The sequence below is a fragment of the Cnephaeus nilssonii genome (assembly GCF_951640355.1).
Source record: "Cnephaeus nilssonii genome assembly, chromosome: 14".
Lineage (NCBI taxonomy): Eukaryota > Metazoa > Chordata > Mammalia > Chiroptera > Vespertilionidae > Cnephaeus > Cnephaeus nilssonii.
This window is the reverse complement of record NC_137085.1, coordinates 75,526,403-75,648,966: the sequence shown is the minus strand read 5'-3', so window position 1 is coordinate 75,648,966 and position 122,564 is coordinate 75,526,403. Positions and strand designations below refer to the sequence as shown.

The 122,564-nt window shown below is 58.8% G+C and overlaps 1 protein-coding gene across 8 annotated transcripts; it reads left to right on the top strand.

The window, feature by feature from the left end:
• Positions 1 to 13,911: 13,911 nt before the first annotated feature.
• On the top strand, positions 13,912 to 113,388 carry SEMA4D (semaphorin 4D). 8 transcript variants are annotated; one of them, XM_079790720.1, is made up of 20 exons: positions 13,912 to 14,080; positions 67,486 to 67,550; positions 79,072 to 79,425; positions 80,763 to 80,908; positions 83,461 to 83,523; positions 85,024 to 85,122; positions 85,373 to 85,466; positions 85,976 to 86,089; positions 86,994 to 87,145; positions 88,026 to 88,201; positions 88,275 to 88,431; positions 89,587 to 89,809; positions 90,517 to 90,632; positions 95,063 to 95,235; positions 95,318 to 95,361; positions 96,121 to 96,447; positions 98,474 to 98,680; positions 106,859 to 107,068; positions 110,827 to 110,924; positions 111,503 to 113,388. In XM_079790720.1, exons 3-20 carry the CDS (start codon positions 79,326 to 79,328, stop codon positions 111,527 to 111,529), a joined length of 2,526 nt encoding a protein of 841 aa, XP_079646846.1. In that variant the 5' UTR covers positions 13,912 to 14,080; positions 67,486 to 67,550; positions 79,072 to 79,325; the 3' UTR covers positions 111,530 to 113,388. The 8 variants fall into 8 exon arrangements, with proteins under 8 accessions (XP_079646846.1, XP_079646845.1, XP_079646844.1 ...); XM_079790719.1 differs by lacking the exon at positions 96,121 to 96,447; XM_079790718.1 differs by lacking the exons at positions 96,121 to 96,447; positions 110,827 to 110,924; positions 111,503 to 113,388 and having other exon boundaries at positions 106,859 to 107,996.
• The last annotated feature ends 9,176 nt before the right edge of the window (positions 113,389 to 122,564 follow it).

Below are 122,564 nucleotides of genomic sequence, written 5' to 3'. Positions count from 1 at the left end.
CAGCAGCAGTACCCTCTTCAGGGGCCCCTCTGTCTGTCCAGGAGGGACAGAGTCTCAGGCTTAGAGTTTAGAATTAGGTGTTAGCGGTAGTGTTTGCCTGCAATAAAGTTTCTGTACTTTTCACCTCTCACCTTTCATCCATGGCTTCATTCTTCGAATCCATCAGAACAAGAACCCAGGAATTCAGGGCGTTCCAGCTCAATTTTCACGTTTCGCTTTCTATGCTTTAAATTCTTGACGGTAATATTTAAATGTTTTCTGAACAAATTTGATCGCAGTATGTGGCCCACATAAGTGCTCAGTTAAAACAATCGTGTCCCACAGAGAACAGACTGATGGTTGCTAGAGGGGCGAGGGATTGGGGGCCTGGTGAAAAAGGTGATGGGGTTAAGAAGTACAAACTGGTAGTTACAAAATACTCTCAGGGATGTAAAGTTCAACACGGGGTATCGTCAATCACGTGGTAAGAACTATGTATTGTGCCAGGTGGGTGCTGGAAATGCCAGGGAACACATATGATTGTCTAACTGTTATCGGGCAAAGTGGGGTCCTTTTCCCCACGGGGTGCTAGGGGTGGAGTCCTTACCATTCCTTGAGAAAAATAATTGTTTGAGACTTGCATAGGAGAAGGGGTGACTTTCATTTGTGTGGAATTACATCCCCGGTTCCCCAAGTCCCATTTCCTTAGTCAGGTCCTAGAAGAAGCACAGCTGGGCTTTCAGCAAAGCCGGTGTCCAGAGTTTCCGCTCCGCGGTGGGGCCCGGGCCAGGGTCCAGGTCGGCATCAGGCTAGTTACAGTCCACCAGTCCCCTGTGTGGGGGGCCCGCGTGGGGACGAACGCAGGAGAGCCCCACAGCCCAGGGTACACAGGTCCCAAGAGCAGCAAGAGGAACCAAGAGAGAATGCCTTTGCTCAGGGGATTAAACATCCCCAATTTCCTGGGGCTTGCCGTGGCCACGCCCCTTCTGGCCGATGACTTTTGTTCCCAGGCGTGACTGACAGACACGTATCTTTCCTATGTCACCTGAACTTCACTGGGCATGCTCTATCTTCTCATCGTTCAGTCCACTGGGGAGCGTAAAGTCGCAGCTTCCTGTGAAGCTGTCCACATGGCATGCCGAGAGCAGCTGGCCTTCCCTTTGCTCCCTTCCTGTTATTAATAAACAGGTTAATGACAATGGTACCACAACCACTATGTTGTATACTTGAAACTAATACAAAATAATATTGAATTGACATATTGAATAACTGTAATTAGAAAAAAACAATGGTGTCAGCAGGTGTCTACATTTAAATGATGGTCCTGGTGACATAAATGAACAAATGGACTCTTGCAGAATTTCCAGGAAGCCCATCAGGTGTTTGCAGCTCCAGAATCCGGGAGGGGCGGGGGCAGAGTCCGAGGAGGAGGAAAGGCGCTGAGATGTGCCTGGCACCTTGTGTGACCGAAGCCAGGGAGAGCACCGCTCCTTTGGCTTGTCTGAGCGTGGAGCCCAAGACTCCTATTTTTAAGGTATGAGGGAGGGTTGCAGCTAACTCAAAGGCCAGTTTCACCTGGCAGGCAATACCGTGAGTCATCGGGTACTGTTAGCTATATATATAAAAGCCTAATATGCAAAGTGTCCCCTAGGGACTTTGACCGATCGGGAGTTTGATCGCTCACTATGTCGTGCACTGACCACCAGCAAGCGGCGCGGAACGACGGAAGGCCCTGGCCGGCAGCCACTAGGGGCCTTACCCGTGCACAAATTTCATGCACCGGGCCTCTAGTGTGATTATAAACACCACAGGCCTGGGACCACCCATCTCATGTCCAAAGAACATATGGAAATCAAGAACATAAATAGAATTATCCCTGTAAACATGAGTTTAAACTTTCTAGATGACTGAATTGCTCTGGTGTGCATGTGGGGCCCAGCGTGGAGACCAGCATGGCCCCGTCAGCATAGTGACGGCCATGATTCCCCTCACATGGTGTGAACGCGGAGCCCAAGGAAGGCTGCTGTCTCTGGAGCCCAGGAACAAGCCCTGGGAAGGCAGGTGGGTGTGAAGGGGGAAGTGGGGACCAGCTGACACCCAGAGAGGGGCTGGCCCACCTGCCCACTCACTTCCCACCGCCAGCCTCCAGGGAGTGGGTCATCCCAGAAGGAGTCGTGCACCCGGCCCACGGAATGGGAAGCTGAGGGGGTCCCCAGGCTGAGCAGCCACAGGCCTGGCCACTGCCCCTCGGCGGTGAGACCAGGACCAGCGAGTGCAGCCGTGTACGCCGCTCTGTGCTTCGTGTCTGGCTCCCAAATAGTGTGCCCCACGCAGCCCCACACAGTGTGGAGAAGCTCAGCCACGGGGACTCCGTAGCCATCCACATCACCCCACTCCAGGTCTCAGGAGCTCAGCCTAAGGGCCCCTCCCCACACTCACACCACACCCACAGCCCCGGCCTGCAGGACCCCCACATCAGCGAGCTCCCCATGGGGAAGACAGACCTCATGCGGGGGAGGAAAGAGCGTGGCGCTTCTTGCTCTGTTACGTCGGTACTTCTGCTCCGTTGACTGCTTTTGATTTTCCTGCAGAATCATTTTAAAGCACAATAGATGTAGTTCTACATCACAGAGTGCTTTCTGCTGAAACCAAGGGTTCAAATGTCTGATTTACTCTTGTATTTTGCTTCAATGATAGAAGATTTCACCTTAGTTTTTCGTTAAAAGTCAATCTTTGCAAAGATACTCTCTTTCTAACTGGTTTTGGTTCCTTTAAATAAAATACCAGCTCAGTGCTTGGCAAGCGAGCATGACGCGTTGGCGCTGAGGAGGTCGTCTGTCTCCTAGGGATGAGACGGCTGTGCTGGGGCCGGAGGGTGGCGGCTCGGGTTTATGATGCGGAGACAAAGGCCTGATTGGAAAACTCGTCTGAAGCCAGCCACGCAGAGTGCTTAGGGAAGAACCTCTCATTAGGCTTCTTCACAAAATCTTTCAAAATTGGACCATAAGTGTGGGCTACAGGCACTTGCGGGCATGCGATGCTTGCATTCAAAGCCGACCGCTGGCTCTGTCCTGCCGGAAGCTAACAACACAGTGTCCTCCGGGGTCAGTTGGTGCCTCCATCACCTGTGACAAAGGGTCTTCAACGAAGGGAAAGGCAGGCGCAGAGACCCTCGCGGTGCTGCGAGGAGGGAGCTGTCTGTCGCCAGAGGCCGGGAAGAAAGTGGTCAGAGACAAGGCCATGGGACAGTGGTCAGCGGGGTGAGGCCTTCCACTTGCCTCTGTGAAGAATCCAGCTCTAGGTGGTCCCCCAAACCTTGGCTAACCAGAAGGGGGTCTGGATCACTGAGTTCCCTGTCCCAGGTCCAGCCAACAGGTGAACTGGCCGCTGAGGCGGCGTGAGGGTGAGGGGCCTGTGGTCCCTGGGCAGGCGGCTTGCCCGCCACGCTGATCACTGCCTGTGCTTGCACAAACCTTCCGCCTGGCTGCGTGTGGAGAGCACCCCTGGGTGCCCACACCGGTCAGATCCTGCTACAGAAGGACGCGAGCAGGGAGCGCAAACGTGGCCACCCTGACCCTGCTTCCGACCTGGAAAGCGAGGCCAGCACGCCCTGCCTGCACGCAGGTGTCGGGACACTCAAGTCCTGGGGTGTCAGGGACCCAGCTCCCCCTGCTGGCAGCCTCTGCCTGCACCCCCCCCCCCTCGCCCCCGGGAGTGAGCACACCATGGTTTTTATTGATGTAACACTTTCCTTTTGGGCATATTTGTCTTTTCTGATCGAACTATAATTCGCGAACACAGAAGCACAGCCATCCTCGGTGCGGGCGGGTTTCTAGATTTCACCCTGGATGAATGCAGGCATGCGCACCCACTCAGCTAGCCACCACGCAGTTCCCAGCCAATGTGGATGGCGCCTCGGTGCCTTCTGTCAGCAGAGCCTGCCCCCGTGAAGGAGTGCGCTGGCCACTGCACAACAGCCGCCTGCGCTGGGACTGCGTCAGATGGGCGCGCAGTGGGGCCGTGTCCCGCGTCTTGCGCTCAGACCGATGCTGAAGGACAAACCCATCTGCTGCTTGGAGCGCTCCCTCTCTCACTGCCAAGAAGTCGTCCTCTCTGAAGACACCGGAGTCGCTGCCTCTCTGCCCTGGCGCCACTTGGCTTGTCCCTGGTTTGGGTTATACCGAGAAGGCTCCTAGGAGAGACTTGTGCATGTCTCCCGGCAAACAAATGCACTTCATTTGGTCAGATACACGCCTAGAAGAGGGACCGCCAGGTCATAGGGCACATGTATGTCAGCTTTCATGGGCTGCTAGTTTTCCAACGGGGCGCACCGTGTCCCACTCCCGCCCCTGTGTCTGAGCATCCCACGGCTCCACCTCCTCACCCACACCTGGTGTTTTCCACCCCAGATGGTCCGGTGGGTGAGCAGTGTCCCACTCACACTTACCGCGGCTCTAGTTCCACAGCAGGTGCATGGCCGTCCCGACAGGCCACCCAGATCTACTTCCCCTTCCTTGATGAGCAGACTCTTACCGAGCAGCCACGCGCCCAGGCCTCCCTGGAAATTCCCTGCAGCTCTGAGTGGGTCCTAGTCAGCAGGACGTGACAGGGTGGAGGGTGACGCATGCTGGTCTTGCCCTGGAACCTGCGAGCATGCCCTTCCGCCCTGCAGGTGTATGTGTGTGTGTGGGGGGGGGGGGGGGGTAACGTCCGCGTGGAGGATGCACAGCTGACTCAGTGCTGGCCTGCCTGTGTGTCTCTGGCGATCGTATACAGACATAAAGGAGCTGGCACCGTGGTAAACCACGGTGTGTGCGGCCTCTTTACAAAGAAGGCTCTGTGATTACTCACTCACCCTCTGGCTCCAATTCCGCTCAGCGGAGTTGTTTTATCGGCACCACCTGTGCAGAGGGGCGGGCCCTCACCCAGACCCGAGGTCCTTCGAGGGAGCAAGCACCCTGCCGCGGCGTGGCCCCAAGTCCCAGGTCTGCCGGTCATGACTCCCCATCCCTGTCCAGGAGACCCGACTAAGGCAACCAAAGTCCTTCCACAGGACCCGCAGTGCAGGGAGCAGGAGCCCCACAGGACCCGCAGTGCAGGGAGGAGGAGCCTTCCAGAGTACCCGCAGTGCAGGGAGGAGCCCCACAGGACCCGCAGTGCAGGGAGGAGGAGCCTTCCACAGGACCCGCAGTGCAGGGAGGAGGAGCCTTCCACAGGACCCGCAGTGCAGGGAGGAGGAGCCCCACAGGACCCACAGTGCAGGGAGGAGGAGCCCCACAGGACCTGCAGTGCAGGGAGGAGCCCCACAGGACCCGCAGTGCAGGGAGGAGGAGCCTTCCACAGGACCCGCAGTGCAGGGAGGAGGAGCCCCACAGGACCCGCAGTGCAGGGAGGAGGAGCCTTCCACAGGACCCGCAGTGCAGGGAGGAGGAGCCCCACAGGACCCGCAGTGCAGGGAGGAGGAATCCTTCCACAGGACCCGCAGTGCAGGGATGAGGAGCCCCACAGGACCCGCAGTGCAGGGAGGAGGAGTCCTTCCACAGGACCCGCAGTGCAGGGAGGAGGAGTCCTTCCACAGGACCCGCAGTGCAGGGAGGAGGAGCCCCACAGGACCCGCAGTGCAGGGAGGAGGAATCCTTCCACAGGACCCGCAGTGCAGGGAGGAGGAGCCCCACAGGACCCACAGTGCAGGGAGGAGCCCCACAGGACCCGCAGTGCAGGGAGGAGGAGCCCCACAGGACCCGCAGTGCAGGGAGGAGGAGCCTTCCACAGGACCCGCAGTGCAGGGAGGAGCCTTCCACAGGACCCGCAGTGCAGGGAGGAGCCTTCCACAGGACCCGCAGTGCAGAGAGGAGGAGTCCTTCCACAGGACCCGCAGTGCAGGGAGGAGGAGTCCCACAGGACCCGCAGTGCAGGGAGGAGGAGCCTTCCACAGGACCCGCAGTGCAGGGAGGAGGAGCCCCACAGGACCCGCAGTGCAGGGAGGAGGAGCCTCCCACAGGACCCGCAGTGCAGGGAGGAGGAGCCCCACAGGACCCGCAGTGCAGGGAGGAGCCCCACAGGACCCGCAGTGCAGGGAGGAGGAGCCTTCCACAGGACCCGCAGTGCAGGGAGGAGGAGCCCCACAGGACCCGCAGTGCAGGGAGGAGGAGCCTCCCACAGGACCCGCAGTGCAGGGAGGAGGAGCCCCACAGGACCCGCAGTGCAGGGAGGAGGAGCCCCACAGGACCCGCAGTGCAGGGAGGAGGAGCCTTCCACAGGACCCGCAGTGCAGGGAGGAGGAGCCTTCCACAGGACCCGCAGTGCAGGGAGGAGGAGCCTTCCACAGGACCCGCAGTGCAGGGAGGAGGAGCCTCCCACAGGACCCGCAGTGCAGGGAGGAGGAGCCCCACAGGACCCGCAGTGCAGGGAGGAGGAGCCTCCCACAGGACCCGCAGTGCAGGGAGGAGCCCCACAGGACCCGCAGTGCAGGGAGGAGGAGCCTTCCACAGGACCCGCAGTGCAGGGAGGAGCCTTCCACAGCACCCGCAGTGCAGGGAGGAGGAGCCCCACAGGACCCACAGTGCAGGGAGGAGGAGCCTTCCACAGGACCCGCAGTGCAGGGAGGAGGAGCCCCACAGGACCCGCAGTGCAGGGAGGAGCCTTCCACAGGACCCGCAGTGCAGGGAGGAGGAGCCCCACAGGACCCGCAGTGCAGGGAGGAGCCTTCCACAGGACCCGCAGTGCAGGGAGGAGGAACCCCACAGGACCCGCAGTGCAGGGAGGAGTCCTTCCACAGGACCCTCAGTGCAGGGAGGAGGAGCCTTCCACAGGACCCGCAGTGCAGGGAGGAGGAGCCCCACAGGACCCGCAGTGCAGGGAGGAGTCCTTCCACAGGACCCGCAGTGCAGGGAGGAGGAGCCCCACAGGACCCGCAGTGCAGGGAGGAGGAGCCCCACAGGACCCGCAGTGCAGGGAGGAGGAGCCTTCCACAGGACCCGCAGTGCAGGGAGGAGCCTTCCACAGGACCCGCAGTGCAGGGAGGAGCCCCACAGGACCCGCAGTGCAGGGAGGAGCCTTCCACAGCACCCGCAGTGCAGGGAGGAGGAGTCCTTCCACAGGACCCGCAGTGCAGGGAGGAGGAGCCTTCCACAGGACCCGCAGTGCAGGGAGGAGGAGCCCCACAGGACCCGCAGTGCAGGGAGGAGGAGCCTTCCACAGGACCCGCAGTGCAGGGAGGAGCCTTCCACAGGACCCGCAGTGCAGGGAGGAGGAGTCTTCCACAGGACCCGCAGTGCAGGGAGGAGGAGCCTTCCACAGGACCCGCAGTGCAGGGAGGAGGAGCCCCACAGGACCCGCAGTGCAGGGAGGAGGAGCCTTCCACAGGACCCGCAGTGCAGGGAGGAGCCCCACAGGACCCGCAGTGCAGGGAGGAGGAGCCCCACAGGACCCGCAGTGCAGGGAGGAGCCTTCCACAGGACCCGCAGTGCAGGGAGGAGGAGCCCCACAGGACCCGCAGTGCAGGGAGGAGCCTTCCACAGGACCCGCAGTGCAGGGAGGAGGAGCCCCACAGGACCCGCAGTGCAGGGAGGAGCCTTCCACAGGACCCGCAGAGCAGGGAGGAGGAGCCCCACAGGACCCGCAGTGCAGGGAGGAGGAGCCCCACAGGACCCGCAGTGCAGGGAGGAGGAGCCCCACAGGACTCGCAGTGCAGGGAGGAGCCTTCCACAGGACCCGCAGTGCAGGGAGGAGGAGCCTTCCACAGGACCCGCAGTGCAGGGAGGAGGAGCCCCACAGGACCCACAGTGCAGGGAGGAGGAGCCCCACAGGACTCGCAGTGCAGGGAGGAGGAGCCCCACAGGACTCGCAGTGCAGGGAGGAGGAGCCCCACAGGACCCGCAGTGCAGGGAGGAGGAGCCTTCCACAGGACCCGCAGTGCAGGGAGGAGGAGCCCCACAGGACCCGCAGTGCAGGGAGGAGGAGCCTTCCACAGGACCCGCAGTGCAGGGAGGAGGAGCCCCACAGGACCCGCAGTGCAGGGAGGAGGAGCCCCACAGGACCCGCAGTGCAGGGAGGAGCCTTCCACAGCACCCGCAGTGCAGGGAGGAGGAGTCCTTCCACAGGACCCGCAGTGCAGGGAGGAGGAGCCTTCCACTGGACCCCCAGTGCAGGGAGGAGGAGCCTTCCACAGGACCCGCAGTGCAGGGAGGAGCCTTCCACAGGACCCGCAGTGCAGGGAGGAGGAGCCTTCCACAGGACCCGCAGTGCAGGGAGGAGGAGCCCCACAGGACCCGCAGTGCAGGGAGGAGGAGCCTCCCACAGGACCCGCAGTGCAGGGAGGAGCCCCACAGGACCCCCAGTGCAGGGAGGAGCCCCACAGGACCCGCAGTGCAGGGAGGAGGAGCCCCACAGGACCCGCAGTGCAGGGAGGAGGAGCCTTCCACAGGACCCGCAGTGCAGGGAGGAGCCCCACAGGACCCGCAGTGCAGGGAGGAGGAGCCCCACAGGACCTGCAGTGCAGGGAGGAGCCTTCCACAGGACCCGCAGTGCAGGGAGGAGGAGCCCCACAGGACCCGCAGTGCAGGGAGGAGCCTTCCACAGGACCCGCAGAGCAGGGAGGAGGAGCCCCACAGGACCCGCAGTGCAGGGAGGAGGAGTCCCACAGGACCCGCAGTGCAGGGAGGAGGAGCCCCACAGGACTCGCAGTGCAGGGAGGAGCCTTCCACAGGTTCCGCAGTGCAGGGAGGAGGAGCCTTCCACAGGACCCGCAGTGCAGGGAGGAGGAGCCCCACAGGACCCACAGTGCAGGGAGGAGGAGCCCCACAGGACTCGCAGTGCAGGGAGGAGGAGCCCCACAGGACCCGCAGTGCAGGGAGGAGGAGCCCCACAGGACCCGCAGTGCAGGGAGGAGGAGCCCCACAGGACCCGCAGTGCAGGGAGGAGGAGCCTTCCACAGGACCCGCAGTGCAGGGAGGAGGAGCCCCACAGGACCCGCAGTGCAGGGAGGAGGAGCCTTCCACAGGACCCGCAGTGCAGGGAGGAGGACCTTCCACAGGACCCGCAGTGCAGGGAGGAGGAGCCCCACAGGACCGGCAGTGCGCGAGCAGGAGCCTTTGTCATTGTTTTGGATTGAGGCTGCCCAGCCTTGTGGCAAAAGAGAGTGAAAGCCCTAGCCATGCAGAACTAAGCCAATCAGAGAGGAAGAAGCAGAGGGGTCAGCAGAGGAAGACTTAACAACAGCGGTTCAGTCCCCTGATTCAACTGTGCCTGCAGCACCTTCAGGTGAGAGGGAGCCAATGTGTGAGCGAACTCTGTCACAGGCGGCTGGGTCCTGTCTCCTTCGTTAAAGCAATAAGCATGTTGGAGGGCCACTGTGTGCAGCAGTGTGCTGGGTGCTGGCAGTCCAAAGTCCCTTCCCTTCCAAATCTAATTCTTAACCAGGATGCATTTGGACACTCCACCCAGGTGGATGGGAGAATTACATGTCCCCCGAGTGACCTCTAACTATAATTAAGCTTTTTTTCCAGCACCGATGCAGGTGACAGATTGCAGCCAGTCACGTGAGCCAAACATGCCACCTGCCCCAGTAGAAATCACAGATGTTTTCACATCATGTCTTCAAACACCAGGCAGCTTGTCATGACTTCAAATTCACTAGTTATCAGACCTGCTAGAGCATGTTATTCAATATGTAAATAAAACAAACATGTGACAGTTTAAGATATTTTGATAATGGGATTTCAGCATAATAGGTTTCCTTTCTAATCCTGTATTTTATTTTATGCATTGAAAAGCATGACTCTGAAAAGAGGTCAATAGACTTCACCAGGCTCTAGAAGCTCAAAATGAAGGCCATGCCAACCAGATAGACCCGGAGAAAGGAGAGCAGCGGGCCCTGGTGGGGCTGCACTTGAACGATGTCCGGGTGGCCCCACAGCGGGAGGACGCGGCCGCGCTGGGCTGTGTGGCTGGGGCTGGAGAAGTGATGCCAGGGCGGAGCGGGGTCTGTAAGGCCTGAGGGGCATTTGCAAAGGCAGGGGCCCCGGGAAGTTCGGCAGCTCTGGAGCAGGCGGCATGGGTGGCCTCTGGGGATCCGGAAGGCACTGCTGGTGCGGGCGATGAGGATGCCCGCTCCGCTTAAGCTAACGGGCAGCTGGGCAGCTCGCCAGCATCCGCTCTGCCTCCCCCATAGCTCCAGCTCGGCTCCAGCTCGGCTCCAGCTCGGCTCCAGCTGGGCGCTGCTCAGCCCTCTCCAGCCTGCTGCCTGCAGCCCAGCTCCCCAGTAAGACAGGGGGCTTGGTGAGTGTGCTGCGCTCTGCCACAGGGCCGCCCTGGGAGAGTGTGCGGAGCTTCGCCACAGAGAGCCAGCACTCAGCCGTCCCACAGCTAGAATACCAGGCAGGAGCTCGGAACAGGCCAGCTCGCCACCTCACTTGCATGCCGGAACAAGGCTGGCAAGAAGAGAGCCCTTGCATCCACTGGGCACCCAGACGCTTCCCTCTCTAGCTGGAGAGACTGCTCTGATAGGGAGGCGCCAGGGGGAGCCCCGAGGGCTGCAGGAGGTGGGCCTTTTCTGCGGTGGGGGGCAGTGGGGGGTTGCAGCCACAGCAGCACTCGCATGTTCGAAGAGCACTTTGTGGTCACAGTTGAAAGACATTCCCCGGATCTGGAAGGCACATGGGCCCCAGGCCTTGCCTCAGCCCAGAGCCTGTTTCTCCAGGGGCTGCTTTCCCGTCGCCTTGCAGCCCGTGTGCTAAGCCCTGTCCTCCCTTTGCTCAATGCCCGCTGTGGACAACCCAGAACTGCTCCACGCACACCACACGCTCCACTGCACACGGAGGAGCAGAGGCCCAGGACCAGGGTGCTCCCCTCCCCCACGCGCCCCTCCCCCGCAGTGCACTGGGGCGATGGTGGAAGCTGCGTCGCCTGTGCAGTCCGAGCCGCCACGCCGTTTCTTGTCACAAGGAATGGAAGCATCACCTAGCAGTCCCCGTGCTCATGGGCACGGGCATGGCGCCCGCCCGCCGGGGAAACACGGAGACACTGTAAGTGCCCAACACTCAGCATTTCCGGGGAAGCTGGGAGACTAATTGGTTCCTCCTGGTCTTTGGTGTGTTTCAAACCATTACTGGGGGCGTGGAGGGTGGGTGACACAAGACCGCCGCCCCATGTGTGGGGTGAGCGGAGTCTGTGTACGTGTTTAAAATGCCCTATAGTAGAGTGTAGAACGGTGACAACTGAGAGGACACACTGGATCCCTTTGTGTGAACGAGTGAGGCCACAGGAAAGCAGGGCCTCCCAGAACTCTCTCCTGTCCCCTTACACAAACGAGGACACGAGGACACAGGCCAGCAGAGGGTTGGGACTGAAGGCCCTGCAGCCGGAAGCTTGGCTCCAGGCCTGGTACCCTAACTAGCTAGGCCTCCTCCTGCCAGGTCCCGGCTCTGCAGAGGGAGTGGGGGAGAGCAGGGCCTGCGGCAGGCGGGGCTTTGAGAAAGCATGGCCTGGTCTCCGAGCTGGAGAGGCCCCAGCCGCCAGCCCCTGCTGCGGTCCCCCCTCCCCCCCCCCCCCCCCGCCCCCCGTGGCAGCCCCAGACCTGTCTAGACGCTGACCCTGAAGGACACACTTCTCTCAGGACGGCAGATCCTCTGGCAGACAGACCTGCCAGAAGGGCTCCCGGTGGGCGGAACTCGCGTCTAATTCCCAGCCATCCATCCTCCCCTGCCCTTCCTCACTCAGGGTGACCCTCCTCCCAGGACAGAGCGCAGATACTTGGGTTCCGCACAGCCATTTCCAGGAGAAGGCACCACGCGTGTCACTGACACTCCCGCGGCCTGCTGGTGGCTGTCCTTACACACCACGCAAGGGCACCATGTTCTACACGGTGCCACCAGGGAGAACACAGGAGAGTGCCCGCCCCGCCCCTGCAATCCTGCCTTCACCCATCGTAACGGTGGGTCCCTCTTTGGGGAATGGGATGCATTTAACACAGCTCTGCCCTAATTCCTTCCCATGACGTTTAACCCAAATGGGATGGGGACACGACCCATAGGCTCCTCTAGCTGGAAGGAAGCTTGGGGAAAACAGCACCCCACTTCCTGGACTCAGGCCCCCAGGCCATTCCTCTCCCGTAGGTGGCTGACCTGGAGACGACCACCCTCTCCTTACCTGGGGAAGCTGGGCTCCAGGCCTAGTATCCTCAGTGGGTGGGTCCCCGGGTTCACCTTGGGAGCATCAGAGCCAAGGCAAACGGAGTCTGTCAGATCCCAGGGCAGGACCCCCACCCACAGAGGGAGGGGCGAGTTTCCATCCACCCGTCTGCACCATGTGCTCTAGCTTAACAATCGGGGTTTTGCTGGCCTGTCGGCTCCCTGGTGCTAAGGCCCTAAGCCCTGGCTCTGGGGGCTGAGAAGGGTGTGGTGGCCCAGCACCGACAGGCAAAGGCCCCTGAAGAGAACCGGGGCTCTGGGGCCGTCACCGATCATGTAGGAACGACTTCATTTGAAAACGCTTGCTCGCCTCCCAGCAGCCAGTGGTCTTCAGGAAAGTGGCCAGGCCTGATAAGCATGACCCCTGACCCCTGACTCAGGCACTGTGCCCCTTTCTCGGGCCAGTGTCCCTCAGAGGCCTGCTCACAGGCCGCCACGGCCCAGGCCCGTCACGTCTCCCTCGGGTGGAAGCACGCAGCAGGGCCTCACACCCACGGGTTCCTATAAACGTGTCCCCAGGACTGCCCGGGGACCCTCCCATCAGGTGTAAAAGGTGGTGAGCACTTGCAAACAGCTGGCAGAGGGGTACAGAGGGGTGCAGAGGGCTCGGGAAACCTAGATGGGAGAAGGGCCTGCTGTCCTCACCTGAGAAAGTGCTGGGGCGCGGGGGGCGGGGGGGGGGGGGGGCGCTGGTTTGAAATGCTCTTACCCAACGTCAGGTCTGATTAGAAGCAAACGCAAGTGTCCTGGCTGCCCACGTGCTTTGCTCATGCTGTGCAGGAGGTTCCAGCACAGCCCTCCCAGGCCTGGGGTGTCCAAGCCTTGGGGATTTGGGGGGGCTGGAAAGGGTGGGTATAGATTGGTTCCCAGAGGGGCAAGCTGGTCCATCAGCAGGGGTAGGGAGGTAAGTAGGTACTTCATCAGAATTAGTGCTGGGCCCAGCAGAGGCCTGGGTGAGGGGGGGAGTTAAGGTGCAGGGAGGGAAAGGGGGTGAGAGGAGGAGGGGTGAGGAGTGGAGGAAGGTGCAGGGAGGGAAAGGGGGTGAGAGGAGGAGGGGTGAGGGGGGGAGTTAAGGTGCAGGGAGGGAAAGGGGGTGAGAGGAGGAGGGGTGAGGAGTGGAGGAAGGTGCAGGGAGGGAAAGGGGGTGAGAGGAGGAGGGGTGAGGAGTGGAGGAAGGTGCAGGGAGAGAAAGGGGGGTGAGAGGAGGAGGGGTGAGGAGTGGAGGAAGGTGCAGGGAGGGAAAGGGGGTGAGAGGAGGAGGGGTGAGGAGTGGAGGAAGGTGCAGGGAGGGAAAGGGGGTGAGAGGAGGAGGGGTGAGGAGTGGAGGAAGGTGCAGGGAGGGAAAGGGGGTGAGAGGAGGAGGGGTGAGGAGTGGAGGAAGGTGCAGGGAGGGAAAGGGGGGTGAGAGGAGGAGGGGTGAGGAGTGGAGGAAGGTGCAGGGAGGGAAAGGGGGTGAGAGGAGGAGGGGTGAGGAGTGGAGGAAGGTGCAGGGAGGGAAAGGGGGTGAGAGGAGGAGGGGTGAGGAGTGGAGGAAGGTGCAGGGAGGGAAAGGGGGTGAGAGGAGGAGGGGTGAGGAGTGGAGGAAGGTGCAGGGAGGGAAAGGGGGTGAGAGGAGGAGGGGTGAGGAGTGGAGGAAGGTGCAGGGAGGGAAAGGGGGTGAGAGGAGGAGGGGTGAGCCAGGCGGGAGGGGAGGAAGGAGGGTAGAGGAAGAGGGGGGGGAGGCGGGCTGGAAGGCGGGAGCAGGGGCGGAGCCTGCGCGCCCTCCGGCTCGCTCTCCCGCGCCGCCCGCGCTCCCGCACAGCCCCGCCGCCCTGCACACCGGCCGGGGCGCCGGCCCCGCCTCCTCCGCCGCCTCCTCCGCCGCCGCCATTCCTGCGCCCGCGCCGCCGCCCCACCGGGACCCACCGCGCCAGGTAAGGGGCGGGCAGAGCGCGGGGCCCGGCAGGTGCGCGGGCGGCGGGCCCCTCGGCCCCCAGACCCCTCCCTCCCGGGCCCTCCTGCCGGGACGCAGGTGGCGGGCGGGGGCCGGGCGCGGACGCGCTGGGGGCTGCGCGCTCCTGGCACCGGGCGAGGCCGGGCCGGGCTGTTTGTGCCTCGGAGGCCGCGCTCGGCCACGCGGCAGGTCGGCCTGCGGGGACGCTTCAGCCGGGCTCCCCGGGCCCTGGTTGGGGTTTGGGTGAGTGATTCCAGAACAGCCCGGCGGATCCCCAGCCCTGGCGCGCTGCACCTGTTGCCACCGCCGTGTGAGCGCCGAGGGCTGAGTCCGGGGGGGGGGGGGCGGGGGGGTGCCAGTGCAGACGTGGGAGGAGGTGGGTCCGGGGTCCTGTGCCTTAGCTGGGTGTAGTGTTGCGGTGGGTGCCTGGGAGCCACGGTGGGTGGCTCGCTGAAAAGGAGGCCTGTGGTTGCAGGCGGGCCTGCTGCTTGGAGCGAGCCACACGGAGGGGCTCTGGCCGGTGGGTAACCCTCCCTTTGCACCGAGCACCTCCCAGGCCCTGCGGCCCCACGGGACCTGCGGCCAGACCGCACTTGGGGCCCAGCAGCCTCCCCTGCTCTGAGTCTGCTCAAACCCACTAGGTGCCACTGAGTGGAAATTCCCAGGGGGCGAAGTGACATGCGGGCGTCACCTCCTGTCTGCCCCAGGCCTGGGGCCGGCCTGCTGCTGGCTGGGCCGTTATGGGGAATGATCACTGTGTCCCAGAAATAGGCCGACCCAGGCAGTGGCAGGGCCAGCATTCGGGAAGAGATAATGCCCCAATTGTCACTTGAACTGTTGGTGTCTGTGCGCACGGTCTGCCAGACTGAAGCAGGAGGAAGCGGCCTGCTCCGAGGACCCGGCTCCATGTGCTGCCAGCAGGAAAGGCAGGAGTGAGGGACACACGGGGCATTTCTGGGGGCAAGAACTGCCCCCCGGGGGCCACGTCCCTAGGCTGATGTGTCTGTAGCACACCCAGCAGGGGAATCAAATCAAGAAATAAAAGCTAATGGCCGAACTGAGGCTGCTCAGCTGGGCCCCTCCCCTCGGGGTCCCTCCCTCGCAGGGTGTGGCAGCACCTGGAGCTGTTGTGGGAGGAGACTGACCCTGTAGTGGGCTTTGCCGCCGTCCTGTGCCCCCTGAAATGGTGCCCTGAGTGCCCCTGCCCAGCCTCCTGGCCAGCACGCCGGTCTGTTGGAAGATGGAACCTTGCGGAGACCTCTCCTCTGGGGTCGGGGCTCTGGTGGCCTGGCCCGGAGCCCTGGGCTAAGGTGTGGGTGCAGGCCAGCCACACAATGTGCCTGGGGGAAGAGAGCAACCCCACCGTGCGGGCAGTCCGAGGCCAGTTTTGTCCAGGTGCCGTCTCCACACCAGGCAGGGAGCCAGGCCAGTGCTGGGAGTGCACACGATGGCGGCTCCGAGGGGAGGACGCGCCGGGGCCAGCACACAGCACAATCAATAATGCATCGCGGAGATCAATGGCTGTCTCTGCTTCTGGAGGGAGTCCACCCCCCTGCACCCAGGGACAGGCCCAGGCCCCGCCCCTCCCTCTGAGTCCCATTTCGGTGACAGGGGAGAGGTGGGCGGGACTGGGAGCATGGTTGGAGAGGGCTGCAGAGGTGCCTCCTGCCCCGAGCCTTGATGTCTTGTGTCGTGAACCTGGGGCCAGAGCTCATGGGACCTATGTCTGGGGTGTCCCCGTGTCCCTGGACTCGGCCCTGAAGCTGTACAAGTGAGTTAGCTTCCTGTTGTCATCATTCACAACGACTTTCCCCTTCACGCTAAGAATTTGCTTGGTTAAGGGAATTCCTAGGAAGGGGAGGTGGCAGGCAGTGGCCCCATGCTCTACCCCCAGGTGTTTTTGGAGCAACATGGTGGCTGTTCCCTGCCCAGGCGAGCAGGGTGGTGGCTGGCTGTGTAAAAATGTACAAGTGAATTCATCATCGGTGACTGTCGAGGGTTGTCCCTGAGAGAAAGCTTTGGTCCTTGAAATTCTCCGCTGGGGACAGCTGTTTCTCCCTTGACCTTTCACCATCCCAGAAGGGAGGATAGAAGGGAAGAAGGGAAGTGGCCCAGAGGCGACAGAGGCGTGGTGGAAGGTCCTCTCTCCCTGTCTCGTTCTGGCTTCTCGAGGCGAGTCCGGGGCGAGAGCAGGCAGGTTGGGCTGTTGCCCTGCACTTAGGATGGCACGACTCAGAGCCATTTCCAGCCTGCCTGCCGTGGGCCTCGCCCAGAGCCGGGCGGGACTTCCGCACGCCAGTCAAGGCCTCCTTGGGACTAGCACACCAGCTGACCCCGCTCCTCGGAGTGGTCACTTTCCAGCTTGCCTGGCCCTCCCCATGCAGGCCTGGGCCGGCTTCCCGCTGCTGCCCGGCGGCTTCCCGCTGCTGCCCGGCTCCTCCAGCAGCCAGGTGCCAGGCCCCGCCCTCACGCCTGTGTGAGTCTCCCTCTGGTGGGACGGGCTCCGTTATTGGGATTAAAATCTCAGAAGCTGTCCGTGAAAGCAGAGGCTGACCCCTCTCCCGGATCACTTCCTAGCAGCACGCCAGGACCGCAGCTTTGACTGAAATGCGGTTGGACCAGCGATTGACCCAAGAATCACTCCTTTCCAAAATTACGGTAGTTAAGAGACAGTTGGACATCTGTCGGGCAAATGATTTTAAAGGGTACTTATATTCCTGAATAACAGCACTGTGGTTATGTTAAAAAGATCTTTACCTTTTAGCTGTAGGTACTGGAGTATTTGCAGAGGAAATGATATTTTGTTTGGGATCCATCCACGTATGGACGGCTGTTGGGTCTGGGTGAGGGTGCCTGAGGATTGGTTATGCTGTTCTGTCCACTTCTGTGTATTTCTAAAATTCTCCATAATAAAACGTTAATAACAACCTAAGTACCCCATTCCCCCCCCAGAAACATGCCATCGGGCCCTTCACTCCATGGAAGCGTTCAGAGGTTTACTCTAAAAGACGTGCAAACGCCCCTCCTTAGTGTCACAGGCACGAAGTGACCCTGTGTCCGTGTGTGGCGGTCTTCGCACAGAGCTGGTCTGGAAGGTGACACACTTAATGGAGTAGATCATTATGGAGTGCCGGCTGCAGGCGCGTGGGGCGGGCACTGCTCCAGCCTCTAGGGACACAGCTCGGAGCAAAGGTGTTAGAAACGGGTGGGAGGGACGGGTGTGGGGGTGTGTGCATGTGTGTTGGGGGAGGGGCAGGGAGTGGAGGGGGAAAAGGGGAGAAACCTATACCTTTTCCCTTATATACACTTCTCTTTGTTTTGTTTCTTATAAATGGAATTATTTTTGTAATTTTAAAATTAAATTTTAAGAAGGGTAACATAATATCCTATTTTAAAATTCTAAATTTCTGTAGCTGAATTTAAACTGTTTTAATGGCACTGGACTTGCAGGAATTCCTCCTCCTGCACACCTCAGTAAGAGGCGATGTGTACAGGAGCACTCAGTGAAGCAGGAGTCACCAACCCTGCGAGTGGTACTCTGTGAGCCCCGAAAACACGGGCTTCCGTAGATCCCTGCTCTGGGCGAAGGCAGCCCAGACCCAGGCACTGAAAGTCCAACAGCAGCGTGTCACCCAGCAGTGGCAGGGGAGCAGGGCCGTCTGTGCTGCCCGGGCCCGGGCCCCTGGCCGTGGGTGGGGGGCCTCCGCTCAGACCCCGCAGTCCTAGTTCTAGGGGAGAAGCCCTTTCCCTGGCAGAAGCGAAAGCCACGGTGGGCCGGAGCCTCGCGCGCTTCCACGGCCTGGGGAGCCTGCTCCCTTCTTTCCTGGAGTAGAGGGGGGTTACTGAACCTTAATCTACACGGACAGGAAAAGCATGAAAATGGTAAGTCTGCAAAGTAGAAGTTGCCTGGAATTCTAGTGTTTGCTTTTCTGTTTTCCTATCCTGCTGCAAGGAGTGTGTGTTGCTTTCCCATCAGAATACAGTGCGCTTTGATCCGGCCGCGGGGTGGGCTGGACGTGCCTTTGGATTTTTGTCAGGACCCTCCGGGCCGCCCAGAGTCAGGGCTGCAGCCGCCTCCGTTCTCTCCTCCCTTTGGGAGTTTTCATGTTGTTGACCACTGTTTTCCGTGGCCTGGGGAGGGCACAGCTGGGCTAGACCCTGAGCCTGGGGTGGTGTCCGTGGCCTTGAGCCGCCTGCTGGAGAATGTGCGGGCGCACACCCCGTCCCCCTTCTCCTCTGGCTCGGGCCCTGCCTCCCAGCTCTTTGAAGGGCTTTGGGGTCGGGTGGAACAGAGCCAGCAGGCAGTCAGGGAACTTGGCAGGTCTCTGACCGGGTAGGTGATGTAGATTTGTGCCCTTCGTGGGCCTCCCTGCTCCCCGTTAATGTTTACTGAGCACCAATCACAGCGAGAAACCAGGAGACAGAAGGGCTGCCCTGTGGGAGCCCACGGTCAGGTTGAGGAGACGGACAAGTTGAAGAGACGGACGACTACAGAGAGAAATGTATTAGATCACGTCACTATGAAGTCTTAGTGTCTGGAGAGAGAAAGTGTGGGGTCCAGACCCTCAAGGAGCCAAGAGTTGGGGGTGTTTGGGATTGGAAATCAGGTGGCGTGGGCCTCCCTGAGCGGGTGGTGTAGCAGAGGGGCAGAGTGACGGGGAGCGAGGGGCAGGCGTCCGGGGAGCACACGTGGGCAGGGCCGCCGGGAGGGGCTGGCCAGATGCTGGTGTGACATGGAAACGGAGCCGCTTGGGTGGCTGGAGCAGGAGAGGAGCAGGTGACCCTGAGATTCCTGGCTCAGACATCCCCTGAGACATAGAGAATTCCAGAGGATGGCCAGCTCTCCAGACAGCGCCTGGTAAGCTCCGTCGCCGACCAGGAGGAGGCAGTGTGGGGCTCGCCCCACAACTGAAAGGAGTTGGGAAAGCGGCCCGGGCCGGGTGAAGCCGTAAGGAGGGGATGTTTTTAAAGCTGTGCGTCAGACGCCAGGGAGGTGGGTGAGTCGAGGAGGAAAAGAGGGGTCCCACGCTGATGGACCAGGAAGGCATGGCCAGGGAGCAGGAGAAAGCCACGGCATGTGTGTGAGGGCCGAGCACCGCGGAAGGTGCTTGGGGAGGAAGGACTGCCAGGCCAGGGGCCCAGTGAGGCGAGGACTGAGAATTGGTGGACCTGTGCTTGGAGTCACTGGGGACCTGTGGAGAGGTCTGGGGGGAGGGGGTGGGCCGGACCAAGACTTTATGAGAAGGGGACGACCTGATGGGCAAAGGGAAGAGGCGGTGGGAGGAGGGCCCCGGCCAGGGTCCTCCCACCTAGGAGATGAATAGGCAGATGGGAGGGGTTTCTGGGTCAGGCCTGCTGTCCCCCACAAGCTAATTGGCCTGTAGCGTCAGGGTGTTTCTGCTCGGCCCTGGGGTCTGGAGGCAGGGGCGGGCCAGGGTGGCTGCGAATGGTTATGGGAGCTCAGGAAGGCGGTGGAGCCCTGAGCACGGTTGGCGCTCAGGGGGGTGGGCTCAGGAGTCCTGAGGACCCAGTGTGCCAGGCCCCTGGGCAGGGGAGGATGCCCTCCCTAAGGAGAGCACAGCCGTGTGGGGCGGAGAGGGGGGCAGGCCCGCTGGGGGAGGGGTGGGAAGCGGCTGAAGTGAGGCCTTGGCCTGTGCTTGTCCTATTGCCAGTGGGGCTGTGAACGTCCCCTTCTGCATTAGCCCCTCATCTCCTGCCTGAGGCTGCAGCCCCTAGCAAGGGCCGGGCTTTATCTACAACTCCAACTTCATTCCACACCCACTGAACGCGAGGGGAGAGAGCACTTCGGGGCGTGGTCCCTGCGGCGGCCCCGAGGCCTCAGAACCGCAGGAGGAGAGGGTTCCCAGCTCCACCCCAGCGCCCTGGCCCGAATCCGAACCCAGAGCTCCCAGCCCACCGGGGATTCAAGTGCCCCAGCGGGGTAAGAACCTGGGGCTAAGCACGCCACCCTTTGGGGGCATCTCTGGGGCGGACAGGAAGGGCGAGGCAGGGCGTGGGCCTCACTCTGGGTTCCCATTAGACTGTGAGGCTGGTCTGTAGAAGCAGTGTTTCATCAACCACTTTTATTGAGGTATAATTTGCATACAATAAAGGTACTTGTTTTACGTATACTGTTCAGTGAGTTTTGACGAACGCATACAGCTGTGCACCTGCCACCGTAATCCTGAGAGAGGCGGGTTGATAAACTCGGCTGCAGGTCAGCTGCGCCACGCCCGCTCACCCATTCATTTATCGGCCTGGCCGTTGCAGTCCTGTTGCACCTGAGCTGAGCCTTGGAGACAGGAATTGTCTGTCCTGTGAGCCCTCCCAGAATTCCCTCTTCCCTCTGTGCACTCACCTCCCCAGGCAGTCATTGATCTGCTGAGATGAGATTATTGTAGGTGAGATTTGTTTCTTCAAGTTTCCTGTGTCCAGCTTCTTTCACTCGCACGATGTTCCTGACACTCTTACCTGTTGCTGAGTATACCTTGTTGATAAACTGTATTTCTTTTTATTTTTTTATTTTTATTGATTTCAGAGAGGAAGGGAGAGGGAGAGAGAGAGGAACATCAATGATGAGAGAGAATCATGGATTGGCTGCCTCCTGCACATTCCCTACAGTGGATTGAGCCCACAACCCGGGCATGTGCCCTTGATCAGAATTGAACCACAGGCCAACGCTCTAGCCACTGAGCCAAACTGGCCAGGGCTACCGTGTCTTTTTCTTGCTGACTCCTGTACTGTTTCTGGGTGTGCAATGGCTTTTTGATTCACTCACCTGTTGGTGGATGTTTGGATTGCTTCCTGTTCAGTGTTGTTGTGAATGTAAGTGCTGTGAGCTACAAGCCAACACAGGACAAAGAGCCAGTTAAATGAGTAAGCACAGGAAAGGATGCTTAACATCATTGGTCACTAGGGACATGTAACTCACAACCACAGCGAGAGACCACTTCCCACTTCCCAGAATGACTTTTATTTAAAAAAAAAGGAAATAAGTATTGGTGAGCACATGGAGAAGTTGGCACCCTCCTGCAATGCTGGTGCGAACATAAAATGGTACAGCAACTTTGGAAAACAGTTGAGAGATTCCTCCAGAAGTTCAGCATGTGCCCCCATGTGCCCCAGCAATCCCACTCATGGGCATCTATGCAAAAGAACTGAAAACAGATGTTCAGATAAACACTTCGCACAACCAGTCATAGCAGCACTATTAACAACAGCCAGAAGCTGGCAAGGACATGAACAACTGCCCTCAGGTCCATCACTGGACGACTGGATACCCAAATGTGGGCCGTCAGACAGTGGAACACCACTTGGCCGTACAGGCATGGGGCACTGGCACATGCTACAGCCGATGGCCCCTGAAAACGTGCCAGGCGAAAACACATACAAGAACACATAGTTACGGTTTAATTTGTATGAAATGTCCAGAATAGGCAAATTCATAGAGACCGAAAGCGGGCTGCCAGGGTTAGAAGGAGGGAAAATTAGGAGGCTGCTTAATAGGCACAGGGTTTCCTTTCGAGATGATGAAAATGTTCTAGAAATAGACAGTGGTGGTGGTTGCGTAACATTGTGAATGTACTCAGTGTCACTGATTGAACACTTTTAAATGGTTGAGATGATAAACCTTACGTGCTTCTCATCACAATAAAAATGATTTGTGCACTTGTGTGCAAAGCTTAGCGTGGACATGCGTTTTCTTTTCTCGCCAGCACCTCCCAAGAAGCGGGTTGTGCGGGCGCTGCGTATTTAATGATAAGAAACTGCGAACGTATTATTTTCCCCCTCACTGCTCATGTGTCGTGCAGTTGTTCACCTCCTTGCCAACACTTGCTGTCGTCAGTCTTTAATTTTAGCTGTTCTAGTAGATATGTTTTCGTGCTGTATCATTGAGGTCTAGTTGAGAATCTTTTCCTGTGTTTATTAGCTATTTGTATATATTCTTTTAAGTATCTGATCAAATCTTCCACTGTCTTTAAATTGGGCTGTCTTCTTATATTTGAGTAGTAAGTGTTGTTCACATATTCTGAATTCAAGTCTTTTGCCAGATATTTTTATGGCAGATATTTTCTCTGAGTCTCTGGCATGCCTTTTTATTTTATTAATGCTATCTTTTAAGGACATACAAATTAATTCTGACTGAATCCAGTTTTATCAACTGTTTTCAGTAGATTGTGCTTTTTGTGCCCTGTTTAAGAAATCCTGGCCTAACCCATAGTCATAAAGATTGTTTCGTATGTTTCCTCCTGAAAATGTTTGCTTTTATATTTAGATCTACTATCCATTTTGAGTCCGTGTTTACCTGCACAGAGCTAAGGATTAAGGTTCGTGTTTTGCATACGGTTATCCGCGGTCCCAGCACTGTTTATGAAGGAAACTGTCCTTTCCCCATGGACCCCTCTTGGCATGTTTGGAAAGTAAGTGAGTGTGTCTGTGTGGCTTTGTTCCGGGACTCGATTCTGGTCCACGTGGCTTATTCCCCGTCAGCGCCACACCATGCTTCTTCAGGACGGTTGCTTTATCATAACTTGGAGTCAGTACGTGTGAGCCTTGCAGCTCTGCCTTGTTTTCAGTTATTCTGTCTGTTCTAGGTCCTTTGCCTTTCCATATAAATTTAAAATCAGCTGGTCAGCTTCTACAGAAAAGCCCGCTGGGTTTTGACTGGCCCGGCACTAATTCCTTAGCTCAGTGTGGAGAACACTGACTTCCAACAACATGAGTCTCAGCAGTGAGCGTGGGCTGTCTCCCGCCTGCGTTCTCCCCGCACTCCTCCTGGTGGTGTGCAGTGGGCAGCGTACAGGTCGCACACCATCTTATCACATTTATTCATACGTATTTTATGTTTGGAATGTTATTATAAATGGATATAATGTATGTTTATTTTACAAGTTATATTGCTACTGTATAGAAATATAATTTATTTTTAAATATTGTTTGCTTATGTGACCTTTCTATATTCATTTATTTGTGTGAGACAATTATGAATAGGGACTATTTTACTAATTTCTTTCCAATTCCAATGCTTTTTATTTCTTTTTCTTCTTTTATCTCATTGTCCAGGATTTTCCATACACTGTTTAACAGAATGGTAGAAGTCGACATTCTTACCTGTTTCCGGCCTTAGGAAGAAAAAACCTAATGTGTTTTCATTAAATATGATGTTAGGTGAATGTTTTATACAGATGCCTTTGATGGGGTTGAGGAAGTTTTCTGGTTTGCTCAAAGTTTTTATTAATGGATATTGAATATTGTCATATGCTTTTTCTTTAACTATTGAGATGTTCATACGGTTTTTCATAAATATTGATTGAAATTTGAATGTTAAACAACCTTGCGTTCCTGGCACAACCACCCTTAGGAGAGAGAGAGTGACAGTGAGACAGAGACACACGCATCGATTTGTTGGTCCACTTATTCATGCATTCATTGGCTGATTCTTGTGTGTGCCCTGACTGGCCACTGAACCCACAACCTTGGTGTGTCGGTACGAAGCTCTAACCAACTGAGCACCTGGCCAGGCTTGAATTCTTTTCTTGTGACATTTCTTCCTGCTTTTGGAATCAGGGTAATGTTGGCCTCCGTGTTCCCTCTCCATTTATATTTTTTAAAAAAGAGTTTGTGTAGGTCTGTATTGCTCCTTCCTTAAATGTTTGCTAGAATTCACGAGGGAAGCCGGGGAGGGTCTTCTATGGGGAGGCTTTCACTTATGAATTCCTTTTCTTGGCGTAGGGCTGCTAAGATGTACTGTTTCTTGAGTCAGTCCTCATGATGTGTGTGCTTCAAGGAATCTGTCCATTTCATCTAAGTTATCAAACTTGTTGGCATGAAGTTGTTCAAAATATTTCTTTATTATCCTTTTAATGTCTATAGGCTCTGTGATCACACTTCCCTCTCTCATTTTTGAGCCTGAGGTCCTTTAAAAAAAGCAAAACAAAACCCCAGTTTCTCCCCACATGCGCCCCGTTACTGATGCACCTCCTGGTGCATCAGTGGTTTTGCATCAGTGGTTTTGACAAGCAGCTTTGACAAGAGTTGAGAGCCTTTGAGGTGGAGGCAGGAGGGAAAATACCTAGTTCCTGGTGGTCCAGGCAGGTCTCCCAAAGGGGAGAAGGCAGATCAAAGAAGTAGAGGAGGATGTGGGCCTCAGTCTGAACACAGGTTCTATCTGGAGAAGGCCTGTTGGTGCTGGCCCTGGCTGGAGCGTGGCACTCACACAGGCTGTGGTTGGACTTGTGAGTATAGAGGGTGTTGAGTTAATGCTTAACGTGGACGTGGAGTGAGCTCGAGACGAGGACAGCAGGTGGGCTGGTGACCAGTCCTAGGACGCCACATCATACCACGTAGACTTCCTTTTTGCGGGATTGTTTGTTTTTAAGTCAGATTTACTGAGGTATAATTTGTATACAGCACAATTCACCCTTTTAAGTGTCCTGTTCTGTGAGTTTTGACACCTAGTCACGTAACCACCACCAAATCAAGATACGGAAAATCTCCACATTCCTGTGTGCCCCTCCAGAGTCAGACCCTCTCCCCAACCCCTAGGACCATGGATCGGAGCCCAGCTTCTCCAGTCAGCCTTCCTGTCCAAGTGTTTGAATGGTAACCAACACGGTCAGACCCTACTTAGAGGTGACTGGTGCCTCTGGAGTTGGACGGCAGGGATGGAGACGGGGGGCTGTTGTAGGAAAGGACGATGGGCGAAGGGCATGGTGCCCTTGTTGTAAGTGGTGTGTGAGATGCCTTTTCTGGAATCCTAACCATAACCTGTCATTTTTCCTGGTGAGGAGGGTCAGGCATGCTGTGAGCCCAAGGCTGTGGCTTGAAGCCTGCAGGAAGGCACGCTTTCCAGCTCACAGCATCTGGCAGGCACACTGAGGGTGGCCATGGGCCAGGGCATTTTAAATTAAATATTTTAAACATGTGTGGACCATTGGCCATTAGGGGCTCAACATCTAGAATTTTACCCTGAGGAATCATGGATGTAAAGGAGCATTGAATAGAGACTGGTAGGAACGGTGGAAGTATGAAAGGGCAGGCCACAGACAGCTGAAGTCCTGGAGAGATATCTCAGCTGTGGGGGGTTGCCACTGAGAACTCTGGGGTCTAATCCCCAAGCTGGGCCCCCAGCAGAGAGCACCAGAACTGAGAAAGGTGCCCACTTAACATCTGGCTGTGAAAAGCAGCAGTGTTGCTGTCTGCTAGGGGGAGACAGCTGGAAATGCAGGCACCCTCTTAAAGGGCCACTGCACAAAATTGCATGTGCAGCCACTCACCTTGGGCTCTGGCAGAGGGAGGGCAGAGTGGACTGGAGCTGAGTGAGCAGAAGCCAGGGTTGGGGGCTCTGGGGTTAGAGGTCAGAAGGCAGACAACCCGGTTTCCTGTGCTGAATCATTCCCTCACACCACAGAGGTCATCTTTCTCAGGAAGACCTTTGTTTTCCAGGCAGTTTTCACCTGGAAGGGCAGATAGTTGACCCACCCTCTTGGGAAACACCTTGCCCCATGGTCTAGATCCGTGGTTGGCAAACTGCGGCTCGCGAGCCACATGCAGCTCTTTGGCCCCTTGAGTGTGGCTCTTCTACAAAATACCACGGCCTGGACGAGTCTATTTTGAAGAAGTGGCTTTAGAAGAAGTTTAAGTTTAAAAAATTTGGCTCTCACAAGAAATTTCAATCATTGTACTGTTGATATTTGGCTCTGTTGACTAATGAGTTTGCCGACCACTGGAGTTTCTGAGGCCCATTAAGAAACAGAATAACAATTAGCCTCCAGGCGGAGCAATTACCCCACCTTATTGGAAAACCTTTCACCACACTTGTGGACAATTGCCTGAGGGCTACTCAAGACTGAATCCAGTCAGTCTGCAGGCAGAGGCTGGTCTCTGGAGGCTTTGTGTTTTTGCTGATCGAATTTGTCAGAAACAGCGTTGGACACTGTCCTTCACTAGAGATTGGGAGGCGCGGTAGAACTACATAATACGTAGTCACAAACTCAAATAGGCAGCCAAAATGAGGAGACAAAAAATACCCAAATGAAAGACAAAGAAAATTCTCCAGAAGAAGAGATAAATGAAATGGAGAAATGAAATTTATCTGATACAGAGTTCAGAATGATGATGGTAAAGATGCTCAACAGCATGAGTAAAGATATAGCAACTATGAGAAGAGAACAGTTGGAAATAAAGAATGAATAACACTAATAAAGAACACATTGGAAGGAATACAAAGCAGATTAGGGGAAGCTTAGGATCAGATCGGTGAGTTAGAAGATGGGGTAGAAAAATTCACTCAATCAGAGAACCAAAAAGAAAAAAACAATTAAAGAACAGGAGGACAGCTTAAGGGAGCTGTGTGACAACATTAAACGTAACAATATTCGCATAATATGTGTGCCAGAAGGGGAAGAAAGTGAGCAAGGGATAAAGAATGTGTTTGAAAAAGTAATGGTAGAAAACTTCCCTAACCTGATGAAGGGAAAAAAATCACACAAGTTCAGGAGGCACAGAGAGTCCCAAATAAGAAGAACCTAAACAGGCCCACAACCAGACACATCATAATTAAAATGCCAGAAAAATTAAGACAAAGGAGAGACTCTTAAAGGAAGCAAGGGAAAAGCAAATTTGTTACCTACAAAGGAGCTCCCATAAGGCTGTCAGCTGATTTCTCATCAGAAACTCTACAGGCCAGAAGGGACTGGCATGAAGTACTCAAGGTAATGGAAAACAAGGATCTGAAACCAAGATTACTGTATCTAGAAAGACTGTCATTCAAAAATATATAGTGAAATAAAGAGATTCCCAGACACACAAAAAAAAAAAGGATAAAGGAGTGTATCACCACCAAACCAGCACTGCAAAAAAATACTGAAAGGACTGCTATAACAAGAAGAAGAAATAGAGAAACATAGACATACAGAATTAAAATGGCAATAAATAAGTACCTATCAATAATAACCTAAAATGTAAATACAAAAGACATAGGATAGCTGAATGGATAAAACAAAAAAAACATGACCTAACTATGTGCTGTCTACAAGAGACCCACCTCAGGACAAAAGACTCATGCAAGATGAGAGTAAAAGGATGGACGGGGGGGGGGGGGGGGGGGGGGGGCGGGGATTTCCATGCAAATGGAAACACACAAAAAAAGCTGGGGTATCAATACTCATACTAGTATCTGACAAAATAGACTTCAAAAGGATGGCCATGACAAGAAACAGCAAAGGTCACTACATAATACTAAAGGGATCGATCCAACAAGGGAATATAACCCTGGTAAACATATATTCACCCATTATAGGAGCACCTAAATATATAAAAAAAACTTCTAGAGGACTTTAAGGAAGAGATTGACAACAATACAGTCATTGTAGGGGATTTGAACACCCCGCTGACTTCAGCGGATAGATATTCCAGACAAAAAAAAATAAGGAAACAGTGACTCTAGAGGACACACTGGATTAGATGGATTTAATTGACATTTATAGAACATTTCACCCCAAAGCTGCAAAATATACATTTCTCTCAAGTGCACTTGGGTCATTCACAAAGGTAGACCACACATTAAGACACAAAACAAGTCTCGACAAGTTCAGGAAAATTGAAATCATATCAAGCATCTTCTCAGGTCACAGTGGAATGAAATTAGAAATCAATTACAGTAAAAACACCCCAAAACATTCATACACATGGCAGCTAAATAGCATGTTATTAAAGAGTGAATGGGTTACCAATGAGATTAAGAAAGAAATCAGAAACTTCATGAAAATGAACACACAACAACCCAAAATCTCTGGGACACAGCAAAAGCAGTGCTGAGAGGGTAGTTCATAGCACAATAGGCCTACCTCAAAAAACAAGAAAAATCAGCAATAAACTAACCCTACATCCTAAAGAACTAGAAAGAGAGCAACAAGAAAAGCCCAGAGTAAGTAGAAGAAATGAAATAATATAAACTGAGTGGCCAGATTATTATGATCTCTGAACGCATAATAATCTGGCCACTCAGTGTGTGTGTGTTGTGTGTGTGTGTGTGTGTGTGTGTGTGTGTGTGTGTGTAGTATTTTATATTAGAGGCCTGGTGCATGAATTCGTGCATGGGTGGGGTCGGCCTGCCTGGCCAGGGGGAGGGGACATGGGCGGTTGGCCAGCCTGCCTGCTGGTCGAACTCCTGGTCGAGGGGACAATTTGCATATTAGCCTTTTATTATATAGGATATACACTGAGTGGCCAGATTATTATGTGTTCAGAGATCATAATAATCTGGCCACTCAGTGAGGATTAGAGCAGAAATAAATGACATAGAGACAAAAATACAATACCAAAAAAAAATCAATGAAACCAAGAGCTGGTTCTTTGAAAAGATAAACAAGATTGATGAACCGTTAGCCAGACTCATCAAGAAACAAAGAGAGCACTCAAATAAATAACTTCAGAAACAGAAGGGGAGAAGTAACTACGGACACCACAGAAATACAAAGGATTGTAAGAAAATAATATGAACAACTATGTGCCAACAAGCTGGACAATGTGGATGAAATGGACAAATTCCTAGAAAAATACAATCTCCCAAAACTGAATCAGGAAGAATCAGAAACCTGAATAGGCCAATAACAACTGATGAAATAGAAGCAGTAATAAAACTCCCAGCATAAAAGCCCTGGTCCGGACGGCTTCACAGGGGAGTTTTGCCAAACATTCAAAGAATAACTAACACCCATCCTCCTCAAACTATTCCAAAAAATTCAAGAGGAAGGAACACTTTCAAGCTCTTTTTATGAGGTTAGCATTGTCCTGATTCCAAAACCAGATAAAGACACTACAAAGAGAGAGAATTATAGGCCAACATCCCTGATGAAAATAAATGCTAAAATCAACAACAAATTTTTAGCAAATCGGGTCCAGCACTATATTAAAATGATCATACAATATGACCAAGTGGGATTTATACCAGGGATGCAAGGCTGGTACAATATTTGCAAATTAATAAACGTGATACATCACATAAACAAATTGGAAGACAAAAATCACATGATCGTATCAATAGATGCAGAAAAAGCATTTGACAAAATCCAACACCCATTTTTGATAAAAACTCTCAGCAAAGTGGGAATAGAGGGAGCATACCTCAACATAATAATGGCCATATATGACAAACCTAAAGCCAACATCATACTCAATGGGCAAAAACTAAACCCATTTCCCCTAAGAACAGGAACAAGACAGGGAAGCCCACTTTCACCACTCTCATTCAACATAGTACTGGAAGTCCTAGCTACAGCGATCAGACAAGAAGAAGAAATAAAAGTCATCCAAATTGGAAAGGAGAAAGTAAAACTCATTATTCACAGATGACATGATATTGTACCTAGAACATTCTAAAGACTCCACCAAAAAACTACTAGATTTAATAAATGCATTTCACAATGTAGCAGGATACAAAATCAACACCCAAAAAATCAGTGCCTTTTTTATACACCAGTAATGAATTCTCAGAATGAGAAACTAAGAAAACAATCCCATTTCCCACTGCAACAAAAAAATTAAGATACCTATGAATAAACTTAACCCAGGAGGTAAAAGCCTTATACTGGACAAACTACAGGATGTTGAAAAAAGAGATAGAGGAAGATATAAACAAGTGGAAGAATATACCGTCTTCATGGATTGGTAGAATCAACATCACTAAAATGTCCATACTACCCAAAGCAATCTACAGATTCAATGCAATTCCTATTAAAATACCAACAGCATACTTCACAGATCTAGAACAAATACTCCAAAAATTTACATGGAACCAAAAATGACCCCCAAATAGCCTCAGCAATCTTGAGAAAGAAGAATAAAGTGGGAGGGGTCATAATACCAGATATTAAGTTATACTACAAGGCCACCGTAATCAAAACAGCCTGGTACTGGCACAGACATAGAGCCCAATGGAACAGAACAGAGAACCCAGAAATCGACCCCAGCTATTATGCTCTATTTATATTTGACAGAGGAGGCAAGAGCATACAGTGGAGTCAATAGAGTCTCTTCAATAAGTGGTGTTTATTGAATAAGTGATGGAAAATTAGATACATGCAAAATAATGAAACTACCTTCTTACACCGTACACAAGAATAAACTCAAAATGGGTAAGAGACTTGAATGTCAGCAGTGAAACCATAAAAATCCTAGAAGAAACCATAGGCAGCAAAATCTCAGCCATCTCTCGTAGCAACATGGTTCCGGATGCATCTCCTCGGGCAAAGGAAATAAGGGGAGCCGCAGGGAGCGTGCACCTGAGGGGCCGGGACACCAGTCTCTGAGCGCGTGGCCGGGAAGCACCTGTTGGCGCCAGGTCCCCCCAGCCGGCCCCGGCTTCCAGCTGCCTCTTCCACGGCTGCCCGCCGCCGCCGGTCGCTTCGCCCACCTGGGCAGTGACACCTGTGTTTGCTTCCTGTTCCATTTGGAAATGCTAGGGGAGGTCACCACCACCCGATGGCCTGCCCTGCCCTGCTCCTCCATGTTCATCTTCCGTGACCTTCACCCCCTCAGCGACATGTTCGCACACGCTACAGTGACATGCACATAGTCTGGCTCTGCTCACAAACGGAGCCCCGCCACGGGGCGCCCAGCCCCCGCGGCCACGCCCAGGCCCGCCCTGTTCCTGGGGCACCACTCCCACCCCGCGCACCGGGCGCACTTGGCAGCCTGCTGTGGCTCCTGCGCGGCAGCAGAGTAGCCTGGGGGTGAGGCTGGTGGCGGGCAGGGCTGGCAGGCCTTCGCCTTCGCCAGGATGTACTCCAGCGAGGCTTTATCAGCAGGAAAATGGGAACCCGACCTGCTCTCTGTTTGTGGGAGTTACAGAGGACACAGTGGGAACTTTTGCATTGGCTCGGGGGAGGCAGGAAAGGGCCTTCTGTCTGTTTGTGGGAGCTTTATCTCTGCTGGTGGGGCCTTTTCTTTCCGTCAAATTTCTACAAAAATACTCCTGGAATCTTTAGTGTGAACAGGAAGTCAGACATGCTGACTCACCCTTCCTCTATTTTTAATGGCATTTTCCTTGTTTAGAAAATAAACAGAACAGAGTAGAAGCTGCGGGTCCAAGGTATGTATGTGCCTCTGATTGCTGTGTTTCTCAGGTGTTCTCCATGCCGTTCAGACACGTGTGTACATGACAGGACATGTTCACATGGATGGTGCTTTCCCCAAGGTGTGGTACCACCCTGGAGGGTTTGCAACTTGCTATTCTCACTTGGCGCTGTGGCACAGACATGCATGCTTTGTGTGCAGGGCACAGCTCTGTGAGGGCAGCCTGCCCCCGAGGGGCGCGTGCCCGCCCGGTGTCCCTCAGCCGTGGTGGAAGTTTGGGTGTCTCCCCGGTCTGTCACATCCCTGACCGTTTTTTTTGGTGTACCTCAGGGAATATTTTTATAAAAAAGAGTTTGGGGATTGAAATATTGGAGTTAAGGGTGTATGCATGTTCAGTTTTGACCCGCGTGGCTGGGCTGTGGGAGGACAGCATGTGCCCACCGCACGGCGTCCCCGGTGAGTTTGGTCCTCACCAGTGTGATCAGGAAAAGGGAAGGGCACGGGGAAGGTCATGGGTGTCCCATCACTTGTTTGTGACGTATTGTCGCTCGTATTTTCCTCCCGCAGCACCTATCCTTGGGCTTCGCCCTCTATCATCCTACCTAATAAAATGGTAATATGTAAATTACCATCACTCTGCTACACCCACTATTGGGCCAGCGGGAGGCGCAGGGGGCGGGACTCAGGGTGGCCGGGGTAGCCGATTGGGTCAGCGGGACGCTGAGCCATGGCTGTGCTGCGGAACAGAAGGGGCCTCTGGGGCAGCGAGCTCACGTCCCGCCGCACACCATCAAAAGCGGGGGAGCTGGGTGCCTGTCTGCTCCGGCACCAGATCTTTCAGAAGCCTCCACTGAGCCGGAGGCTTCTGAAAGGCCTGGTGCACCAGCGGACAGGCACCCAGCTCCCCCGCGATTGAAAGCGAAAGCGTGTAGGGGACCCTACACGTGCATGATTCAATCATGCACTGGGCCTCTAGTACCTAATAAAATGGTAATATGCAAATTACCATCACTCCGCTACGCCCACGATTGGGCCGGCTGGAGGCGCGGGGGGCGGGACTCAGGGTGGCCGATTGGCTGGCGGTAGGAGCGGGGGGCGGGAACTCGCGAGTCCCCGACCCCCGCTCCTCCCGCCAGCTTAAACGGCCAGCGCTGCTTAGGCCGGCGCTGCGGAAGACGCTGGTGGCGGAACTCGGGGTGGCCGATTGGGTGGCTGCTGGCACCAGTTTTCCGCCAGCAGCAGTTTTCCTCTGGCCACCCACCAATCGGAGCGCCTCCCGATCGGAGTTCCTCTCGGGGTGGCCGATAGCAGGAGGCGCTCTGATCGGTGGGTGGCCAGAAAAAAACTGCTGCTGGTGGATAACTGGTGCCGGCAGCCAGGTGAAAGTCTATTGCACGAAACTTCGTGCAACGGGCTCCTAGTAATTACTATAAACTGGGTGGTTGCTCTTTTACTAATTTTATTGATTTGAAGAGTTTCTTTCATTTTAGAGTGTTCTAAAAATAGGCTTTCCTGCCCTAGCTGGTTTGGCTCAGTGGATAGAGCGTCGGCCTGCGGACTGAAGGGTCCCGGCTTCGATTCCGGTCAAGGGCATGTACCTTGGTTGCGGGCACATCCCCAGTCGGGGGTGTGCAGGAGGCAGCTGATCGATGTTTCTCTCTCTGATGTTTCTAGTTCTTTATCCCTCTCCATTCCTCTCTGTAAAAAATCAATAAAATATATTTTTTTAAAAAATAGGCTTTCCTTTTTAGAACACTCTAAAATGAAAGAAATTCATTTTAGGGTTTTTTTAATTATCTGTGAATTTTTAAATAGACATGAATGAACTCTGACTGAAGACCAGGGGGCCATCAACTGCTTCCTGGGGCTCGGGGGGGGGGGGGGTGGGAGTCAGGGATTAGGGGGGTGTCCCGAGGGGCAGCCCTTTCATGACCGGCGCTCAGACGGCCAGCTGGCCCTGCCTCAGGCCTGCAGTGGCCCCTGTGAATGGAGGGCTGGAAGAAGGGACTGGTGAGATTGGTAGCCGACCGTGTGTGTGCGCGTGTGTACACGTGCGTATGTGTACACGTGTGTGCACTGCATGTGTGTGCATGCACAGCTCCAGGTCTGCATTACCAAAGGCTTCCATGGACTGAGGAATCTTCCAGAACTATTCTCCTTAAGTCTTCACTGGTTTTTAGCCTAATGGTAAAACTCGGCCCCACTCCCTCCCCCTCCACTGGTCTGGAATGGTGACCCGGGTGTAATTCCCGGGCGGCCACCAGAACGTTTCCCTGGGAGTGTGCTGTGCGCCCAGGGTGGCGTGTCGCCAGTACTATCTGTACCTGGCTTTCCGTCGGGACCCTCCTGGGGTGCCCTGTGCTCATGGGGCGGGGGTTTCCCTCTGCAGCGAGGGCCTGGGGTCCGCTCGCAGCCGAGGCCAGTGGCCTCTCTGAAGCTGCGTCCCTGGCTGTATTAGTCACATGACGGGAGGCGGGCAAGTCTGCAACCTGCAGGGCACCTGGAGACTTACCGTCTGCGATTTAAATGTTAACGTCACTCAAAAACGCCTCACAGAAGCCTCTGGAGTCATGTTTGACCCAACACCTGGGCACGGGCCCAGCCAGGATGACAGGTAGAATTAGCCAGCGTGCTGATCCACACGCCACGTGCCTGACCCGTGGTGGCCACAGTAAGGTGCGCGTGGGCTGTGAGGGTGAGGGGTGCGCTCCCCGAGCAGGGAGGGCTCTGGCTCGTCCTGGAGGCCACGGGCTGGCATCGGTGGGGGTGCTGGGAAGGCGGCCGGCCTGGGCCCACTGAGCCCCCCACGCGCTGGGACTGCAGCTGCGTTCCCATCGCCCTCCCCCACGGGTAGGCTGGGCCTCTGGGTGATTCCTGTCCTCCCTCCAGAGAATCCCTTTCCTTGCTCCACACACCAGAGGTGTTTGTGAACAGAAAGCCTTGGTGCCCGCCTCCCTCTTCTCTTTTCTGGGGAAAAAACACTTTTCAGTCCTGGTCTTGCCACCCTGTCCTGCCTTGTGAGCCACTGGCGTCGGCCTCCTGTCCTCCTGGCGCCCGCGCTCCGGCCTCGGGGCCACCCCGCGAACGCGACAGTCAATGTCACGGGGAAGCGGGAATGTGCTGCCGGGCCCGCGGGCTCAGCCTGCCGTGCGGGGGTTGGAAATAGGTGCTTGGTGGGTCAGTGACGAAGCGGAGAGCAGCGCTCCCAGCGGGCCGTGGAGCGTGGTTCTCTCCCAGCAGGCGTGTTTGAGGGGAGCGATGCGTGACCGAGCGGATGAGTGCATGAGTGATGCCGCATGGACGATGTGCGGGCCAGTCCCAGAGGCTGGAAGGTCCCGGTGTGGCTGGCAGAGTGCCGGGCGGGTGGGGGGACATGCGTGTTGGGCTGTGACTCAGGGAGAACTGACGCGGCTCTGGCTTCCCCGCTGGCTGAGCTCAGAGAGGACCTGACCACAGGCCTGCCCTGGCTGCCCTCACACTGCCCTGGCACGGAGCCGGGCTCCGCCGTGGGGCTCCCCGTGGGGGCTTCCTGTTTCTAAGGAAAGCGAGGCCTCTGTGGCTGCCTGAGTTTGCAGCTGCCCTGGTGTTCGCCCTCCGGTCCCGGTCCTCCTGCAGAGGCTTTGTGGGCACCCAGCGCCTGACAGCCTCGGGCGCCCTTGGCATCCAGAGCTGCTTTGCTGGTGGCCTGGCACTGGAGGCGGGCCCGCTGACGAGGCGTGCCAGGGCAGTGTGGCAGCGCCAGGCCTGCTGCTCTCAGAAGTGCCACTTCCCAGGCTGGCCCTGCGGGCGTCCAGGGCCCCCACGGCGACCCCATGCGCCCCAGGTACAGGCCCGGGACCGGAATGTCTAGTTCATTGTGGAAAGGTTTGGCCAAGAGGAGCACACAGGTGAAGAATACATTCTTGGACTCCCTCTTGGAGGGACACAGGTCTGTCAGGCAGCCCAGTCTTCAGCCAAGATGGTCTTGAAGTCACAAAACTTGAGATAATGAAGTCCACATAGTTTTAAAAAACGGCACCTGCTCTCAAGCGCGGGGTCTGCAGGTAAGTTCGATGGTTTGAGGCCTAAGCACAGGGGAGAAAGGGAAGCGAGTGTAAATGTTTACAGGTCACTCACTTGGTTCTTTCACCTGTGCACACAGAGGATGTTGCTAGAAGTTCAGGACAGGGAGACATTCAAATCGGTTTATATTTTTCTAGTAGCCCTGCGCACGAATCTGTGTGCCAGTAGCTCGCTGCTGCTCTCCTGTAGCTCCCCCTGCCCCCCTTCCCCCGGCCCCCCCTCATAGCTTGCTGCCCTGCCCCCTCCTGTATCTCTCCACCCGCTGCCCTGCCCTCCTGTAGCTCCCTCTGCCCCCCTGCCCCCTCCCATAGCTTACTGCCCTGCCCTCTCCTGTAGCTCTCCGCTGCCTGCTTGTAGATCGCTGCACCATCCTCCTGCTGATCTGTGATCTGGTCATTACGTGGTCGGTCGTTTTACTTCACGGCGTAACGACCATTTGCATATTACATCTTTATTATATAGGATTTGTCCAGCATAATCTTTGTGATGTTCTTATTTGGATTAAAATGCCAGTGATTGCTTGACTCAACCAGCAACACAAAGTTTAAACGAAGGTTAATTACTGCCGAGATGTGTGGGGTGCACAGGGCTGGCGAGGGAGTGACTGTATTTATCTTCGGAGTCTGTTGATGCCAGCTGTCTAGAGCTGCAGTCTGCATTTGGACATCATCGGGGCTGGGGCTGTGGGCAGCCAAGGGCAGGAGGTGGGAGGATGTGTGCCCAGAAGCTGGTGCCCATACGTCCTCAGAGCGGCTGAAACGCCTCTGAATTAGTGGACAGTGCAGCGCCGGACCCACAAACACTGCCTGGGGTAACTTCCTTCTCTGGGAAGCCCTCGGAGGGAGGAGGGGGAGGGCCCACACTTCCGTCACTGCCCGACTGGCCCAGTCTCCGTGGCCCTCTGTGCCTGTGTCTGAGGCTCCGGCTGGCTCAGGGACGGCTCACTTTGCAAGCTCTGCTTCCAGCCCAGGATGCATCTTACACACTTTGTGGTCACCTCTTCTGGGAAGAGATGCATGCTTCTTCGAAAGCCCCAGGGGCGGGACAGACTGAGCCCGGCGCCCTCGCTCCTGCGCTGGCCTGGGGACGAGTGGCCGCCCCTGCGTCACGGTGCCGTGTGCCCAGGGAACGTCTGCTCTGATACATACGGGCCAACACGGCTTAGCCACAGTGTGAGCGGCCACTCAGGTCTTTAGTTTCTTGCTTTTAGAACTCCCCATTTGTTGTTTTGTTTTTATACAAATACAGTTTTGTACACCTACTTTTCTGATGAAGAATAAAGGTGTTTTTTGTGGTAAAATATGCATAACAAAATCAGCCGTTTACGTGCACAGCTCAGGGGCATTGAGCCACTCACACTGCCGTGCGCCCGCCCTCCCTCCCTCTCCAGAGCTGGTCTTCATCCAGACTGAGAGTCAGCCCTGAGTGGAGAGACACACACACACACACACACACACACACACACACACACACATACACCCTCCCCTCCCCCCAGCGAATCGCACAGAATTGGTCCTTTTGTGATTGGCTAAAAGTAAAGCTATTTTTTAAAACATTCCAATCCAATTGGTGTGGTCCTCTTACTCTCCTTTCCTTCTATTTAAATGAGTGCACAGGAGAAATGCCTGTGTTGGTGCGCAGTTCCATGAGTGAAACGCAGGCATAGATCTGGGAGCCACCTCCACAGTCAGGACATTCCGTCCCCCAGAGCGCTGCACGACTGTATGTCCCCCAGCCACACGGGTGGGCAGAAGCAGGTGGACAGTGTCGTGTGGAAAAGAATACAATCTATAATGATAAAGCGTAATATACTAATTAGACCGGACGACCTTCTGGACGAAGCCGGGGCTGCGAGGGAAGCCCAGGTCCTGGGTGCCAGAGGGAAGCTGGTGCCGGCAGCCGGGGGGAGGAAGGCCTACCCTTGTACGAATTTCGTGCACCAGGCCTCTAGTAGGAATCTTACCTTATAAAATAGTAATATGCAAATTGACCGCACCTTCACTACACCCAAGCCACACCCACCAACCAAAGCCACGCCCACCAGCCAATCAGGGCGAGTATGCAAATTACCCAACAAAGATGGCGGTTAATTTGCATACACTGAGGGAGGGAGGAGTGAAGACTGAAGACAACTTAGAAGGAAGAGGGAGGAAAAGCAGAAAGCAAGGTGGCTGCCAGAGGGAAAGCCTGGGCGGGGTGGGGCGGGGCGGAGCGCGGCGGGGTGGGGTGCGGCGGGGCGGGGCGGAGCGTGGCAGGGCGGAGCGCGGCGGGGCGCGGCGCGGCGGGGCAGGGCGCGGCGGGGCGCGGTGGGGCGCGGCGGGGCGGAGCGCGGCCGGCGGCAGCGGCGCGGGTGCAGGTGTGGTGGCCACAATGGCTGCGGCAGCGGCAGTGCACGCGGCCGAAGCGGCAGCTTGCAGGATTGAATCCTGCAAATGGGCTACTAGTCCTACCTAATAAAATAGTAATATGCAAATTGACTGCACCTTCACTACACCCAAGCCACGCCCACCATCCAAAGCCACACCCACCGGCCAATCAGGGCGAGTATGCAAATTACCCAACAAATATGGCGGTTAATTTGCATACGCTGAGGGAGGGAGGAGTGAAGACTGAAGACAACTTAGAAGGAAGACGGAGGAAAAGCGGAAAGCAAGATGGCCGCTTGCAGGATTTTTCCTGCAAATGGGCTACTAGTAAGTAATAAGACAAGAATGCACTCCGTGTTTAGCACACTCACAGCTGTACACCTGCTTCTGCCCGCCCTGCACACTGCTGCCCCTCTGTCCCTGCAGGTTACCTTTTCAAGACTGTCCTGTAGATGGCGTCACGCCGCAGGTTGTCTTTCCAGGTGGCCTCTCACTTGGCATAATGCTTTCAAGGCTCAAGCTGTTGGTTCTTTGACCTGAGTAGTGTGTCACTCTACACAGTAAAGCTGCCATAAACACTCCAGAGTGGGCCGTACGGTATGTGGGTGCGTGTTTAACCTTATAAGAAAACGCCAAAATTCCACAATGTTCCTGGATTGGCTGTCCTATTTCACATCATCACCGAGGACGTCAGCTACACGTCATATTAATTAGGGTTTTATTTTTAGCTATTTAATGTGTGTACAGTGTCTCGTTGAGAGTTTAATTTGCATTTCCTGGTGGCTAATCACGTTAAATATCTCCTCATGTGCTTATTTGCCATCGTTTATCCACTTTGGTAAAACATTTCCTCGTATTTTAATTGGGTGGCTTATTTCCTTCCTGTTGAGTCTCGAGCGTTTTTCATGTGTTGAATACAAGTTCTTCGTCAGGCTTGTGGTTTGCAACTATTTCTCTCAGCCTGTGGCTGGCTTTTCATTCTCATAGCGGGGCTCTCACGGAGCATCACATCTAGTGGTGAGCGCTCCGTTTACTGCTTACCCTGCACTGTCAGGCGCGCTCCTGGCCCTGGCGCCACGGCCTCGCTCAGTGCACGTCCGTTCGAAGAGCTTTTCTCTTTTGGCGGATTCCTTAACAATTCCTTATGGGATTTTTTTTTTTACATAGGCAATCATGTTGTCTGTGAAAAGCTGCTTTATTGCTTCTTGCTAATCTGTATGCCTTTTATATCTCCTTCTTTCTTCACTCACTAGCCAGTCCTTCAGTGCAGTAGCAGGGAGGGGGACGTCCTTGCCTGGGGTCTCGTCTCAGGGGAAGGCCCCCCGTCACCTACCACTGAGACCCCATCAGCTGTGGGATTCTCCATCGACGTCCTTTATCAGAGTGGGGCTCCTCTGTTCCTAGTTCGCTGAGAGTTTTTATCATGAGTGGATGCCAATTTTTTTCAAATGCTTTTTCTACATAAATTGATATGCTTCTGTGTGTTTTTATTCTTTAAACTCTTAATATGTGGATTGCATGTATTGATTGTTGCAAGTTGCACATTTGCCTTGCATTCTGAGATAAACCCCTTTGGTTGTGGGATACCATCCTATATAATAAAAGCCAAATGTGCAAATCGACTGAACGGCAGTGTGACCGGTCGCTATGACGCGCACTGACCACCAAGGGGCAGATGCTCAATGAGGAGCTGCCTGCAGGCCCCAGGCCAGCCAAGCCGGGTGCCAGCGGGGGCCCCCGATCACCCTGCCGGTTACCCCACAGATGGGCCCTGATCGCTGGCCAGGCCTAGGGACCCTACCCATGCATGAATTTTGTGCACCGGGCCTCTAGTATATAAAAGCCTAAGCAACCGCACGACTGGGTGACTGGCCAGTAGCTATGACGTGCACTGACCACCAGGGGCAGACGCTCAACACAGGAGCTGCCCCTGGTAGTCAGTGCACTCCCACAGCAGGAGCGCCTCTCAGCTGACAGATGGGCGCCAGATGTCAGGCTCATGGCTGGTGAGCGCAGCTGCGGCAGTGCAAGCCTCTCCCGCAGACACTTGCCCTGCGCGCCCGAGGGGTGGTGGAGGCAGGCGCAGTGGGGCTGGGATGAGCAGGAGCCCTACGGCGCCCGGTCTGGGCTCGGGCGCCTCCCTGGCCGCATGCTGCTTCGCGCACTACTTTGCACTGCGCGGATCAACATGGACAGCAGGCTGGAGCCCGACCAGCTGGCGGGTAAGGCCGGGCCTTGGCGGTGCAGGGGTCCACTGATCCCCGCAGGCCAGGCCGAGGGACCCCACCAGTGCATGAATCCGTACACTGGGCCTCTAGTATGCATATATATATATATCACTGGGCCACTTTGTTGGTGTATTGTTGAGAATTTTGCGTCTGTTCACGAGGCATGTTGGTCTTGTGCGGGCTCTGTCTGGCTTTGCTGTCAGGGTGATGCTGGCCACAGTGAAGCTGGGAAACGTTTTTCCTCTCCTGTTTTCTGTGTAGAATTGTCATTTCTGTGTTCAGTAGAATTTGCTGGTAGAGCCATCTGGCCTGGGGATCTCCTTTTCAGAAGGTGTTTAGCGGTGAATTCAGTGTCTTTAATCAGAGCATTGCTCTGGCTATCGGTTTCATCCTGGGGGCAGGGCTGGGGGTTTTGGGAAACTGGGTCGTTCCCCTCTAAGGTGTCGGCTGCACTCCTTAGTCGCTGGCGTCTCCAGTCCGCGGTGGGAACCTCCCGGCACTGGGAGTGGGAATGAGCAGACCTGGTTTGAATGCAGCCTTTGGAGCAGTGATCGGCACAGCCAAGGGCACGGCCTGAGGCTGGATTCCCAGGGCTCACGAAGGGCCCCCGGGGAGCCCCAAATGAGATGTGTTAGAGCAGCATTAGGGCGTTTAGCCCGCTAGGGCAGCGTTCGGTGCCCAGGCGTGGGAAGCTGATACGAGGCAGCCAGTGCCCTGCCGGAAGCATCGGGTTGCGCCAGGGACCGTCTCGCACAAGGAGACTCTCCCTGAGGTGGGAGAGGCCCCTGTTCGTGCTGTTTAAGGGCAGTGTTCCCAGCGGCTGGTGGGTAGCACCGATGCTTTCCGTCTGTTTCCCATCAGGCCACACATTGCCCACCTCGCCAGCCCTGGGTAAGCAGAGGTTGTTGGGTGTTTGCCTGGCAGGGCTGAGAATGGACGAGAGTCAAGTATGTTCTTCTCTGATACGTTGTCTCCTTCGGCGTGAAGCCTAACAAAGGCGTTTTTGGAATGGCAGAGCTGAGGGTTTGGGTGGCTTATGAACAGCACACATTCCCACCGTCCTGGTGGTTGGAACGCCGAGCTCAGGTGCAGGAAGTCGGCCGAGGCCCTGTTCCAGGTCGCAGCCTTCTCCATGTCCTGATGAGGTGGCAGGGTGACGGGCTCTCTGGTCGCTGTCATAGGCCCCAGTGCCTTTCTGAGGCCCCGCAGGTCCTGGTCACCCTCACGCTGGGGCTAGGGTTTCAACACGTGACATGCAGGCCGCAGCCGTTCCTCACTGGCACTGTGGCATCTTCCTGTCTGAGCGGAAGGTCACAGTTGTTTAGTCATTTCTCAGTAAGATTAACGTGGCTTCCTTTAATTAAAAAATCGGTGTCACTCGGGGCTTTAGAATAGGAGAGGGGGCATGAGCAATAGAAGGAGAATAGGTTTTGCCAACGCAGGAGGGTGTGGGAATCCCTGTTCAGGGAGAGGGGAGCGCGTCCCGTGTGAGCCCTAGCAGTGTGCGCGTGGTGTTTCCCAGATGATGTGAGGCATCGGATGACCAGGCCTGGCACAGGACTGGACTGGGTGTGGGAATGATCCGGCTTGGGGTTTGAATGCAGCCTTTGGAGCAGTGATCGCTGGGTTTGACTGCTCTGCATCTCACTGTCCCGTGGCGGCTCAGTCTGTCAGCGCTGCTCATCCGCCTGCTGCAGGCTCTGCGGCGTAGCTGGTCAGGACACCTCAGGGGAGGTGCGGGGGCTGCATCGCCAGGTGCGGGACAGCTCAGGTGCGGGACAGCTCAGGTGCGGGACAGCTCAGGTGCGGATCAGCTCAGGTGCGGATCAGCTCAGGTGCGGGACAGCTCAGGTGCGGGACAGCTCAGGTGCGGGACAGCTCAGGTGCAGGACAGCTCAGGTGCCGAGGTTGATTCTGTCCGTGGGCTGTGGGGTGTGCTCCCTACGGTCAGACCCTTGCAGCAATGGATAAGACTTGTGACCTTTCTAGGTGTGATTTCCCCCAATTGTAAAAGTCACGCATATTTAGCGTAGCAGGTCCAGAAAGAAGGGAAATTCAAGTCAGCCGCTCCAGTGAGTGAGTTTGGGGTACATCCCCTCAGAACTCGCCGTCCTCGTCTCCTTCGGGCCCGATTCTAGGACTGAGTGCTGTGTGGGACCACAGGATCACCGGTCCTGAGGGGTCAGAAGCCGGCAGCCAGGCTGGTGGGGGCGGGAGGGCTGGAGTTGCTCGCCCAGGAGGAGCCAGGAGGCGGGCCGTGGGCGAGGCCTCGGGACCCAGTGCCCGGGCCCACTTCTCTTTTCGGAGGGCTGTCAGCCATGACAGCCTCAGAGTAATCACTCCGTCTCCCTGCAGGAGATTGGGGACTTTCTGGTTTCTGTTCTGATTGCTTGTAAAGGGTAACACAACTCTCTTGAGCCATGCTCTCCAGAGCTCACGGCTTACAACCTGATAGTCACACGGTAACTAGAGGCAGCAGGAATGGGAGGGTGAGGTGTCCTTGCAGGAGGTTACAGATTGGAGCTCACACTTGTCATTGTCATGTGATCCGAGTGAGGACCCCGTGGCCTGGCGGTCACCGTCCCCTCCCTCACATGGGAGCAGCTCAGCTGACCATACTGACTGTGGGGCCCGCGGACTGGAGGGCCGAGCGTGTGGGCCTTGGTTAGTCACTCTGACCGCAGTGCCGGGGTGCAGCGTGGCTGCCTGAGGAGCTCTGCACCCACGTGACTAACCTGGGCCTTGGGAGATGTTTCTGCAGACGGGAGCACGTGCTCTCAGCGTGACACCGTCCCCTGGCCCTGGCCCCTTCCTCCTAAACCTCGGAGCCCCCCCTTTCCTCTTCCCGCCGGGATTAGGAGTGAGCGGCCTTCCAGCGAGGGTTAGAGCCTCCGGAGTGTGGCTTCCTGGAGCTCTGCAGGTCGTCACGTCGACAGCCTTGCACAGTCGCGTCTGCAGACACGCAGACGAATTCTGCCCGTTGGCCGCGCCGCGGAAAAGCCAGGTGTGTGCTCCTCAGATTCGTTCAGTATTCCTTTAGTCCGTATAGCGTGAAGCTGAGCTGACGTTCACATGGCACAATTAGCTGCAGTGACAGTTTAGTAGCATTTAGTGCATCCACGGTGTTGTACAGCCACCGCCTCTATCTAGTTCCAAGATTTAATGTTTACCCCAAAAGGAAACCCCGCCCATCAGGTAGTCCCCCCATCCCCTCCCCAGCCAAGGACAGACCGACAGTGAATAGAGACGTCCCGTTCAGTTTGGCTGAGCAGGCTCTGTTACAGTTGTCCCGTCAGCTCAGCAGGGCGCAGACCCTCGCCCCCAGAACAGCCTCTCCCCGTGCGGTGGCCTGGACGTGGCCTGCCCTGCCCTGCCCTGCCCAGCGGGTTGTGGAGCCCCGGCGCCTGAAGGGGGAGCTGTGGTTTTCCTTAAGGCCTCCACTTTGTGAAGGTTGAACCCATAACGGCCTGAGCCCTGGCCGTCTTCCACGTGGGCCCTGGCTCCAGTGGGACCCGCAGGTGCAAGCCTGCCCTCGGCAACCCAGCTTTTCCCACGCATCCCTGCTCCCCAAAACCAGCAGCAACAGAGAGCTGGTTGTGACCTTGAGCCGAAAGAGTAAGGTCAAGGTTTGATGGTGGAGAGCCCCCAGGAAGCCCTGCTGAACCGAGGGGAGCCTCGGGTGACTTCACCCCCGAACAGGCCGCTGCTGCGGTCACTGTGGGCAGCTCCCCTCAGGGCTGCACACAGGAGCCGTTCTGGGGGCAGAGCAGGCATCTGCGGGGCCCTGCTGGGGTCCTGGGGTGCTCGCCGCCTCCCCACAGCGGCCGGAGTCTGCGGAGGGAAGGAAGGAGCCCTGGCAGGGCCTTCCGCAGCCTCGCGGCCAGGCTTCTCCTCGCGGCCCTCGCTGTGCAGTGTTTAGAGCCCGCCTTGCTTCGGGGCTAGTCAAGCCCTCACGAATTCTGGTACCTGTGTGGCTTCTTCCGTTCTTGCTGTGCTCTCTGACCCTCCCCCGCCCCCTCTTCCTCTTCTGATCGGGGTTGTTACGTCCATGTTCGTTTTAAAACGTAAGTGCTGCTGACATAGCTCGGACAGCAGATTCTCGTACTACGTCTGCCTCGGCCGCTGAGGCCGCTCGTGCAAGCAGGTGTTTCTGTGCTCCGACTCTCACTCACACGGCTGCTGCGAGCTCTGAGCCCTGCGACTCCCCGTGCCCCAGGAGTTCTCACTCCGCATTCATGTCACAGGAGCTGGGCCGGGGAGGGGTGCGGATGGAACCAGGGTGCAGACGACACCCTCACCCCCAGTTCACGCTGGTGCTGCATCTGGTCTTGCCTGGCCAGGTGAGCTGCACCCCATGACTTGGCCTGTTAGGTGGCCGAGCCGTTCAGCGGGGGGCTGTGAGCAGGGGTGGGGAGGGATTCTGGCTCCCACGGGCCTTGCTCACCAGCCGAGTTAAATTCTGCCTTGGACCCTCCATCACCAGGCCGCCGGGGAGGCTGCATCCAGGACGCTGGTCGTCGGGTCCGGGCGGCAGTCTGCCTGTGGGTGTGCCTGCGGGTGTGCCTGCGGGTCTGCCCGCGGGTCTGACTGTGGGTGTGCCTGCGGGTGTGACTGTGGGTGTGCCCGTGGGTGTGCCCGCGGGTGTGACTGCGAGTCTGCCTGTGGGTGTGCCTGCGGGTGTGCCCACGGGTGTGCCTGTGGGTGTGCCTGTGGGTGTGCCTGCGGTCTGACTGCGGGTCTGCCCGCGGGTGTGCCTGCGGGTGTGCCTGCGGGTGTGCCTGCGGGTCTGCCCGCGGGTCTGACTGTGGGTGTGCCTGCGGGTGTGACTGTGGGTGTGCCCGTGGGTGTGCCCACGGGTGTGACTGCGAGTCTGCCTGTGGGTGTGCCTGCGGGTGTGCCCACGGGTGTGCCTGTGGGTGTGCCTGCGGGTGTGCCTGCGGTCTGACTGTGGGTGTGCCCGCGGGTGTGCCTGCGGGTGTGCCTGTGGGTGTGCCTGCGGGTGTGCCTGCGGGTCTGCCCGCGGGTGTGCCCACGGGTGTGCCTGCGGTCTGACTGTGGGTGTGCCTGCGGGTGTGCCTGCGGTCTGACTGCGGGTGTGCCTGTGGGTGTGCCTGCGGTCTGACTGCGGGTCTGCCCGCGGGTGTGCCTGCGGGTGTGCCTGTGGGTGTGACTGCGGGTGTGACTGCGGGTCTGCCCGCGGGTGTGCCTGTGGGTGTGCCTGCGGGTGTGCCTGCGGGTCTGCCCGCGGGTCTGACTGTGGGTGTGCCTGCGGGTGTGACTGTGGGTGTGCCCGTGGGTGTGCCCACGGGTGTGACTGCGAGTCTGCCTGTGGGTGTGCCTGCGGGTGTGCCCACGGGTGTGCCTGTGGGTGTGCCTGCGGGTGTGCCTGCGGTCTGACTGTGGGTGTGCCCGCGGGTGTGCCTGCGGGTGTGCCTGTGGGTGTGCCTGCGGGTGTGCCTGCGGGTCTGCCCGCGGGTGTGCCCACGGGTGTGCCTGCGGTCTGACTGTGGGTGTGCCTGCTGGTGTGCCTGTGGGTGTGCCTGTGGGTGTGCCTGCGGGTGTGCCTGCGGTCTGACTGCGGGTGTGCCTGCGGGTGTGCCTGCGGTCTGACTGTGGGTGTGCCCGCTGGTGTGGTCTTAGAACTGGCTCCCGAGTGGGACTTGTGGCCACCGAGGACCGGGTGCCTTGGGTGGCGAGGGTGAAAGGCCCCCGAGGCAGTGCTGGGGAGCGAGCCTGTGACTGGTGCCCAGGGGCCAGTGGCGGCTTCCCGGGTGGGTGGGGAGGGGTTGGCGCTGCGGATCGGGACCACCGGCCATGCCAGCGTGAGCACAGGCCCCAGCCTCCCTCGTTCCTCCACCTCTGCCTTCGCTGCTGCTTCTGCGTGGTGTCAGCGGCCCAAGGCGGTCGTGCCCCATGTCCCTCAGTGCCATACCCTGCAGCTGCTGTGAGGGCGTCAGACCTTAGCTGGGTTGGCAGCCCTGACGGAGCGTCCCCGGTGCCCACGGTGGCCTGGAGACACGGTCAGCTCGGGACACACAGGGCCCTCCTCGAGCTTGCGTGGCGTTTGCTTACATGACGACGCCGGGAGAGAAGAGGGCGCAGAGGGAGTGGCCTGGTTTGGGGTGGGGGCCAGCAGCCAAGGCCTTAGCTTCCAGAAGAGTCGGGAAGCGGCCAGGACCGTTCCCGGTAGCTCCAGGGGCAGCAGTGAGGAGGGGGTGGGTGTCAGGCGTGAGGGTGCCTGCAGGGGTGTGTCTGCGGTCACACCCAGAGCTGGGAGGGGACACACCCCTCAGCCCGGCAGCGCCTGCAGCGTGTAGGCATGAGGAGGAGTTCCCAGGAGGGACTCTGCTTTCGCTGTGACTCCCGCCTCCCCCAGAAGGGAGAGGGTGTTTGGGGTTCCGTCTGTGACCCCTGGCCCTAGGGGCCCTCCCCAACTTTCCTGCGTTAGGAAGCTCCCCATGGCTTTACCTTTCTCAATATAAAAATGTGCTTACAAAAGGCACTTTCAAACAAAATGCTTAGGGGATTAAAATGTATTCTGGAACTTGCCGCTAAGCGGGACACCAGCTCACTGACGGCCGCCTTCCCGGTGCCGCGGTTACGGGAGTGGCGTCGCCGGGTTCTTTGTGTGAGGACAGAGCGGCTTTGTGCGCCGGCGAGTGGCTGGCCGTGGGATTGTGTCCTCCTGCGAGCCAGGGACCAGCTGCTCGGGGGGCCTGGCTCCGGGTCACGGTGTGGTCAGGGTGCCAGGGTGCCCACCGCCAGGCCACCGCCTGCTGGTGAGCCTTCCTGACGCGTGGAACGTGAGGGGCCACGCGGAGCTCTGCGGTCTCCCAGGACAGGGTTCACGCGGCCGTGCGTCTGGGAGCCAGAGAGCCACAGGATGAAGTTTAGGCCTCACCTGCACCTTTTCTCTCAGGCCCAAATTCTGGAAGCCCGGACACCTTGTGCTGAGAGCTCGAGTGCAGGAAGGGCGCGGCTGCGAGCGCTGTGGTCTGCAGCTGCCTCTTCAGCATCCGAGCTTGTGCCCGCGCACTGCCCCCCCGCCGTGGGCAGCGTGCCGTGTTCTCAGCGAGTGGCCTTCAGTGCCTTGCAGAGCTGAGACCGGGACGACTGTAGGTGTGAGTAAGCGGCGCTGGGACGGGAGTTTTTGACTTCCGCCTGTGTCAGGACCTGGGCACTGCTCTCCTCAGTGGTGAGGGGTCTGAGCTGAGCCGTGAAGATGGCATGGGGCACTGAACGTTCATGACTCGTGGCTGTAAAGCCTGTGTTACCCCTCACGCCTGATCTGTGTGATGTATGAGCCAACACCATCCAAGGCCTTCGGTCTGGATTGTGTGACGGGAGCTGCAGCCCCTAACGTGGAGGCCTGTGCACAGCAGTGAGTCCCCAGGTGGCCGTAGCAGGACAGCGCCCGGCAGTCCCTCGTGACAGATCCACCGGTGCTGGTGCTCGTCCATCGGCTGAAGACGAGGCGCGGAGGAGCCTGGATGCAGGGGGAGGGGCTGCCGTCCAGGACCTCGGTCCCTACAGTCGTGCAGCTCGGGCTTGTTGGGTCCATTTGCCATGACGGGAGCTTTCACACCTTCAGCCACACCTGGACCTGCACCGGCTCCTGCGTCCGAGCCTCTGTGGCATTGCTGCAGCTGTGATGCCACTGTGGTATGCGCTGCCCACTGCTGTGGCTGCTACCGCCCTGGGTGGAGCCGCCGTGTGGCACTGCGGGTGGGGAACACAGCAGGCAGGAGGCAGCCTCAGGACTGGGCAGCCCATTGTGCTCTGTTCCTTACTGTGGGGAAGACAGAGCTGTGGCTTCCTATGGGGTTAAACACAGTATGTTTTGACTTCACCTTTGTGTTTACTCTGAACTGGCTTCTAGGAAGATGTGAAATCTCGCCTGGGGCTCGCATGTGCGGCTCAGCCGTGCTTCTGTTGGGAGCGAAAGCAGGTTCCCAGTGCTCTCTGCCTGAGCGCCCTTCCCTCCAGGCCCAGCCCTGGGTGGGTGGGGAGGCCGATGCAGCAGACACCAGCTTTGAGCGTCCCTGCAAGCCCACAGGCACTGTGCTGTCTCCCCACGTCCACAGACAATTGCTGCCAGACAGCTGGGCCTTGTCGGACGGGGTGCCCTGCTCAGATGGTTCTCCTCCGCAGGGAGCCCAGTACTCTGCCGGGGGTGGGGGGTGCCTCCCCGGACGACTCCCGTTCTCCGGCATCCGTCTCCCTGGTTTCTGTGAGAGTCATGCAGTCTGCAGCCTGGCCGTCCCCGCGGCGTGTCCTGCACGTGCCGGTGGTGGGCGGCCTGCATGGCCAGGCTTTGCCTTGTCCCTGAGAGAGCAGGCTCCACCCGTTAACCCTCTGCTGCCCAAAGCGCAGCTGCTTCCTGGGGCCCTGCTGTGGGTGCAGCCGTGGGCACGTGGGAGTCCTGGGAAGGCACCGCAGCTGGCCAGGCTATTTATAGCCACAAAGGCCCGTTTTTCTCTGCGGAGAGCGGGCTTGTGGCGATGCTGTCATCACCCGGGGGAGCCCGTGAAACGAGCCTTCATCGAGTGACTTTCTGGTGCTCGCAGCGCGTTTTCATCCCGTGCAGCAGCCCGGGTCTCAGGTCTGCCCCGCGGCCGTCTGGCTGCACGAGTGGAGCCTGGGGAGAGCGTGGCCCCATGTGGCCCAGCCCCCCGACACCGTGGGACAGGTCTCCTCAGCCCCAGCTCTTCAGGACACTGATCGCCCGCCCTCCCCCCGGCATGCTCTGGGCACCGGGGCCTCCACGTGGAAGAAGCTTCTGGTGGCCGGGAAGACAGACTGTCTATGGATGAGTAAGCCAGAGGCGAGGAGTGAGAGGTGAGGGAGCAAATGAGAGAACCCAAGTGGAGAGGGGGCGGCAGGAGGCCCTGCGGGGAGGGGCAGTTGGTTGAGGACAAACAGGAGCTGGGCCTGGGTTTGGAGAGGAGCATCCAGGTAGAAGGCACCGCCGGTGCGAAGGCCCAGGGCAGAGCGCCCGGGACAGGAGCAGCGTCTGGCCTCTTGGCGCTCTGCGGTGCGCGTCCCAGGTTTGGACAGGACTGCAGGCTTCTGGGGAGAATGGGCCCTGGGGGATGCGGGGAGCCCTGTGCAGAGGCTGCGGGGCGGTCCTGGACAGGGGTGCGGGCCCGGGTGCTGCAGCGGGTGGGAGGAGAGCCCATTGGGCGTTTATTGGGAGGCGGAGCCCAGGGGACTTGCTGCCATGTGGGATCTGAGTTGGGTGGGGGTCGAGGCTGAGCACCTGGAAGGGTGAGGATCCACAGACAGACCAGCTCCCCAGGTTGTCGAGGAGCCTCCACCTGGGGCAGCAAGGCCTGGGGGCGCGTGGAGTGTGGCAGGGAGGAGGTCTTGGAATTGGGGAGACATTCGAGGACCAGCCCCAGGTGGGTCCCTGCTGGGGCACCGAGCCACCAGAGGGCAGATGACGGGCCACCTCCCCTGGGAACATGGACCTGCCGTTAGATGAGTGAGGCTGGCTGTGCGGGACACAGAGTGGGCGCAGCCCTGGGGGAGCCTCCATCGTGTTTGTAGGGACGAGGACGAAGGCATACAAGGGTGGGGAGGGGTGAGGTTCCCAGGGGCTGCCAGGCTGCTCGGGGGTGAGATGGCCTTTGACGAGTGGGACACTCTGACGGGTGGGAGACTCTCTGACGGGTGGCGGCAGGGGAAGGAGAGGATGTAGCAGCATTCAGGGACACGAGTCTTGGGGTGCGCCCCACTAAACCCTGTGGGGTACCCCTGAGTAGCTGGCGCTCAGGCAGCTGGAGGCAGGGGTCGGAGTGTGGGCACGGCAGAGCCCCCCCATGCCGGAGGACTCAGCACAACCTGGTGTGGGGAGCAGGAGTGGGTTTAGGAAGGTGGCACCGCCCTCCTGCCATGCACGCCTCAGAAGGACACTTCCTGCCTTCGTCACGCCCTTTCGCTGCCTCGTTGGAAAGGCACGGTGGCCCAGGGTCAGGAGGCCCCACACCTTTGGGTAAAGGGGGGCACTCGTTTTTGCAGGAAAATGCTGTGGGCAGCAGTTTACCCCTGTCCTCATTCCCACCCGAGAGACCCCGTTGTGTTCATTAGAGATAAGACCATGTGTCTTACCCTCTTGGCCATATTGGGCAAGGGACTCAGTTAGGAATCTTGACATGGGGAGGTGATGGTGAGTTACACGATGGGCCCTAAATGCCACCACAAGGCCCCCGGAGAGGGAGGCAGGTGGAGAGTGGAAAGATGAGGAGAAGCTGATGGGAAGACGGACGTAGAGATCAGAGTGGTGTGGGCGTGGAGGTTGATTTTATGTGTCGGCTTGACTGGGGCACAGGTGCCCAGATACCCGGTCAGACATGACCTGGGTGTGTCTGTGAGGTGTTTCTGGATGAGATTAGCATTTGAGTCTGTGGACGGAGTAAGCAGATGTCCTCCCTCCTGTGGGTGGGCCGCATCCTATCAGTTGACGGCCTGAACGAGCCGGAAGGCCGAGGAGGGAGAATGACTCGTCTGTCCTGCTGCCTTTGAGCTGGCACACTGGTCCTCGCCTGCCTTCAGATCTGGGCTCCAGCTGGGATTTGCACCATTAGCTGCCCTGAGTCTGCAGTTTGCTCACTGCAGTCTCAAGGCTTGCCAGCCTCCATGATCACATGATCTGATTCATTATAATAAATCTTTCTCTCTATGTAACGGACAATCAGTGGATCCAGGCTGCCTGTCACTACTTGAGCCAATTCAGCAGAGACAGGGTTGAATCACATATGAGCCTTGATTCCAGTAATCCCCGCAGTAAGGGAGAGCAGCAGGTCATCCACAAAAATCTCCACACCCTACCGTAAGCCAGCTGCTTATAGTGGGTAGAGGGATGACGATTGCTTGGGGACCTAGGCACAAGGGATAAGAATGGGTATGCAAAATGGGCAGTTTACAGGCAATGCAGGTTGGAGGTTTGCAAAGGCCTGTGGGTATGCAAAGGGATGGGGTCTTCAAAGGACTGGCTCCTCTGGTTTTGCAACAAGGTTGTCAATCTCTCCATGATGATAGGCAGCTTCCGGGTGTGGAGGATGGGCCGCATTTCCAGGTGAGCTCCCCGGTCCCACATGCACCTCCCAGCCAGGTTAGCATGTGCCTTCTGTAATCAGAACAAGACAATCATGGTTAACAGAGCAGGCTGAATATTTCTTACATTATAGCTGGTCCCAGTATTCTGTGTCTGCCACTGACATCTATACCCACATCCTATTGATTCTGTTTCTCTGGGGATCCTGACGAATAACAGCGGCCAGAAACCAAGGAGTGCCCGCAGCCCCCGCAGCTGGAAGAGGCAGGCGGGGTCTCCTTCAGCACCTCCGCAGGGCGTTCAGGCAGTGAGACCTCTGGCCCAGACCTGGGAGGGGTTGCTGCTGTTCTCAGCCCCCCAGTTGGTGGTCACTTTTCAGCACAGCCAGCATAAACAGCCCGTCAGCGCCCGGCCGCGGCATGAGGCCACTCGCCGTGCGCGTCGCTGCTGGCCAGGGGGCGCCTCTGTTTTATAGGCGCTGCCAGAACGGTTTCGGGAAGATCTAACCGCTGGCCTTTCCCTGCGTGGACCCTGATCCCAGCACGCTCCCTGAGCAGGGTCCTCCTGGCAGGCACCCTTCTTACCCGCGTGCGTCTCCCGGAGTCCTGGGGCTCGGATCTTTGCTGCAAGGTCCCTAGAGGTCTGCGTTCCTCCATCTGTGACGCGCCTGCGTGTGTTCTTGGACTGTGTTTCCCTCGGCATGTCTCCTCTCACCATTTGTAGTGGCCGTCTGTTAGGAACTGGGTGGCTCCCTTCAGCCTTGAAAGCATCCAGAATGCTCTGCGTCCTATGGAATAAGACCTCTGAGGGAGGGAAGCCCCGTTTGACCTTCTCCCTGGGCCAGCACTGCTCAGTAACCCGTCTTTGACAGTGAACTGAACTCCCGCTCGGGGAGGACTGTGGTCTCGTGTAAGCTGGTCCTCGGGGCCTCTCCGTGGCTTGTCTCCCCTGTGCCCCTTCACACTGGCAGCAGCCGTGAGGTGCCGCCGGTGAAGGAGCCGTGTGCTCTGTGCGCTGCACGGAAGCTACCGGAGCCCTCCTGTGCGTGCACTCGTGACTGCGTGTGTTACATGTTTCTCATGGCTCCCGGGCAGAGGAAGGTGGGGAGGGCACACGGCGGCCAGTGTGTGATGGGGAGAGAAAGGACGCACTGCACAGCTCCCCACCGTCGGCGGCGGGCACGCGTGGGTCCCTCCGGGGAGGGTGCTCTTGCTCTGCGCATGGTGGGGCGTGCAGATATGGTGGGGTGCGTGTACCCTTGGCTTGTGCAGATGTTGCTGTTCCAGGTGCCCGTGTCTGACCTTGGCTGCCCTCAGGGGCTCACACCTGAGCACTGACTCAAGCTCCCTGGGTGGCAGCCCCCGGTGTCTGCTAATGCCCTCGGTGTCCCCCAGTTGCCCTGTGTCCCCCAGATGCCCTCTTTGCCTGAGCTCCCGCTGTGCTGCCCAAGCTGGACTGGCCCCACCCACGCTGGGAGCCCAGTGAGGTCAGGGCTTACCCTCTGGTGGCCTTGGCCCCGCCCACGCTGCAGGTGGAGGTGTACTTGGAGCTCACACACTCAGCCACACCCGGGACTGACAACTGACAGCCTCAGCAGGGCGTGGGCGGGGCGGGGTGGGCGTGGGCCCTGCCCGCCTGGGGCTGTCCGGTCCTTCTGTCCCAAGCAGGTGGCCCAGCCTGCTTCACAGGTGGCAGTGATGGGCGGGTGGGGCCAGGATGCACTCTGCAGAGCAGGCTCCCGTGTCTTACCGACACCTGTGTGACACCCTGCCCGTCCCCCCGGGTGGTTCCCCGCCGTGTGTGGGCGCCACCGTCCCCTTGCTGTGCCTCCCCGCAGGCCCTGCAGGTGACCGTGGGCTGAACCCTGTGTGCTGGTCCCTGGGTTCGGCCCACTGAGGGAGGGCAGATGTGCCAGCGGGCAGCGGAGAGAAGAGGTGCCTTTGCCAGCACCCGCTTCCCGTTTTGGTTTCACTGCGCCAGCTGTGCTGGGGGCTCGGTGGGGAAGCACCTCCTCACCCTCTGCCAGGGGCGACGGGGCACTGCACTGCTCCCCGTCTCCAAGGCTGGACTGCCGCTCCCGGGGCCCCATGGCCTGCGCAGGGCCCTGCAGCCGAGCCAGGGGGAGGGGCAGCTCACCGTTTTCTCCCTGGAGCCCTGGGGACCCAGGGGCCATGGCCTTGGCGGGACCCTTCTCCTTCCCAGGGGCCCCGAGCCTCTTTCTCCAGGCACAGCAGCACCTTCCACCCACCCCTCTCCTCCCTCTCTCCCCCCCGCCCCCCGCCCTGACCGGCTGGGCCCTGCCCTGCTGCCCTGAATGAGCCCACACAGGAGAACAGTCGGGCCCACATCTTGCACAGCCTGCCATTCAAAGGGACGAGAATGGGGCCAGCCTGTCCCGAGGCCCAAGGGCGGCTCACTGCGGGGCCTTGTCCACTGCTGAACAGAGCCTTGTCGCGGCCGAGTGGGCCCAGCTGCCCACGGCCTGCCTGCACGGCCCCACCCAGGCTGTGCTGGAGCCCCCGGGTGTAGGACAGGCACCGAGGCAGCGAGGTCCCATGAGGAGGGATGGCCGGGCAGGCTGGCCTGTTCTGCGCACCGTCGTCCCCGTGGCCAGGAGACCAGCGTGGCCAGCCGAGAGGTGAGGCCACGGGCCCGGCTGCTGGGTGTTGCCAGAGGCCCAGCGTTGCTTGTTTTCTTTTCTTGGCAGATGGTAAATGTGTTATTTTTACTAGAAAAATCCAGGGGAATCTACAAACTAGTGGGCACCTGGATGGAGAAGTCGGAGTGTGATTTCTGTTCCGAGTGCTTGATGTGGGGGACCTTGTTTCCTCCCCCCATTGACTGGAATCGGCCCACGTACTGACCAGGACCCTGCGCACCCAGCGCATTATTCGGGAGTAATAAGCGTTTCCTTATTGTTCACGGGACGGCTTTTCTCTTCCCAGTTCTCCGGGCTCAGTGGAGTAGGCTGAGTGAGGAGGCAAGCAGGCGTCCTTCTGCCCCCGCCCAGGTGACTGGACCGAGGGACCGGCCCCTTCCCCAGGACCGGGGCGTGTCTGAGAGGTGTGTCTGTGGGCAGCTGGCCAGCGGGTGGCAGCAGGGCTGAGGCTGTGGCTCCGGGCAGCGCTGCCCTGGCCTGGGCTGCTCGGGGCCTTTTCCTGGGCAGCGACCCCAGCCCCAGCGATGTGGGCGGGCTGGAGCGTAGGCAGCCTTCCTTTCTTGTCTGGATTGCTTCCATCGCTGGGTGTCTCCGTGCCCCCTGCACTCTGGGAGGGAGCAGGTGGAGGCGGTGGGCATCGGCTGAGCTGCCATCGGTGTGGTGGCTGTGGGGGTGCACCCTCCGGCGAGGCGGGTGGGGGTGGGGCTTGTGGGACTGGCTCAGGGCCCCGATGTCTTCGTTTAAAGAAGCAGGTCTCCTCTGACACGTAGTCCTGGCGGTGAGACGCGTGCCGGGACCGTGACCAGGGCAGCCCACGTGTGTGAAAGTTGGGAAACGGGTGGGTGCTGAGCGCTGTTCCTAGGGAACAGGGCCGGTGAGTGAGGAGGACAAAAAATGCACCAGAAACGGTACAGCCCCTGCTTCAAAAGCCCGCCACCGTGTGAGGGAGGGGCCTCATGAAAAGAAAGAGCGGCGGGAGTGTTGAGCTGTGGACTGGGCTCTGAACAGGGGTGCTTGTGATCCTTCCAAAATTGGGGTAAAATTTGCATCTGAATGAGTAATCTAATCGAGCGCCATGGAATGTTCTGGTTTCCTGTTGTCTCCAGTTTCTGTTAACAGTCATTTGCATTTCATTCCGCCAGCATTCTGAAATCAGTGCCACCTCAGGTTGCCTTCACCCCCTCTCCCAGAGTGGGTCTCTGCGTTGGCACCTCCCACTGTGGCCTGGAGGGGGCAGCAGACTGGCCGGCCCTCCCCGCAGGTGGGCTCGGAGCTCCCTCCAGCTCCCAGCCCTCAGTAGCTGCAGGTTTTGTCTGGACTTCCCCGGACTAAACATTATACTGCATTAGCTACTGCTCAGCATCAAGGAGTTGGGAGGCCACCTGCAAATCTAACTTTTTTAAGAAAATGAAGTCAGCAGTTGTGCCCTCACTGAGCCACGTCCCTGAATGGCAGCAGGGCCAGCGAGGGGCTTGCAGGAGGCAAAACCACGACCCCTAAAGACGTCAACATCCTCACCTCTGGAACCCTCGAAAGTGGTACTTTCCGTGGTAAAGGGACTGGGCAGATGATCCCGGATCTCGAGGTGAGGCGATGAGGATGGCCTGTGGGCCTTCACTGTAACCACAGGTCCTGTTGGAACCAAAATGGCGGTGTTTGAGTCCCAGTTCGTTGTCTCGTGAAAGTGAAGAATGAGTCACAAAGACGGTTCGTGGACCCGAACTTTGTTGGGAGAAGTTGACTCGCACACAGCTAAGCCTGAGCGGCCTGCAGCTGCAGGTTCACCTCCATCCACACACCCCGCCCGGGGTCTCATTTGTGTTCTCTCTCTAAGCCGTCCTGAAGCACCTGGAACAGGCAGCTGGGTTCCAGGAGCAGCCAGCGCCCAGGCTTCCTTCCCCTGTGACAGTGGGAGCAGTTCACATCCCGCTCCCTGAAGTCTGTGAGCCTGTGTGTGGAGGCCCAGTGGCCAGAAGCCACATGGCGCCGGGAAGCGCATCTCCTGCCACCACCAACCCAAGAACCTAGCGCCAGGCAGAGCGAAGGGGAAGTGGGCGCGCTTTATATATACTGGTATACTAGAGGCACGAAATTCATGCACGGGTGGGGTCCCTAGGCTTGGCCGCGATCAGGGCCGATCGGGGCCTTTCTTTGTTCCGTGCCGCCCCCTGGTGGTCAGCGCACGTCATAGCGATCGATCGAACTCCTGGTCTCCCAGTCGAACTCCCGAGGGGACACTTTGCATATTAGCCTTTTATATATATAGATTATATAGATATGCTTGTTAGTTCCTGATTGGTCCTTTCAAAGAATGTTGCCTTAGCGACATCCTTGGGATTGGTTTATATGCCTTACAGCCTTGTGATTGGTTATCTGCAAGCTGCCTGTCTTAGCAACATTCATACATTTTAAATCTCATGCCTCTCACACACGCCCTCCCTTCCCCGCCCGGTTGGGGCGTCTTACTAACTCTGCCTAGTTGGGTTCCCAGGTTAATTCTTCACCCCTGGCCGCCATCCCTGTCCCCCTAGCCTTCTTCTGTCTCCTCACTGCGGGGGAGTCGGGAGGGCGGGAGGAGGGGGTGCAGTGCTGCTGGTGTGGGAGGACGCTTTCCGCCCCTCGCACAGGTTGTCAGTGGGCCTGTGCCTTAAACTGACAAACGGCAGATTGGCAAGAGAAAGGGCACGCCATGCCTGCTGTAACATTGTTTCTGCACAGGAAACAAGAGAAAAGTCTTGCTGCGATGCGTCATTGTAACAAAGGGGAGGTTGGGCCTGGGCAGTGACCTGGGAAGGTGACCGGGAGACATGGTGGGAAGGTGGTTTGTAGGTGTGCCATGCGGACTCCTCGTGTGTGTCCGGCTCACCTTCACAAGCCAGCGGACAGCCTGCTTAAGCACATGGGGGGGGGGCAGGGATGCCTGCAGCCCAGAAGAACCCTCAGCCAGCGTGGCCTGTGCGGGCTTTGCCGGTGGAGGAGGGAGGAATGCAGGCCGTGGAGAGGCGAGGAGCCAGGTCCCCCTAGGGCCTCCTGAGGGAGCACCGCCACCTCTGGGGTTTGAGCCCCACGTCTGGCCTCCAGAGCTGTTCAGATAATAAGTGTGTGTTGTTTCAAGCCACTGGGTTTGTGCTACTTTTGTACAGCAGCCGAAGGAAACACATAAGGGCCCTTAAGGTGTGGTCTTGTGCTCAGAGGAGCTTCAGGATGGCTTAGAGAGAGAACACAAATGAGACCCCGGGCGGGGGGTGTGGATGGAGGTGAACCTGCAGCTGCAGGCCGCTCAGGCTTAGCTGTGTGCGAGTCACCGGTGGGGCGGGGCGGGGCGGGGTGAGGCGTGTGCCCACGCACAGGGGCCCTGAGCCTGCTGCCCCGGTCAGGTCTGGGAGAGAGCGCTGCATCGCACCCTCGGGGCGAGGCCTAAAGTCCTGTGGCGGGTGTGGCCTTGTGCTCTCAGCCACGCGTGCGCGGGGAGGTGGCTCACTCTCCAGAGGAGCTGCTGTGATTGGTCTGGAGTGTACTTTTCGGGTAAAGACCATCCTGGACCCTGTGCTGAGTACAGATCTCCTTCCAGCACGCTGTGGGACTGTGAAGGTTCTAGAAGGGGAGCAAGCTGCTGTCGCCCCAGTGCTGCCTCAGACACCCCAGACGCTGCCCGACCGCCCACCTTGCTCCACGTGCACGGGGGCCATGTGGCCTCTCCTGTCATCCCAGTGTCACGTGGACACGAGCCATGGGAAGGTCCCCAAACGCTGGTGCTTGCTTGTTGGTGGCAGCTCTGTGCAACCCTGAGGGTGCCCCATTGGTGGTGCGGGTGCAGTGCCGGGTCAGTGGTGAAGCTGGCTGGGCCCCCTTGGAGGGTGGCCGGCAGGGCATCGGCGGCACGGTGACGAATGCACCCTTCCCTGCGGGAGGGAATGACGTTCCTCTGTATGTCTGGACCCCGTTCTGTTTATCCCTTCATTCACCCACCAGGTGACGCTCGGTGGCTCCCACCTTTTGATGTTGCGGATAATGCTGCTGTGAACGTGGGTGTGCAGGTCTGAGTCCTGCTTCGGTTCCTTGGGGTAGCTGCCTGGAGGTGGGGTTCGTGGATCCTGTGGCCATTCAGCACTTACCGCGTGGAGGAGCCGCTGTGTTGTGCCCACGGCGGCAGCTGCACTATTTACCCCCCTCCCCCACCCCCCGCCCCGCGGTGCGCCAGGGCTCGTGTCTCCACTCCGCCGCCCGTGTTCCGTTGCTGTGATAGCAGCCTCCTGAGTATGAGGTGATTGTTTGTGTTTAAGGCCTCAATTTGGAAACACTTAAATTCCATGCGGTTGCTCACCATCCTTCTGAGCGCTGCGTGTCTGTTTTTGGATCTGTGAGTCCCAGGGGCATCTCACGCTGGTTGGTGGCCAGCAGCTCGAGGGGAAGCACATGGAGGACACAGCCAGATGCCCAGCCACAGCCAGGGGTGTGAAGCCAGAGTGACCTTGGCCTGTGACCTCTCACCCCACACTGGGTCCATCCTGGCCGCCGCCTGGCTATGGACGCTGCTTCAGGTCTTAGTTGAAGGGAGGGTCAGGGTGCTGATCCCCCAGGACCATTCAGGTTGAGAAAGAGTCAGGAGTCCCGATGTGTGGCTTCCCTCTTGCTCTCCATGGGGACCTCGGCCCTGTTGCCCATGCGCTGCCCTCACGGTCTCTACTCTTACCAGTTCCTTGGCCTCTGTGCATGTGTGTGCATGTGTGGTGTATGCATGCATGTGTGGGTGTGTGAGTACAGTGATATGTACTGTGCATGTGTGGGGGAGTGTGATGTATGCATTGTGGTGTATGTGTGCATATGTGAGGTGTGTTTGATATACGTATGCATGTGTGTGATGTGTATTGGGTTTGTGGGTGGTTGTGTGTGCCTGTGTGTGATGTCTTCATGTGTGCACGTGTGTGAAGTCTCTGTATCTTCCAGTGGCACCACATGCAAGATTGGGGAGGGCAGTGAGGTTTATTGTCCAAGGGACAGCACCTTGTTGACGAAATGTTTCAGAGTTAAATCAGTAAAGCGATTCCTGATCGCAGGCAGGTGTGGGGTGGCGGGCACAGTGGACACGGCTCCCACTGCCCCTGTCGTGGGCCTCGCTCCCCAGGCGTTGGGGTGCTGGGGCAGAGTGCTGGGGCCCTGGGCAGGCACTGGTGCGCCGCGGGGAATGCTCTCCTGGCCTTGGCTTTCCGCGGTTGTGTAATCGACAAACCGTCTAGTCCTCCTGCTTCGCATAAGGGCGTTAGGTTGTGCGTGAGCCAGCGTTCAGCACAGTGCCTGGGCTCAGATGCCCGCGGTGAGGGGTGCCGCCCGCGGGCGGTCCTTCTGGGCGTGAGTGGTCCTGACGTGTTTGACCTGAATTAGCTCCCATTTACGTGCCCCTTTGCCGTCTCCTGGCGTTGGAGAACATGCTGTGTCCATCCGTACGCGTCAGGAAGCGTTCACAGGTGGCTGTGCTCGCACGGCACTTCCCCAGGCAGCTCCCGACGGGCGCGCGTCTTTATTGTGAGGCTGGTAGGCAACGTGGAGGTAAACATTCCGGCTGACTTCCCTTTGAACCTGCGGGGTTGCTGAGCCGAGCACACAGGGGGCCGGCTGGTCAGGCTCTTCAGGAAGGCCCGCCCGTCTCCGCCCGCCCCAGCATCTCCGCTCCCCGCTCCCCGGCATCTCCGCCCGCCCCGGGCCAGCCGCTTCCGAGGGCTTCCTCCGTCTGGGAAGATGTGGCCCATGGGCCCTGCCGCTGGCCAGGTGGGGGCTGTGCCGGGTGGTGGTCACCGTGTCCAGCTGAAGACAGAGCGTCCACCTGGAGAATGAGTATGAGAGGTGCCCGGGGTCTCTGGGAGTGGGGTGGCCGGGCGGGCTGGGCAGCTGGCGCAGGTGCTTGTTTGCAAGCTGAGAGAGTTTTGCAGAAACATGCCAGTTCTGAGATTTTGTGGTGTATGTCCTTGCCTCTGTGTAGTCCCCGTCCCTGGGTCTAAATGTTTCTAGAACCTTCTGCCATTTGTGGAGCCTGTCCTGGGCCGCTGGCGTGAGCAGTCCCCTCCCCACCACAGGTCAGAGGGCAGCAGCACCTTCGGAAACGTCCAGGCAAGTGCCTCAGTCAGAGTGTTTGGTGAGGTGTCGCCGTCATTTACGGTTTCCGTTTACCCGTCCGTCCGAGGAGCCCCCCTGTGCGTGGAAGCCGGGAGGCCTGCGCGCGCCTGAGGCTGTGCCTCTTCTCAGTGTGCACTGTGCTCCCTGTGAATTCTCTCGTTTGTGTGCTTTGTTTTAAGCTGCAGGGAAAAGTGAGTAGTGTGCAATCTTGCCTGGCCTGCTGGGCGATGCTGCATGTATCTGGCAGGGGCCCTCCCAGACTTCCCGGAGGACGCCTCCATCCTACACAGTACCCACTGGGCTCCCCTGGAGCAGGTTGGAGAATCTGATAAGAAACTGGATGCAAGTAAGCTTAGTGAGACCCAAATGTGTCCACCTGCTTGGTGGTCCCCTAGGTCAGGGTCCCCCACATAGGAAGGCAAATACTAGTACAGCTCCCCAGCCCCAAGGAGCTGGGAGCAGGCCCTGGTCAGACATTGGGTTTTGGACACTGACTCCTCTGCTGGTGTGACTTCTGGGAGTTTCTAAGCCTGGGTGTTCTTGTCTGGGAAGTGGAGATGATGATGAATGGTTCCTGGATCAGCGAGTTGCTACAAGAGTCTCTGTGAGGAGTCAGCACAGCCCTGGTGCCGTTGGGTGACCTGACTCACTCTTCTCCCCAACCCGGGAGGCTCTTGCTGCAGTGACAGGAAGTCCATGCTCCCTACATGTGTCCAGTGATGGGAGGTCCGTGCTCCCTACATGTGTCCAGTGATGGGAAGTCCGTGCTCTCTACATGTGTCCAGTGATGGGAGGTCTGTGCTCCCTACATGTGTCCAGTGATGGGAAGTCCGTGCTCCCTACATGTGTCCAGTGATGGGGAGTCTATACTCCCTACATGTGTCCAGTGATGGGGAGTCTGTGCTGCCTACATGTGTCCAGTGATGGGAGGTCCGTGCTCCCTACATGTGTCCAGTGATGGGAGGTCCGTGCTCCCTACATGTGTCCAGTGATGGGGAGTCTGTGCTCCCTAGATGGTCCAGTGATGGGGAGTCTGTGCTGCCTATCTCCCTGGAGCTCACAGGGCTGAGTGAGGCTAGGACTACAGGAAGCAGAGAGGCAGGGTTGGGTGGGGGAGTGGCTCCTTTTGGGTGGAGGCACTTCCTCCAGTCCCGGTCAGGTGGCCAGGTGCCTGGTCGTTGTCTCGGAAGGCACTGGGTGTGCCCTGGCTGTGGGTGCTTCCTGGGCCTGAGACAGGGAGACTTGCACCCAGGGTCCCTGCATGTCCTCCCGCCGACCTCCCGGCTGCAGATCGGCTTCCGGACCCGGAGCTTCTGGTGGTCAGGTAGGGACATGGAGGGGTGGAAGTAGCGGGGGAGAGGCGTTGACCGCTGCAAGGTCAAATGTAAGGACAAGCACCCTGCTTTTCCTGGTTCCCCCGCTGGGCCCGGTCCGATCTCGTTTCCTGCTCTTCTGGGTGGCACTTCCTCTCCAGGGCGCCCCCCACCCCATTCCTGGAGGTCAGGCTGGTGTGCGTTCTGTCAGGGTCCCAGTGCAGGGTGGGGTCCCAGTGCCGGGGGGAGCGCATCCTGGAGGAGGTGGAGATGGAGGGCAGACAGGGCTGGGAGGGAGCTGTCTTTGCCTCAGTTTCCTCCTGTCTGAAACGAAGGCAGGAGGGCTGCGGGGTTCTGGGACTGCTGAGCGACACCTGCACCTGTGCCTGGCCGAGGACTCCGTCTGTCCCCTGCAGCCCAGCGCCCACCTGGACAGCCTCAGGTATGGCCAGGCCCACACTTGTAGACCTGGCCACGGCCCTTCCTGGACTTGCTCGCGGGGCCCAGGGGTCCTCAGCAGGGATGTGACTGGGCAGCCTTGGTTGGCACTGAGTGTGGGGCCCCGAGGGAAGCCGAGACAGTGGGGTGGCCCCTTCCTGAGCTGGTGACCGCGAGGAGCATAAGGAAGTGCACTTGCAGGAAATGGCACCCCCGGTTCTGTCTCAACCTCGTCCTGCCATATGGTCCCTGGGAAAGGTCCTCCGTGGATGGTGTGGGCTGCTGCGGTTTGACCTTGGTTCAGAGGCAGCAGTCTTGGCCTCAAGGTGCCCAGCCGGCACCAGGGGCCGAGCCGGTTCCTGGAGGTCACTGGAGGGTGTGGACGCCGGGGAATCCGATACAAGGTTTGTGCGGAGAGCATGTGCACAAAACAGAAACGGTCAGAAGTCTAACATCATCTGAGCTGGGGACGTTCTTTGTCTTGCCAGGAGGGAGGTGACCTGGGGCCTGGTGTGGGTTCTCCTGGCCACGTCGCGGGGAGGCCGGATTGAAGGGCGAGGAGGGTGCTGGCCCAGGCCTGCTGGCTCCGGGTGGATGTCGGCCTGTGCTGAGCTGGCCCGCCTGCACCCGCTGTGTGGTTGTAGGGAATTACTGGAGATGAAGGCAGAGTGGTGTTTTGTGGGTTTGAGACTTAAAAAAAGCCTGTCTCCGGCCTGGGCTTGTCGAGGCTCCACGGCCGTCCCTCCCGCGGCCGTGGGGGACTTCCTCGTCCCTCCGCAGCCGGGCTGGGTCTGGGGGCCACGCCAGGCAGGAGGAGGCCGGTCCCGGTGGCACCGCACACGCTGTCCCCCGGCCCCCAGCTGTGGCCACTGGGAGGGGCCGTGGGCACCTGGGGTGCGGGATGCTGCCACAGGCGGCCCGGAGTGCAGTCCTGAACAGCCCCGGCTTCCAGATGGTTCTGGGCAGACTGACGCCGTCACCACCTGGCAAATAGAAGAAGGAAGGAGCCACCGTTTCTGAAGGGCCTGCAGTGGGGCCCAGACACCCCTCCTCTCTGCCTTGAGTTCCCGGGGAAGGAAGTGGGGCTGCTGGGCACCAGGCGCATCAGCGGGAAGCGCCGTGGAGACACGTGCACAGGGCGTGGTTCCTGCCCTGCTCCCCGATGCCCCCAGCCCCAGAGCCCAGGTGGCCTGCAGGCGACTGCAAGACCCTGGAGGCGAGTCTCAGCCGGGAAGTGGCTCTAACTGGTCCTGTGAGTCTCTACTTGACAGCAGCCCCTAAACCCTGTCTCATCAGGGCCCTGCAGGACCCAGGTGCCTAAGAAAGCCCGCTTCTCCCCTCCTCCACTAGTTTCTGTTGGGATGTGGCCGTGGCCATGAGATTCTGGTCAGACCTCTTTCTGCACTGGGGAGTGTTGCGTCTGTGTCACGAGGGCACAGGGCCGTGGTGTGTGGCTGCGTTACCCAACACCATTGCATTAAGTCCCCTTCTGTAGCACGTGGGCTTAGTCACACTGCGCTCTCCCCGGGGGATTTCTCGGAGAGGTGGAGGGGCTGAGGGAAGGGCTGGGGAGGTGGGATAGCTTACAAAGGTGGTGGGGGTTAAGGGAGTGGTTCAGGAGGTAGATTACCTGGGGAAGAGGAGGGGCTGAGGGAGTAGCTGGAGAGGTGGAGTAGCTGAGGGAATAGGGGGGCTGAGAGGTAGAGGGGCAAAGAGAATAGTTGGAGGAGGATGAAGGGCTGAGGGAGTAGCTGGAGAGGTGGAGTAGCTGAGGGAATGGGGGGCTGAGAGGTAGAGGGGCAGAGGGAATAGTTGGAGGAGGATGAAGGGCTGAGGGAGTAGCTGGGGGTGGGGGAGTAGCTGGGGCAGTGGAGGAGCAGTGACCTGTTGTAGGTCACACAGCTGGGAGGGGGCAGCCCCGGACCCAAACCTGGGCAGGCTGGCCTCAGAGCCCACATCTGGCCAGAACACTGGGCTGCCTCCCTTGTTAGGGGAGAATAAACACAAACTGAATTAGAGCATTGAATTGACTTGAAATAAGTATAGAATGTGTTCGTGCTACATGACTTGATTGTGCTTTATAGCAGACAACATATGTGTATGCCTTTTCAAAAATAGCCCCACTAACTGGAAAAACTGAGAAGAAGGTTGCGTGAACATAGTCCTGGAAGTTGTAGGACAAACCCCAGCAGAAGGGAGCAAAGCTGTCACTGTGACGAGTCCGGGTGCTGAGCCTGTCCCCAAGGGCAGAGCCTCGCCACCATCCCACGGCGACCTTGGATGACCCCGGACCTCTGCATTAGGCTCTGCATTCTAGACTGAAAAGCTTCTTGGTTGTTTTGTGGTGGTTAAAATCCATCTTTAAAATGAATTTTACATTGTAAATTGGCAATGATCTGAATTCCAACATTGTCAGGTTTAATTGGAACGTCACGCAGCCATGAAATCATGCGTGGGAGCCTTGGACACATGGATGGTGTCGCACGCAGACTCGCAGGAGCTTCGCACAGCTCACACAGGTCCCGCCCAGCCTCTAAAATAGTTCTTCTAATTAATTTCCTTTCAAAGTGCATGAATCCGTGTACCGGGCCTTTAGTTAATAATAAAGTTACAACAGCCCTTTTTTGAAATTGTCAGAAATGTGTTCTCTGTATTTTCCAAGTTTTTTTCATTTAAGTTATCTTACTTTTAATATCAGGTTTAAAATAACTTAATTAGGAAACCATGTGCTTAAGGCAAGAGTTCAGATAGTACTAAAACATACAAACAGTAAAAAATGAAGTAGGCTCCCTCCAGACCAGAGCCACTGTCTGGTGGCAGCAGGCCCTAGGTTAGATTCTGACCTGATCACATGGTCCCTTTGGTTGAAGTGTGCACGTGCACAGTTGGTCACTGCCACATGCCTGTGCAAATGGAACACACCGTAGCACCGCTGAGAGCGTGAATTTTTACTGCACTAAGTACAGTACCTTGGACATCCTTCCATCTCAGTAGCTGCTTTATTCTTTTTAACAGCACATAGTATTCCAACCTAGGATGTGCCACAATTCATACATAAATAAATGTGCTTATCTACAACTAGAGGCCCGGTGCACCAATTTGTGCATGGGTGGGGTCCAGCCAGCCCACCCCGATCCCAATTGGGCCCATCGGGCCCGGGCGGGCCGAGGGGAGGGGCCACAGGCGGTTGGCCGGCTGGCCCCGCCCGCTGGTCAAACTCCCAGTGGAACTCCCGGTCAAACTCCTTGTCGAGGGGACAATTTGCATACTAACCTTTTACTAATAGGATTATATGTGTGTGTGTGTCTACACACACACACACCCAGACACAAAGATGGGCCTCTAGGTGTTCCAGTTTTCCTTGTACTCGGGTATCTTACACACATGTGGGGTATGTCCGCCCTGGTCCCTGGCAGAGAATTGCTGGGTCAGAGGCTCTTGCTGGTGTTGCCCAGGCCACCAGGATGTGCCCCAGGGCAGGGAGCCTCTCTTCACTGCACTCGATGGCGGCTGTCTCATGCCGCCTTCGCAGGTGGGGGATGGCATCTGGCGATAATGTACAGACTCAGCCCACACAGGACAAGTGGGGTAGAGTGTCATTTGCCACTGAGGATCTCCGTTTCCCTGACGGGGGCACCTGTGGGCGGTCTGGGCTGGGCGAGGAGGTTGGACCGAAGGGGCCTGAGGCCTCCCGGTCCATAACTGCAGTGTGCCCGTGGGCTTAGGGGCTCTGGGCACTGAGCTCGAGCTACGTGGGCAGGGGGGGCTGGTGGAGCCCCAAGAGGGGTGAAGGTGTGGCAGCCAATCCTGCTTTGATCCCTGCGGAGCCCGCTTAGCAAGGGTCCCGGGCAGGGCGCCTGTGCAGGGCTGCAGGCCAGATGCTGCGGTAAGCTCTTCACAGGCCCTCCGGTCCTCCGAACAGCAGGTGTCATGGGCACTGTTGTTATGCCCACTTTCTGGATAAGGAAATCGGCACAGAGAGGCCCAGGAACTTCCCCAAGGACACACAGCTGGTCAGTGGAAGCCGGGCCCGTAACCCAGGTCATTCCCACCACAGAGGCCATGCTCTGGCCCCGTCCCACCTGTGCCTTCTCTACCTGCTAACGCGAAGACCTGGCTGCTGCGGGGGTAAGGGGCCTTCAGAAGGGGAGGTCACCGCTGCAGAGGTCACCCAGAAGGCAAAGGCCCGCTTCACCCGGGCCTGTCTGTCGTCAGGAGTGGCCGCCAGGCGTGGGCGTTGAGGTTACCACACTCCCCTGCTTGGCTGGGGCCGGTGCAGGGACAGAGGCATGTTTCTCAGGCCGGAGAGGGAAATACTTATTTCCTGATTTAACTTCATTCCTTTATTTTGCAAATGGACCTTGCATTCTGTCTTAGATACCAGGATAAGTTAGGGAAAGCCTAGTGAAAACTACATGGTGGTAGTTGCATGAGGAATGCGTGCTTTGCAGTCTTTAGTGTAGGGATAACTAATTATAGCTCGTGGGTTACCTTGAGGAGGAAGAAAAATTGTGATGAAGGCTGCAGACAATGGGGCCCGAGGCCTCCGTGGTTGGCCGAGGCCGGAAGTGTGTATTTTCACCCGGGAACCACGGGGCCAGGGGAGGGACGGGGACTTGCTCGGAGGAGGAAACGAGGGTGCCGGGCCGGTGCTCTGAGTGAGGTTGAGAGTGCTGACCCCTAACCTGCCGCCGTGTGTTCATCGCCGTGAAATTTTGGTGAATAGGGTGCCTGCTTATCCAGCCACAGAGCCAGCAGCTTGGGCTTTTCCTCATGAAAGTGGCACAGGCTTACTGACCTTCCGGAAGAGACGTTTCCTCTTTGTAATTCTTGGTATTCGTGTTGTTTACCTTCACCTCTTCTCTGTGCGTGAACCACCCTTTTTCCCATAAGCGTTTCCGGCTGTCTCCAGGTGGCTGCCGGCCTCCCCGGCCTGTGGGACAGGAAAACCCCACGGTTTCTCAGGCTCCCACGTGTCCATCGCTGAGCCAGCGCCTCCCCAGCGCTGAACTAGGAGACGGGCTTCCGTGTGCAGCGTGACAGGGCCTTGTCCAGACAGCTCCCTGCTTGCTCGGGCTGAGGCTGCTTTGCTGACTCGTGGCCCTCAGAGGCAGCCACCTCAGGGAGACCAGGCAGGTCCTGGCGAGTCCTAACCATTCCCACCTGCCACTTTGGGGTCTCATTTGCTAACTTGAGGTATTTGCTCAGGATTCGGGGAGCGTGTCAGGCCCCGGGTGACCCTGGAAATTGTGTGCTGTGGGTGGACGTGTAAGAGTGGGGTGTAAGCTGGTGAGCGTGTTTGGTCCCACTCCTCGGGGCTGGGAGGGAAAGATGGGGCACCAGCGTGGTCCTGGGGAGCCCCCCCCCCCTTCTCAGTTGTCTTCAGAGAAATGGCAAGGATTGTAGAAGCTCTCAAGGCAAAGGAAAATGATGCTCCAACTACAAAAAACGCTGGAGTTTGATTCTGAAGTTTAAAAAATCTGTTGGATCGTTTGCTGCCACAGGGGTCCAACAGTTTCACCGGCCGCCAGGCGTCTGACCCTGCAGGGGCGCGGGGACAGACACCACGGAAACTCGCTGCACACACGGTGTGAGACCCTGTTCAGACAGCAACGCAGCAGGAGGGTGGGAGCGAGCAGGCTCTCAGGAAGTCCTCTCCTCGTCAGTATTGTGTGCATGTCTTTGCTTCCTCCTGCTTTGCCTCCCGCCCTTCGGTTTCAGGGAAGGTGAGGGCTGCGGCTGGCTCTATAGCCCGTGGACAGGTCAGGGGCTCCTTTTCTGGTGAATGACTGGGACCGTGGCTCACTGTTGAGTGGTGGCCGTCAGCCATTGGGGACCAGCTCCTCTACCGGGGTGACCAGCCGACTCGTGTGTCTGTTTGTGGGTGAGTGATTGCACACTCACGCCCTCCTGTTTGCACGAATGCCACCCTGATCCTGGGTCCGAGTCAGCTGCCAGGGGCCCAGCAGTTGAAAAGAACTACAGGTTTCCTTTTAGTGGTGTTTCAGAACGGATGCTGAGTTTATGTGGACAGACGATTTCAGTGTTTAATGTTCTCATTTCCCATTATTTCCAGAGCAGAGCTTTCTGAAGACTTCCTCCTAGAGACGATTGGGAAGTTTCGAGACCCCCAAGACACAGGTACAGTCGGTTTTTTCTCAATCTGTATCCAGTGAATCGTGGAAGCCTCATTGAGAGTCAGCAGCAAGTTGGCTGTTGGTCGCAGCGCGCTCTGGGGGCAAAGACCTCGCCTGGCCCCGTGCCTGGGTGGCTTGAGGTGGAGCCCAGCGGGCAGTGGGTGCTGGCACCTGGACCTCTGTGCATCTCCTGCTTTTTCTCGCTCCGATCGCGTGCCCACCTGTGCTGTGCCCCTGCTCTCTGAGCCGGCAGCCCCCGTCTAAGCCCTGACAGGCCACCTGCTCTTCGGGAGCATAGGGGTCGTCTCTGAGGCGCAGTGCAGGAAGAGGTTTCTCAGTGTCACCCCAGACTGGGGTCGTTTGTGATTGGTTTTCATTTTGGTCAGGTAATACATAGTCAACCATGTGTTTTCCGTTTTGGAGGGAAGAGAAATGGCAGTTTAATTTGTAAAAAGGAAGGAAAGGCCCACAGGGCCGTACCGCCACAGGGCCGGGTATTGACCGTGCATGCGGGGCGCAGCCCGTGCCAGTTTGGTGGGCGGTCGAGATGCACTTTACTTCCGGGCACTTGGCACTGTCTGTTAAGTGGCTGGTCACAGACACACGCCTTCTGTTATCGGCCTGGTGTGCTGGGCCGCCCCAAGGTTTCTGACCGGTGTTACATCACTGCATTAACTAGGAATTCCCAGCCCTGGCATTTATGATCCCAGGGTTTTTTCCTGTTTTCTCCCCAGATCATTTGTCTCTGGATCTTGCGTGCCACGCCTGTTAGCTTACAGGGCCAGGAGGGTCCCGCGGCCCCGGGTAACCCCCTGGCTTATGCCCTTCTCAGCGCCTGCCCGTCATCACTGCTGGTCGATTCATGGTCAAGTGGTCAGTGTGTGTGTCCGTCCCTCACCTGCTGCCCTCTGACCCTTCTCAGCTCCCCTCAGCACTCACGGCACACATGTGCCAGATTTGGGTGAGGGGTCTGGTTGAGGGGTGTCGGGCGTCCTGACTTCCTTGTTTGCCCCTCAAGGTGGCTGGAGGGGAGCAGGTGTCCTGGGGGATTTTCTGCAGAGTGGGTCCAGCCACCTCCAGGGCTGGGCACGTCCCCGCGCCACTGGCGGCTGCTCCCGGGGATCTGCTCTGTTCTGCGGAGACTGCAGCTGAAACAACACACTCGTGGTGGGGGCCTCTGACACAGCTCCTGACACCCATCCTGGTTCCTGGGGCAAGGCCGTTTCTTGGAGGTGGTGACGTCAGCACCATAGCCAGGGCCGGGGCGGGAGAGGGGAAATGGTGTGGGGACAGGCCGGGGGTGGCATCGGGAGGGCCTGGTCTTGGCGGCTGCGTCACTCTCTGCTCCCGGCTGGGAGGGGAAGAGGGGCAGGTGGTGCCCCCCGCTGTCCCCGCCTCGTGGCCTGAGGGAGGAGGGCTCAGCGTCCTGTTTTTGTGTAAAGCCCATAGGCAAGAAGCCATTTCGGCTGCCCAAGCAGCTGCCCACCGCTGTCACCCAGATCCCCTTTCAGGGGTCCCTGGGAATTCTGGTGAGGGCGCCGTTAGCATTGGCTGGCATCCTGCTGCTAACAGGAGCACCGACGCTTCATGTGTGGTCGCGGGCGGCGTCCCCTCTGTGACCCACCCCCACTGTCCCAGGCAGCTGGTCCAGGAAGGGAAGCCACGGCATGAGGCGGGGTGACAGACCCCAGGCAGCACCTGCAGTCCGCGGGTCACATGTAATGCAACACCAGATCACAATTTTTATGCTGATCAGAACAGAGTGCATGCATACCACACATGCATGTGGACACGTGTGCATGCACACATGCAAAACATACTCTTGCACACAGTTGAACACATACATGAATGTACACGTGTGCGTGCAAGCCCAGGTGCTCATATACACATGTCATACCTATACAAATGCACACAAACACAGAAACTCGGGTGTGCATAGATGCACATATACACGTATACACACATGTGTATGCGCAGACATGCTTGTATGCCATCTCGTGAACTAGCCCTTGCTGCTAGCTGTTTGCTGGGTGCAGGTTTCCCCTGCCACCGCCCCTGGCGTGCTTCACGGCCATTTTGGTGGAGAGCTGCCCTGTGACCGGCAGTGATGGGCTCAGGGCCCCCCGGGCCTGCGCTCCTGGCATTGAAGGTGGGCTCGTGCACTCCCCATGAACCGGTACAATTCCGGGTAGGTGATGGGAGTGACATGTGTGACCCTGTCCCCCTGGTGGGCCCTGTCTCGTATGGAAGGCAGGACATCACACGGGAAGGCGGAATGCCAGGGCTGACGCAGCTCCCATACTTCATCCTGCGGTGCCCACTGGGTACCAGGTCTGTGCCCAAGGCGCTTCCCTCCCAGGTGGCGGGCGGCGCCGCTGGAGCCTGCGCTGTGGCAGCTTGTGCATGGCGGTGTGGGCTGTGCTCTGCTCAGCAGTTCGAAAGTTACACAAAACCATGCGTTCTTGGCAGAAAATAAAAGACATCCAGCCCTTCCGAAGTCATAGACAGCCAGGCAACCCCACGCCGGCCCTCCTGCGGGGGTGTGTGTGTGTGGAGGGGCCCTCCTGTAGGAGGGGTGTCTGTGTGGTGGGGGCTGTCCTGTAGGAGGGGTGTCTGTGTGGGGGGGCTGTCCTGTAGGAGGGGTGTCTGTGTGGTGGGGCCCTCCTGTAGGAGGGGTGTCTGTGTGGGGGGGCTGTCCTGTAGGAGGGGTGTCTGTGTGGTGGGGGCTGTCCTGTAGGAGGGGTGTCTGTGTGGTGGGGCCCTCCTGTAGGAGGGGTGTCTGTGTGGGGGGGCTGTCCTGTAGGAGGGGTGTCTGTGTGGTGGGGGCTGTCCTGTAGGAGGGGTGTCTGTGTGGTGGGGCCCTCCTGTAGGAGGGGTGTCTGTGTGGTGGGGCTGTCCTGTAGGAGGGGTGTCTGTGTGGGGGGGCTGTCCTGTAGGAGGGGTGTCTGTGTGGGGGGGCTGTCCTGTAGGAGGGGTGTCTGTGTGGTGGGGGCTGTGCTGTAGGAGGGGTGTCTGTGTGGTGGGGCTGTGCTGTAGGAGGGGTGTCTGTGTGGGGGGGCTGTCCTGTAGGAGGGGTGTCTGTGTGGGGGGGCCGTCCTGTAGGAGGGGTGTCTGTGTGGTGGGGCTGTCCTGTAGGAGGGGTGTCTGTGTGGTGGGGCCCTCCTGTAGGAGGGGTGTCTGTGTGGTGGGGCTGTCCTGTAGGAGGGGTGTCTGTGTGGGGGGGCTGTCCTGTAGGAGGGGTGTCTGTGTGGGGGGGCTGTCCTGTAGGAGGGGTGTCTGTGTGGTGGGGCTGTCCTGTAGGAGGGGTGTCTGTGTGGTGGGGGCCGTCCTGTAGGAGGGGTGTCTGTGTGGTGGGGGCTCTCCTGTAGGAGGGGTGTCTGTGTGGTGGGGCTGTCCTGTAGGAGGGGTGTCTGTGTGGGGGGGCCCTCCTGTAGGAGGGGTGTCTGTGTGGTGGGGCTGTCCTGTAGGAGGGGTGTCTGTGTGGGGGGGCCCTCCTGTAAGAGGGGTGTCTGCGTGCTTCCGCGGAGAGAACTGCTCTGCCTCCGGAGGGAGCGCCGGTCCTAATGGGTCAGCGTTGGCCCAGGGAAAGGCGACTAAGAAGAACATGTTCCCTTCTCTCCTAAACCGGTGTGGGCAGCCCACGGGGACAGGAGACCCCTGCCTCCACCCAGCTCCCTGGGCATTTGTCAGGGCAGCTCTGCCAGCCTGGAAGCTCTGGTCGAGCACGTCATCCGGTTCCTGCCAGTGTGGGGCCCGCACGGCTGTGCAGACGGGCGCTTCCGTCCGCCGGCGCCTCTGCAGCTCAGCCCACGGAGCCACTGCCTCCCAGGTGCACGGAACCTGGGCGTGGGTTTCCTCTAACAGTTCCGTTAATTTTTATCAGCCCCATCAATACACGTGATTTTTTCATGGAAAATTTTTAATTTGTTTTTTATTTTTATGGATTTCCGAGAGGAAGGGAGAGGGAGAAAGAGATAGAACATCAGTGAGGAGAGAGAATCATTGATGATTGCTTCCTGCAGGCCCCACCCTGGAGATCGAGCCCACAACCCGGGCACCTGCCCTGACCGGGAGTTGAACCGTGGCCTCCTGGTTCAGGGTCGACACTCAAACACTGGGCCCCGCCGGCGGGCCATGCACGTGGTTCAAAGTGAAGCGGTTCTTACACAGGGTATGAGAACAGCGGCCTCCTCTGGTCTTGTCCCTTTGTCCCGGAGGCGGCCAGCTGCAGCTGCTGTAGCCTTTTGGGGAATCTGCCTTCAAACTGCTTGTGCTGATATTTCCTGACTTGCTCTTTTGGATGAGATATTGCGACGGAAGGTGAGGGGTGGGTCCTCTCACTCGCCCCCACCTTCCCTGTGGCGTTGCCGCAGATTTTGTTATGGGGCCGTCGGGGCTGGTCACGGCTGGGCGGTGATCGGGACACGCCGATTACACTCCCTGCCTCGCCCCACTTCTTGCTTTCCCTGGGGTGGCGGCTGCTTCACGTTGAGTGTGTGCACTTCGTTTTCTGTCTGGTGTGGGCTACTAACTCGCCTCAGACTCTGCCAGACCCGTACGCCCTGCCCCTCACACAAGCCCACGGCTCCGGGTGACCTCTCCTGCACCCTCTGGGCCTGGCCTCCGCCCTTTGCCCACCCTCCAGGCGCACACCCTGCCCCCTGTCCCCGCTCTGCCCCTCCTCAGGAAGGCCTGGGAAAGCTCCTGGTGGTGGTGGAGCGTATCCTTAAGTCACTTTCCGAGAAAGAAGTGAGGGAGAGTGGAGTTTTGAGAACTTCCATGTTTGACACGTGTTGTGTGCGACACTCATAGGATGGATAATGGTCTCGATGGAGAATTTTAGGTGGAATCCTCCTCCCTCAGGACTTTAAGGCACTGCCGCCGCCCAGCATCACGTGGCTCTGTGCCGCCGCCCAGCATCACGTGGCTCCGTGCCGCCGCCCGGCATCGGCGTGGCTCCGTGCCGCCGCCCGGCATCGGCGTGGCTCCGTGCCGCCGCCCGGCATCGGCGTGGCTCCGTGCCGCCGCCCGGCATCGGCGTGGCTCCGTGCCGCCGCCCGGCATCGGCGTGGCTCCGTGCCGCCGCCCGGCATCGGCGTGGCTCCGAGCCGCCGCCCGGCATCGGCGTGGCTCCGTGCCGCCGCCCGGCATCGGCGTGGCTCCGAGCCGCCGCCCGGCATCGGCGTGGCTCCGTGCCGCCGCCCGGCATCGGCGTGGCTCCGAGCCGCCGCCCGGCATCGGCGTGGCTCCGTGCCGCCGCCCGGCATCGGCGTGGCTCCGTGCCGCCGCCCGGCATCGGCGTGGCTCCGTGCCGCCGCCCGGCATCACGTGGCTCCGTGCCGCCGCCCGGCATCACGTGGCTCTGTGCCGCCGCCCGGCATCACGTGGCTCTGCAGTGGTGGCCGCTCGGACCGGGCTCTCGAGGCTTCGGAGCTCCGGGCCTCCTGGCGTCTCCATCTCCCCACGGCGTGGCGGGAGCAGCGCTTTGCTACTCGCTGTGCTGCTTGGCGCTTCTGTGTCCCTGTGTGCTGGGCGTTTTCCTTTTATTACGTGTAAACACGCCTTTATACGTTTTTATTAATTTTCCTGATAAACCTTCCTGTTTTCTCTCTCCTGGAGCTCCTGTCAGTTAGATGTGGGTCCCTGATCCGATCCAGCTTCCTTGTCGTTTCTCTCCCCGGTTTCATCTCTGTCACGTCGCCCAACCTCTGCAAACTCCCCTCCAGTCCTTCACGCAGCACGTCCTTCCTTCAGTCAAAAGTTTCACTCCTAAGCTCCGTTTACTTCCCGGGGCTGTTTCTTCGTGACTTCTCCCCTCACTGACTCTGGTCCACAAACTCAGTTGATTACCAACAGTGGTGAACACAGCTGTTACCAAAAACTGAACTATGGACACTTCAATAAGCTATCCTATCTAATAAAACAGTAATATGCAAATTGACCATACCTTCGCTATGCCCACAGCCAATCAGAGCGAACAAGATGGCGGTTAATTTGCATACACTGAGAGAGGGAGGAGTGAAGAAAGCAGAAAGCAAGGCAGCTGCGCGGGCGGGTGGCGGCACGACTGTGGAGCACGCGGCCATGGTGGCCTCTGAGGCCGTGGTGGCAGTGGGCGGGGCGTGGCGGGTGGTGTGCGCGGCCCCGGCAGCCTCGGAGGCGGTGGCGGGCAGTGTGCGCGGCGGTGGCTGCAGTGGCGGTGGGCGGGGCACACAGTGGAGGCGGCGGGCGGGGAGTGGCGGGCGGTGTGCGAGGCCGCAGTGACCTTGGAGGTGATGGTGGCTGCGGGCAGGGCATGGCGTGGCGAGGCAGCGCGCGGCGGGCGGGCGGGATGGGGCGCGCGTGGCCGAGGAGGAGGCGGTGGCAGCACACGGCCACAGAGGCAGCTGCGTCAGCGGGCGCGGAGGTTCGGGAGTGCGGGGCGAGGCTTGCAGCGGCAGCAGCTGTGTCCCCTGCGCAGCTGCAGAGGCTGAGGTGGCGGCGGGCTGGGTTTGGTGGGCGGAACGGGCAGGAGGTCCCCCGCCCGTCCCACCCGCCCCGCCTGGCCCACCGCAGCGGGAGAGGTGGCTGTGGCGGGAGGGAAGCCCGCCAGAAGTCTTGCAGGAAATATTCCTGCAACGGGTCCCCAGTTAAAAATAAAGGTGGCCGTCCGCGCTCACACTCACTGCTTCCTGTGTCACATGCTGTCGTGCACCTCGCCCTGCGCTGCCCGGCGGCCTACTGTCGGGAGCTGGGAAGCAGCATTTACACCCAGACATCGGCATCGCTGCAGGGCAGGACCCCCCCATCACAGCCTGCCCCATCTCCCCCCGTACCCCACAATCACAGCCTGCCCCATCTCCCCCATACCCCACACACACAGCCTGCCCCATCTCCCCCTGTACCCCACAATCACAGCCTGCCCCATCTCCCCCTGTACCCCACAATCACAGCCTGCCCCATCTCCCCCCGTACCCCACAATCACAGCCTGCCCCATCTCCCCCCGTACCCCACACGCACAGCCTGCCCCATCTCCCCCCGTACCCCACACGCACAGCCTGCCCCATCTCCCCCCGTACCCCACAATCACAGCCTGCCCCATCTCCCCCCGTACCCCACAATCACAGCCTGCCCCATCTCCCCCGTACCCCACAATCACAGCCTGCCCCATCTCCCCCCGTACCCCACGATCACAGCCTGCCCCATCTCCCCCCGTACCCCACACGCACAGCCTGCCCCATCTCCCCCCGTACCCCACAATCACAGCCTGCCCCATCTCCCCCCGTACCCCACACGCACAGCCTGCCCCATCTCCCCCCGTACCCCACAATCACAGCCTGCCCCATCTCCCCCCGTACCCCACATTCACAGCCTGCCCCATCTCCCCCCGTACCCCACAATCACAGCCTGCCCCATCTCCCCCCGTACCCCACAATCACAGCCTGCCCCATCTCCCCCCGTACCCCACAATCACAGCCTGCCCCATCTCCCCCCATACCCCACAATCACAGCCTGCCCCATCTCCCCACGTACCCCACAATCACAGCCTGCCCCATCTCCCCCCGTACCCCACAATCACAGCCTGCCCCATCTCCCCCCGTACCCCACAATCACAGCCTGCCCCATCTCCCCCCGTACCCCACAATCACAGCCTGCCCCATCTCCCCCATACCCCACAATCACAGACTGCCCCATCTCCCCCTGTACCCCACAATCACAGACTGCCCCATCTCCCCCTGTACCCCACAATCACAGCCTGCCCCATCTCCCCCCGTACCCCACAATCACAGCCTGCCCCATCTCCCCCCGTACCCCACAATCACAGCCTGCCCCATCTCCCCCCATACCCCACAATCACAGACTGCCCCATCTCCCCCCGTACCCCACAATCACAGCCTGCCCCATCTCCCCCCGTACTCCACAATCACAGCCTGCCCCATCTCCCCCCGTACCCCACACGCACAGCCTGCCCCATCTCCCCCCGTACCCCACAATCACAGCCTGCCCCATCTCCCCCCGTACCCCACAATCACAGCCTGCCCCATCTCCCCCCGTACCCCACAATCACAGCCTGCCCCATCCCCCCCCATACCCCACAATCACAGCCTGCCCCATCTCCCCCCATACCCCACAATCACAGCCTGCCCCATCTCCCCCCGTACCCCACAATCACAGCCTGCCCCATCTCCCCCGTACCCCACACGCACAGCCTGCCCCATCTCCCCCCGTACCCCACAATCACAGCCTGCCCCATCTCCCCCCATACCCCACAATCACAGCCTGCCCCATCTCCCCCCGTACCCCATAATCACAGCCTGCTCCATCTTCCCCTGTACCCCACACGCACGGCTCTGATTGGGAGCAGTCCTGTGTGGGCGCTCAGAGCAGAGAGGCTCTGGGGAGCCTGCCACCTACCGATCCGTCACAGAATCAGTGTTCTGGGTAAACTGCCAAGACTGCGCCGTGGAGTCTGCCCTGTGACCTCTGGAGCGGACACATCAGGAGATGTTCAGAGAGCGCAGCCTCGCAGCCGGGCCGAGCCCCACATGTCCACGTGGAGCCAGGACAGAGGCGGGGGAGCGTGACACGGAGCGTGACCCGGAGAGGCTGGGTGGAAGCTGGGCCAAGGTCGTCCACTTGGCTTAACCACAGGGGAAAGGACATGCTCTGATTTATGTTACAGTCCTAATTCCGGCTGCGGATGGTCGGGTAAATGTGTGATAGGGAGGCTGTATCTGTTAGGAATTGTATCTGGCGGCTAGTAACAAAAACCTGAAAGACATAATTTAGAGGGACTAATAGTTTATTAGCACCTCTGGGGAGCGGAAGAAGGCAGGTGCCGGTCTCAGGTATGTTGTGAGGCCCTTGGTTTGCGGATGTCCATTCGGTTGTTCCTAGAATGAGGCCCTTGTCCTCACGTTGATAAGGTGGCAGCCATCAAATTTGAGCTCCAACAGGAAAGAGGGGAGAGACTAAAGCAGAATGCGAACACTAGCTGGGCCAGCCTCCCTCAGGAGCTTTCCTGGACTCCTCGCCACAGGTGTTTGGTCAGAACTGCCCCGGGGGAAGCTGAGGGTTCGTTAGCTGGCCGCACTGCATCCCAGGTAAACCCAGATTCTGACAGTGAGCATGGCGGGCCTGGACGCGGGGACAGACTCGACCATCTGTGCCATTGGCAGCAGGAACGGAAGCAGGGTGGGGGTCGGAGGCGAGGAGAGGCCGGGATGGAGGTGGGCGCTGCTTAGATGGGCGTGGTGGTGCTGGACAGGGGCCTGGGCTGACCGAGGCGGCACCCGCCGCTGCCCAAGCTTCCGGCGGCGTCTGCTCAGGCCCCGTCGTGGAGCCTGTGTCCTGCGCCGTGCGGAGTTCCTGCGGGGTGTTTCGCCTTCGCGGGACACGGATTGCTTAAGGAGCGGCTCCCGTTGGTAGCACAGCGCAGTGCGGAGACCTCTCCTGGCCGGGCTTCTGGAGCACCTGGTGCCTCACTCCCCTGCGGAGGGCAGGACGGCAGGTCCCCACCCAAGGCCAGGGCCGAGGGCGAGTGTCCCTCCCTCTGGGGAGAGCCCCTCTGCAGAGAGCACGCCCTTGGGGCCACTTCCCAGCCTCTCCCTCCTGCGCATGGGGTGTTGCACTCAGAGTTCGGTCAGCCCTGGCTGTGGGGTGTGGCGTGCAGACGGGCACTGTCGGTGCGTAGTTGTGTTGGTGCACAGCCACGTGTTACCGGGGCGGACCCCAGGAGCTGGGGCGACACTGCAGGACTTGAAAAGCTGACGGTAATGCCTCTCTGGCCCTTTGTGGGAAAGGGGTGCCCCCCCCCCCCCCCCCCCGCATGTGCCAGTCCCTGGAGAGAGTGAGGAACTGGGTGCTCCCTGACGTCGGTTCTAACAGTTGGTCAGGATGGGAAAAGATGCCGGTGGCCTGGGGCCTGGCCGGGTGGGCCTGCAGGCCGGGAAGAGGAAGTGCAGAGGGGGCCGGGCGAGGCAGGCCGGAGCAGAGGAGGCCGCGTGGTGACCTAGGCTCCCCAGTGGCAAGCGTCTACAGCGAAAGTCCCCGTGAGTGCTTCCCTCATGAAGCAGAGCTGAGCCCCATGTCCACATGTAAAAATAAAGAAAAGAAAAGAAAGAAGGCCTAGTAAGCCCTCCCTGCTGGGCTTTGGGGGCCAGACAAGGACGCTGAGGGCGCAAGGAGAGCGCAAAAGGTGACTTCCGGGTGGGAGGAGCGAAGGGCCCTGGAGGACTTCCTGGAGGCGGTGACTTGAATGGGTGAACAGAAGCCAAAACTTCTCCCAGACCCTCTGGGAGGTTTGGGTTGGCCTGGTGTGTGTGTGGGGCGGGGGGGGTGGGGGGGGGGGGGGGGGGGGGCGGGGGCGGGGTGTCAAGCTGGACCAGTGCTGTGTATGGGAGGGTTGGGGCCTCTGTGGGGGAGTGAGTGAGGAAGCTGGCTGCCCCTCGGTTGTTGCTGAGGCGTGCCCAAGTCAGGAGCCTAGCGGTGATGATGGGTGAGGAGTAGGTTCTGGAGAGGAGCCTGGATGTCAGTTGGACTGACAGACCTGGAGTGTGTTGGCTTGGGGTGGGAGGAAGAGAAGGGGGTGGTGACGGCCAACTCCCGGGCCTCGGCTGGGGCGGGGGGCGGGGGGGCTGCCCCACCATTTGGGGAAGAGGGAGCTTAGTGAGGAGGGGAGCACGGTGGGCCCCTGGAGCCTCCTGGGGCAGCGTGTCTGGAAGTGAGGGTGGGTTCCGCCGTAACTTAGTCGTGCTTCCCGCTGTGCTGGGCAAGGGGCCGGCCCCTGCTCGGCGCTGTGTGGTTGGAGCTCCTTCCTGAGAAGTCGGGGGTCCATCTCTGAGTGTCACTGCGGTCCTGGGGGGCCCTGGGGCAAACCCCCGCCGGACGGCTTTCTCGCTGGCCTGAAGCCGCTGGCCTGCGGCTCACTGCAGGGAACCTCCCAGGCAGCTCGGGGGGCAGGTGGCGTGTAGGTGCCAGGAGCCCGGGGACCCCAGCCCCACAGGCCGTGCTTTCAGCGAGGTGCTTCTCGGTGACAGGCAGCCCAGGACCACTGCTACAAGGCTGGCGGGATGGGGCCCACCCCTGCAGGGCGAGGTCACACGCGGCTGGAGGGATGGGGCCCCAACCCCACAGGGCGAGGTCACTCGCGGCCGTGTGTGCACCCACACATTTCAGCCTCTGCTGCCCCCTGGCTTTCCATGCGGGCTGTCGTTCTGGACAAGCATACAGGACCTGGGGAGCCGGAGTCTCCGAGGAAACGGAAACTGTTCCTTCCATCACGTGAGCTGGGCAGCCAGGCGGCGTCTGTCCCAGTCTGCGCCCGTCTGTCCTGCGATCCTGGCAGCTCAGGGCGGGAAGCACTGACTCCTGCAACTTGGCTTTGCTCCAGGGCACCTGGGGTGCAGTGTCTGTCCCCCTCGGGGCTCCCTGCGACCCCGCAGACGGACCCCTGGCTGGCGAGGTGTGGGAGATACTGAGCATAGAAATCAGGCACCATTGCCACGCATCCTGACTGGCAGCCCTCCTTTTTGTTCTCTTCCAGATTGCTCCGGAAGGTCGGAAAGAAGCCCGCTGTTCAAGAACAGGAGGCCCGTGACGTTTGCAGAGGCGAGAGTCACCTGACCCCCCAAGCGTGCTGAGAAATGTGGGTCCTCAGGGGTCACGGTGCCCCTCAGCTCCAGGCAGTGCTGCGGGTCAGGGCCCTGGGGCTCTGAGTGACCCACCGGACACTTGCAGCGGCCTCACTGCCCACAGGCATTTGCTGCTGAAGCCCTGCCGCGGCCCCTGCCCAGGAGGATGTGTGCCCGTGCTGGGGGGCCGCTCACCGCCCTCGCCATGGTGTTTGGGGCAGCGGTGGCATTTGCACCCATACCTAGGATCACCTGGGAGCACAGAGGTGAGGACAGAAGCGCATCAGGTGCTGACGGCATCTGCTCATGGTGCCCACATGCGTGCCCATATGTGCACACCTCTGGCCGCTGGCTCTGCGCTCTTGCACTTGTATGTGAGCAGGCGGCCTGTACGCCGCGGCGGGAGATGCTTCGGCAAATGGAAACACTCCTGGGCTTGCAGGCGCCGGCTGATCTGGTCTCTAAGTCAGGCCTTGAAGGAAGCCGCCTCGTGCCTGCTGGCAGTCAGTGCCCACTGCCCGGGCACCAGCCACACTGTGTCTGTTTGGAGGATGTTAACTGCGTGCAGCTGAGCTTCTGGCCAGTGGTTCCCATTTGCTGTTTATTAGTTTCTTTTGTATTCATTTCCTCTTGGGAGCTGTGTCTGGGGACCGAGACCCCAGCTTTCCAGGCGCACTGGCTGAGCGAGGGGAGCCCGCACAGCTCCGGGCAGCAGGGGTGCGGGGGGCCTTCATCCGTGTGCCTCGGTCTCCACACGGGCTCTCAGACAGCAGGAGGCGTGCACTCCTAGCTCTGGAGTGAAACCAGAGCGTGGGGACACAGAAAGCCAGTTGAGAGCACTCACATTGGTGCTGGGCGGGCAGGAAGCCGCTCCTTAGGCAACAGTGCCAGCATCTCCGTAGCACCTGGTGGCCAGCCGCGCTTCCTCCTGCTCCAGACAGCCTCTGCTCCGTTAGGCCTCGCAAGCGCGAGTGCCATTCTCCCGTGTTACCAGTCTGTGCTGGTTATCCCTGAACAGTGCTTGGTTAAGGGATATGTTCATTGAAGTCGATTTATTAAAGGTAGATCTTTCTGTTTTTTCTTGAATAAGAAAATCCTAAATAGTTAAATTCTGTCTGCACCTAATCTGTGGCTGATTCAACACAGAGGTAAGCGTTCGGCAGGAGGGGGAGGGAGCTGCCTCGGTCAGCAGCTTGAGGTGTCTGGCCAGTCGTCTCCTGGGAGGTCACAGGTCATGGTGCCAGGGCCTTGCTGCAGTGGGGTCACTCTCCCGAGAATTCGCACACGTCGAGGTCGTGCTCCTGGGAGGTGACGCTGCCTGAGACACGCTGGGTGCACCGTTTGGAACTCAAACCGTGGGCTTTAGGGAGCCAGACCCCACACTGCTCAGCACGGTGGCTCGGGGCCTCTCCGGGGTCCCACGCTCTTGGTGGCTGCCTCAGCGGGTCTGCTCCACCCAGAGGTGCCTGAGCTCGGGCTGGCGGGGCCGGCCTCCGTGCCAGTGGGTCCACGCCGGCCCTGGCAGTGTGGCGCCACCCTGAGTGAGACAGGTGCTCAGGTGTGTCCAGGCTCAGAAATGCCTAACGCGCCCCCCTCTCCCCAGAGGTGCAGCTGGCGCAGTTTCACCAGCCGGGCATCTTCAACTACTCGGCCCTGCTGCTGAGCGAGGACGAGGACACCCTGTACGTGGGCGCCCGGGAAGCCGTGTTTGCTGTGAACGCACTCAACGTCTCCCAGAAGCGGCACGAGGTATGGCCCCGGGCGCCCTGCCCGTGTGGTCTGGGCTGCAGACCCTTCCAGTGTTTCCTCCAATCGGCACACGGGCTCCTCCCCGGGTGTCAGGCCCTTTCCTGGCCGTGCTCGCCCCCTGGCGGGCCTCACAGACTCTGTCCGAGGGCCGCGGGCCCTGCCATCCGGAAGCTTCCTTCCTGCTCTGTGTCCACACAGCCCCAGCTCGGGTGCCCCCACATCCTCCCCAGGAACCACCTCTTTCAGCTGGGGTTTCTGAAGGTCTTATCAAGGACCATCTTAAGGGTGCACAGGAGCAGAGGGAGTGCTGTGCCGGACCCTCCACCCCCCTCCCCGCCACCTCCCCCGGCTCCGGGGGCAGGGCTGGCCCGTCCTCCCCCACATCCCCACTCACTCCACGAGGCTTTGAAGCAAATCCCAGACTCAGAGTCTTCACCTTCTAAGTGTCTCCCTGGGCATCTCCTAAAGGAAAGACTCCTTTTTTTCAAAATAACCAAATACCATGATCACATCCAAAAATGAGTGCTGTCGCGTAGCCCCATTCAGCTCCACAGACGCGCCCATAGTGACGTTTGGCTCTTCAGTGTGAGTCCAGTGGCGCTCAGGCCACCGTGCCCGGCACTCTCCTCGGGCCCTTTCCCGGACCGCCCTGGGTCCCTTCCTGGGAGAGCTGCAGTCCCGTGGGCCACCGCCGAGGCAGCTGCTCCTCCCGGCCTCGACCACTGCAGGCCAGAGCACCTGTGCATCCAGGATTGTGAAACGGGACTTTCCAAAGTTTTCCTTCTCCATTTGTGAGCCAGGAGTTGCCTTTAAAGGGGAAACGGCCTGGCCGGTGTGGCTCTGAGGTTGAGCGTCAACCCAGGAGCTCCACCCCCAGTAGGGGTGCATGTAGGAGGCAGCCGATCGGTGATGTTCCTCTCATCGATGTTTCTATATTTCTATCTATTTCCCTTACCCTCTCTCTAAAAAAAAAAAATTAATAAATAAAGGGGACATGCCTGTCGTCAGCTAGTCATGTCTTTCTAAAGGGAGACCGTGAGTTTGTATTGACTTTTTAGGGTTACCATGGACTCGTGGATTTAAACTTGTTTGAAGCCCCTTGATCATCGGCATTCATTCGGGACCTCACTTGAGGCCCAGACGGCCCCCTCTCTGACCAGGGCAGCCTCTCTGGCCTGAGAGGCCTTAGTGTTGGGGTCCCTTTCTCAGTCTCAGAAAACAAGGTGGCCAGGTCCCGTGTGTGTCCTTCCTGCTACACGGCACTCCCTTTATGTTCTGTTTTGTTTTGTCCTAATCTCCACAGTCTAGCATGGTACCAGTCTCTGTTAGACACGTAACAGCTTCTGGTCCTTGCCCTTCGCAAGTGAGGTGCAGGTGTGGCCCGCGGTGCTGGGGCCGAGCTGGCCTTGCTCTGCGTGGCATCGCCGCGGCCCAGGGTGAGGGAGAGGCCTCCGGGCCTCCTCTCCACAGAAGAGGAAAAAGTGGAAGCCACACCCGTGAGCGAGGTCACGTCCCGCCTTCGTGCATTCCCGTAGACCAGTGGTCGGCAAACTCATTAGTCAACAGAGTCAGATATCAACAGGACAACGATGGAAATTTCTTTTGAGAGCCAAATTTTTTAAACTTAAACTTCTTCTAACACCACTTCTCCAAAATAGACTCGCCCAGGCGGTGGTATTTTGTGGAAGAGCCACACTCAAGGGGCCAAAGAGCCACACGTGGCTCGCGAGCCACACTTGACCGACCACGGCCGTAGATAATGATGAAGTTACCTGCAGCCTCATTTCTGAAGGAAGCTGCTGTTGGAAATGGGACTTGGTCCTGCTTCCCTGTGTCTGACGGGCTCCATTTCTCCGAGAACACGGGCCCGCCGGAAGCCATTAGTGCGAAGGACACACGGTTATTAACTCCCGCCCCCGGGATGGGACCCCCGCCGCGCTTCCTGACCTGGACGGCCGGCTTTGATTCTCTGGTGGAAAATACATATATTTGGCATCAATCCTGGAATAGCACTCGGGGAGATGGGGCAACTTGGGAAAGGAGAGGCGGGGTGGAAGCCCTCGGTCCTGGCTCTCCATCTGGAGGGCCAGGGACCGCTGCTCACCGGCCGCCTGCTGTGAGAGGCAGGCGCCGCTGCCCTGCCTGTGAGCTGTGCGGACCCGATCCGCCTGTGCGGACAGGGAAGCAGCATCAGGGCTTCTTCCCTTGGACTCAGAAGTCGCTGTAAACGGAAAAAAGAAACCCTCCTTGACGTTTGAAAGCACCTACCGTCTACCTTGTTGATAAGTGTGATCGCCCACTTCAGTGGTGTAGTGTCTGCTATTGCTTGCAGTGAGTAACGGGCCTGGGCGGGCCCTCCAGGCCCCGCGGACTGGGAGCCGAGGGCCCGGTCAGAACCCCCCCAGCCTCGTCCGCTCTCGGCCTCGCGTGCAGTCTCGGATTTCCGTCTCGGAGGCGTCGGCCCTGCCGTGCGGCTTCGTCAACTGCATTCTGTGCCAGCGTCTGCTTCCAGACGGAGCTGTGCACTGAAGTGACTCCCATTCCCCCCACAGGCATACTGGAAGGTCTCAGAAGATAAACAAGCCAAATGCGCAGAAAAGGGGAAGTCAAAACAGGTAAATTTTTTTTGCTCCAGAATCCCAGGTGGATGCTGGCCGCTTCAACCCGGACACTGCTGCCTCTGGAATGCAGCCTGGGCCTTGAGTCAGGTCTCCCACGGCTCACCTCCCCCTCTGTTCCAAACTGGGTCCCTCAAACAAAGAATCAAACAGAGTGGGACTTGGGAAATACTTTTTAAAGTTTACCTGAATTGAAATTACTCATGGGGCCTGAGACTTGGGCTGTGGGAAGGGATTTCTGGTGCCTGGAGGGTTGCCATAGGATTCCTGGGTTTGGGGCACCTCTCACCCCTTGGGAATCTGCCCCTCTCCAGGAGGTGCTGGCACCTCCGTGTGCTGGCCGTGCAGGGAGCGCGGGCCAAGCTCCGTGTCGGTCGCTCTGGGTTACCCCACCCACTGGAGCTGGGCAGGTGTCAGTCTCGGGGTCTCAGAGCCCCATCTTCTGTGGCAGTTGGTGAGGACAGCCGAGCCGGTTATGGTAAATTTCAGCAGTTGTTGGCTATTTTCAAAACAAAACTTTTTAAAATAAAAGACCAGTATTTTTTTTTGCTAAACATTTTTAGTAAAACGCTACGTGCTGTCACTAAAGTCGCTGTGTCTAAAGCTCCTTTAGGAAACGAGGGAACAGGGCAGGCCCCGCCGGGACACCAGCCGCACTGGGAGTTGTCTTCAAGCTAAATTACAGCAGAGCCCGCCCGCCGGCCGGGCGCAGTGGGCCCTCCCGCTCTTGCCGGAGGCACGAATTACTTCAACCAGATCTAAGGCAGTCACCGCAAAACAGCTTCCCCCATGGGCATAACTTCAGATGAGAGCACATACAGCCCAAGCACACTGCACCTAAAATAGCGAGTGGGTCCTTAAGTGGCACCTGGCTTCCCTGCGGCCTTTCTGACGTGGCGCCAGGCTTGGAGCCCTCCAAAGTCCAGCCTCTCCCCTGGGCTGGGCAGCCGGACACAGCCCAACCCCAAGCGCCGTTTCCAGTTTCAAGGGTTGGGGCGGGAGGGTGGGGCCCCGCCGAGAGGAGGGCCGAGGGACCTGCACAGCGTGCCCCCGCAGGCCTGGCACCAGGGCATGGTCTGTGTTCAGTGGGCATAACCGCTTTTCTGTGGGGTCAGCTTTCACTGCTGCTGTGGCCAGCCCATCTCTTCTGGGTACAAATTAGCGACTGCAGTGACGCCTCCTGGCACCTGACAGCCGCCTGTGGGCACTGCAGAGAAAAGCCCTCGGTCCAGCGGCAGAGGAGGCTCGCCTGGGGCGGGGCGGGGTCTCCACGCCTGCTCTCCCGCAGCTGGCAGGGCGGGGCTGGTGCGGGAAGATGGGCACTGTGGCCCGGGTGAGAGGGCACAGCCAGTGCACGGGCAGAGCTGCGTGTCGAGGAGCCCGGGTCGGCACCCCTGCGGGTTCCGAGCTCGGGCGTGGATGGTGCCACCAGTGCGGATGTGGAGGGCGTCCGGTGGACGCTGGTGGCGGTTAACTGGGCGTTCTTCTTCCTTGCAGACCGAATGTCTCAACTACATCCGAGTGCTCCAGCCGCTTGGCACCACTGCCCTTTACGTGTGTGGGACTAATGCCTTCCAGCCAGCCTGTGACCACCTGGTGAGGCCAGGCCCGGCAGCGTTAACCAGAGCGGGGCTCCGGCAGGCCGAGGGCTGCCTTCGGCACCGGCTGTTCTAACTCCAGGCTCTGGCTCCTGAGGGTGTCAGAGCCAGGAGCGGGCGGGCGTCCCGCTGCGCATGCGCGCTCCCTCGGTGCCCTGGACGGCGCGTCTGAAAGCAGTGCCGCAGCAGAGCTGCCGCGCCGTGACAGTGCAGACATCCGATGACACTTTCTTTCCATTCGCCTGCAGGACCTGGCGTCCTTTCAGTTCCTGGGGAGAAACGAAGACGGCAAAGGAAGATGTCCCTTCGACCCGGCGCAGAGCTACACGTCGGTGATGGTCGGTAAGTCGGCGGTGCCTGTCGCGGGCAGGGCTGTGCTGGCATGCTGAGGCGCACAGGACGCGGCGCCTCCCCTTCTTGGGTCCCCTGCGTCCCTTCCAGAGCCCGTCCCCAGAGGGCGCCGGCGCCTCTGCAGAGACCCTGCTCGGCTCCTGGATTCATTGCTCAGAGGAGAGCCAGCCCGGCGGGCCAGCGCGGCCTGCCCCAGGCTGTTCTTGCCTGTTTGGCAGACCCCCGGCTACGTGGCCACGTGGAGTCGCGCTCCCGGGAGGAGAAGGTTGTGGCTGAGCCCTGAGGGTCTCGCACGGAGGCAGGGAGGCCCTGGCCCACGTGCGCCCGCTGTCCCTGTTCTCTTTCCTGTCCCTGACTCATGAAGCGCAGTTTGGCCAGGAGCCTAAGACTCCATGTCAGGGAAGGCGCGGAAGCAGGTGTCCGGGCGAAGGAAAGTGAGGTGCCGAGCTCCCCGCCCCGCACCGTGCTGACGCCCTTCTCCTCTCTCCTCCTGGGCCAAGACGGAGAGCTGTACTCTGGGACGTCATACAACTTTTTGGGCAGCGAGCCCATCATCTCCCGGAACTCCTCCCACAGTCCTCTGAGAACGGAGTACGCGATACCTTGGCTCAATGGTAAGCAGCAGGTCCCCCAAGGCGTGTGTCCACTCGGGCAGCCGCCTCGCCGGGACTGCCCTACGGGCTATATTTCTAGAACCTTCTTCTGGCTCAGCCTCATGTGGGCCCCGCGCTCTCACCACTGGTGCGGGGGCACTCTGGGCCTGCTCAGGCTGCACAGCCAGCCTCCGGGGCTTCCATGGGCGTCCACGGAGCACTGTAAGGCTGCGTAAGGCCACCTCCTCCCCCCCGCACCCCCAGACATGCAGCGGCTTTCATGGAGCGGGCTCTGAGGGAGCTCAGGCCGGTCACATCGCCTGGGATGGGATCGTGTCACCTCAGGTGGCACGTGTCCACGTCACCTTCATGGAGCAGATGGCTCGAGGCCACTCACGAGGCCTTTCTCGTGGGTGCCGGCCAGCAGGCCTGGGCCCTGAAGCCTCCTGGACTCTCAGCTGGATTCGTAGCGGCGGGCGGTCTGAGAGACGGCGGCTCCTCCTCTGTGCGGGGCAGCCGGGCAGCCGGGCAGCCGGAGCGCTGGGGCCCGGACCTGCGGGCAGGAGTTTGTCTGAGGCACGAGCTGTTTAACCAGCAATGCACATCTGCTCACGGGTCTCCGCAAGCGGGGGCGGGGGTCTGGCTCCTGGGCCCCGGGCTGCCTGCCAGTTGGAAGGCCCAGCCTCGAGTTCTGGGGGTGGGTCAGGCGAGTATATGCTTCAGAACCACATCCAGGGCACCCTCATCACTCCAGACCCTGAGTGTGGTTGGGCAAGACATGCACCCTCCGTGTCTTGTAGGGGCAGTCCCTTCACATGTGCAGGGATGTGCCCAGGTCCCTCCATGTGTGCAGGGACATGCCGGGACCTTCGGTGTGCAGGGGCCGGCTCCTCAGTGTTTGGGAATAACCGGTCTCTCCCTGCAGAGCCCAGCTTCGTCCATGCCGAAGTGATTCGAGCGAGCCCAGAAGGCGCCGAGGGCGGGGACGACAGGGTCTACTTCTTCTTCACGGAGGTGTCTGTGGAGTACGAGTTTGTCTCCAAGTTGATGATCCCCAGGGTCGCGCGGGTGTGCAAGGTGAGGCCGCTCCCCGTTTCTCTTGGTTCCACCTGTGCACACGGCACCTCACCCAGGCCCCACACTCCCCGCTCAGTGCCTCAGAGGTCAGGTGGGCGGTCCCTCTGCTCGGGCATCGGAGCTTGGCACCTCTGAGTGGCCGGTGACTGGCCTCCTGGCCTCAGAGGGTCTGCCCTGGGCGCACCTTCCTCAGGCCTCGCCCGGCAGCAGAAGCGAGCACCCGCAGGCTGCGGGAACCGGGGCTTCCCCTTCGGGGTAAAGACGGGCAGGGCCCGTGGTTATTGCGTCCACGATAGGTGAGGACGCTTCGGCTTCATTCCCTCTGCACCCACGTTTCTGAGTCTCAGGCTTCCTCTCAGGGCCAGGTCACTGCAGGTGCAATTTCCGATGGTCCCTGACGTGTTTAGGAGAGCCTGGCAGGTCCAAAGCACTTGAGCGAAAACTTGGGGGTAGGGAGGGAGCGCAGACCTGCTCTCCCGCGAGGAACATTTGGGGGAGACCAGACCCACACCCGTTGGCCTAGGACGACTGGGGCGCCAGCGCGTGGGCTGCTCCTGGCTCCAGGCCCCTCGTGGGCAGGTCACGAGCTGCAAATGTGCAGCCACGGGCGGGCGGCCATGCGAGGGGGCCACTGTCGCCAAGCGTGGGCAGGTTCCAGCACCGTCCGGCTGCCACGGCGGCTTTTCCCCAGCGGGCTGGGTTCTGTGATTGGGGGAACCCACAACCCGAGCTGCGGGGAAGGGTGCTGGGCTCACGGGGTGTCTGCAGAGGCTTCCCTTTCAGCCGGGGCTGCATTTCATTCAGGCACCGCCACGGGCCCCGGCTGGCTGGGCACCCGCATGGGGAGTCTGCTCGTCTGCCATGCGCGTCTGCGTTTCAGGGGGACCAGGGCGGCCTGCGGACCTTACAGAAGAAGTGGACGACCTTCCTGAAGGCCAGGCTGCTCTGCTCCAGGCCGGACGGCAGCCTCTTCTTCAACGTGCTGCGCGCCGTCTTCGTCCTCAGGGCCCCCGACCTGAAGGAGCCCGTGCTCTACGGGGTCTTCACCCCGCAGTTGTGAGTGCCGGGTGAGGGGGGTGGGCTCTTCACCGCCGCCCCCTGCAGGTAATGACATGGCCCTTCCTCCCAGGAACAACGTGGGGCTGTCGGCCGTGTGCGCCTACAACCTGTCCGCGGCCGAGGCGGTCTTCTCCCGCGGGAAGTACATGCAGAGCGCCACCGTGGAGCAGTCCCACACCAAGTGGGTGCGCTACAGCGGGCCGGTGCCCTCGCCCAGGCCCGGGGCGGTGAGTGAGGGGCCTGGCCGTGGGCACCCGGTGTGGGGCCAGCCATGCTGGGCCTGCGCCTCGCCGCACACCGCCGGGCCTCGCGGAGTTTGAGTGTGTCTCCGTGGGAGCAGGCCTCCCCCTGGGACTGGGCAGGGCGACGGGCACTCTGTCCTCCTCCTGTGTCCCGTCCTCGGCACGCGTGTGACCGCTGTTGCTGCCCAAACTGGAGTCTCCTCCGGCTGCAGGGAGTGTTCTGTGGCATTAGCTGTGCGTAATATAGTTAGGTCTGTTTCACTTTGTTTCCTGTAGAGACATACACAATTTCTTGGCAAAGAGATGAGCTGTACTCTCCATTCACTAACATGAATCACGCGTTGTCTCTTAAAAGTGGTGCATTTTGTGTAGAAACCAGTTTCTAGGTGGATTCAGTTGTGTCTGTTTGTCCTGTGCCCCAGCGTGAGGGTACCCGGGCATGTGGGTGCCTGGGCGTGTGGGTGCCCGGGCGTGGGGGTGTCCATTTGTCCTGTGCCTGGGCGTGGGGGTGTCCATTTGTCCTGTGCCTGGGCGTGGGGGTGTCCGTTTGTCCTGTGCCTGGGCATGGGGGTGCCTGGGCGTGGGGTGCCCGGGCGTGGGGGTGCCCGGGCGTGGGGGTGCCCGGGCGTGGGGGTGCCCAGGCGTGTGCCCCCGCGGACTGCCTTTCCTCCGACACCAGCTACTGTGTCCTCAGGCACCTTATTCAGTAAAACACGTTCACTTGGGGCCCCAGGTCTTGGCCTGTGCAGGTCAGGGGCCAGGACACTCCTGCGCCTTCGTGCTGGTTGGAAGTGGACCGTTTTTACCACTTCTCTCACCAGTCTTCTCTTCTAACGGGAGAGCTGTCACATAAGAAGTGTTATTTTTTAACTTCAAAATCTTAGCCCTTTTTTCCATTGATAAATAGATAAAAATTGCCTCACTGGTTATGTATCATGAAATGTAATTGTATCTTGTGGGTAAAAGGACAGTTGCACTTCTACGTGCCACAACTGTCTTCAGATTCAGGGGAGGGCCATCTTGGTTCCCCTTTTTCAAGAAACCCCCTGTGGAGTCCCGAGTTTTGCGCCTCCCGGGCCCGGCCTTGTGCGGAGCGCGACGTCCGTGTGTCACTGGTAACGGCCGGTCTGCTCCCTGCAGTGCATCGACCGCGAGGCGCGGGCCGCCAACTTCTCCAGCTCTCTCAGTCTGCCCGACAAGACGCTGCAGTTCGTCAAAGACCACCCTCTGATGGACGACTCGGTGACCCCGACAGGCCACAGGCCCAGGCTGGTCAAAAGCGGTGTGAACTACACCCAGATCGTGGTGGACAGGACCCAGGCCCTGGACGGGACTGTCTACGACGTCATGTTCGTCAGCACAGGTGGGTCCCGGGCCTTGGTCACAACCTGGTAAGTCCCGCTGCCCTGTGCCCAGTGGAGCCAGCACCTCCCAGGTGCCCTGGGCAGTGTGCACCTCTGAGAAGTCTCCACCCGTGGCTTCATGTCCGTGACCTCAGACCCCCTGGGCCCTGGTGAGAAACAGGTCCTGGCCCAGACCTGGAAATTCAGGTCTGGTAAGTCAGTCTGGGCTGGTGCCAGGGCACCGGATGAGAGTGGGCAGCACCTCCTCCCGCCTGCCCTGACCTGCAGGGGGCACTGCTCCCCGGAGGCCCGGGGATTAGGAAGCGGGTGTCGGACTGGCAGGTGCTGGGCCGGCCGGGGTGCTTCCCAGTCGTGCCTCTGAGCAGCAGGCAGGGCCCGCCCTCCCCGGGGCCACCGTGCAGGATGGCGCCCCAGAGGACTGGGGGCCCGGAACCCGCTGCAGGTTGGACAGATGGCACCGTGTTGGCCGTGCTGGTAAGGGTGCCGGTGTCCACAGTGAGCCCTTAGTTTATTCTTCATAAAACCCCGGGACTAAGCGATGCCACTTGGTTCCTGTGGTTCATTTTGCCATGGCTTCTCCTGTTCCATTTCTAACGCAAAAGCGCCGTCCTCGGCTGAGGGCAGGAGAGGAGAGGCAGAGGGGACGTTGGCAGCTCTGGCAGCACGTCCTCCTTCCGGGGTCACTGACCGGGCTCTGACCTTGCAGACCGGGGCGCCCTGCACAAGGCCATCAGCCTGGAGAGCGACGTCCACATCATCGAGGAGACGCAGCTCTTCCAGGACCGGGAGCCAGTTCAGACCCTGCTGCTGTCCTCCCAGAAGGTGACGGGACTGCGTGGTGGGGCGGCCTCGCGTCTCAGGGTCCCTGGGCTGGGGGGCGGCCTCGTGTCTCGGGGTCCCTGGGCTGGGGGGGTGGCCTCGTGTCTTGGGGTCCCTGGGCTGGGGGGTGGCCTCGTGTCTCGGGGTCCCTGGGCTGGGGGGGTGGCCTCGTGTCTTGGGGTCCCTGGGCTGGGGGGCGGCCTCACGTCTTGGGGTCCCTGGGCTGGGGGGCGGCCTCACGTCTTGGGGTCCCTGGGCTGGGGGGCGGCCTCACGTCTTGGGGTCCCTGGGCTGGGGGGTGGCCTCGCGTCTCGGGGTCGCTGGGCTGGGAGGTGGCCTTGTGTCTTGGGGTCCCTGGGCTGGGGGCGTGGCCTCGTGTCTCAGCAGTCCCTGGGCTGGGGGGTGGCCTCGTGTCTCAGCGGTCCCTGGGCTGGGGGGACGGTGACCTTGTGTCTTGGGGTCACTGTGCTGGGCCAGAGGCCCTTTGTCCCTCTCGCCCAGAGGAGCCGCCTTTGTGCTCTCACAGTCTTTCGCTCCATGGGGCCGGGATAGAGAGAGGGCAGTCTGGGGAGATGAACTCTCTCCTGAAGGTTGGCAGAACCTCGCTGGGCTGTTGGGGCACCACATGATGTGTGCGCGGTGCGTGCTGGCCTGCAGCAAAAACACTTCCGGGCCCGAGCGTGGCGCGGGAGAGACCCCGCAGTACCTGCCTCTGCGCTTCCTCATCAGCACAGAGGGCCTCCCTCTGGCACCGCTCCCTGCCCCCCAACGGCACGGACTCCTGCACCCGGTCAGCGGCCTCTCCTGGAAAGGGTCAAGCCTGTGAGGCTCTGCGGGCCACACGGCTCCGTCCTGCCGTGGCACAGGCGTGTGGCCCATCCGCGAGCCTGCTTGTGCTCCTGCAGAGCTCGGTAATGGGCACTGAGCTTGCAGGTCATGACATTTCCCAACTGGAACAGAAGCAGCAGGGGCTGGACTTGCTGTGGCCACAGGCGGTCCCCCGGTGTCCCCCGCAGCGGCCGGGAGGTGTGCCCATTTCATGGCTGGAGTGGAGCTGTGGGCAGCACAGTGCAGGCCGAGCACCAGGTCGCCCGGTCCAAGCCCCAGCCCCGTGGCGCCTGACTGTGAGCCTGAGCAGGCCAGTCCTGCCTCCGTTCCCTCATGTGCACAGGGGACAGCAGACCGTATTAGGAGCAGCCTAGCCTAGCCCCACACGGTGACTGTGGCCGAGGACCTCACTTCTTGTGGGTATCCCCACGCTCTGACCCCGGGCTGATGGGCCCCGGGGCCTTGGCAGTGCCGGGGTCAATGCTGGAAGTTGGAGGTGGGCCGTGTGTCCTCTTCCCCTTGGCTGCAGGCACACCCTTCGCTCGCAGCCTGTCTCGGGGCCTCGCCGTCTCCTGCCCTGCTCTGTGGCCAGCACGTTGGTGTGAGTGCACCCCAGCAGCCCTCCAGGTCCAGGCAGGGGCGGGGGGAACGTCACAGCCCTCTGTAATTTGCCCTGCCTGGCACCTGGCGGGAGTCTCCGGCCAGCTCGTGGGCCAGGCCCACTGCACCCACTGCCCCCTCGGCTCCAAACAGTGGGCCGCCTGGCCTTGTGGAGAGGAGCCCCAGAAGCCGTCCGGCAGCACGTGTTGCTCGGGGGCGGGGCCGGCACCCTGGGGACCTCCACGTGGGTGAGCGTCCGTCAGTCACCCAGCGCACACATGCGGTGAGAACTGGCTCTGCTCTGCTCCTCAGTGTCGTTCGGGGGCCTGGGCGGGCCTGCGGCGTAAAACCAAGGCTTCCGGGCGCTGGGATGCTGATCCGTAGCTGGGAGAAGGGGCGGGGCAGGTATGGGTGGTGACAGGTCAGTCCTGTGCTCACATGCCTTCGGCCAGGACTTGGTCACGTGGCCGCGCCCGGAGGGGGTTGGCCATGTAGGAAGCCTGGCACCCGGGGGGCCGTTTGCCTGTCCCCACAGAGCCTTCTGCACTGGGGCGTGGTCTGTCGCCTAAAACAGGTGTGACTGCCGGCACGCCATGGCCTCCTTGCCTCTCCGCGGGCTGGTGGGCTCAGGGTGGGGGGTGCCAGCAGTGCCATGGGGCGGCAGGAAGCGGGTGTTCGGGGCTGAAAAGAGCCCCCGTGCTCCCCGCCAACCAGGTCTTCAGCACCGATCGCGCCTGGCCTGCTGCAGAAAGCCGGTGAGCAGCTCGGCTTGCAGGCTGCGGGAGCGCGCAGGACCGCACAGCCCTACCCGACGGCAGGGCAGCTGCCTGTTTATTGTGACAAACACACACCACATAAAACTTACCACTTTAACGTTTCGTGTGCACTTCAGCGGTATCGCGCGCACTCACGCTGTCATGCCGCCGTCACCACCGTCTCAGAACTCGTTCATCTTGCAAATCTGAGCCTCCGTCTCCACTAAATCCCAACTCCCAGTACCCCCACCCCCCGGGCCCTGGCACCCACCATCTGCTGCCCACCGTGAGCGTGGCTCTCCTGGGAACCTGCATCGGGGAGTCACCCATTTGTCCTGTGGTGACTGACTGGTTAGCAGAATGCCCCAGCTCATTCATGCTGCACTGTGTCAGCCTTCCTTTTTAAGGCTGAGTCATACCTCACTGTGCGGAGGGACCATTCCTGTTGACGGGCACGTGGGTTGCCCCACCCTGGGCCGCCGTGACCACGGTGCTCTGACGGAGGACAGACGCCTGCTGGGCTCCTGCTCCCAGTGCTCTGGGGAAGATGCCTGTGAGCTCCCAGAGCCGGCGGCGTCTCGTGTCCACGAGGACCCTCGGTGGGGAGCCGGCTGCCTGGCAAAGGAGAGAGAGCACCTAAACAGCCTCTCCGCTCGGCCCGCATCCGCCCTACCCCACCCCGGGGTGCATGGCCCGGGGCACGGGAGCCCAGTGCTGTGGGTGAGGCACAGTCCCGAGGGGCGGCCGATGAGGCTGGAGGAGAGGGTGGGCTCTCAGTGAACCTCACAGACACTGGGCAGCCGTCGTCGGGGTGTTTTTCCTTTACTTTAAAAATGTTTCATTTTGAAATCATTTTAAACTCAAGGAAGAGGGGCTAGTGCGGGGAGTCCTGCAGGCCCCTCCCCAGGCACACTGCCTCACCTGGAGGGCTCTGCTGGCCGGCGCTCATTGAGCGCCAGACGGTGGGTGCCCCCTGCCCGTGACGTCATTTTGGGCTCCAGGGTCCCTGGTGTCGGGGGCTCCCGGCAGCACAGGCCCCAGTGCTGTGCGAGTACATGCTTTCGCGCGGGTCCTCCTGGGTGCTGCGGGCTTTTGAAGTGGCCCCTTGGCCTTGCGCCCCAGGAATGTGCTCACTGTGCAAGCATGTGGTTCCCTGGAACCTGGCGCCAGTGCCGTGGCCTGGGCACCCTCACTCCTTCAGACTGAGGCGGCCCGTGGCCTCAATGCCCAGGTGTCTACGGACGTGCACGGCCGCGGGGCCTGCTTTCCTGTGCGGCTGCGTGCAGAGGGCCCTGCCCTTTCTCTCGGCGGTGCCTGCCACGCAGGGTCTGTGGCCTCTGATGCCTCGCAGGCCGGAGGTCGGGGCCACGCCAGGGACCTGAGTTCATTCAGACCTTGTCCCTGAGGGCGGCGGCTGCATGTTGCATCTGTGTAGATGTGGAGCCTTCTGATGTTGACCAGGCATCGGGCGACACGGAGGCTCCCAGGCAGAGGCGGGTGAGCGCCAGCACCGGGGTGCGCGCCCTGGGTCTGCTGGGGGGCCTGCGTGGGGCCTCGTTTCAGCCAAGCTCGGCGAAGCATCAGCTGGCCGTGGCCTGCCAGCGGTCTGCCAGCCCGGGCCCTGGAGGAGGGTCAGAGGGTGGGACTCCCACACCAACGAGGGGCCTGCCGAGCCTGCTTCAGAGCGCGGCAGTCAGGTTCCCGTCTGCGCGGCCCTCCCGCGTCAGTGCAGCGTGTGAGGCGGCTGCCTCAGACTCCTGTTCCGCTTCCTGGCGTTGTGTTCACTCTCCTTGACCTCTGTCTGCCCTCCGACTCCGGGCCGTGCAGGATTCAGACACGGCTCCGTGCTCCGGTGCCCACATCGGGTTCTGAGGTCGTGCCCCGTGGCCTCGGGCCTGTAGTGAGGCCTGGCGTGGCCGGCTGGGGCTCTCCCTCCCGGAGGGGCTGACTGGGCGAGAGATGCGCTCTGCCGGTGGTCGGGGTGACAGTGGTGCCTGGCATGAGGGAGGGTCCGGGCCGAGGCCCGTGCTCTCTGCGTTGGCAGGTTCTGCTCGAACCGGGCGCTTGCTCGCGCTGTCACACCTGCACGCAGGTTCACCTGGAGTGGGACCCGCCTCAGTGCTGAGCGAGGGGGCTCCTCCTCCCCAGGAAGCACTGCATCGGGGCTCCCTGAGGCTGGAGAAGATGCCCTGGGCCCCCGCCAGGACGCTGGCTCCGGGCCCACCCGTTCTCATCAGTTTACACCCACAGGGCAGAAGGTTCATCTATGCCGGTTCCAACTCAGGCGTGGTCCAGGCCCCCGTGGCCTTCTGTGGGAAGCACGGCACCTGTGAGGACTGCGTGTTGGCCCGGGACCCCTACTGCGCCTGGAGCCCAGCCACGGCGGCCTGCGTGGGCCTGCACCAGACCGAGAGCCCCGGCAGGTACCGGCGGCGTGGGGGGTGCATGCAGATGCTCCGCCCGCCTTCCCGCGGGAGCCCGCGCCCACTCTGCCTTGTCTTGCAGGGGTCTGATCCAGGACATGAGCGGGGAGGTGTCCACTTGCCCCGGTAAGTTGCTCGTTCTCTCTGCTCCCTTGAGGAATGGCCTTCTCGTAACCATTTCACGGTGCTTTGGGGCTGTGGCATCTTGCGCATTTTCCTTTCTCTGCCGGAGCGGAGGGCCCGTGTCTGGCAGACCTCGTGGCCTTCTCTGGACCTCTTGTTGCGGGGAGGGTGGGCGCGGCCCCCAGAGTGTGTGTGTCCCAGAGGCACCGTCCCGCCTGGCGCCCACTCTGGAGGGGCCTCTCTCCTCGGCTCTGGCTCCTGGAGCACAGCCCGCCCCTCGGCACGCGGGAAGGATGGGTCCTCCAGCCGTCACGTCCAGGTGGGTGGCGTTCCCGTGGGCAACCCCACTGCTGCGGGGCCAGGCTGTGGACAGGAAGGCAGGTCTAGGAGGAGGGCGTGCCAGGCTGCGGGGTGCGGTAGCCGCTAGCAAAAGCGCGTCGTGTCTGACTCGGAGCGTGGCTGTCAGAACGCGCCTGGCCGCGCTCAGCCTCCCCACCGGGTGCGTTCTCTCCCAGGAAGCCAGGGTGCGAGACGGGGTTTCTGCTGCCAGAGGTGCCTCTGGCTCTGCCCCAGCGCTGCCACCGAGGGCTCATCTTCGCTTTTTGCTCATGCATGTCTTTATCTCCTTTGTTGTTCTGGAAGAGTCCGTGTCGCTCCTGTGGGTGGAACTCTGGTGTCCTCTTGTGCGTGTTGGCTGTTTTTAACAGAAGTCACGTGGGAGCAGGGTTGTTGACGCTGTGCACGTTTATTTTGATGTTCCAGATGAAAGTAAGGGAAGTTTCCGGCAGCATTTTTTCAAGCATGGCGGCACCGCAGAGCTCAAATGCTCCCCGAAGTCCAACCTGGCGCGGGTGGTGTGGAGGTTCCAGAGCGGCGTGCTCAGGGCCGAGGGCCCCAAGTACAGCCTGGTGGGCGGGACCCTGCTCATCTTCAACCTGTCGGAAGGGGACAGCGGGGTGTACCAGTGCCTGTCGGAGGAGAGGGTCAGGAACAAGACGGTCTCGCAGGTGATGGCCAAGCATGTGCTGGAGGTCAGGACGGTCCCCCGGACCCCAGGGGCCTTCTCCTCGCCGGCCACCCGCACAGAAGGCGCTGGGATCCCCCCCGACGTGTCAGTGGGGCCCGTCCGAGGCTCCTCTCCCCAGACCCCAGCGGGGCGGCTCACCACCCCTCCCGGCCCGGCGCCCACCAGCACACCCTGTGAGCCAAAGATCGTCATCCACACCGTCCCCCAGGTCCAGTCGGAGAAGACCCTGTACCTCAAGTCCAGCAACGACCGCCTCCTCTTGTCCCTCTTCCTCCTCTTCTTCGTCCTCTGCCTCTGCCTCCTTTCCTACAACTGCTACAAGGGCTTCCTGCCCGGGCGGTGCCTCCAGGTCCGCTCCACCCTGCTGCTGGGGAAGAAGAAGCCCGCCTCGGACTTCTCCGACTGCGAGCAGAGCGTGAAGGAGACGCTGGTAGAGCCGGGCAGCTTCTCCCAGCAGAACGGGGGGCAGCCCCGGCCGGCCCCCGACACCGGCTACGAGACAGAGCAGGACACCACGGCCAGCAGGGCGCCCACCGACAGGGAGGACTCGCAGAGGATCGATGAGCTCCCGGGCAGGGACAAGCCGTTCGACGTCAAGTGCGAGCTGAAGTTCGCCGACTCGGATGCGGACGGGGACTGAGGCGCGGCCGCGGAGGGTCCTCGTGTTCCCGTGCAGTCACCTCGTCCCGTGCCGCTGGTAGCCCGTCCTCTGCAAACCTCAGTCTTGTGTCTTTTCTCTTGGGCTGAACTCGTGACTTGGTTTCTCTTTGTCCTTTCGGAAAACGGCGAGCGTCCCACCTGGGCCTCCTCGTCGGTCGGTGGGAGCTGGAGACGTGCCCGCGGGCGGGGCGGTGGCCAGGCGGCCGCACAGAGCGCCACCTCAGAAAGCAGCCCGAGAGGCCATCTCCTTCCCGGTCGGAAAGGGCGTGTGGTTGATCAGATGGGTCGTGGGTCGCCTGTTGTCCAGGTTGGCACGAAGCTCTTCTTCCACGTAATTGTTTTTAGGATTTTGCTTTGAGTTGAAGTGTTAGGTCATTTATTTTTTACGTCACTAAAGCAGATGTCTTAATATTTAGAAGATGCGCACCTTCTGGGTTTTGTTTATGTTAGGATAGGATATGGCTTCCGTTGCTGGAGATTCTCAGGGATAAACTTACTTTTGCTAAATGCGTTCTCTCTGCTTTTAGAAATGCAGACAAGGCCGCCTCTTGAGCACACTGACTTTTTAAACATTTTATTCCTCAAGGGAGGCGTCCTTTTCAGCGAAGATTTCTTTCTGTACCATTTTTCTCGTTTTAAGTCTTGAAGAGGAGCAGGCGTGGGGGACTTCCCCGTGGCCACCGGCAGGGTTTTGAGCGAGGACGGTGGCCCCTGGGAGAGCCGGGCTGGCCCGGAGCACAGGGACGAGTGTGTCACGATCCGTTGCCCATGGCCACTGGCCGCAGCCTCCTGTCCCGTGGAGTCCGGTCACCCGGACATCTGTTTCTCTTGGCTTCCATTCCACACCTCTTATGCACCAGCCTTTCCACTTGGCCGACCTGAGCATCCACAGCTGGAGAGAGTGAGCAGGGAGGGCGGGCGTGCCCACGGTGCTGCGGACCCCGCCCTGCGGACCGGACCGGGGTGGCCGCCGCGTCTGTAAGGTGGGGCGGGCGGGCGGTGCGGTTTAACAGCACGGACCTCGCAGTCCACCTCCGCTGTCCACACGCCCACAAGAGGAGACGTTTCCGTGGCAAAGAGCAGTAACCTGGATGTTTGTCCCATGCGGGCAGCGTGATAGGGTTCCACTGTGTTGGTGTAAACATTTGTGTTTTATAAGATTTACTTTGTTTTTATTTTTCTACTTTGAATTGTATACATTTGAAAAGTAACCGAATAAATGAAAAGCTTATATCCTGATGTGAGCACGTGATTTGCTGAGGCCGTGCGGGGAGCAGGTGTGGGGTCTCCTGGCCCCTCTTGGAACAGCCTGGCAGGCAGGACCGTGTGGGCCCGTCTTTTCTAACCGTGTTTCCCGTCTCTGCATGCGGTGTTGCTCGTGACGACTCCTGCCTCAGTGCCCTCTCTTTTCTGTCCTCTGTCTCGCAGCCTCGTCTCCTATGCCCTCCCCTCCTCCGGGGTCCTCCCTGTCCTGTCTGGGCCCCGACTCATCTTCCTCTCCCCGAAGCCCCTGGCTGGCCTCGGGCTCTGGGCCTGACAGCCGCCTGCGGGTCACCTTGCTGCCGCCCTTCCTCAGCGACCAGGCCCAGCACGTGCCTGCCCTGGGGACCGTCCACCTCTTCTGCCAGGCCACAGGTGAGCGGGGCACCTGCCGAGGTGGGGGTGGGGGGCAGGGGCCTCGGCTGCATCTCCCCGCAGCCCCAGTGAGCTGCATGGTCAGCCTGTAGCTGTGCCTCTGGCCAGCCGGGCCAGCCAGCTTTTCCGCAAAGACTGCGTGTTAGCTGTTCGAGGCTCCGCAGCAGGGTTCCTGCCACACCTGCTCAGCTCCCAGGGAGCTGCAGTGTCCTGCCCCGATGGCCGTGAGCTGCCCGGGGGTGGGGGTGGCTGTGCATCAACCAAACGGCGTTTTCAAACACCGGCCTCCGGCCACACGTGGTCCAGAGGCCCGGCCTTGCCAGTCACTGGTCTGTGGCAGTGATGGTCAAGCTTCTTCATCTCGTGCACATATAAACCAATGACAAGTTCTGTGGCACTGCACAAATACTCTTTTCCACTTTGACAAAAGAAATAGGTGTAATTTTGATTCATTCACACCGGATGGTTGTCATTTCTATCTGACAATCTAAGAGAAAAGAAGTCGGTGCCCTGACTAGTCAGGTACTGCACGCTGGAAAACTTGCGGCGCGTCGGCTGAAATCGCTGGTCTGTAGGGTGACGTCTGTGTCTGAAAACAGTGTGGGTCTGAGGCATTCGGGTATTTCAGGAATTAACCTCAGGGCCTCTGGAGTGGGCATTGCTTGATGCTGTTTACATGTGGGAAAGACCGGGCCCAGGGGGCGCCCTCGGACCGGGAGGCTCACGGGCAGCATTGGGGGGGTGGGGGGGGTGGGCAGCAGCTCGCCCACTTTGGAGCGGGTCCCAGGCTTTGGGCAGTGCCTGGGAGCCCGGGTCTAAATAGCCACAAAGAGAGGAGACGTCACAGGCCTGGGGGTCCGTCCTCTGCTGAGAGAGGAGGAGTGAAACAGCCTGGTTTGTTTAGTTTTTAGATTTTTTTAAAAATATGTTTCTATTGATTTTATAGAGAGAGAAAGGGAGAGAGAAGCATCGATGTGAGAGGAACATCAGTCGGCTGCCTCCACGCCCCCTAGTTGGGATCGAGCCCACAACCCGAGCATGTGCCTTGATCGGGAATCGAACCGTGCCTTCTTGGTGCTTGGGTTGACTCTCAATCCACTGAGCCACACCGGCCGGCCGTTCAGTTTTTGAGATTTTAAATAAACACTGAGCCGCTAAGAATGTCAAGCTGCCGCCTGTGTCCCGCTGGGTCGGCACCCAAGCCTTGGCTCGCCCTCCCTCTGCTCTGGACCAGCCCTGTGGCCACAGCGGTCTGCGCGGCCCGGTGGTGGGCGGGGACGTTGCCTGAGAACGGGAGGTAGTGGAGCCAGACCACGGGGGTGGGTCCTCACGGCCCGGGTCTGCCCCGGCCGCTCCCGCAGTGGTTCCCTTGAGGCAGCACCAGGAGCCTCCCAGCCCTCGGGCCCGTCCCCACAGGCGCAGTGGGGCAGGGGAAGACGTGCTGGGTTCCCGTGACCTGGGGCGGATAGACACAGGTGAGCTCGGGAGCCAGGCCCTTTCACGGGTGTGTTACCTGTTCGCTGGTGTGCGCACACGTGGTCGTGCACACGGCCTCTGGGGCGAGGAGAGGAGTGGGCCCTGGGAGAGCAGATTGCGAGACTGGCTTAGAGCAGAAGCACTCTGGGTATTTCAGACGTGGGTGTTTAGTGCAGGGACTTCAGTTGCAAAGCTTATGGAAGGGCTGGGGGCCGAGGGAGGGAAAGATCCCCGAACAGCAAGTGCGGAGGAGCGAGGGGTCACTCAGCGCAGGCCTCGCCTCCCACGTGGCCGTCCTGCACTGTGCTCGCGGCTGCTGAGGGGCTCCGGGAGCCGCTCCCACCCCTGCCAGCGCCTCCAGGGCAGGACGTGGGGGGACGCTGTGGTGCACAGAGCAGGGAGGAGCTGGGAGGGTCGGCACCTGGGCACCATGACCTGGGAGGCGGGAGCAGCGCCCTCCCCGGGCTCCAGCTGTGCGGTCACCGTTCGCTCAGAGGCGCTTGCCCCACCTGGGACCGCCCCTTGTTTTACCGCGGCCACGCCTGAGGCAGGGGCATCCTGGGTGGACTGCCTTCCCAGGGAGCTGCAGTGACCTGTCCATCCAGAGGGGGTGCTGTTTAGGTTCTATTCATGGTCAAACCGCACATCTCTCACTCACACACACACACACACACACACACACACACGCCATAAACACTGCACACATCACACACACACCCCCCACACACAAACGCCACACACTGCACACATCACACCACACATACTGCACACATCACACACCACACACGCATGCGCCATAAACACTGTACACATCTCACACGCATATTCCACACATATACACACCACACATACTGCACACAACCCACACATGCCATAAACACTGCACATGCCACACATACTGCACACATCACACATATACCACAAACACGCACCATGCACTTACACACATGCCACACAAATATACAACACACTGCACATATCACACACACACTTCGTATATCACACTGCACACATCACATGCATTGACACATCCCACATACACATACATGTCATATACATGCATACACGCCACATGCATGTCACACGCATGCATACACCACATGCGCTACACACACTGTGTACATCACATACACACATCACACACACTTTAGCATTTTATATGCAGGTGTGGAGGCCCTTTATATATTAACTACAGTGTTAGCACCGGAGCCCTTTAAAACACGTGGTCAGAGGGGCAGCAGGAGGCCTGGGTCTCGTGAGGGTCCTGGTCCCCAGCTCTTAAGTGGAGGTGGTGTGTGTGTGTGTTGGGGCTCCAGGAAGGCCAAGGCTGAGCTGTGAGGGCAGTTGACTCATGAGTTGAAGGGTCAGCCCGCCACAGGGTGGGGGGCGTCCCATCACCATGCTGGCCTGGGTGGGGTGGGGTGTCCCATCACCATGCTGGCCTGGGTGGGGTGGGGCGTCCCATCACCTTGCTGGCCTGGGTGGGGTGGGGTGTCCCATCACCTTGCTGGCCTGGGTGGGGTGGGGTGTCCCATCACCATGCTGGCCTGGGTGGGGTGGGGGTATCCCATCACCTTGCTGGCCTGGAGGGGGTGGGGTGTCCCATCACCATGCTGGCCTGGGTGGGGTGGGGTGTCCCATCACCTTGCTGGCCTGGAGGGGGTGGGGTGTCCCATCACCATGCTGGCCTGGGTGGGGTGGGGTGTCCCATCACCTTGCTGGCCTGGGTGGGGTGGGGTGTCCCATCACCTTGCTGGCCTGGAGGGGGTGTGGTGTCCCATCACCTTGCTGGCCTGGAGGGGGTGGGGTGTCCCATCACCTTGCTGGCCTGGGTGGGGTGGGGGTATCCCATCACCTTGCTGGCCTGGGTGGGGTGGGGGTATCCCATCACCTTGCTGGCCTGGGTGGGGTGGGGGTATCCCATCACCTTGCTGGCCTGGGTGGGGTGGGGGTATCCCATCACCTTGCTGGCCTGGGTGGGGTGGGGGTATCCCATCACCTTGCTGGCCTGGGTGGGGTGGGGTGTCCCATCATCTTGCTGGCCTGGAGGGGGTGGGGTGTCCCATCACCTTGCTGGCCTGGGTGGGGTGGGGTATCCCATCACCTTGCTGGCCTGGGTGGGGTGGGGTGTCCCATCACCTTGCTGGCCTGGGTGGGGTGTCCCATCACCTTGCTGGCCTGGGTGGGGTGGGGGTATCCCATCACCTTGCTGGCCTGGGAGGGGTGGGGTGTCCCATCACCTTGCTGGCCTGGGTGGGGTGTCCCATCACCATGCTGGCCTGGGTGGGGTGTCCCATCACCATGCTGGCCTGGGTGGGGTGTCCCATCACCATGCTGGCCTGGGTGGGGTGGGGTGTCCCATCACCTTGCTGGCCTGGAGGGGGTGGGGTGTCCCATCACCTTGCTGGCCTGGAGGGGGTGGGGTGTCCCATCACCTTGCTGGCCTGGAGGGGGTGGGGTTTCCCATCACCTTGCTGGCCTGGGTGGGGTGGGGTTTCCCATCACCTTGCTGGCCTGGGTGGGGTGGGGTGTCCCATCACCATGCTGGCCTGGGTGGGGTGGGGGTATCCCATCACCTTGCTGGCCTGGGTGGGGTGGGGTGTCCCATCACCTTGCTGGCCTGGGTGGGGTGGGGTATCCCATTACCTTGCTGGCCTGGGTGGGGTGGGGTGTCCCATCACCTTGCTGGCCTGGGTGGGGTGGGGTATCCCATCACCATGCTGGCCTGGGTGGGGTGGGGGGTCCCATCACCTTGCTGGCCTCGGTGCTGAGCGTGCCTGCTGGGGTGGTTCTCCCCGAAGCTCTCTCGTCTCTGTGGAGTGATGATCCACATTGTTAACGACAGAGCGGGCTGACCCTGGGTCCCTGGAGGCCTCCTGCCTCAGCAGCGTCACCCACAGAAGGCTCCCAATGGAGCTGGGGGCCGTGCAGGCGCCTGCCGCACCCCTCACAGCTTGGCTCGGGCCCCAGGAGCTCGGACCTGGGTTTGCTCTCAGCTGGTCCCAGGCAGCTTTGTGACAGGCTGGAGACACTCTGAGGAGGAGAGCGATGCAGCCGGGGCGCTGGAGACCCGGAGAGCACCTTCCCTTCCCGCTGGGGCCGCCTGACCTCTGTGCCTCTGCAGCTCCGGGGCCTGCAGGGAGTGCATGGGGGTCCGGCATGGGGGTCCTGGGTGCACACAGCCCTGGTGCTCTGAGTGGCCCCCCAGGGGGTGCTGGCAGGACCCTGGGCACGGGAATGGGAGGTGGCGAGCTCGCTGGCCACCGGCCTGGGGGTCAGAGTGGACCACGTGCACGGGCCCCTGAGGACTTGCTGCCTGGGCGCCCCTGAGGGATGGCCCAGCACATCCCCTCCATTCGGGCTCTCGGGCCCCCACCTCCAGGATGGTGCCCCCTCCTCGGGAGAGGCCATGGCTCCCAGGCTCTGGTTTTATGAGAAATAATCAGCTCTGCCCCACTGCTCTCCTCGGACAATGGGGTGGGGGGAGACGGGGCAGGAAGGCCCTGGCCCTGAGGGAGGCTAGGACCAGCGGCTGCCAGCTCCACCCCCGCGGCCAGCTCCCGCGGCCGGGCCGCCCGCCTGCTGAGCCTCAGGAGCGGGCCCGTGGCGACTGGTTTGGGCTGCCCAGGTCCCCACTAGTGTCACAGGGTGGGGCCTGCTGACCGTTCTAACTTTCACTTTCCCTCTCTCTCTGATTTCCTCTGCATTCAGAATGAGTTGGATAGTTTTTTTTAAAGAATAAATGGAACGTAAGTACTTCTTTAACATGTTGATGTTTTGCTGCGTTTACCACACATTTAAAGACTGTTCAGCGATGCTTAGGGGGCTCCCGCGCTGTTCATACCCAGGAGCCGGGGGCTGTGGGGAGTTGGCTCCTGAAAGAGCGCCTCGCCCATGTGGCTGGGGTGCTGAGTCAGCTCAGCCACCACTGCCTTGCCCAGCGCTGGTCCTCGGAGACCTCCAGAAGCTGCTGCACCCATCCCATCAGCAGGCAGTGCTGGGGATGAGCAAGGAGACGGGCCTTTGGAACTGACTCCAGTGTCCACCAAAGAAAAGTCTCGCATTCTTGATCATAGCACCTCACGAGAATCAGTTGCTGAAGTTACAACCCCACGATGCCTGGCAGCCGGGGAGTGGCCGGAGCGTGGGGTGGGAGGCCGCCGTGCGGTACGGGACCTCTGTGGGTTCAGGTGTGAGCATGTGCGTGTGCAGAGGCAGCAAGTACACGCGGTCCATCTGTGCGTGTGCACGACGTGTGTGTGTGGAGAGAGCTACCTGTGGGCAGAGAACAAAACCACACACAGCCATAGAGACGGAGTCAAACAATGAGGATCCAGCACACAGAGCACATGCCCCCGGCGACGGCCAGGGCCACGCATAGTACTTGGTTGCATTCAGAATTTCCCTCCGAGTCAGCACATTTCTTTTTCCTCTATCGCATTTTATTTTTATTATAAAGGCATTGTTTGTTTTTTACAGTGAATTTAGAAACTCTGGGAAAGTATAAAGAGCAAAATCCAAATGACCTAAAATTAAACCATCCAAAGGTAGCCACCAGCAGCATTAGAGCACCTTTAGGCCTTTTCTCTGTGCATGTATGTGAATGTGTCTACATGCATGTACATGCACACATTTACACATTCATGTACATACGTGCACACACGCACGTGTATTCTTTCATTGAACATCATGTCAGTTTTTCTCTGTTGCTAAATCTTTTTCTTAAATGTGATTCCTGATGGATGATGACACGGTGGCTGCCCCATCATGACGGACGGACCCCGGCGGACGCTTCCCAACGTCTCTCTCACAGGCATGGCGCCTTACTCCTCCCCACGGTCCGGTCATCGTCTCGGAATCACTCCCAGGACTGACTGGTCCGGGTCTGGCTGCCCTGGGGAGGCAGTTTCTTTGAGGCCTGTCCCTGGAGGATGGCTGAGGAAGGGACGGGCCCGGTGGAGCTGGGGAGCCATCGAAAGGAATCTCGGTTAAAGTGGAAGTCCCCCCCTTTCTAAAGACTCAGCACATGCTGGTCTCTGCCCTCCACCTCGCCCTCCTGAGACAGTGTGCGCCCCCCGCCCCCTGTGTCTGGCGGGGATGCTCCTGCACACTCGCACACCCACACACTCGCACACCCACACACTTGCACACCCACACACTCGCACACCCACACACTCGCACACCCACACACTCGCACACCCACACGCCTGCTGCCGTCTGTGCTGGCTGGTTAGTCCTCGGCTCAGATGTGTCTGCTCAGTGCACTCTGGCCCCCGCAGGCAGGCGTAGTCCTTCCTCTGCTGGCCGTCCTGCACGAAGCCGTTTATTTATCCTGTCCAGGTCGGTGGGAAGAACCTGGCCTTTGAAAACCGAGTCTCAGGTAGTGGGGTGATCACGGGGCGGGGCAGCGCTGGGCTGGGTGGTCCCGCAGCCCACCCACCTGCAGGGGGTGGCGTCCACACGGACTATCAGGCATTTGTCAGGTTCCTGGGCAAGGAGGCTGGAGGGTGTCCCCTCGTCCATGCTGTTGGGGTGCCTGCCAGGCCCAGGCAGAAGTGAGGGGGGGCAGCAGGGTGCGCAGGTGCAGCCCGGCCCGGCCCTGGTGCTGTGACCAGGAGCGGCAGGGACAGAGACCGCGGGAGTCCGGCCCATCGCTGCTCCCCTCGGCTGTGCCGCCTGCACCAGGTCTGCACCCGCGGGCGAGCCTGTGCTGGTCCTTTTCAGCGGACCCAGGGGAGCCGGCTCACAGTCCACGGGGTCCTGGCCCGGTTGCCTTCGGCAGCGGGGAGGTGGGCCCGCCTCAGCACAGCCCGCGGCCCGGCTCATCTGCTCCTTGGGGACAAGAAGGCGGCCCCACGGGCTGCTCCGGCCCCGGGCCAGAGCCGGTCTTGCTTCTGGCTCTCTGCCCCCGGCCTTCCCGCCCACCATCCTCCCCTCAGCACCGGCTGGACACCCGTCCCTGGTCCCGCCTGAGGCAGGGAGCCCGGGAGCTATGCTCCAGCTCAAGTCTGGCCCAGCAGAGCTAAGACCCTGACCAGCGGCAAGGGCCCGGGTGGGAGAAAGGCCCGTTCCCCACTGCCCTCGAGTCCTCCAGGCCCTCGGGCTCAGCCCTTCCCAGCGCCCTGCGCCCACCCCGGCCCCCAGGAGCTCCCGGGCAGCTGCCCCCACTCCCTCATCACGGCCCCGCCAGGCTGTCAGGGGCAGGGCTCTGGCCTTTGTGGCGGGGACAGTGGTGTGGCCTGAGGAGGCCCTGCCTTTGGCAGCAGGGCTGGGGGGGAGGGGGCGCGGGATGGAAGTTCCCAGGCTCAGAACCCCCTGTTGGGAACAGACACCCACCACGCGCTGCACTGGCTCACAGCCGGGAGAGAAGGGGGTGCGGCCCTGATGGCCTAGGCGGGTGCTCTGGGGGACACGGCTGTGCAGGTGCATTCTGAGAAGGACGTCTGAGGGGGCTAGGCAGCAGGTCCCCTGGGCAGGGAGGGCACGAGCCTGCTCCTTCGGGGTCACGGGGACCCCAGGGGGCCTGCCCTGCAGCCGGCTCCGGGGCCAGGCCGGGACTGAGCGGCACGCTGTCCTTCTTCAGGTCCAGCTGGGACAGCAGAGCCCCGGTCTGGGCAGCCCGGCCCCTCCCCTGCCCCAGGGCCGTTCCCGTGGGCCCCCTTGGGTCCTGGGACACGGGTGAGCTGGCCTGTGTGCCCCCAGGTCCTGCGGACACTCACTTTGTCTGGGAGAAGAACGGGCGCGAACTGGAGACGTGTGTCCCCGTGCAGACCCACGCGCTGCCCGATGGCAGGGCCCACGTGCTCAGCTGGCTGCGGGACGCCGTCCGCGAGAGCGCCGAGTACCGCTGCTCCGTCCTCTCCTCGGCGGGGAGCCAGACCTCCAGCGTGCGGGTCACCGTGCTGGAGCCCGGTAAGCGGCGCCGCCCGCCCGGCTGGCTCTCCCGGGCGTGGTCCCTCCCTCACGGGCCACCGTGTCTCCCACAGGGCGTGGGCGCTGACTTCCAGCCTGGCTTTCACAGGAAAGATGGAAGTCCATTTTCACGGCTGCGCGCCCCCCCCCACCCCATGCACAGCCGTCGGCCTCCCCCCGCAGAGTGTGGGCGTCCCGGAGGCCGAGCCCAAGGCCTGGCCGATGGCCCTTCCTGTTCTTCTGTTTCCCGTGCGGGGCTGTGCTGAGCTCCATCTGCGCGGGTCTGAGCGATCACTTCCACACCAGGCTCTGCCGTTGTCTGAAGTCCTGCCCCGCAGTCATACGGGGTCACGTCCTCAGCCTCCCCGAACTGCTCCAGGGGCCAGGGGCGGCCCCCCTCGGGCCGGGGCTGTGTCGGGCCCAGGCACTGCGTTCCCGGGGTCTGTCCCCCAGCCACCTGGAGCAGAGTCTGCAGAGCCTGTGGCTGTCCCGTCGCCACGCTGAGATGAGTCTGGCGGGGCAGGCAGTTCTGTCTAAAGTCACGCGTGGTGCGTGAGGACTCGCCCCACCGGCCTCGCTCCGGCGCCGGGCCTGCGGCCTCTCCCTGCCTCCGGTCCCAGCCTGGCGCCGCTCCTGCAGAAGCCCGCCCTCGGTCTTCCTGAACCTCCGCTCCCGCCTCTCCGCTTCCTCTTCTGTTCTCTTTCTGAGCCTGTTTCCAAGATGCTGGGCCGCTGGGCCGCCCCCTTCCCACCCCGCCCTCACCTCCTCACGGCCGCCCTCCCACTTCCCCTCTCCTGGCGCCTTCTTAGTGGGCACACTGGTTCCTGTCCCGGCTCCCTGCCACCTGACACAGGAAGAGCTTTGCATCCGTGCTTTGCTCGTTAAACCCCGTCTTGCTTCCTGGCACAGTGTCCTCTCTTCACTCCGAGGTGTGGTGGGCTTATTCTCACTTCTTCTCCCTCCAAGTTGCCTGTTCTGCTTGTTTTTCTGTCTTTTCTCTCCCTCAGTCTCGTGGCCCTCGATGGTCGGCTTAGTTTAAGAGAGGGGCCAAGGATGGCTCCGGTGGGGCCCTTTCTACCCCGGTGCGGTCAGTGCCCGGCACCTCACACCCTGGGAGCGCCTTGGACAGGGCGTTGGGACGCAGCGCTCCAGGCCCGCCCAGGGCTGCTGAACCGAGTCCCGGGGAGGGGCACTGGGTTAGGAAGTCACCAGGGGCTCCTGTGCCCGCACCTCTCCACTGGCCTGTGTGCTGTCCGGGGGCGCTGGGTCCCGCTGCCACCCTTGGAGCACGGGCCCTGCAGACGGTCAGTCGTGCCGGTGGGGCGGGAGGACGGGCCTCTCGTTTGGTGGGAACGCCAGCGACCCCGTCTGCTCCCTGTGCGCCCCTCGGCCGTGCTGCCCGCGACCCAGTCTGCTCCCTGTGCGCCCCTCGGCCGTGCTGCCGAGACCCCGTCTGCTCCCTGTGCGCCCCTCGGCCGTGCTGCCCGCGACCCCGTCTGCTCCCTGTGCGCCCCTCGGCCGTGCTGCCCTCGACCCCGTCTGCTCCCTGTGCGCCCCTCAGCCGTGCTGCGGAGACCCCGTCTGCTCCCTGTGCGCCCCTCAGCCGTGCTGCGGAGACCCCGTCTGCTCCCTGTGCGCCCCTCGGCCGTGCTGCGGAGACCCCGTCTGCTCCCTGTGCGCCCCTCGGCCGTGCTGCGGAGACCCCGTCTGCTCCCTGTGCGCCCCTCGGCCGTGCTGCAGAGACCCCGTCTGCTCCCTGTGCGCCCCTCGGCCGTGCTGCAGAGACCCCGTCTGCTCCCTGTGCGCCCCTCGGCAGTTCTGCCGAGACCCTGTCTGCTCCCTGTGCGCCCCTCGGCCGTGCTGCCGAGACCCCGTCTGCTCCCTGTGCGCCCCTCGGCCGTGCTGCGGAGACCCCGTCTGCTCCCTGTGCGCCCCTCGGCCGTGCTGCCCGCGACCCCGTCTGCTCCCTGTGCGCCCCTCGGCCGTGCTGCCGAGACCCCGTCTGCTCCCTGTGCGCCCCTCGGCCGTGCTGCGGAGACCCCGTCTGCTCCCTGTGCGCCCCTCGGCCGTGCTGCCCGCGACCCCGTCTGCTCCCTGTGCGCCCCTCGGCCGTGCTGCGGAGACCCCGTCTGCTCCTGTGCGCCCCTCGGCCGTGCTGCGGAGACCCCGTCTGCTCCTGTGCGCCCCTCGGCCGTGCTGCGGAGACCCTGTCGTGCCTCCGAGGCCCGTTTCCTCTGGGCGAGGGTGGGAGGCTCCACGGGGCGGGGCGGGGAGGGCTGGGGCACGTGCTCCCAGCTTTGGGAGCCAGCGGCTTGGAGCGCCTGCTGCCACGGCTCCGGCCATTCTGTGAGGCTGCCCCTCGGGGTCCCCAGGGCCGGCCCAGGCCACTCTGCGTTTGCCAGGGAGGTGTCCCGGTGCGCCCCCCACCCCGACCTTCCCCTCCCATGTTCGTGCTGTTTCCTCCCCTAGTCACTGTTTTCAAGAGTATAGGTGTGTGTTTAGATAGATAGGTAGATAGATAGATAGATGATAGATAGATAGATAGATAGATAGATGATAGATAGATGATTGATAGATAGATGATAGATAGATAGATAGATAGATGATAGATAGATGATTGATAGATAGATGATAGATAGATAGATGATAGATTGATTGATAGATAGATAATTTTGTCACTTTATTCAGGGTTTGGGAAACAGAAAAAATCATTGTAAATGTTTACTCCCCGGAACCTCTGTTCTGTTCACTTCTGTGAACTCCCTGCCTGTGCTCAGGATGAGCTAGAACACCCGCTGAACGTGGCGTACACACTCACTCAAGGTGAGAGCGCCCCCAGCGCGTCGCTGTGGTGACGGCGGCAGGCGCCTGGCCCAGGGCCTGTGCCCGCCTCGTCTGGGCAGGTGCTTGGTTCAGAGGCAGGAACCCTTATCCCCGCTGGCGGGTGGTGGACCGTCACGCTCTGGGACAGAGCAGGGCCTGACTTCGGTGGCGGTCACGGACAGCTGGCGAGTGGGAGAACTCGAGGCACAGCACGAGGAGCTAGCGGTCTCCCCCGCGCCTGCCTGCGTGCGTGGGAGGCGGGCGGGCGCGTGAGGTGGGCGAGGGACAACTCCTTGTGCAGTGTGTCCCGCCTGCTGTGCGGGCGCGGCGGGCCTGCAGCTCGGAGTCAAGGGCTGCGGCGTGGGCTGGTCGTAGGGCGCCACCCAGCCTGCTCAGGTGTGAGCTCCGCCTCCTGCCAAAGGCTCGGGCTCTCGGACCCCATTTCTGAAACTGGTGGCATGTCGTCCAGAGCAGCGACGTAGTTCGTGTTTGTTTGCGAGGAAAGCTGGCTCGGTGGTGCCTCCGACAGCCTGCTGTCACTGCTTCACGGTCCAGGCCCAGGCCCTGGCGGCCGCGCAGCCTCACCCTCCCCGCCTCCCTCTGCCCGAGCCCAGCGTCCTTCCTTCCCTCCGGGGCGGCCACAGCGGCCTCACCCTCCCTGCCTCCCTCTGCCCGAGCCCAGCGTCTCTCCTGGTCCCAAGGGGTGTGGGCGGTTAGCCCGCTGCTGCCCGCGCCAAGGGCCAGTGAGGGCAGGGCCCGTGCACTTGGGGCTGGTGGCCTGGGAAGGGCGGGGGATACTGGCTGTAGAAGCCCCCAGGGGGGCGAGAAGCTGAGGCCCTCGGGGGTGAAGGCCTACCCAGGCCACTCGGCTTCAGGCTGCTCCGTCCAGCAGCGGGGCCTCAGAGCCGAGCCCTGGAGCCCCTTCTCTCTTGCAGAGGTGCCCCCCCAGGAGAAGTGGACCAGAGAGCTGGCCACCTGGAGGGCTGTGGCCGGGGAGCACGGCCGCATGATGCAGAGCTGGAGGAAGGTGTGGGTACGTGGCCCGCGGGCAGCGCCCCTCTGTGGGATGGTTCGGGCCCATTCTGCCCGGGGGTGGGGCCCCCACCGGAGACTGAAGTCAGACGGACCGGAGGGATGTGAGTGCAGAGGCCTCTGGTTAGACGTGTCCCCGTGCCATCCCCACCTCCCGGGCAGGGGGACGTTGGGTGCGGGCAGGAGCAGTGCTTGTGGCCTCAGCACTTGCTGGGGTCTGCAGGGCGGGCCCCAGAGGCGGCACGGGCCACGCAGCGTGCCCCCTCCCAACACCCAGGCAGGCAGGCATTCCGAGGCTGGCCCTGCGCGGCCCCACCTCAGGGCCAGGCCCGATGGATCCCAGCGCGGAGCCGTCAGCTGTGAGTTCAAACCCCGGCTCTCACGGTGTCCTGGGTTAGAGCTGCCCAGTCCCTCCTTGCTGCCCGCAGGCTCCTTCCCCGCAGGGTCCCTCCGAGCCCAGGGGGAGCACACAGGACAGGAGACAGGCCTCTGGCCACACCTGAGACCGTCTGTGGGGAAGGGAGTGAGGGACGTGAGGCCGGCTGTTCTGCCAGGAATTCAAAGATGTTCTTCTTTCAGGAGAGCTGTAACAAGGACACCTTTTAGCCACCAGGGGGCAGTGCCGCCCGATGCCACCTGCCACGCCCGAGGAGAGGCCCTGGGCCGCGGCTGTCACCTTGCCTGCTCCCTGCGGCGCGGGCACTGGAGCGGAAGAGCCCGGCGGGACGTGTGGCAGCAGCTGGGGTCCCTTTTTAGTTAGGTGCTCACCGGTGACAGTTCTGTGGGCAGAAGCAGGACACCCGGCCGGGAACGGGCCGCCCTGAGAAACTGGGTAAGACAGCAGCACGCGGCCCGGCCGGTGTGGCTCAGCGGTTGACCTATGAACCAGGAGGTCACGGTTCGATTCCCGGTCAGGGCACAGGCCCAGGTTACAGGCTTGATCCCCAGTGTGGGGCCTGCAGGAGGCAGCTGATCCATGCCTCTCATCATTGGTGTTTCTCTCTCCCTCTCCCTTCCTCTCTGAAATCCATAAAAAATGTTTTAAAACAAAGACCGCGGCCAGCAGCATGTGACGGCTCTTCCAGCTCTCCCTCCCTCGAGACCTGAGTCACTGCACCTGATGCAGGTGCCCACAAGGACGCTGGCGGCAGCACAGGCCCCTCCTGCCGGCGTCACTGCTGCGACTGAGCCTGCGCCGTCCCACCCCCCCGCCAGCCCCGCGCCCAGGAGCGCGGCAGGGGAAGGCGGCAGACCCAGCAGGCCCCATGGCCGCCTGGGACAGGGCTGTGCGGTCCTCCCTGAGCTCGGGGTGCCCCGTTCCATGAGGCTCCGCGTGCACGTGCCACTTGCAGCCCGGCTTGTGTGGGGCGTCTCCGGCGTGTGTCCTTCCTGCACGGCGGTGACCCGGATGCTGTCACGCTGCTGTGAGTCCCGCTGCCAAAGAGGAAGCTCGGATCCTCCCCGCGCGGGCGGTGAGGGCCCGGGCCGAGCTCAGCCTGCAGCCGCAGACTCCCCGGTGTGGAGGACAGTGCTTGCCGGCATGCCGCCTGCAGAGAACCAAACCGGAAACAACTGCTCTTCCCACCTTGGCAGGTGGCTGTCCCCCAGCCTCGTGGCCAGCGCCTGTGCCCGCCCGCCCCCGCCCCAGGCCGCCTCTCCGGGCAGTTTCTCCAAGCGGCTCGCATCCTCGTCCACCGGTGCTCCCGGGGTCCCTGCGAGCGAGGCCGCGGGGACGGGACGGGGACAGGACGGCTCAGCTGGGTTGGAGTGGCCTGGTCTCTGCCCGCCAGCCCGCCAGGTGCCCAGCGCTCTGCAGCGCTCAGCGCCCACGCGCGTGTGGGGGTGTTGAGTGGTTTCCTGGCGGGTCGTGCCCTCTGCTTGGTGCTCCCTGGCCTCTGGCACTCCCTCCCTCAGGTCTGGACATAGCGCACGCTGGCGCTCAGCCGGCAGGCCCTGGTTGCCGTGGCAGCAGTGTTCTGTTGGGAAATGTGGTTGGGGATGGATTCGGACTCGGCAATGTCCCACGAAACACAGGTAGAGCGTCCACATTGCTCAGTGCAGCAGCGGCCTCTGCGGGGGAATGGCCCCCCGCGGCGGTGGGCCTGCTTCGGCCGCCTTCCCTGGGTCTGCTGGCTGGGCGCGAGCCCACCACCCGCAGGGGCGCGCCACACACAACCTGGTCCGCCAGCACAGATACCCTTAACGGTTTTCAAAATATCATTTTGTCGTTTTAAATTTTAAAAACGTGTCCTTCCATTACGGTTAACATACAATGTGATATTAGCGTCAGGTGTACAACACAGGGTTAGACATTTACACACCTTATGAAGGGGTCACCCCGGCAGTCTGTGCCCCCCGGCACCACACACAGTTATTACAATAGTACTGAGCCCCTCCCTGTGCCGAGCGTCACTGCTGTGCCACCGTGTGCATACCTGGTGATCTGCATTTCCTAACACCCCCCCCCCCTCGCCACCCAGCCCCCAGCCCACCTGGCAGCCATCCATTTGCTCTCTGTAACTGTGAGTTTGTTTGGTTTGTTCATTTATTTTGATTTTAGATTCCACATAGAAATGAAATCATATGGTATCTGTCTTTCTCTGTCTGACTTATTTCACTTAGCATAATAACCTCTAGGTCTATCCATGTGGTTGAAAATGGCAAGATTTCATTCTTTTCTTTAAATGTCAGATTTATTAAGGTATAATTTACATACAGTAAAGTACAACTGGATGAGTTTTAACAAATGCACAGTGTTGGAACCATCACCAGGCTGGATAAAATACTTCCATCACTCCAAGGTCCATCAGGCCACTCGCTGGCAGGCTCCCTCCAGGCACGGCAGCCCCCAGCCGGGCACAGCCCCCAGCCGGGCGCAGCCCCCAGCCGGGCACAGGCCCCAGGCCGGCACAGCAGCCCACAGCCCGGCACAGCCCCCAGCCCAGGAACTGGACTCAGCCCTTCAACCCACCAAACACGAGATGCAGCGGGAACGGGACTGTGGTGAAGCCCCTCGTGCGGAGGAGCCAGCGGGTGGCCTGGTGGCACAGGTCCTGGGACGTTTAAACGGCCCGTTTCCCAGCTGCTGGGCCTTTTCCTTTTCTTGGTCGAATCCAACATCCATGGGATTTAAGCCACTTCATCCTTTAAGGGAATAAGTTCCAAATAAGGCTGTTTATACTGGAGAAAAAAATGTTTTGCACAAACATACTCCTTGGGCCCTATCACAGGTCTAGTAAATGTCTGATTCTTATAAATAATTCCCTAGGCCCGTGGTTGGCAAACTGCGGCTCGCGAGCCACATGCGGCTCTTTGGCCCCTTGAGTGTGGCTCTTCCACAAAATACCATGGCCTGGGCGAGTCTATTTTGAAGAAGTGGCGTTAGAAGAAGTTTAAGTTTAAAAAATTTTGCTCTCAAAAGAAATTTCAATCGTCCTGTTGATATTTGGCTCTGTGGACTAATGAGTTTGCCGACCACTGCCCTAGGCTAAAGAAACACTGCCCTGTAACAATGCTAGTCTTATAAAGCCCACACACTTTGAGTACATTAAGCTTCTGAAAAAGTGTTAGTTTTTGCTAACAAAAATGACAAAATAATGAAATATATAGAATATGTTCTGTTCTCCTGTATTCATTTCTTGAGTTAAAATAATACAGCCCTGGCCAGGTAGCTCAGTTGGTTAGAGCATCATCATGATACGCCAAGGTTACAGGTTCAGTCCCCAGTTGCCCGGACTGACCGGCAGACCCTGAGTGACGGATGAGCAGATGACTCTGACACACGTTTCTGTGAAAGAGAAGGCGAAGGGGCTGTTTCGCTTTAGGAACAAAGCAGCCTCGATGGCCTGCCTCTTAGGCTTTTATTGTAACCACAGCTTGAACTAACTATTATATACGATCAGCAGGGTGAGCATCCTTGAGAAGACACATGCGTCCTTTAAGCAAGGACATTTCAAAATCTAAACATAAAGATTCTAGCAAAACACCCGGGGGCTCAGACTTGTTTGGAAAAGTCAAGGCAGGAGCTGCTGTCTTTAGCAAGGTCCCCTAGAGGTCCCTGACCTTTCAGAGATTCCTCCTCACAGGCTTCCCAACCAAGTCCCATGCTTCCCCACACCCAGTCAGGGCACGTGCAAGAATCAACCAGTGAATGCATAAAGAAGTGGAGCAACAAATCCATGTTTCTCTCTCTTCTCTCTATAAAACCAATCAATAAATTAATTTTTTAAAAAAATTTTTTAATAATTTTAAAAAATAAAAAGAAATTAGTTTGGCAAATGAATCCCCCAAAATATCTTGTCAGCTACTTGGAGCACTTTTTACGGCTAAATCTAGTGTATTTATGTCTGGCTGCTCTAGGCTGAAAAATAAAACACATCTACACAAAAAGGTAGCATTAGGTGTGAATTCCCTGGGGTACTTACAACAGTCGTCGTTCAGATGAAAGCACTGTCCTGTGATGTTTGAAATTCAAATAACTTTTATTTAAATTATAAACACAATTCTTAGAACTGCATTAGTAGCCAAAACTCTTTGTTATAAAAATCCTAAAGAGTATTTCTAGGTTAACCCTACCAGACCTGAGGCCCTGAACCTAACTGTCCCCTATACCTGGGCTCCTGAGCATTAAAGAGAAAAAATCAACATGATATAGAAAAATGTTAGTTACATGCAAACAAGTGGTTAGAATAAGATGGAACTTGGAGACATTGTAGAAAATAGGTCTATCTTTCATCTAGCGCCAATATTCCACCTCAGAGTCTGAATCAACCAAAGTATCGATCACCTCTTGGACTGTGATAAGTCTAGACCTACTTCGCTTTCCTGTTGAAGTGCTTGGTTCATCAGCCGCTTGTTTCATTGTGAATTTTCAGAATTTTTTCACGTCAAACCACACAAAGTCAATTCAAACACATGGGGGCAGACATTTGCAATGGCTAACCATGAGGTTTGACCACAATTGGTTGGTTATTTTTAGTTTGTGACGCATTTTTTTCACGTACTAGGCAAAGTACCGAAAATTAGGTACAGCAGTATAGCGGCAGATTCGGAAATTACCGAAAAATCGGTACAGCGGTCTGGTAGGGTTAATAAGACCAGATTTGACTTGACACTTTATCCAGTTGTAGAGAATGGAAAAAATAAATAGATTATTTACAGAAAACATTATTTACATACTAGAGACCCGGTGCACAAAATTCAAGGACTCAGGGGTGGGGAGGGGTCCCTCAGCCCAGCCTGTGCTCTCTCGCAGTCCAGGAGCCCTTGGGGGATGTCTGACTGATGGCTTAGGCCCGCTCCAGGAGCAGTCAGACATCCTTAGCGCTGCCACAGAGGCAGGAGAGGGTACCACCACCACCACTGCGCTCGCCAGCCATGAGCCTGACTCAGGGCTTCTGGCTGAGCAGCACTCCCCTTGTGGGAGCGCACTGACCACCTGGGGGCAGCTCCTGTATTGAGCGTCTGCCCCCTGGTGGTCAGTGAGCATCATAGTGACCAGTTGTTCTGCCGTTCGGTCAATTTGCATATTAGCCTTTTATTATATAGGATGTATTCAGAGGTAAACACTTGGTGACAGAAGAGACTTTTGTTGTTGTTGTTGTTAATCCTCACATAAGGATATTTTTCCATTGATTTTTAGAGAAAGAAGGGAGGGGGAGAGACAGAGAGAAACATCGATGTGAGAGAGACACATCAATTGATTGCTGAGGCTGGGGTTTGAGCCTGCCACCAAGATGAGGCCCTTCAGCACCTCCAGCCCCTTTTCAAGAGGGAGCCCTGGACCAGCGGCACACTTCGAACATGGTAGTGGAGTCACAATGATGCAATGCGGCTAGAGGTGAAGGGAGGAGGAGGTGGAGCTGGCATAGGCGTCACAGGATGAGAGTGAGCAGGCTAACGCAGCAGCTGAGTAATATCCCATTGTATATAGTACCACGTCATTTCTATCCATTCGTCCATCAATGGATACTTAGGCTGCTTCCACATCTTGGCTATCCTATATAATAAAAGCCTAATATGTAAATCAACCAAATGGCGGAACGACCAGCAGAACAACCGGTCGCTATGATGTGCACTAACCACCAGGGGGCAGATGCTCAATGCAGGAGCTGCCCCCAGGCCCCAGGCCAGCCAAGGTGGGTGCTAGCGGAGGCCCCCTAGTCATCCCGCTGGTCGCCCCACAGATCGGTCCTGATTGCTGGCCAGGCCTAGGAACCCTACCTGTGCACAAATTTCATGCACCAGGCCTCTAGTTGTAAATAATGCTGAAATGAACTAGGTGTGCATATATCTTTTCCAACTATTGTTTTTTCTTTGAATAACCAGAAGTAGAATTGCTGGGTCATAGGATAGTTCTCTTTTTAATTCTTGGAGGACACTCCATAGTGGCTGCACTGCAACCAAAGGATCCCAGGTTCGGTTGCCGGCCGCAAAGAAAGCCAGCACATCCCGCGGCAGGTGACGATGGAGAGGAAAGGGGTTTATTTGAGTGCCCACATCTCAAGAAGATGGGAGACTTCCCCATCCTCAAAAATCCATCTTAAGATCTCAGTGCAGGCAGGGGTGCTTATAAGGAGGGAGAGGGAAAGCAGGGGGAGGGGCTGTGGACATGAAGGCAGAGTCCTGGCTGACCCAATATGGATTCTCATGGTCAGCATCCTTGAGTTGGCCATCTGTGTCTGGGCAGTCAGCAATAGCAACGGCCTTGAAGGTCAGGCTGCTCCTTAGGTTCACACAGAAACCGAAACTCCTGAACTGTAAAACAAAATTTTTAACATGCAAGCTCTAGTTCTGAGAGAAAAATCAGGTTAGAGTAACAAGCTGATTTTAACATCTACTGTGATCAATATGGGTAGCTTTATATAGGTAGAGTGTATTCATTCCGTTTCTGCACCAATTTACAATCCCCCAAATCCCAAGGGGCTCCTTTTCTTAACCTCCTCAACAATACTTGCTGTTTGTTGGTTTATTGATAACTAGAGGCCCGATGCACGAAGATTCGTGCAAGAATAGGCCTTCCTTCCCCTGGCTGCCTTTCCACCTTCAGCCCGGGCTGGAGCCGCCTTCTGCCTCTTGCCTTGTTGCGTCAATTTGCATATTCCCTCCTTATTGGCTTTGGGCGCCTCCATCTTTGTCACAGTTACTGTCAATTTGCATATTCCATCTTTATTAGATGGGATACCCATCCTGACAGGTGTGAGGTGATATCTCATTAGGTTTTGATTTGCATTTCCCTGATGATTAGTGATGTTGAGCATCATTTCATGTGTCTATTGGCCATCTGTATGTTTTCTTTGGAGAAATGTCTACTCAGGTCCTCTGCGCATTTTTATTTTTGGCTTTTAATATACATTTTATTTTTATTGTTGCGGGTATTGCAAATATCCCCCACCCTCGCTCCCTTAACTTCCCGTTGCCCATTTTTAAATCAGATTATTTTTATAATGTTGAGCTGTATGAGTTCTTCATATATTTTAGATATAAATCTTTTATCAAATATCATTTGTAAATATCTTCTCCCATTCAGTAGGTTGCCTTTTAGCTTTGTTGATGGTTTCCTTTGCTGTGCAAAGCTTTTTAGTTTGATGTAGTCCCATTTGTTTGTTTGCTCTTGTTATCTTTGCCCTAGGAGAAATATCAAAAAAAAGTATTGCTAAAGCAAATGTCAGAGTTTATTGTCTATGTTTTCTTCTAGGAGTTTTGTGGTTTCAGTCCTTATATTTAAGTCTCTAATCTATTGAGTTTATTTTTGTATATAATGTAAGAAAGGGTGTAATTTCATTTTTTGCATTTATCTGTCCAGTTTACCCAGCACAATTTTTGAAGACTGTATTTATCCCATTTTATATTCTTGCCTTCTTTTTCATAGATTAATTGACCATATACACTGAGTGACCAGATTATTATAACCACCTGACATTTGTAGGCAAATTAGCCATACACTACATCATATGGGATATGGAAGCCAAAGGCCTGTTTGAACACCTTTGCTGTCTGCAGTTACCAAGATAAGACGTCTCCAATTCTCATAGGAACACAAGGATTGGACAGTCGAGCATTGGAAAAAAGTCATGTGGTCCGATGAATCACACTTCCAGTTGCATCATGCAATTGTTCTTGTATTTCTTCTATTCCTTTTATATTCTCTTGCTCTTTTCTCTTGTATCTTGATGACTTACTATAATGTTATGTTTAGATTCCTTTTTTTTATTTCTTTTGTCTCTTAGAGACTTCTGGTTAGCATGTACTGTATATATACCAAGCTATATTTATGGCAGTCTATTTAAGTTGATTTTCTCTTAAGATTGAACACATTCTAAAATCACTAATTTTTACTCATCAACACACATTCATGTTTTTGTCACTTTCTTTTATCTCTTTTGTGTGTATCCCTTAATCTATTGTTGTAAGTACACATGATCTTCCTACTTTTGTCTTCAACCTTTCTACCACTGCTTTTATTGTTTGCCTTTGTTGGTGAAAAAAAATTTTTAAATATTTTTATTCATATTTTTAATCTTTACTTTTCTACTTAAAGTCCCTTTAACATTCTTGTAGTATTGATTTAGTGGTGATAAACTCATTTTGTTTCTTTCTCTCCTGGGAAACTCTTGATCTCTCCTTTGATTCTAAATGATAGCCTTACTGGGTAGAGCAATCTTGGTTATAAGTTTTACCTTTCATCACTTTGAATATTTCATGCCATTCCCTTCTGGCCTTCAATTTCTATGTTGGAAAATCAGCTGATTGTCTTATGGGAGCTCCCTTGTCAGTTACTAGTTGCTTTTCTCTTGCTGCTTTTAAGATTCTCTGTCTTTAACTTTTGGCATTTTAATCATGTGTCTTAGTGTGGGCCTCTTTGAGTTCATCTTGGTTGGGACTCTGTACTTCCTGCACTTGTATGTTTTCTTTGTCAAGTGAGATAAGTTTTCAGTCATTACCTCTTCAAATAGGATTTCAATCCTTTTCCCTCTTCTCCTTCTGGGACCCCTATTATATGAATGTTGTTACACCTGATGTTGTCCCAAAGTTCCCTTAAACTATCCTCATTTTAAAAATTGTTTTTTTCTTTTTGCTGTCCAATTGAATGTGTTCTGCTACCTTATTTTCCTCTGCTTCATCTAGTGCAGTGGTCGGCAAACTGGCTCGCAAGCCATATGCAGCTCTTTGGCCCCTTGAGTGTGGCTCTTCCACAAAATACCACATGTGGGCACGCACGTACAGTACAATTGAAACTTCGTGGGCCATGCGCAGAAGTTGGTTTTCGGCTCTCAAAAGAAATTTCAATCATTGTACTGTTGATATTTGGCTCTGTTGGCTGAGTTTGCCAACCACTGATCTAATGTATTCTTCATTTCAGTAATTATATTCTTCTGTTCTTTTTTTATGTTTTCTATCTCAATTTGTTTTCTATCTCTTTGTTGAGGTTCTCAGAATTCATCTATTCTCCCAAAGGTCAAGGGGCAGTCTTTTAACCAGTGTTTTGAACTCTTTATCTTACCTCCATTTTATTTATTTTGTGTGTGTGTGTGGGGGGGGGGGGGAGATTCCTAGAGTTTTGTCCTGTATTTTTTTCATTTGGGACATGTTTTTTTTCCTCATTTTGGCTGTCTTCCTGTGTTTGTTTCTTTATATTAGGTAGATCTTCTACATCTCTCAGTCTTGACAGAGTAACCTTATGGATGTGCTCTGTAGGGCTCGGTGGCAGTCTTCCTGGTCACCTGAGCTGGATGCTCAGGGGTGTCTCGTGTAGGTTGTGTTGGGCCTCCTGTTGTGGTTGGGCCTTGACTGCTGCTGCTGGCACATCAGTGGGTAGGGTTGACCCTCGAGCAGACTGGCTGTGAAAGCTGGCTATGACCATAGTGGGCCAGCTGTTGTGCAGGGGCTGTCCCCATGGAGGATTCATTTTACTGGAGCTTCTGATGCCAGCCGGAGCTGCCTTTCAGCATGTCAGCTGTGGAACTGGTTGGATGGGGCTCTGGCACAGTCTGGATCTTGGGACGGCAAAGGCAGCTACCACTTATGCCAGACTTGGGGGGTGCTTGGTATAAGCAACACAGTGATCTGTATCGATTTCCACTTGCTTTAGGCTTGGAGATGCTTGAGAGAGGCTATGCCAGTGATGGCGAACCTATGACACGCATGTCAGCACTGACACGCATAGCCATTTCTGATGACACGTGGCCGCTGAGGCGGCCACATGCCAATGAAACATTTGCTGCTCCTGAGGATGAAACATTTGCAAAGTAATGTTTTTTCCTCAAAGTGACACACTACCCGAGTTATGCTCAGTTTTTTGGCGAAGTTTGACACACCAAGCTCAAAAGGTTGCCCATCACTGGGCTATGCAAAGAACCAAGGCCAGGTGCCATTTGTGCCAGGCTTCGGATTCTTTGGTGGGCATTGTGATGTGAGATGAGGCCAGCTGCCACTTGGCTTTTGGCTGCTTAGTTGGAGATATGTTATAGGCAAAGACTGGCTACCACTTATGCCAGGTTTCAGGTCAATTGTTGGGAGTTACTGTGCAAGTTGAGACTGGTCACCACTTGTGCTGGGCTTGGGGCCCCTTGCCCGGAGCCACAGTGCACGCTGAGGTTGGCCACTGCTTGTACAGGGTTTGTGGACCTTTGGGAAAGTCTCGCTCAAGTCTCAGTAGGGCATCTGCCACGTGTGTGGGGCTTGTAGACATTTGAGAAAATCTACAGCACAAGACCAGAGCACTCTGTGTGGTTTGCGGATTTGGGGGAAAGTCCACAGCACGAGCTGGGGTGAGCTGCTTTTGTGGAGTAGCCACTGGAAAAGGCTTGGGCCAGGCAAGCAGGTTGGGGAGAACAAGGTCTCAGGGAATCACCAGTGAAGGATGAACAGTATGATCCAGGTTAGTGGAGAGCTCAGATTTGGTGCCCACCTGTACCTGGCCAGCTGGGTGGGAAGAGCTCAACAAAGGAATAGCACCTGCCGGTACTTCTAACTTCGGAGGTTCCCAATCCCCACCCTTCCAGCCACTGTCCTGGAGTATGTCAATTTAGTTTCTCCCCATACGTCCCTGGCACTTTTCAAGCTGCTGCCCCTGCACTGGTGCTTAGGGGAAGTGTTTGTGAGCAAGTGAGTCTATGCGTGTGCACTTTAAGAGCAGCACCTCATTCTCTAGCAGCTCTTTTTCTTGGACAGAATCCCTGCTGGTTTTCACAGCCAGAAATTATATGGACTTCTCTTTCTGGCTGTGGTGCTCTGTGTAGGGGTAACTGGCACAGGAGTGGGCCCCGGCTTCTCAGAGGGAACCTCTGCAGTAGAGGCACCCCTGCTGTTTCTTAATCAGCACAATGTGTATGGGAACTCCCCAGTCCACATCGCCATGCCCACTACCAGTCTCAGTGTGGTTCTTTATATCCTTAATTACAGGACTTCTGTTCAGCTAGTCTTCAAGTGGTTGTTAGTAATGACAGTTCTATAATTTAGTTGTAATTTTGATCATAGGAGGAGGCAATCTCAGAGTTTACGTACTCTGCCATCTTGACCAGAAGTCTACTTCTTATTTTTTAATTTATCAGCAGGTTCACAATTCTAGGCTGCTTAGTGCAGCTGAAAGGCTTTTCATATTCTCCCAAAATAGTTTTTGAACCTTTATTCTCAAATAATC

Bases quoted from the DNA above. Each gene is read 5' to 3' on its own strand.
- SEMA4D (XM_079790713.1), top strand. From the start codon at position 79,326: ATGTGTGCCCGTGCTGGGGGGCCGCTCACCGCCCTCGCCATGGTGTTT. The intron at 89,810-90,516 runs GTGGGTCCCGGG...CTGACCTTGCAG, and splicing joins CGTCATGTTCGTCAGCACAG to ACCGGGGCGCCCTGCACAAG. The intron at 90,633-95,062 runs GTGACGGGACTG...TTACACCCACAG, and splicing joins TGCTGCTGTCCTCCCAGAAG to GGCAGAAGGTTCATCTATGC.